Raw genomic sequence first — 143339 nt, 5'->3', positions numbered from 1 at the left:
GAGAAGCTAAATAAGAAGACGAACCTGATGAAGATTATTTAGCTATCCGCCAGGAGGTAGGAAATAGACAAGAGTCCCAGGTAACCTCGGATGCATGGGGGGGTGGGAGGGTTGTTGGAAGGGGAGAGGGTTAGAGAGAAGGGAGTAGGGGAGGAATGGGGAAAGCTCGGTGGACAAGGGATGGGGGGGAGGGAGGAAGGATGAATATGGGATCAGGGAAGAATATATTTCAACTAAGGGAGTCATTTTAGGGTTTACAGGAGACTTGATTATATATGGGATCCCAGGTCCAAGGAGAGATCCCCAGATTGTTCTCTGGACAGAGGAGAGGGTGCCTGAACTGGCCTTGGCCCATAACCATACTGATGAATATTTTGCTTATCACCATAGATCCTTCATCTGGCGATGGATGGAGATAGAGACAGAGACCCACATTGGAGCACCGGACTGAGCCCCCAGATCCAAATGAGGAGCAGAAGGAGGAAGAAAATGAAAAAGTAAATCAGGACTGCGAGGGATGCGATCACCCACTGATACAAGGGGTCACCCACTGATACAAGGGGACTGATCTAATGAGCGTTCACCAAGGCCAGTTGGACTGGGACTGAATGAGGACGTGATCCAACCAGATTCTCTGAATGTGGCCGGATTCTCTGAATGTGGCTGACCCGGCGTCTTTCTGAAAAGCCATTGACAATGACACTGGGACTTGTTTCCTCTGCATATACTGGATTTTGGGGATCCAGTCTGTTTGGATACTCACCTTCCTGGACCTGGAGGGAGGGGGGAGGAACTTGAACTTCCCACAGGGCAGGAAACCCTGACTGCCCTTAGGGATGAAGAGGGAGGAGGAGAGGGAGTGGGGGGAGTGGGAGGGTGTTGGGAGGAGGGGCGGAAATGGAAACTTTTATAATTTAATAAAATTACTTTCTCAAAAAAAATAAATAAAATATTCTCCAAAATTTGTATATGCCTTTTATGCAAATTAAATAAATTGACATCATGAGGTATCATGCACCCCTATAAGAGAGGCTACAGTAAAAAAAATGGCAACACCATATGGCGCTGAGGATGCAAAGAAACTGGATTGCTCTTGTGCTCCTGGCCTGAACATTAAAGGAAATAAAACAGTTCAGTAAGTTCTTTTAAAACTGAACACAGGGAGGACAGATGGTTCAGCAGGCAAACGCACTTTGCAACTGAGCGTGATTGGTTCAGTCCCATCATCACATGGGAGAAGTAGAAAACCTTAGGTTGTCCTCTGTCCACCATACAAGACATGGAATACGTACAGTCCCCCCCACACACTAAATCAATGTAATTTAAAGTTTTAATAATAAAATATGAAAATGGAACATTTGATAACTAGATGAGGTAACAAACACCTGAGGTCTGTAGATCTGTACTTAAGAAGCTGAGGCAAGATGCTTGTTAACTCAAGGCCAGATTGGGAAACCACAGTTTTCTAATGATATATATATATCATTGTGGTTTGAATATTAAATAGAAAGTTATTTTAAAATGTCAATTTCTAACTGCAGGTGAAGTCTGAAATGGGAAAAGCTTAGACCTGAAGTTTGAAGCAAGAGCAAGCATTTTTTTCCAAGAAATAGGAACGTCACAATTTGGTCAGGTTACAACTGAGAAAGGCAACAGAGACAAGGCAGCTATTCTCAAGAAAGCAAATGCCTGTGGTTGCCATAGAAGGTTAAAAAGACCCCTTTTCAATTGTCCACAACTTTATTTACAGCACTTTGTTTTACTTCCATGTCACTTATATGTTGGAAGTGTAAAAATAAGATCTGATGGTGCATTTTCAAAGGAACCCCCAGTCAGCTTTGGTCCATTTACTAAAGAACAAAATACACTGGCCGCCTGCTAATGCCTGCTAGTTTAGTTATTCGACCCACACCCAAGCTCAGCTACCACCCCTCCTACCCAAACCAGAAGTTTAGAGTCAAAAACTGCTAAGAGTGAAGCTTGCCTGCAAGGTCATTGGCAGATAAGCCTTCAAATAAACAGGATGTAAAACAGGATGTAAAAAGGGACGGTTGTGAGCGACAGGGGAAGGAGATCTAGATGTCACGTAAGATTTCTCTTCTGACTCCTCAGAGGAGGAAGGGAGGAAGAGCCAAGGGTTTGGGGTTTAAAACTGTTCTGTGCTAGATTGCTATCCTTCTGGGCTGATGCCCGAGTGTGCAAAATTGTAAAATAAACTATCTCTAATGGTATTAAATAAAGTGAGGGTCTTCACTTCTCACAGAAAGGAATTTTTTAATTAAAGTATTATAAATATTAATGTATAATTCTGTTTTCCTTAAATATTAGCATTTCCCACCCAAACTTACTTTTGAAACTTTTTTTTTTTTGATTTGGAGCTTGTCTCAGAACTAGCTCTTGTAGACCAGGCTGGCCTTGAACTCACAAAGATCCTCCTGCCTCTGCCTCCTGAGTGCCCCCGAGTGCTGGGATTAAAGGAGTGCGCTACCACTGCTTGGCTTGAAACTTATTAATAAACAACTATTACTCATGGATGCTTGAAATTTAGTTAAGTTTTCATATACGAGTCAAGCATAGTAAAGTTCAGTGAGCCAAATCTGTCTATGTATTTCCTTTCCAGTCTCAGCCCCTAATGCACATCTCCCAGCCTTGTGAGAGTTCGATCACACACGTAGAGAATTTGATTTCGCTGCCCTGAGGGAAAGCCTCGGCACCGTAACTGCGCATTACGTGGGCTGCTGCAAACGAGGAGTCTCTTCACCTCAGCAAGACGATGGGTAAAGCAGCTACTGGGTTCTGCTCGATGCCACACAAGTGAATCTGATGATATTCGGTTTACTTTTTCAACTTGTCTTCCAGTAAAAAAGAAAATAATCAGTAAAAGAAGGAAAATCGATGACAATTTTGTCTGGCTGGCAGAGCCCAGCATGCTGGAATAAATAACACCCTAAAAATAAAAAGAAAATAGAAAAATCTTTGCTATTTATTTATTTTTTTAAACAATTATTCTTTTTTTTCTTTTTTTAAAATTTTATTTATTTATTATGTATACAATGTTCTGTTTGTCTGTATGCTTGCTGGCCAGAAGAGGGCACCAGATCTCATTACAGATGACTGAGCCACCAAGTGGTTGCTAGAAATTGAACTCAGGACCTCTGGAAAAGCAGTCAGTGCTCTTAACCTCTGAGCCATCTCTCCAGCTCAAATCTTTGCTATTTATAATAACATCTCTTTTTTTCCCCTTCTTGCCTTTTTTTCTTACTAAAATATTTTTAATATTAATTTTTAATTTACTATAAAAATTGTAGAGATGGGGAATTGCTCAGTGGTTAAGAGCACGTGTTGATTACTATCCACATAGCAACTCACAGCATGTGTTCCTCCAGTCCCAGGGGATCCAGTGCCTTCTTCTGGACTCAATGGACTCCAAGCAGGTACATAGTACACAGACATACATGCAAGCAAAATAGCCATACACATTTTTAAAAAAAGTAAATAAACCTAAAATTTTTAATTTTGCAAATAAAAAAATGACACACTATGCAACTCAGTGTTAAGTCTCTACATGAAAAAATTTAGAATATTTTGACTGATGACTTTATTTCAAACTACAGCTATTTGAAAGAGGTCTTAGAATCGTTTTTTTCTTAAGAATCATCTGTGTCTATCTCCATCCGTCGCCGGATGAAGATTCTACGGTGATATTTGAGATAATCATCAGTGTGTTAGTGGGACAAGGCCAGTTCAGGCTCCCTCTCCTCTGCTGCCCAAGGACCTAGCTGGGGACATCCCCGTGGACACCTGGGATCTCCTCTAGAGCCAAGTCTCTTGCCAACCCTAAAATGGCTCCCTCAATGTAGATATCTTCTTTCCTGCTCCTATATCAGCCCTTCCTCCATCTCCACCCTCCCACTCCCCCAAGCTCTCCCCAGTCTTTTTCTTCTCCCTTCACTCTCTCCCCTCTCCCTTTCCCCCAATCCAACCCCACCCCCACCCTCCCAACTTTTGCCCGGCGATCTTGTTTGCTTTCAATTTCCAGGAGGATCTATATATGTTTTTCTTTGGGTTCACTTTGTTATTTGGCTTTTCTAGGCTTGTGACCTATAGACTTAATGACCTTTGTTTATGGCTAGAGTCCACTAATGAGTACACACCATACTCATCTTTTTGGGTCTGGGTTATCTCACTCAGGCTAATATAGACAGAGACGTTCATCAGAACAAGGGACTGAGCTCCCAAGGTACAGATGAAGAGCAGGAGGGAGAAGATGAGCAAGGAAGTCAGGACTACTAGGGGTTGGTCCACCCACTGAGGCAGTGTGCCTGTTCTAATGGGAGCTCATGTGATCAAATCAGACTCTCTGAATGTGGCTGACAATGGTGGCTGAGAAGCCACTGATAAAGGCACTGGGACGTGTTTCTACTGCACGTACTGGCTTTTTGGAACCCTAGTCTATTTGAATGCAAAGTCTCTTAGGCATGGATGTAGGACTTCACACACGGCAGGGTTCCCTGACCTCTCTTAAGGAGGAAGGGGGAGATTGGGGAGGCAGGAGGGGAATGGGAAGAGGGGAGAAAGTGTAAATTTTTGAATGGAAAAATTTTAAAAAGTGAAAAGAATCATCTGTGTTCCTTTACGAATCAGTGACTAACTCCGACACTTTACAGACATGCATGCTGCCTCCCAGCAAGCCATATGTACCCATCGAGCAAAACATCCGCCCTGAAATTCCCCAGTGTGCCCAGCTTCAAGTCTGGGAGACAAGCTGTGTTTTCTAACTTGTGCTGTTTTGTATGTTAATAGTTTATTTTTCCCCTAGGGATCTGTTATTTATTTTATGCACATTTTGCTCTTTTTAATCTGGTGACAGCAATATGAAATATCACAGGCCTTTTATTCAGTATTTCTCTAACAAGTCAACCAGGTATCAACAGGGTTTTTACATTCATTTGTAAATTTCAGTGAGGGGCGGTTGAGCTGAAAGATGAAAAATAAAAAGACAAATACATTTGTGTGATGTTTAATTCACACCACTTGTCCAATACTGTGCTGTTGGCATGTCCCAATAAATAGGCTTCAAAAAGAAATTACTGCGATGTAAAAATAGTTTCCTTGAATTCACATGCTTTTTACTATTCCCAGGTTTCAAAATAGCTTTTAAAATTATTTTCTCAGACTCCTAGAGCCATGTACCCCATATTGTGATAAGATATGTTTCTCTGCCCTGCTCCCTAGAGTGGAATTGAAAAAAGAAAAACTGAGACAGCTCGGCACCATACTAACATGAAAGAGGCCCTAGTTAAGATTGATTTTTGTTGTCAGAGAGAAAGGAACATGAGAAAATAAAAAGTTAAAAAAAGGACTGAGCAATTCAGCCTTAAAATAAAGGCCATACATAAACTAACTAGTCAACCGTATTCATCTAATTAACAAAATACCTCTGTGCCTATCATTATAAGCACTGTTCTAGGCACCAGAGACTGCACCAGTAACTGATGCTTGCAGGCAGCTGCTATGTGGAGATGATCATCTCCAAGAACACCTTTGACTTCTCTGGAACCTTTTGTGACTTATGTAACATACAAAACAGAAAACTAATACAGTGAAGGGGAAAATCCTAACTAAAACATATACTCCACTTCAAAGCTTTTTTCCTCTAGGAAAATATTGTAGTTTCAATGTTCTAGCTGTAGTCGGACTGGGGATGCAGTTGGGTAGCAGAGTCCCTGCTAAGTGTCTTAGCTTCTTTTCCTCTTGCTCTGATAAAAGCAACTTCAGAGAGACACAGCTTCTGGCTCACAGTTCATTCTATTGCCATCACAGCAGTAGAGTCAAGTTGGCAGCAGGACTTTGAAGCAGTTGCTAACATCTCATTTTCAGTTGAAAAGCAGACAGCAACAAATACATATTTCACTCAGCTCCCTTTACGTCTACAGCACAGAATCCCAGAGAATGACACCACCCACAGTAGGTAGGTCTTCCCAATTCGATAAATGCAACCAGATAATATCCCATGGATGTGCACAGAGGCCCATCTCAAGTCTAGAGTCTTCCAATATGACACCAGCCAAGCATGCAAGGCCCTAGACTTGCTCCCCAGTGCCCCCCCCCCACAATACACAACTACAGTAATTCCAGATGACAGTCTACCAAAGCACAGGATAAAAATGCTCAGCCCCGAGACTTCATGAGCAAGAGTGTAGATTCTGCAACAAAGACAAAAATATTTAAACTGATCCTAAGCCCCAAATCAAGTCCTCAATGTACCTACATCGTAAGACAAAGATGAGGCTGGGGAAATGGCTGAATGCTCAATACACAAGCATGAGAACTTGAGTTCAAATCCTCAGTACACACTTAAAAAGCTTAGTGCTTGCCTGCACAGCTGTGGTGAGTCAGAGACAGGACCACCAGGGACTACAGGCCACCAGCCTAATTCTAGGTTCAGCAAAGGACCTTGTCACAGGATTAAGCAGAAAGCAAACAGATTAGGATGCAGAGCATCCTACTATGGCCTCCGAGTGCACACACACATATTCAAAGACCACACATACATACATAAAGGTAAACTAGAGAGAATATGATGGCTGGAGACTGTGATGCAGAAATGTCATGTGACTAAATAATTAAAAACATAAAGTCAAGGTAGTAAAAACATAAAATCAAGGTAGTTTTTCATTTAAACCTTACTGCAGTTATTCTTTAGACATATTTGTATGACTGTTTCACCTTCATGTATGTCTTGTAAACCAAGAGGGTGTCAGGTACCCTAAAACCAGTCATGGATGGTTGTGAGATTATGTATCTGTTGAAACCAAAAACAAGTCCCCCACAGTAACAAGTGCTCTTAACCCTTGAGCCACCTCTTCAAATCCCTTGTAGATTTTAAATAGCAAAGGAAGAAAATTCAATCAGAAAAAATAAAACTATATGTTACCCAAAGTTTGCTGATATCTCAAGGTATGAATATTGACCTTTAAAAGGAAAACCTTTCAAGGAATTTTAGTAACTGGCCAGAGGGATCTAGCGAGAGCTACATCACTTGCATTTTTGTGTGGGGGGGGAAACCAAACTGCTTCCACCTCTAAATTCCAGGCACTAAAAATAAGGCGTTTAGGCTGGGTTGAGGTGGTTCACAAGGCAAAGGTAGGTGGATCTCTAAATTGAGATGAGCCCAAGTGTTGTAGGACACACCTGTTTAAAACCAGCATGGTGACACATGCCTTTTAATCCTAGCATTCAGAAGGCTATTTCAAGAGCTTTGGTTGAGATCAACATCCTCTACACTTTCAAACCAGGTACAGCATGACCTTCTCAAGAAATGTAAAAAAAAAATCAAGTATTTGTAATTTGCAGCAGACAGTGCAATTAAAACACTAAGAATCACAACTGAAACCGACACTAATGGAAATTAAAATACCCTGGTACTTTTAGAATGCTTTCCTTATGCTACAGCTGGAACCCTGCACCTTCAAATGTTCACCTGTGCGGCCTTTTCCTACAAGAATTACTGTTTGCCCTAGCCTATCCTCACATCTGATTCCAGCCTTATGCTGTCCTCTGCAGGTCATAACTTCAACCTAGTACTTGTATAGCACAAGTGGCAAATGAACACCTCAAATACATTTTCCCCCAAATTGGGAAAGAGGGGAGTAAAATGGTTCAGGTTAAGGGACCTTCTGCCAAGTCTGACTTGAGACTGCCATACAAGCCATCTTCAGCCAACTCTGTTAGCACACTTGCAGTGTCTAGGCCAGGATTGTTGCATGACGTCCAAGTTTGTTGACTCCTCATGCTACTACAAAAATAATTTATTAAAGTGGAAGCAGAAAAATCAAAACAGTCACTTTCACCAAAAAAAAGGTTTTCCAACCTCTCTGAGCAGCACTAGTGTACCTGTGTAGGGTGGCAGGACAGCATGAATTTCAAAAAAGCCAGGGACTCAAATACTAAGCAAGCGTCTCCCCAGTCTAATGTCAGCACCAGTCTCAGGAGCACCACTTTTTGACCTTCATGAAGCCAGGTCCCTACTGTACCCCGGCTTCTCAGGGTGTGCTAAGCCTGTACTCCCCCACTGATAAACTCGAATGCCCTGGACACTTTGTCCGTCGGAAATATGGCAGACCCAATTTTAGGTTTCTATTTTGTTGCCCCACATCCCAATCCTAGTTATTTAATCAAAATAAGATCAAAGAGTTAGTTTACTTTTTAAAGAATGCTTTAAGATTTGCTAACAACCATCTGCACAAAGAGGGACCCCATTTTATAACAGTAAACAAAAACGAGAAAATGAGCCAAATTTTTTATTTATTCATTTCTTGCACTTGAAGTACTCTTCGATGACATCCTTGGCCTGAGATTCTTTGCCATAGTCCTTAAAAAAATTAGATAAAAATTATTTATGGAATATTAAGTTCTTTTTACTACAACTATTTCAGTCTTAAGTGCTTCCAAGCATTATAATACTGTAGCCATTTTCAGGGACCTTAAGGACTTCAGCTGTCCTTAAGGCTCGTAACATGGCATCACTATTGCCCGCCGTGTCTAAGTATCTGCAAAAGCACATTGAGATAAGCAGATCAATTGGCTGGCTCAAATTATGGCTTATCTTCAAGTACAGAATTTGTAATTCTGCTAAGTTTTTCTCCCAATAATGGCCTATTAACATTTCTAAAGTTGAAAGCCAGACTTACCTTAACCACTACACAGCTGCAACCAACTACTTTCCGTGGCTTTCCCTCTCGATCAATTTTGCAGAGGCCTACCCATTCCCCGAGTTTCTTGTTGTCGTCAACCTACACAGAAAAACCTGTTATCAGCAGGGGTTAGGGCTACGGAAAATTAAAACTTAAATCCCAAAGGTGGCTGTGTCAGAAGTGACATGGTAATTTCCTCATAGCTGTTCGGTAGAGGGAGCCAGTTGTCATCATGTACAGCTCACCACAGTGCAATCAACCTGCGACTATCACTATGGCAGCTTTCTGAAAGGACTTACCTTAATTAGGTTGATTTGGTGCTCAGCACAAAGTGCCTCCACCAACTTGACATACATCGGCTCATCACAGTTGGATGCAAGCACACAGAGATGGGCTTGGCGCCTAAAATGCAAAATTCAAAGGTGAAATCACACTTCACGCCTAAGTTCCCAGGTCAAAGCATCTTCACCGGCTATACTAGCAAGGCCTAAAAAGCAGCACGCCCTAACGCATACCTAACTGCTTATAGCAACTACTGAATTTCACCTTTGGCCAAGTTACCTGTACAGCCTATTGGCCCATTTCCTTCAGACACCAATCTCTCTTAGGGGAAGTATTTATGGCGGAAGGAAACCATAACCACTTTCATGCTTTGCTACACACCGAAAGATTCTAATTAAAAAGCTGATGAAAGACAGTACTGTACAGCAGGGGCTACACAAGATTCGCAAGCAATTATCTGAGTCGTCCACCTGAATCCACGCTCTTAACATCGACGAATCAAACAGCTAAAACTCCCCGACTTTTCCTCAGACCGAGATAAACATGCATGCTTAAGATTAATAACCACTACGGAAATAGACCCGCGTGTTCAAGCATCCTTGATTAATTTCTAGATGCTGCAACAACGCTAGTCTATTTAACACGTTCATTTGAAAATCAGCTAATGAAGCTCTCCGTTCTGTCCTTCAGCAACTGATTAACCCAATCAACTACAGGTTTGTCAGGCTGTTTTGTCTCACCCATGAAGGGGGTGAAGGGGTATCCGACAATACAAGTCATCATCCAAACACTGTAGTGTTTCACCAACTGCGGCTCACCCCCCGGTCCACACAGCAACCCACACATCGTAAGTGGGCTAAAAAAGATCTGAGCTGGTACCTTTTCCTAGGTTTCCTGTCGAACGGATGCCACTCAGAACTTTTGTGCTAACAGCATGAACTTCACACGCTTTCTTCCCTTGGCTGCAATCTTTGTTCCGGCTGCAACAACCCACAGTATTGAGACTGAGACACGTACTTGTCTAAGGCTTTGGCAGCTTCGCGGATACCACGTGCGAGGCCATCGTGGATGAGGGCGGTCTTCAGCACCTCTTGAAGAGCAGTGTTGACGTCCATTACACCTCCAGCAGCAATGCTAAAAAGCAAAAGACGACGTTAGAATCCTCAGCATGGTGCACGGAGATTAACCAGAGACTTCAACAGACCCGCGCAGCCCGCAGGAGGCCCACGCCCAGCTCACCCTTCCTCGGCCATGGCGGTGGATTACGGGTGAGGCCGAATCTTGAACACACTGAAAGACAAAACCAGCACGAAATAGGTTTCGTTAGACCCCGGGCACTTCTCACGCATTCGAAACGAAAACGCACAACGCAGACACTCTTCACCCTTCACGTTTAACTTAAACTCACCCCGCGGCTCCGCCTCCGCGCAACTAGGCGGCGGCAGGGGAAAAGGCCGCTGGTGGCCGCATGACGGTATTTAAGCGCGGCTGGAGGCCTTTGCGCATGTGTATCTCCTCCCACTCGAGAGGTGGCTCCTGCGGTGCCGGGCCTTAGTGTTTCTACTTCCGGCTTTAGGCGCGACCGCAGTAAGGACCCGGCAGCGCCCGCGCAACAGGCATCACAGCAGACAGCCTTCGCTCAGGGGGCGTGGCCGGCGAAGGCCCCGCGAGCTCCTTCTACGGAATGCTAGACGGGCCAAAAGAGATATGCCGGTTCCTTCACTGTGTTGCGATATTCGTTTCGCTGTTTTAGCTTGTAGTTTCCTGTTGGCAGCACCTCACCCGAGGAGCCCTTTGTGTCCCCTTGTTTCTAAGCCGCTCCAAGCGTCTCTGAGTGTGACATCCTATGGGTTGCTTCACAAATCCCACTTCTCTTGCAACGTGTTTGATTAAGGATCCCCTTACAGCCGAGTCGGCCGGTTCTGAGTGCAGCAGATTCGAATCGAACATTTAGATGTTGACCCTAGAGTGTTCCGAGTCGCAGTTTCACGAAAACTAGGATCCCTGAGGTACAAGTTAAACTCTTTGTGTTTGTCACAGCAGAAGCCCGTATTGTAGAAGGGGAAATCCCGGCATTTGAAAACTCCCACCTTCCACCTAGGACTTGGCTGTCAGGAACGGAATTCCGGAACCGTAAATCCGGTTCTCGCCCTCGTCGACAAATAACACTTTAATTTTGAAGGAATCGCCAATTCTACTACTTCCCAAAGCAGACTGCTTCTATCCCTGACGATATCCCCTAAGCCAGTCTGAGCTTCCAGTGGCCAGCCCCGTGGTTACAGTGATCACAGTCAGGCTTCCTTCTTAACCTTTCTAATAAACGTTTAAGTTTCACCTTTAAAACCTTACGCTTGCTTCCTTGCCTCTGTAATTTAAAAAAAAAAAGTATTTCAAAGCAGGTGATTAGTTTCTTGGCGCATATTTTCTGTCAGTATTTATTGTCCTTTTTCTTTAAAATGACAGTCCGCCCGCCGATACTTAAAAATGCCTGCATTTTTAAAGGTAAAGTAGCCAAAACTTAAAATCTGCCATCGTGTCTGGGGTGGAGATGGTGTGGAAACGTGGAGGACTTTGGGTTTATGGCAGCGTTTATTTGAAAAGGGCTTGAATTGAAGAGTTGCGGGCAGGTAAGTGCAGGGAGAGAGGGCCAAGGGGAAGGCTCGCGTGCCTTTTGACTCTTTGGGAAGTGATTTTGAAACATTACAAAGTCGTTACAAAGAAAAAGACGTGGAAAGGAATCTTTAAGTCGTTTCCTTAATGATGAGGTTATTAAAAGTTAATGTGTCAAACCAGGCGTATGGTGCAAGGCTTTTATCTCAGCCCTTCAGGGCAGAGGCAGGTGAGTACCTGTGAGTTCCTGGCCAGCCAGGATTCAATAATGAGAAAAGAGAATGTGTTAAGCATATTAGCTGTCTTTTTCTCAGACAAAGGTTCACAAAAGAAACTGACTTGGTAAAGATGGAGAATGTGAATGGAGAAAATGGTCAATGAGGGGTGGGTTTATACTAAGAAGAAAAGAGTGAAGAGCTTTTAGCCTAGTGCCTAAATTTTAGTGCTGTTCCCAGCACAGTGCAAACAGGTCAGGCTTGATTTCCCCCCAAACCTTTGATGTCCACCCCAATAAATGCCTTTCACTCAGCAGTAACCCTTTAACAATGGGAACTCCCCCTTTAAATCCTAGTTATATGGTCTTTCTAACACCCCAAAGGAAGTAATTAGTGGGAACCCTTGTGATGAATTTTTTTTTGTTGTTTTAAATATAGGTTAAATATAGGATATCCTACTTCACACTCTTTAAAGTTAGAGTCTCTCTTTTAGATCTCGGCAGAAACTTTTTGTAGAGGCTAGTGGCTCTTGCCCAGCACACTAGCACGTACAGTACATAAATACATACTAACAAAGACGAGAAAGAGTGCAAAAAAAAAAAAAAAAACCCACGGAGCTGTAGCCCTTTATGTGCAGAGAGCTGCACGTGAAATCCCAGCAATTACCTGCCATCCCCAAGATGGTGACCAGGAACAAATTATGGGGGCATATTCAGGGGTATGTTTCACATAGCCAGCCAAATCAACTTCAAAGCACAAAACAAAACCAGTTACCACTGATATTGAGAAGACAGACACTGTAAATGAAGAGGAGGATGCGTAAATAGAGCTTTTTCCTTTTCCTTTTTTTTTTCTTTTGCTTTTGTTTAGTTTTGTTTTTCCGAGACAGAGTTTCTCTGTGTAACAGGCCTGCTTGTCCTGAACTTGATTTGTAGACCAGCAGACTGGGTTTAAACTCACAGAGATCCGCCTCTGTTTCTCCTCCTGTGTGCTGGGATGCTGGGATTAAAGGTGTGTGCACCACACTTTCTTAGCATATTACAGGAGCCTGCACATCAACAGTGCCATGAGAATAGACTCATTACTATTGATGAAGGAAGGTGATTGCAATACAGTGATAATACATCCAGTTTTACCAAAGTATGAATAAACTTTTTTTTCCTTTTCCTTTTTTTGACTTTTCGAGACAGAGTTTCTCTGTGTAGCTTTGGAGCCTGTCCTGGAACTCAGAGAGATCCGCCAGCTTCTGCCTCTTGAGTGCTGGAATTAAAGGTGTGCACCACCACTGCCTGGCTAAAATAAACATTTTATTTAAAAAAAAAAAAATCCCAGCGTTTGGGGAAGCAGCAGAGGCAGATGGATTTCTGTCAGTTCCAGGACTGCCTGGTTTACAAATCGAGTTTCAGGACATCCAGGACTGTTACACAGAGAAACCCTGTATCAAAAAGCCAAGATTGATTAATTAATATTAATTAAAAATAATCTTTAAAAGTAATTGAGGCTGGAGCTATAATATAACATAGTAGCAGAGTGTGTACCTCGTCTGGATCCGGCCCTAGCACCACACTCACACAGTTTCATGCCGTAATAGGAACAAGAATGAATAATGAGAGGAAATTCTGTCTCACATTTCATAAATACCACCTTTATCCCTTGTCAGAGAGAACTGTGCTGTTTAGTTTTGAATGTTGCGGTACCACAACTTACAATCACATGAGAAGAAAGCCTCCGTGGAGAAATCGCCACCGTTAGGTTGACATCTGGGAGACTGTCTTGATTGTTAAAAGATGTGGGCGGCCCCAGCCCACGGTGCATACATAGCACAGTTCCCTGGCCAGGGTTCCTGAACTGCACAGGACTGGAGAAAGTTAGGCGAGGCGAGTGCCTTGCATGGTGCCATTTCTTCCAGCTCTCTCCTGTGAACCATACTATTGTGCCTCACTTCCTGCCTCAGCTCCCTTCAGCGATGCTCCGGACCCTGGAACTGTAAGCCAGATAAGGCCCCAACCCCCCTACTGAGTCGCTTTTGGTCGAGGCACGTATCACAGCAACAGGAATGAAACACGAATGAGGCCCTACGTGATGGTGTCAGTATGAGCTCGCTTTCTTTAGTAAGTGAGGTGAGAGCAGCGTGGCACAAGCCGAAAACTGGTACAGCAAGGGTTGCGGCAGGAGACTCATGGGTGTTAGCCACACAATTTTTTTAAATTGATTTTTATTGAGCTCTACATTTTTCTCTGCTCCCCTCTGTGCCTCTCCCCTCCCCTTCAACCCTCTCTCAAGGTCCCCATGCTCCCAATTTACTCAGGAGATCTTGTCTTTTTCTACTTCCCATGTAGTTTAGATCTATGTATGTCTCTGTTAGGGTCCTCATTGTTGTCTAGGTTCTCTGAGTCACACAAAATCTGAGTCCCATCTGTGCTACCTAATGAGACCCTGTCTCAAAAACAAAAAATAATGATACAATGATTTTGTTTGTTGTTTGTTTTGTTTTTTTTAATGAAACCAAGACAGAGAAAGTTTCTCTGTTGTCTGGGTTAGGGGCAAACAAGACAGGAAGCAGGCCTTTCACAACAGTGAACTTCAGGGCGATTGCTCTGAATGCCTTAGCCAGTTGAATGTGAGGGTGGATTTAAGGAGCGCTCTTCCAATCACAGTTTGACAACGATACAACTGTTCCTGCTCACTGCGCTGAAGATTTACATAGATGGAAAAATATTACAATTAGACAGGAAAAGAGCACCAGAGATCTTGATTTCAGAATCATCTAAATATAGATGTGGTTTGCTAGGACAGGCATAACAGGAAAAAAAAAAAAACCAAACCCATATACTTAATGTTTGAAACACACAAATGCATTACCTCATACCCTAGCTCTCTGCTAAAGCGGTGAGAGTCAGCTGTATGTCCCCTTCCTAACTCCTGGACATCGTTCCTCTGCTACCTTGGCTATCTTAGCATAGACCCAATCCTCCTCACGTGACCTTCTTCCTCTGTGGGTATGTCTATCTTTGTGTCCAAAAGTTTTCTCTTTGCAAGAACATCGGTTTGAGTAGAGGTCCACCTTGCTCCAGGTGAGCTCATCTTAACTAATTATAAAAGCCCTATTCCAAATAAAAGTTTAGCTGAGATGTAGAGGGTTGGGACTTCCCATGTGAGTTTGAGGGAACACAGTTCAGCGTTTACCCGTTCAAAGAAGGAAGGGCTATAAAATAGATTAAGCAGAAGGAAGGATCTTTGGTTTGAACTGACGAAAACAAACGTTAGATAGCCAACAGGACTTGGAAGATGGTCCTATAAGTAAAGGTGTTTGCTGTGCAAGTGTGAGGAACTGAGTTCGAATCCTCAGGACTCTTGTAAAAGCCAGACACATAGCACAGATGTATGTAATCCCAACCTCTTCTGGGGAGGTAGGGAATGAGTAATAGAACTGGAAACCCCCAGAAGCTCAAAGACCGCCTAGCCTGGCATATGCAGAGGAAGAACAGAAAAATGACCCTGTCTCAAGCAAGATGGAAGACGAGGACCAACAACTGAGGTTGTCTCGTTACTTGCACATCCACACCATAGTGCGTGCATGAATGAATGTGCACACACATCGATAATATTTTTTGAAGTAAAATAGAAGTTAAAAAAAAAAAGAAGCAAGGCACAGTGGTGTACACCTTTAATCCCAATACTTGAGAAGCAGCGAAAAGTGGATCTCTGAGTGTCAGGACCGTCAGCACCACATAGATTCTCTCTAAAAATCACCAACCAAGAAAAAAAATGTAAAGATTATAAAAACTTTAGCCAGGTAGTGGTGGTGCATGCCTTTAATCCCAGCACTCAGGAGGCAGAGGCAGGTGGATTTCTGTGAGTTCAAAGACAGTTTGGTCTAAAAACCTAATTCCAGGACAGCTAGGACTGTTGCACAGAGAAATCCTGTCTCAAAAACCAAAACAAAAAATTATAAAAACTTTAAAAAGAAAATAGAGCTAGGTAAAGAAGCAGGGCTAAGGTACCCAAGCTGTGTTATATCTTGGGCCTGACTCAGATAAGTTAAATTTCCTGTTCATTTTGTAGCTAGCCTCTGGCGGGTTATTCATATTCCAGCAAAAATACAACTAATGCTCTAATATTGTAAGAGTTAAATGAGAAGGTGGCTTCAAGAGCTTAATTGCCTTGTACAGAATTTTCTATGAAAATGCGTGGAAAGGAAGTAGTTCAGAAGATAGAATGCTTGCATTGATAGCATGCATGAGGTCTTGCTTTCTATTGTGTAGCACCAGATAAAACTGGGAGTGATGACCCACTCTAGCAACCTCAGTGTTCAGAATGGAGAGGCAGGGACTTCAGAAGTTTAAGGCCATCCTCAGCTACAGAGCAGTTTGAGGCCAGCTTGAGCTATATGAGACCATATGTCAAAGACAACAAAAGGATTTTAGGTGTCTAAACTGTTTGACAGTTTTACTTATTATTGAAGCAATGGAAAGTAGGCAGTGCCACCGCCACTTTTAATCTGGGACTTGGCTTAATCCCGAGCCAGGTGTGTTGATATACACCTGCACCTCAGGACCTGGGAAGTAGAGGCAAGAGGACCAGCGATGCAAGGCCAGCATAGCAAGTTTGAAACCAGCCCAGGCTACATAAGACCCTGGTCCTTAGTTATCTCAACAGAGTGAAGTAAGGCATTGAATGACACAGCCTTAGGGATTCTTTTGGTCTGGTCAGTTTTAACTTAGTAAGTGCTGCACACCTATGCTGTTAGGTGTCAGTGTTCTGATTTCTCTTAGCTGTTGCTGGTGCTAGCCTTGGTCTTGTATGCCCAGACTGCAGATCTTTGTGTTTGTAAATGTCTAACTTCATCCTTTCAATGCTAGGCAAAGAAGTCCTGGTCATTGTAGTAAATGTGAAACATTCTGGGTGTGGTGGCATTCGTAGTTAATTCCACTACTGAGGAGGCAGAGGCAGGAAGATCTCTATGAATTCTAGGCCAGCCTGGTCTGCATAGTGAGTTCTGGAACAGCCAGAACTATAGAGAGAGACCCTATATCAAAAAAAAGAAAGAATGAAGGAACTGTAAAAATACTATATTGATTATAACTCTTTTCACACATGAGGTTATTCTATGACGAACAGGAGAAAAAAATAAGTAAAAAATGGGTAAATAGACATGTAGATAAATAACATAATAGAAAGCTACTGGGTGACCCAGAAAAGGTTTGCTGACCAGTCAGGTCTGAGGGACAGTAGCATAGGATCATCTTGGGAATCTTGGGAAGTCATCAAAAGTTTCAAAAGAATTATCTAGATGGGAACTTATCACCCTATCCCTCATAGATGTTTAGATTATTAAAACTTAGTAAATTGTTCTTAATAGAATGTTCTGTGGACCTACCTGCCCTGCAGATGACAAATATAACCCTGAAGATTGTTCAAACAAAACAAGACAATTGCCTGATTATACTGAGGAGCCTGACCAGAAGCTGATAGAATTTGGGGAAACAATGAGGATGCAAGCAAAATAAATAAATGGATGAATGAGTAAATAAAGCAAAGTTAGGAGGTGGTGCACACCTTTAGTCCCAGCCCTTGGGAGGCAGAGGCAGGTAGATCTCTGTGAGTTCAAGGCCAGCCTGGTCTACAGAGTGAGTTCCAGGATTGACTCCATAGCTACTGAGAAACCCTGTCTAAAAAAACCTAAATAAATAAATAAATAAATAAATAAATAAATAAATAAAAATTAGAATGAGAATGCAAACTGGGAGAGAAGATTGGTTCTTGCCACTTTAATCTTTTTGCAGAAAGGTGTAAGTTTAATGTATTGTATATGTAGTTGAATGTCCAGGAGCCAAAAGAATGAGATAACAGTATTTAACGAATATTATATGAAAGCATACCAACTTTGATGAGAACCTAAGTTTACAGATTAAAGAAGTATAAATTCCTTCAAAATGATAAGAGCACACACCCTGTTCTTATGGCACATAAAAACACACACCTTATGCTTATGCCCTCTAGGCACATAAGTAAATTATTATAACCCAAAAATAAAAAGAACATTTTAAGAGCAGCTAAACCAAGGTGGGATGGGTGCATTACATACAAGCAATCAATAATACAAATACAAAATTCCATTAATTTCTTTAAAGAAATGAAAAGGGCCAAATGGCAATAGATTCACATTTTGCAAGGGCCAAGAGCCAATTTTCTATGTAAATTTCTATACTCAATAAAGTTCATACAAAGATAAAAGTCACACAGAAAGAAATAAAACCAAAAAGAATTCACTGCCAGATGACTCGCACTTGAAATGCTACTGGAAAACCTGATGTTGAAGAGAAATGATATGGGATGGAAAACTCGGATGTTCCAGAGCAACAAGCACCGGAAATGGTAAACACGAGAGTACATGTAAAAAACTTCTTTTTCCTCTTAGTTAAGAAATGGGGTGGGGGGATTTGAGAACTGGCTTACTAATGAAAAGTACTGACTACTCTTCCAGAGGCCCTGGGTTCAATTCCCAGCATCCACATGGCGGCTCACAACGGTTTGTAACTCCAATTCCATGGGATTCAACACCCTCACACAGACAGACATGCAGGCAGAACACCAATGCACAGAAGAAAAGGTGGTCTTTTAAGACAGATACTATAATACTGCATGATGAACTCTCTGTCTAGGTAGGTATAATACATAGGCCAACTGAAGCCCGAAGGTTAGAGGAAGAGGAGGTGGGTCGTGGGTAAATGACTCATAAATGTTGAAAGCTTCATGATGAAGGCAATGTGTAAAATCACAGGGTTGTTCAGGAAGTGATGCAATGTTACCACTAAGTAGACCACAAAAGTTAAAACTGGGCTTTGTGATGCCAAGGCAATGCCTGCCTCTACCAAAAAAAGCTAATGGGCTAGGAAGAGCTCTTAGTAAAGTGCCCGTCACACAAGAACGAGGACCTGAGTTCAATTGCACATGGAAGAAGCCAGCTGTGACGGAACACACTTGTAATCCCAGTGCTGGAAGGCAGAGACAACACACAAGAAAGATTAAAACGGTGTACTTAAGTTCTATCACATCAGTACTAGCTTTAAATATCACATTAAAATTCAAGATAATCAGGATGAATTTTTCTAAGTCAGTACTATTCTGTCTTTAGGATGATTCATTTTCTTTAAAATGTTTTATTGTATCTACTTATTGTGTGTGTTTATATATGTGGGCACGGGCTCTTTGGTGTTTGAGTAGAGGTCAGAGGATAGTGTGAGGGAGTCAGTTTTCTCCTCCTACTGTGTGGTTCCTGGGGGTTAGGTTCCAGTCAATCAGGAGTACCTTTGTCCATGGTGCCATCTCGCCAGCCCCGGTACACATTAAACGTAAAGAGGTACCCTAAAAGCGACAGGCTAGAGAAGGCTGGCCATATAATCAACAATTTCAAGAAACTGCCGTGACAGCTATTATTAGATAAATGTAACTCAGGAATATTACTGATGATATGGTGCGCAGGCAAAAGTAACTGTGTGGGAAAGTGGGAAGAATCACGTGCGTGTGTGTGTGTGTGTGTGTGTGTACACCAGAACTTGAACATCTGGTAGAATTAAATAGTATAATACACAAATATACAGAGGAGAATGCATCCTGACCAAACATGCAACATCATATTAACATTAGAAAATTGACCACTGTCATTTACCATGTTAATAAAATAAAAGCACTTTCAAAAAATGTAGAAATACCACCTAATAAAATTTAATACCAATTCTCTTAAAATTTTCAACACACTTGGTCTCAGTGAGCCAGAATCCGTGTGTCAACATGCTCCCTTCTAGACTCAGTGTGTTGAAAACTTTAAGAGAATTGGTATTAAATTTTATTAGGTGGTATTTCTGCATTTTTTGTGTTGTTTTTATTAAAATGCTTGTAGCAGTCGGTTATAGCCACCATGGAAAACCAACACAAGAAGATGGAGATGACCGTGACTCATGATGACTCAGCTTTAAGATGGTATGAAGGACAGAAAAGACGGCTTCAGAGGGAAAAGCACTTGCAAGCCAAGGCTGATGACATGCATCATAGAGGGAGGGACCCGCATAGTGGAAGGAGAATCACCGGTTCCTGAAAGTCGTCCTCTGACCCCCATGTGCACACCCCGGTATATGCATGCATGGCGTCACAATAACTGTTTTCTCTTTCAAAGATGGCATGAGAGTAGTATTCACTCAATAGAAATGGAACTTAAGAGTTTGGATCTTTGCTGGGCTAGCAATTTGCTCTGTTGGGGATCTAGGCCACAGCACAGAGCTGCAGTTCCGGGTAACAACCACAGGGGAAACAGTGGCCACTACAGTGTGCAGTGTTGGTGGGCTGTGCTGTTTAGCATGCTTCTCGATGGTGTTCTGGGCCTACGCTGGATTGTTCTAGATTCTGGATTTCTTATTCGAGAAAGAATCAAAAGCCCATGCATATTGCAAAGCAGTGAGGACATTTAATTTAAAGCAAAGTGATAGGAGGAGAGAAGCAGCAGGTGAGTGAAGACACCCGAGGGCCGCGATTATTAACTGGGGCTTCTTTTTATGGAATTAAAGAAGAGGATTTTGGCTAGTACATATCACAGTGAAGGTGGAGTCTCTATTTTGGTTGATAGATTTAACCATAAAATAAATTTTTTTGCTTCATATATCCCTCCCCATAATGCCTCTAATTTTATGAATTTATTTTTATTTTGTATGCATAAGTGTTTGCCAGTAGATATGTCTGTGTACCATGTGCTTGCAGTGCCTGCAGGGACTAGAAGAGGGGGTCAGAGCCCCTGGAACGGGACTTACAGCTGACCATGAGCCACCGGGTAGGTGCTGGGACTGGAACCCTGGTCCTCTACAACAGCCGGTGCTCTTAACGGCCATCTCTCCAGCCCGGTGCGTGTATTTCAGTCAGGTACACCCAATCGTGCAAAGTGATAGTAGGCAATTTCCCCCTAAAGGTTCTCTTGAGAATACGTTCGCCTTATGCATCTATACCAAACTAGTTCACATATATGTGATCAGTCGCCTACATAAGGTGAATACAATAGTATAAACGCTGTCTAAATTTGATGGATGGGAAGACAAGAAGAAACCTACTCCATTGCTGAGAGGGGAGTATTTGTACAGCTTAATGCACAGGGAGGTCCCAGGTTCCCAAATTAATGCCAGGTACATTATTCAAAGAGAGGTGTCTGCAAAGCCTAAGCCAACTCAGATTGCTAAGCTATGGATGCCTTTATTAAGTTCTTAAATAAAACAGCAGGAACTTGGAATCACCTGGTCCAGATTCCAAGAAACAGTAATAGTAGATAGGAAACAGGAATCCAACTTTGACAATTTTTATTACATGTATTTATTCACTTGAGGGGGATGCAAGTGCCACAGGACTCATGTGAGGTCAGAGGACAGTGTGGGGTATTTGGTCCTCTCCTGCCATGTGGGTCCCAGGGATGGAACTTGGTACATAGTGATAGACAGCAAGTACCCTTACTGTCTTGGCCATCTTGCAGGCCCATGGACATAATTTTTAAATACACACACACACACACACACACACACACACACACACACACAGAGTATACAAGAATGGCTGCTGATGTAAAAGAAAAATAGAAATGGAGAGAGAGGAAACTGAGTGTCAACAGAAATGAGACAATTAGATAAAAGTTTGCCAAGATAAAGTTAAAGTTCTAAGACAAAGTCCAAAAGAGTGCGAGAGAGAGAGAGAGAGAGAGAGAGAGAGAGAGAGAGAGAGAGAGAGAAGCCATGTGGTGGTGGCTCACACATTTAATCCCAGCACCTGGGCTGCTGCAAGAGGCAGGTGGATCGCTATGAGTTCAAGGTCAGCCTGGTCTAAGATTTAGTTCCAGGACAGCTGGTGCTGTCTCAAAAAAAAAAAAAAAAAAAAAATCAACAGGGGGAAGGAGGGAGAGAAAAGAAAAATAAAGGCAGGACCAGTTTGAGCGACACAACATCTGCAATTAATACCAGTCCAGAAACTGAGTTTTAAAAAAGAAAGAAGAGAGATTGTAAAATACTTAATTGAAAGAAAAATCTGGGGGCAGAGGTTAGGTCGGAATGAAAGCTCAGTTAACCGGCATTGGTGGGACTGGTGAGATGCCTCAGCGGTTAAGAGCATTTATCGTCCTTCGCGAGGACCCAAGTTCAATTCCTAGCACCCATGTGAGGTGACTCATGACCATTTTAACTCCATCTCCGAGGGGCTGCAATAGCCTCCTTTGGAACATACACACAGAACCACACAATAACCCTCCCTCCAGGAACCATGCGAGGCTCGCTTTGCCTAAGTACAGTCCTGTCCCAACGACTCTAGTGTTAGAACTCGTAGAACTGTAGTAAAATATGAATCATGCCTATCATATCTGCTAGTAGGTCGGCACGCTGTACAAGAGGTACATTCATATTAACATCACATCGCCTGCAGGAGTGTGATTCTTCCCCTTGGCCGATTTCCACACTTAAGCTTTTCCCCAATAAAAAATAAGAAAAAAGACAAAGTGAAAGCTAGATTTGTGCTGGGACACTTCGAGTGGAGAAGGGGTCCATGTCGTTGCATCTCTTATCACTAAGGCGCACAACCAGGCTTTCAGCTCCCACAAGCCTCATGATCCCAGTTGTGGAGATAAAACAAAACTAAACAAAGAACAATAAATAAATAAATAAATAAATAAATAAATAAATAAATAAATAAATAAAAACCAGACCTTGTCATTGGAAGACACAGAAAGTGAGCAAACATTTTGTAACGCAGACGCCTGCATCCACAGAACGTCCCCACAGCCAGGCTTCCCTGGCGCTCCTTATCTTTCCTGCATACATTTTTTTTCTGCAGGTGTAACACAAAGTTTCCTTCACTTCCGTTTCTGTGGTGTCTGTCCTTCAGCGATCTCACACACACCCTTTAGGCAGGAGCCTAGTTTTCTTTCAAGAATACAAGATCCGTCTTTCTCTACTTTATTCGGAACCCAGAGGTTGAGCCTGCGACCCGCATGGGCGGGGACTCCAGCTCCGCCCCCACCCGCCCTCGCGCTCCTTAATGCCCAGCTCCAGGGATCTGGAAGGGTTCCTGCAGCCGGCGCGGATCTCCGCCACTGGACCGGGAATGCGGAGTCCAGGACGGGTAGAGCGACCGCTGCCTGCGCATCCAGTCCGCGGCGGTTGAAGCCGGTGTCGCCGGCGAACCGAAGCAGCGGCTCATGGACACAGCGGGGTCCCCTGCTCCTGCGGGGACAGGAGGTGACCGTGATCAGCGCAGTCGCGCGCTGCCACTGGCTTCAGGCCTTTCTCTTTAAACTAGGATCCAGTATGCTTAGCTTTGCTTTTATTCCTCCCCTATTCTGAGACCTTCAACCAGGGTAGTGCCTGACCTGTCTACGCAGTCCACGCCAGCGTTTCTTTTCTCCGGTTTGGGAACTGCATATGCATATATGCTCTGCTTTTTAAGTAGGGTGTTTCAGAATGCCTTCAAATTACCACCGTATATCAGGCCTAAACTGTTTTCTTTGGTCTCGGGGTGTTCCCTTGCCTTCTCCTTACGTTTAACGTTCTCTCGTTTCCCTTCTTCAACTCGGGCATTTATAAAGAATTCTTGAGACTTTCTTATCTTGCACAGGAGTTTTCCTCCGGGCCTACAGTGGCTACCTCTGGAAAAGCAGCAGATCAAATGCATTTTCTTCTTTTTTGTTTCCCCCTCAGAATCATTCAATTTTAAAACGGCTAAGGAATCTGCTTGGACATTTGAAACTGAGTGATTGATTGGTTCTTTGACAGTTTAAATATGGGAACAAATGCTTAACGAGTTGATGCAAAAAAACTAGTAATTAGTGTTGCAAATGACTTGGTAATGACCTTCTTTACATACTCGTGAGTCATGCCTTTCCAGAATGTTAAAGTTCACCAATGATATGACTGGTAGAGAGCTTACATTCCCGTTTTTAAACGTTTAAATCCTGATTGAGTCTATGTAGCAAGTCTCAATACCTTGAGAAACTGAGACATCTTTAGAGCCTGATGCTGCTGTTGACAAAGCACGCTGTACTCATCATTGGAGGGGATTTCTGTCTCACTGGAAGTCAAGGTAGACCAGATGGCTTATTTTCTGCACTGAAATTCTAACAGAAGAGCCTATGCATGAAAACAATGTTTGAAATTTGTAGTGATGTTCCAGGGTTGTTTTGTTGGGTCATAGCGGCTATATTTAGAATAGCCTTTTAGCTCAGCAAGTGTTTTCAGAGTCTAGTAACGCCACAGTAAAATGTCACTTGTGTGTTTTATTCAGAATCCCAAGTACACCCCTATAATAGCTGTCTGCTTGCCTTCAAGGGGACGGCTTTGGAGGAAGTACAAGAGAGACATCCGGGAGACTTTCAAGAGAACAGATTTACGTACTGGTGTCAGCAGCTTCCATGAACTTGGGTTGCATGATGGCCTATTCCATCCTTGGACCATTTTTTCCCAAGGAGGTAAGACATTTTTGTATCCATATAAACTAATTTCTAGAAAGCTCTTTAGTTATCTAATTTTAAGGGTATGAATGTAAGAGGATGGGGAGGGGGCGTGGCTCAGCAGTTCAGAGTGTGTCCTGCTCTTCTAGAGGACCTGAGCTCACCCAGCAGCCGCATCAAGAAGCTCATAATTATCCAACCATCCTTAGCTCTAGGTCCAGAGGAATCTGGTGCCTTTGGCCTCCGTGGACACCTCACATGTAAATATCTCCATCTAGACACTTATGCACACACACATAATTAAAATTTTTCAAAATAAATAAAATATAAAAATGTGCCTACAGTATAGATACTATGTGTGTGTTGCATAATGATGTGCATGCTGTATGTATGTGTGTGTTGGGGATGGATATTAGCCCACTTATGCACAGAGGTCAGAGATCAATGTCAGGCATCTTCATTAAGACATGGTCTCTTACTGAACTTGGAGCTCACCAGTTCAGCTTGACAGGCTAGCAAGCAAGCCTCTGCCTCCACCCCGCAGGACTCCTTTTAGAGATGTGTGCCTCCATTCCCCTCTCCCCTTCCGGGCTGCTATTACAGATGTGTGCCAACAAGCTCAGCGTTTTATGTGGGTCCTGGGCATTTATGTGGGTTCAGGTCTTCTGGGTTACACAATCAGCACATTACCTAGCGTCATCTCCCTCGCTCTCTTCCCCTGCCAAAAAAATATTTCTTAATGTTTAATATCAGAAAAAAAGAACATCCTCTTGCTGGGTAATTCCCAAAATAGACTTGACTTTCTACATATTATTTATTTTACCATGAAGTTTGATTAATCTTTACTGGGCTTCTAGAGATGAAAAAAAGATTCACCAAATGATCAGATACCAATGTTGCCAAAAGACTATACCTTTGTATGCTGGTTTGGGGAATATATATATTCCTAAACATAAATAGAATTGGATTGTTTGTAGCCAAGTGTGGTGGCTCACACCTTTAATTTGAGGACTCAGAAGGCACAGGCAAGCGGTGGATTCTAGGAATTTGGAGGCCAGTCTGGTCTATAAGTGAGTTCCAAACAGCCATGGTCATACTGTCAGAATCTGTCTCTGAGGGCGGCGTAGGCCAGGAGATTCATTCTGAATTTATTATGCACTGCAGCAGTAATATTTACACAAAGGAAGGGACCTGGTTAACGTTGCCAGGCTCCCTCTAATCTTTGCCCTTTGCGCGATTTTAGGAACTGTAGCTGGTGGCACGGAGATCCACCAGGAGTATGCAGTCCATGCATGTAATACGGATTGAAGGGAACTAGTTTGGACGAGTTCAGACAATATGTCCACATGTTTATTTTGTGCATCTCGCCAACATTTCGGTCCGCAGGACACTGATAACTTCTCAGTTCTCAAACTGCCTTAACAGCATGCCATCCTTCACTCGGTGTGCTAACAGAGAGGCTTTTCTGCTAAAGGAACAACGTGGCTCCATACCCATACAACACTCACGGTTTCCACCACATGTTGCCACCCATTTGGTGCCCGCAGCCATCCCACGAGGAGAGAGAATAGCGAGGCTCCCACTGTGTTACTTTAAAATAGCGGTCTCAGACGTGAAGGGCTTTCCCAGTTAGTCCAGTTTCACTACAGGGCTAAGTTCCTACTCTGGGTTCATGGAGTTGTAGATATACCCAGGCAAAGAAAAGCCAACAAGTGTCCCTGTCTTCTTTGTTCCTTACGAACCAAAAATAGGAGAAAAGGACGGGAGGAAAGAAGGAGGAGAATCGAGTCAGATTTGGGGTATCCTTTAAGGTAAAGGTGGTCAGGAGTGATGGTGCTGAAGGAGGGAGGGATGATTGCTTCACTCTCCTTGGGCAGAATCGAGCCAAGGAGAAAGGCGTGGTACTGAGACTTTTTGAGGTGAGATGAGGTGTGGTGTGAGAAAGAGAAGCTTCTACGGTAAATAGCAGAGAGGAGTGCGCCATTGCAGATGTGGTCGGGGAAGAGCAGAGTGGATGGCATATTTATTTTGTTTTGTTTTGTTTTTCTTTCTTTTTTGGTTTTTCAAGACAGGGTTTCTCAACCCTGACTGTCCTGGAACTCACTTTGTGACCAGGCTGGCCTTGAACTCACAAAGATCCGCCTTCCTCTGCCTCCCTGGACTGTATGCTCAGGAGTTGCTCGATGGGAGAGCATCAGAGATTTGGGTTCTGTGAGAAAAATAATGGATGGGAACCCCTAAGGCAGCAGTTTTCAACCTCCCTAAGGCTATGACCCCTAAGGTAGTGGTTCTCAACCTTCCTAAGGCTATGACCCCTAAGGTAGTGGTTCTCAACCTCCCTAAGACTATGACCATTTAATACAGTTCCTCATGTTGTGGAGAACTCCCCAACCATAAAATTATTTCCATTGCCACCTCATAACTGTAGTCATGAATTGTAATGCAAATATCTGATGTGCAGGATATCTGATATGCCTCCCATGCCAACGAGGTCCTTGAGAACCACCTCTCTAAGGTCCTAGACTGTGTCTTAGTTAGGGTTTCTATTGCTAAGATGAAAGAGCATGACCAGGAAGCAAGCTGGGAAGGAAAGGGTTTATTTGATTTACACTTCCACATCTGTTCATCACTGAAGGAAGTCATGTCACGAGCTCAAATAGTGCAGAAACCCTGAGGCAGGAGCTGATATTGAGGCCATGGAGGGGTGCTGCTTACTACCTTGCCTCTAATGGCTTGCTTGGTCTGGTTTCTTATAGAACCTGCTTAAGGGTGGCCCCATCAATCACTAATTAAGAAAATGCCCTACAGGCCTGTCTATAGCCTGATTTTTTTTTTTTTTGAGACAGGGTTTCAGTCCTGGCTCCTGGAACTAGCTCTTTAGACCAGGCTGGCCTCAGATTCACAGAGATCCACCTGCCTCTGCCTCCCGAGTGCTGGGATTAAAGGCGTGCATCACCACCACAAGGTTTATAGCTTGATTTTATTGAGGCATTTTTTGAGTGCTCTGTCATCATGTACATCTACAGGCCAGCAGAGGGCACCAGATCCCATTATAGATGGCTGTGAGCCACTGTGTAGTTGCTGGGAACTGAACCCAGGACCTCTGGAAGAGCAGCCAGGGCTCTTAACCACTGAGCCATCTCCCTAGCCTCTGAGGCATTTTTTTCACTCATGGCTCCTTCCTTTCCACTCTGGCTTGTGTCAATTTGGCATAAAACTAGCCAGCACAGAAGGGGAAAACCAACAGAAAGTCAGTTTCCCCGTGGCCTCAAAAAGCATAGTGACGTCTCTCTTTTCTCCAACAAGCAGTTCTTCTGTAGTAGCCACAGCAGTGCCCTCTAATTCAGGACAGCCGTGACTGTCACTGGAGATATTGCAGTGCCAGGACTGCCCCCTGCCTTCAAATGCCAGCGGCAGATGCCATGTCTAACTTGGATCTTGTGACTGACTGACTATAAGTTAGAGTGCATACATCCTTCTTGGATTCGATTGATTTATTTAATTGGCCACAGAATCCAGGGAAACATTAAGGGTGTGGATTTATTACACATGAGGTAATGCACTGGGTGACAAGTTGTGCATTAGGAGCATCCCCATTTCCAGCTGTGTAGAAACTCTGAGCCCTGTGCCTTCAGGGCCTTGTAGACATGACAGTTTATGGACTGGGTGTAGAACGTCAGTCACGCATGACAGTCAGGTTCTTTTTTGTTCTCTTTATAATATTCCTCCCCTCAGGGTATGAGACAGAACCCTCTGGAATGAGAAGGTCTTATAACCTGTTAGTCAAGCTAGATGAGAGGTACAAGCCAGGACTATACCGGTAAGATGGCTCCGTGGGTAAAGGCACTGAGTCCCTTCCCTTAGACCCGTGTGGTAGATGAAGAGAACTGATTCTGCATGTTGTCTTCTGACTTCTACATGTGTGCCATGGCATACGCATGTCCACACACACACACACACACACACACACGCGCGCGCACACACACACACACACACAGTCAGTGTAATATCATTTTTAAAAAACAAAGCCTGTGTATTATAACATTACAATAAGATGGATACATATAATTCATTTTGTGTCCCAGTTCCTGGCCCATAACTCTCACACTGCTTACATGGGAAGGGATGGAGAAATTGTATTTCTTAAATTCCTGGCTGCAGGGGCTGAGGAGATGACTCAGCCAGTAAGAACACATGTTCTGCAAGCATGAGAACCCGAGTTTAATTCTCCAGTGCCCAGGCATAGCCCCAGGCGTAGCCGTACATGCCCTGTAACCCAACACTAACAGGCAAAGACAAGGAATTTGTTTTTTTTTTTAAAGATTTATTTATTTATTGTGCATACTGTGTTTGGTCTACATTTTGTCTGCACACCAGAAGAGGGCATTGGATCTCATCATAGATGGCTGTGAGCTACCATGTGGGTGCTGGGACTTGCAATCAGGACATCTGAAAGAGCAGTCAGTGCTCTTAACCTCTGAGCCATCTCTTTAGCCCAAGACAGGGAGATGTTAATGACTCACTAGTGAGCCTCATTTAGCCGAATGCCAAGCTAGTTCAGCAAGAGACCCTGTCTGAAGGCCATGAGGAGAGCAGGAGCAGAAGACACCAGTGTCCTGCTCTGGCCTCGTATGTAGGCTCCTATCTGAAAGCACCTGTGTAGTCTCATGCTTGTGTATTCACACACACACACACACACACACACACACACACACACACACACACACAGACTGTGGTTAGAGGAAAAAAGGAAAAGAAATGCAACCGTGGCTACTGTAGAGAACACACTTTTAAAATATGAATTATGTACTGGGAGGTGGTGGTGCGCGCCTTTAATCCCAGCACTCGGGAGGCAGAACCAGGAGGATCTCTTGATTTTGAGAACAGCCTGGTCTACAGAGCGAGTTCCAGGACAGGCTCCAAAGCTACAGAGACACCTTGTCTCAAAAAATCAATATATATGTGTATATTTTAAAGATTTATTTATTTTATTTTTTGCATGTTTGTATGTGTACCTCATACATGCAGTCCTTCAGAGGCAAAAGAGGGTAGATTCTGTAACGCAAATTCTGTTTGGTCTTAATAAACAAAACCTGGAGTCAGATATTAGGAGGTGAAAGCTGAAGGATTGGAGAAGCAGTGCAGCCAGCCACTGGAGATAGCTTTACTTCTCCTAAATCCTTATCTGAAAATGTGATCCTGTTCTCAGACTGCACCTTTTGCCACCAAACCTCAGACTGCACTGAGTTCCTATTTCCTCCTGCCTTATATTCCTCTCTCTGCCTGGCCATATCACTTCTGTCTCTACCTCCCTAGTGCTGGGTTTAAAGGTGTGGGATCCCAAGTGCTGGGATCACCTTTGTGTGAGCTCTGTTTCTTTCAGACACCTTCAATCTAGTGTAGCCCAGGGTGGCCTTGAACAAACAGCAGTTCCTCTGGCTCTGTCTCCCAAGTCCTGGGATTAAAGGTGCGCCGCCACTCTCTGCCTTCTAGTGGCTTAGCTCTGCACTCTGATCTTCAGGCAAGCTTTATTGGCTAAAACACAAACCAAATATCTACAAGGTTCCCTGGAACTAAAGTCATGGATGGTTGTGAGCCATGCAAGAGCACCAGCCGCTCTTAACTGCTCATCTGTCTGCCCAGACCCAAGGATGCATTCTGGAGGGTTTTCAGGTGTGTACACCTGTGTAGAGTTGACGCTGTGACAAGAGGACGAATTAAAACCACTCGCCTGCCCATAAATACTCATGGCTAACATACAGCCGGACACAGAAAAGTTGTGTAGAAGTGACTGCTGACTCAGAGGACAGCCTCGTGAGGGTCAGGCTTCACACTCTCAGACCAAGTTGAATAGTTCATCCTTAAAAATTGTTCCTTTTTTTTTTTTGATACAGGGTTTCACCGTGTAGCTCTAGATGGCCTAGTATTTGCTATGAGACCTGGCTGGCCTCAAACTCACAGAGATCCCTCTGCCTCAGCCTCCTGAGTTGTGGAATTAAAGGTGTGTATCACACGCTCAGCTAAAAGCATATTTTAACCCTTCAATGGATACAGCAATAGCCCAATGTGGCGATCTGAGGCAAGAGAGGGAAAATTAAGGGCACATTTGCATGGCTCTTGTAAAGACAGGTAGAGTACGCCTCTCTTGAGAAGCACACGACCACATCTGGGTGTGCACTAACCATTCATGAGTGCCTCTCTCCACCCCTCAGCTCCACCCTCTCTTTCTCTCGCCAGTGTCTATTCTTAAATCTATTTAGAATATAATAGACTCCATCTGTACCTCATACTAAGCTCCCACTTTGCTTCATATTGACTTGTCTATTTTTTAAAAAATAATTATTTATGTATTATTTAGACAGTGTTCAGTCTGCATGCCAAAAAAGGGAACCAGAGCAAATTACAGGTGGTTGTGAGCCACCATATGGTTCCTGGGAACTGAACTCAGAACCTCTGTAAGAGCAGCCGGTGCTCTTAGCCTCTGAACCGTCTCTCCAGCCCTTTGACTTGTCTTGAAATTCTTTCTCTACAGTGAAGTAAAGAATACGGGCTTCAGGCTGGGGACACAGCTCAGTTGGTAGTGTGCTTGTCTGGTGCGTACAAAGACCTGTCTTTGGACCCAAGCATCGTATGAACATCACATAAAGGTGATGGTTCAGGCCTATAATCTCAGTGCTTAGGAGACTGAGTTCTGCGGGAGAATCAGGAGGAATTCAAAGTCAGCCTCAGCTACGTAGCAAGTCTTAGGCTAGCCTGGGCTACACTGAACCCTGTCTCAAAAAGCCATAAAAAGATAATAAAGTAAATAGAAGCTCAGCTTCAGCTGAGTAGAGCTGTCTGAAAAGAACTTCCCAGGCTCCTATAGGGGGCAGCAGAGAGCTCTGTCAATGGCCGCTGCCACACTAGGGTTCATTGGGCAGCTACCTCACTGGGGCTCACAGGGCAGTCATACTTGCACAGTTAGGGGCTGAAGAGATGGCTCAGGGGTTAAGAACAACTTGCTGCTCTTGCAAGGGACATGAGATCAGTTCCCAGCACCAACATAGTGTCTCACAACTGCTTGCAACTCCACTCCCAGGGGACCTGTGCCTCCATAGCCTCCTGCACACATGTGGGACACATACCCACACTCAGACACACACATAAAAGTAGATTCAGAATAAGGGCTACGTCATCTGTAGCAAAGTTCAGAGGTCCCTGGTGGAACAGGCTATCTACGTTAATAATTCCTGCATATGGAGAGTAAGATACCTTGGGGTGTCAGGAGAGTGTGGGCGGTGGGGAGCCTCCTTTGTCTGCATTGCTCACAGAAAGGCAAACTCCTCCCAGGTTAAGCATGGCAGAAGTCATGGAGCAGACTGCTTGGGCCCTCACATGATGTGCATGACTCCATTTGCCATTCATGGCATTTCCTCTTCTTAAAGATTTTTGGTTTTGTTTATTTTCTTCGAGAACTGACAACTGGCATGTGATTCTTATTGCTTCTGTTTTTGGTGGAGTGCAATTCTGTAACTAAAAATGACATTAAAAAGGAAGTCAGTCACGTCAACTGCTTCCTGAGTCCCGTGACTGAAGGAAGAGTCCAGGTTTCTCATCTGCAGTAGTGTGTGTGTGTGTGTGTGTGTGTGTTAACATTCTGTAATACTGACTTTTATCCAGATAAAGAGAATTCTTTATAGGCATCCTAAGTGAATTATTTCACATCAGTGTCTAGATTTTACCATCCCCTTTCCTGATTTTCCTTACCCTACTTATTTTAAAATAAACCTTTTAAGTAACAGAAATAGGAAGGTTTGAGCAGAGAGATAGAGTAGGGGCAGGAGCAACCAAAATTAAGTATATGTGAAACCTGCTACTTGGTAAGTTAATATCTACAAAAAGAATGCCCGTCCTATGGACATTGTAGTGCCTCCCCAAATCATGGGAATTACTATATGTACATGAAAGTCACAAGGTGCTGTTCTGACCCAGTTCTATTGTCTTCCCGCCAGTGCTCTTTTGCTTTTTCAATTTTATTCCCATCTCTGCTTCTTCTAAGGCAGAAAAGAAGGGGGCCAGCAATACCATGATTGGAGCGATCTTCGGATGTTATGCTTTATTTGAGTTGCTGGCATCTTTAGTGTTCGGAAAATACGTGAGTATTGGCGTTCATATACATATTTCAACTTTCAAAAATCAAGTGGTATGTTACTGTAATTTACCAATCTAGAATGTCTATGTATATAGAAATGGTAGTGTTACATTTTTATGAATTATCATAAAAATATGTTTATAGAAAAATACAGTTCTATCATGGTGGTTGATTAGTTAGTCCCTTCCATGTTTATATACAGTTTGTATTACCATTTTTTAATTAGTTAATTAATTTAATGCATTAACTTACACATGCTTTCCTGCAATTTTCTATGTTCTGATGTAGTGGATTTTATGTATATGTGTATGTTTATGTAAATGTAAACTTGCTGAAGCAATCCACTTATCGCTCTTCTTTGACTTTTATTATAGCTTGTACAGATCGGAGCCAAATTTATGTTTATAGCAGGGATGTTTATCTCAGGAGGAGTTACAATTCTCTTTGGGTAAGTAATTTTCTAATCTGTTAGGAAACATGGGCGGATTTCAGAGTTAACGGCTTTGAAGTTTTTCTTAAACTTTTATTGTTCTTTGTGTCTGATGGGGGTGCTGACTTGTGGGGGACAGAGGAGAGCACTGCGGCGTCATTCCTTCCGCTCCACCTTTACATGGATTCCAGGTATTGAACTCAGGTTGCCAAGTGTGTGGTGTGAGTACCTTACCCACTGAACCAGTTACTCACCCATTAATGGCTCTTTTTCGTTTGCTTTGTTTTGAGAGACGGGGCTTCTCTGTGTAGCCTTGACTGTTTTTAGACCAGACTGGACTAGAACTCACAGAGATCCACCTGCCTCTGCCTCCTGAGTGCAGGGATTAATGGCGTACTCCACCACCACTGCCCAGCAGTCAATGACTCTTTAAACCCATCAATACCAATCACTACTCTTCTCAGATGAGTGACCTGTGAGTGGTGGAGGGAGGTGGGTAGCAAACAGAACTGTTCTTGACCTTAAGAAGAGAGCTCTCCAAGGTCACCTGCTAAGCTGCCTGCTGAACCAGATGTGGTGCTGCACACCTGGAATCCTAGCATTTGGGAGGCAATGGAGGAGAATCTCAAGTTGGAGGCCAGCTTAGACTATGCAGGAATACCATGTCTTTTTTTTTTTTAAGATTATTTATTTGTTACATATACAGTATTCTGCCTGAATGTGTACCTGCACCCCAGAAGAGGGCACCAGATTTCGTTATGTGATGGTTGTGAGCCACCATGTGGTTGCTGGGAATTGAACTCAGGACCTCTGGAAGAAGAGTCAGTGCTCTTAACCGCTGAGCCATCTCTCCAGCCCCAGAAATAACCTGTCTTAAAACCGCAAAAGAAAGAACAGAACAGTGGCTCCCGAACTCTTCCACCAGGACTCCTGTGGGTGCTCATGATGGGAACTCAGTAGTCTTCTGAGTCACAGAGACTCTATTTCTTACAGGATCAGCCCAGGGACAACTGGCTACAGGTGCTGAAACAGCATCTTCAGAAATCTTTTTTAGCTTCCTGCTTTTCTCCTCTTCTGGTGCAATGTTCCTAGACGAGCTCCCTAGACCCCTCCTTTTCTTTTGTTGTTTTTTTGAGATGGGGTATCACTGTGTAGCCATGAGGAGCCTAGAACTTGTTATGTAGACCCAGATGGCCTTGAACTCATAGAAATCTATCTGCCTAGGCCTGTGAATGCTGAGATTAAAGGTGTGGCCTTGCTCTTTCATATTCTCCAATTAGAAGTGTACTAACTGTTTGCGTAACATTTACATTGTACCAGGTTTCAAAAGTATCCAGGAAGTAACTTAAGGGCTATAAACACGGTCTCTGAGCAGAGTACTTCCCTACTACCATGGGTGAAGCCTTGAGTTTAACACAGCACCATAATACATCAGCAAATATTTAAAAGTAGAAATGCACTTCGTGAGATGAGCATTGGTTATCGCAAGCAATATATATATATGTTAGGGACTTGAGTATCTTCTGATTGTGATACTTAAGGTGGATCCTGCCATCGTAGTCTTCTGCAGGTCCAGGGGACTTCTGATTTCCAAAGAGGTCTACTTAGTATTATCATATCAGAAATCTCAACAGAAGGGAGACAGCTAAGTTGTCGTTATGTCTCGAATTACAGCAAACATTAAAAACAGCAATTCCCTGTAGAAAGTGTAACCAACCAACTCTTTGGAAGATTTCCAAAGAGACTTTGTCTAATAACTTTGGCTAGTATGGCTGTCTTCAAGAAGCAGAGTGCATTAAAAAACGAGAACCAGTTTGACACTTGGCAATTGTGTTCTTTTTCAGTGTCTTGGACCAACTTCCAGAAGGACCCATATTTATTGTCATGTGTTTTCTGGTGAGAATAGTCGACGCCATAGGCTTTGGTGCAGTGATAACAGCGTCGTCCTCTATCCTGGCAAAGGCTTTCCCAAATAATGTGGCTACTGTCTTGGTATGTAATTTGAATTTTTTTCTTACTTTCCTTTTCATGTGGCCAAAACATTTGTTTGATCTGTTTCTACGTGCTTTCCCCCACTCTCTTGTGTATTTTCCTCCTTTTATCCTGACTTCTATTTCCTGAAGTAAAGTGTGAAAATTAAAAGCAGAGCATTTCCGGGTGTGGTGACATATACCTGTAACAGCTTAGGAGGTGAAGGCTGGAGGATCAAAAGTTTGAAGCCAGCGTGGGTGACACAGTGAGTCATTTTCTGGAAAACAAGAACAAATAAATGGCGACCGTCTGAAATGTTTACCTAATTTTTTGTTTGTTTGTTTGTTTGTTTTTTCGTTTTTTGAGACAGGGTTTCCCTGTAGCTTTGGAGCCTGTCGTGAAATAAGCTCTTGTAGTCCAGGCTGGCCTCAAACTCACAGAGATCCGCCTGCCTCTGCCTCCCGAGTGCTGGGATTTAAGGAGTGTGCCACCACATTCGGCCTAATTATTCTTTATCAATAAAATCTTGGAAGTCAGATATCGGGGTAATAACCTGAATGATCAGAGAAGCGGTTGAGGAGGGACAGGTGACCTCTTTCTTTCGTTCCTCCATCCAAAAGGGCCGAGACCCTCTCTAATTCCCGCCCTACTACTTCCTATCTATCTGTCCTCAGTCCTCCAACACCTCTATGGTTAATTTTGGTCACCTAGTAGCTAGCTCCACCCTCTGATTCAAAACAAACTTTATTGTTAAAATGCAATCAAAATGTCATACAACAACCATCTATGACACCTCTACCGTGGGAGGAGAGGGTTTAAGAAGCTGGTGAAGCCTGGAATGCTGGCTCATGGCTTTAATCCCCAGACTCGGCAGGCCGAGGCCAGGTGTATCTCTGCGGCTGAGGTCAGATTGGTCCACACAGCAAATGCCAGACCAGCCAGGGCTACACAGCAAGATCCTGTATCCAAAGAGAGAAGTAAAAAGGCAGTGATCTCGAGTCTCTTAGGTGCTCTTCCTGGTCTCTGCATAGGCACCTTGATGAGGAAACACTGGTCCCAACCAGTTTTTAAAATCACCCTTAAAATAATTTTTAAAGATTTGTTTTCTTTCTTAAGTGTTTGAGCGTTTTGCCTGCATGTATGTATACGTACCACAGGTGTTCCAGGGCTACAGAAATCAGAAGAGGGAATCAAGCCCCCAGGAACTGGAGTTATGATGGCTGTAAGCCACCCTGTGGGTGCTGGAAACAGAGCTCAGGTCCTCTCCAGGGGCTCTTATGTACTGAGCCATCTCTCTAACACCATCCCCACCCTCAATTTTTTTTTAAAGAATCACTTTTCGTTCTTCTGAATAGCATTTTGCTGCCTCCCTGTGATCCCGTGAGTAGGTCCTGGCTGAACTGCCCATAGCTTTTCTCTCTTCTGGAAGTTTTCCCTCACGACAGGGGCTTGTCTCATGGGCCTCTTTCCTCTACTGTCCCCACATGTGCAAGAAGTCCCAGCGGTCATCTTGAAAATGGTCAGAGCACTTCCGCCTCATCTGAGGCGTGCCGTCTAATTTTGACTTCACTGGCTTCTGCATGTGTCAGCCTGGTTGTGGGTCAGATTTTTCCACATAAAACTCATTGACCTTTCAAAGAGCTGATGTTCTGGAGAACACCCTGGACAGTGCTGTCCAGGAAATCCCTACAGCGGTCATCCACTGACGTTTGAGATCGGCAGGGGAAAGTAGACTTGCCCTCCTGATCTTCCACATAAAGTTGCAGCCAAAGCCAATGCATTCCACATGTCAGGAATCTCAAGGGCTCTGTGTACTCCGTGGATTTTAAAACTGAGATTGTTAGCCATGGGTGTATTTAAAGGTTTAAGGTGGTACAATGTCCTTAACAGTAATATCTTTTCCATAGGACTGTCTTATTTACCTTTAGTTAATCTTATGCAGCGTAAAAATAAAAAGTTATAAAATGGACTATATAATATAGCAAATGTTTGACATACCTTTGCTGTTCTGACTTCATATATACATCTGCTGTCCAGGCACCCAAGGGGCTCAGTATCTCAGGCTTGTTCCCAAGATTGCGTATCTGTGCGTACACGCATGTATATATGTACATGCAGTGTCAGCATGATCCCCCCCACTTCTTTTCTCTACACATGACATGGCATACTCCTCACACCGCTTAACAACTTGCTGATTATACCGACAAGTTCACAGGCAAGGTCTTCGGTGTCAATTTATAAAAACCATTCTTATTCTTTCTTTCCTGGCTGTGTACAATTCCATTGTACTGATGTAAATCTTCTTTATTTAAATTGTTAGTGAGGATTTAAATCACTTGCATCTTTTTGTTTGTTTGTTTAGAACACAGTCTCGCACAACTCAAGCTGACTAGAACACTCAAAAATTGACCTTGAACTTCTGGTCTTGTTGCCAATAATCTCTTTCTCCTGGGTGCTAGGATTGCACGTGGTGCCTGTCACCACACCTAGCTTGACATTGCAAACAGTGTCACCACAACATTGTATTAACAAACGTGTGTGTGTGTGTGTGTGTGTGTAGGTGTGTGTGTTAAAAACCTTTTTTCAAGAAGTGCTCTCATAATTCCTTTTTTTTGTTAAATTTTTTGAAAATTTCATACATAATTTCCATCCTGCTCTCCTCTTTAATTACTGTGTGTGTGTGTGTGTGTGTGTGTGTGTGTGCATGTGTGTACAGGTGTATGTATCTGTGTGTATATGTGTGTGTGTCTTTGTAAATACAACCTCAACCAACTGAGCCCATTTACTGTTGCTGGGTTGGATAACCTACCTATCAGGGGGCTCTCCCCTGGGGGAAACTGATTCTTGCTTTCTCAGGAGCCATTGATTGCCTATAGCTCTTCATCTGGGGATAAAATAAAGCTTTGTTACCTATCCCCATCCATGTGACTTGTCAGACTGAGTACTCATTGCTTACCTTGTTTAGGCGACAGTAGTGTTGAGATTTTATGGATGCAGCTTTCCTGTCGTGTGAAGAGGACATTGTCTGGCTGCAGCCGCCCTGAGCCTCTGGCTCCAGCTGTCCTAGGCCTCTGGCTTCTGCAGTCTTTCTGCCACTTATTCCTTGGTGTTCCCTGAGACTCGGTGGTAGGTGCTGTGATGCAGGTGTGTCAGCTGGCCTTGAGCATCCTGCGGTCAGTTGGCTTTGCATTCTGACCACTTGTAGGTCACTGTAGTGGTCTCTATTAGCTCCAAAAAGAAGCTTCTTTGGTAAAGGGTGAAAACTACACTTATCCGGGAATGTAAGGATAAATATTTTGAATGTGGTTACAAAGTCTACTTGTTTGGGAAAATGGCAGTTAGTAGGGTTTCCTCTAGAGCCCATGAATTTGTCAGCCACAGGTAGGCTAGGTTTACCGTACCAGGCACTTTGAGACAGGATCTTACTATGTCACCCTGGCTGGTCTGGAACTCACAGAGATCCATCTGCCTCTCTCTGTTTTCCAAGTGCTGAAATTGAAGATATATGCTATCATGCCTGACAGTCATAATTCTTCAACTATAACACAATTAAATTTTCTTTTGTTTTTTCACTTTTAGGGGAGCCTTGAGGTTTTTTCTGGACTGGGGTTGATAGTAGGTCCCCCTTTAGGTGGCTTTTTGTATCAATCCTTTGGCTACGAGATGCCTTTTATTCTTCTGGGGTGCCTAGTTCTGCTCATGATACCACTCAACCTGTGTATTTTGCCTAGTTACGGTAAGTTCAAACTTTAATACTCATTTTAGAATTTTAGCTTTACTTTCGCACCTTTGTAAACAATACATTTACCATATATTTTGTGTAACACTTCTTTGTAGGACCCTCAAGAACTGGTTCTGTTTCCTAAAATATGGGTAATTAGTTTATGATATTTTTAATGCAGCTCAGTTAGTGGAATACTTTTTTTTCTTTGTTATGTTTTTTTTTTGTTTGTTTGTTTTTGTTTTTCGAGACAGGGTTTCTCTGTGGCTTTGGAGCCTGTCCTGAAACTAGCTCTTGTAGACCAAGCTGGCCTTGAACTCACAGAGATCCTCCTCTCTCCCTCTCAAGTGCTGGGATTAAAGGCGTGCACCACCACCGCCCAGCTCTTTCTTCTTTCTTTATTCCTTTATTTTTAGTCCGGTCTCTCTTCATAGCCCTGGGTAGGCAGACTTTCCTTTGCGCCTCCAGCGCACAAATAACGATGCGCAGACTCATTATTAATTATGAAACCTCGACCGATAGCTTAGGCTTGTTTCTCACTAACTCTTATAACTTAAATTAACCCATTTCTATTAATTTACGTTTTGCCTCATGGCTTTATTACCATCATCTTGGTATTGCCCATCTTGTTTTCTCTGTTTCTCCACCCTTCTTTTTCCCAGTGTCCTCTGGGCCTGTAAACCCTGCCTAGCTACTGGCTGTTCAGCTTTTTATTAAACCAACCATAGTGACACACCTTCACGCAGGAATACTCCACAACAGACCTGGGTATCCTGAAATTCACTAGCTAGAACAGGCTGCCTCTACCACTCCTAACTCCAGGCCAACTTTGTGTACACAGGGAATTCCAGGCCATCTGGGGCATAGCGTGGGACAGTGTGTCATTCTGTCATAAAACATTCATCATAGGAGGGCATGGCCAATTCTTCCTTTCCAGTGGGGCTTCACCTGTTCGTGTAGCAGTGACAAGGACACAGGTCTCTGGCAGCAGTGAGGGGAGACAATCTGGCTTCAAAGCTTTTATCCCCATATAAATCAACCTTCCAGCGTATTGTCATGAAGGTGCCACATGCTGGTAAGAGTTAATCAGTGCAAGGAACACAGAACACCTTGCTCCATTAGGTAATACTTGTGGCTCATTTTTAGTTCTCTTTGTCTGGATAAAATTTACCAACCAGAGTTATGTTCACTGTAAACATTGTTTTTAATAGGGTTGATCAATAGCATACACTTACGGGGTTAGTATTTAACAGAGCTGGAGAATTAGCGGAGAGCTGGGAAACGAGGCACAACAGAGGCAATATCACAGTGAGCCACAAGGGGGAGCTCATCATCTCAGCACTTGTAAGGAGCCGTTTGTTTCCCTTGATTTAGCATCGGGTCTGTGTCCTGGTTTGATGGATATTGGACTAAGAATTAAGAAGTTCTGGAGATGGAGATGGAGATGGCTCAGTGGTTAAGAGTACTGGCCACTTCTGCAGAGGACCTGAGTTCAATCCCCAGCACTCACACGGTGACTCCAGTTTCAGGGGATCCAGTGCTCTCTTCTGACCTCCTTGGGCACCAGTCACACATGTGCTGTGCATATGTACATGCAGGAAACACACACATATAAGATAAATAAGTTTAATTTAAAAAAATAGAAACATCAGATTAGATTCTGCACAGAAGAAAAAAAATTGTTAGCTCTTTATTGCAGTAGGAAATGGGAAAAGACAGCTAAGACAGACTATTTAAAAATAATAATAAAAAATAATTCCTAAGTCGATAACATTAGGGCTATAATTCAAATCTGAATATTCCTGTTTAAGAATACTCTTTAAGTTACTGGTAAGTTTGATGCAGACAACATCTAGGAAAGTAGCCAAGTGTTTTTTACATACTGGCAGAATTAAGTACTGTATATACTCTCTCTGCCCATTCCTCCCACACCCATGGGCAGCGTTTGGTGTTGGGTGTCTGGATCCCTTGCTGCTCATTCTTCCGATCAGCTCTCCAGTTTCTGCCAGCTGTTATACTTGGGCAGTCGTGCATGCCAGTTCTCTCATTAAAACCCTAAGTCTGAGAACCTGAAGAGGTCTGTTTTACATCACGGTGACAGACAGACAGACCTATGTGGCCGTGGGTAGTTCCACCTTCTTTGTGGGTCTCATGCCACAAGACTGACACCTGTACCTGGAACGGGTGAGAACACCAAGGCCCCCTTATACCATGTTTTCATATATGCACATATACGTATGGAAAGTTTAATTTAAAACTAGGCACAATTAAGAGATTAACAATAGGGGACTGCAGTGATGGCTCAGTGGTTAAGAGCACTGGCTGTTCTTGCAGAGGACCATGGTTCAAGTCCTGTAGTAAGGAGGCCACTTGTTCATCCTGGTCGCCCAGAACTGAAATAGCTTAGAACCGAAATAATCACACAGATAGTGTATTATTTAAGTCACTGCTTGGCCCATTAGCTCTAGCTTCTTATCGGCTAACTCTTACACCTTAATTTAACCCATCTTTATTAATCTGTGCATCACCATGAGGTTGTGGCCTTCCAGCAAAGTTTTAGCACGTCTATCTCCGGTAACTCCATGACTTCTCTCTGACTCCACCCTTCCTCCTCCCAGCATTCAGCTTAGTTTTTCCTGCCTAGCTAGGTTCTACCCTCCTATAGGTCCAAAGCAGTTTCTTTATTCATAAATGGTAATACAGAGGAAAATCCCACATCAAAGTCCCAATACCCACAAGGTAGGTCACAAGCACCTGTAACTCCAGTCCCAAGATAGAGCATCTTCTTCTATTTTCCATACCAGCAACAATACATTACAGCCACATGACACAGATATACACACAGGCAAAGCACCACATACACATAAAATAAATAGATAATATGTAAAAAGAGATCAGCAATAATAATAAAGGTATAAAACAAATAGAACTACTATAATTAAAGTTATTTAAAACTTAGAAATTCTTTGTTTCTGGAATTTTCTACTTGTTATGTATTAACTATTTAATTATTATCATTATTTTGGTTTTTTGAGACAGAGTTTGTCTACGTAGCCTGATCATCCTAGAATAGGTTGGCCTTGAACTCAGTGATTCACCTGCCTCTGCTGGTGTTAAAGGTGTGTGCTGTTTATTATGTTATATAGCACTGTTGACAGTATGGAAATACAGCCTCAGAAAGCAAAATCATTGCACTTGGAAATTGCTAAAGGAGTCGATTATAAATGTTCTCACGACAAAAAAATTACGAGCGTTTGTGGGGTAAAGCGTAATGCATTTGATAAATACTTGGAATTACTCGTTCTGTTACACACCCATTCACACATGTGTACAAACATCACTGTCATTCACTGCTGAGTAACATAATTTTTACTTGTAAATTAAATTTTTTTTGAGATAGGGTCTTGCTATGGAGCCCCCCATAACTCATTTTGTAGGCCAGGCTGGCCCTCCTGTCTCTGCCTGCAGCATGATGGGATTGCGGGCAGACTCAAAATCTAATCTTTATATCCAGAAAACAAGCACCGTCTCCTGAAAACCTTTTGAGCAATTGCTGGGTTGAAGGAGAGCTGTCACGTGGTGTGGATTCGGAACCTCTTCCCTCCCTCTGCCCACTCAGCCTATGCCGTCTCTGTCCTCTTTCCTATGTGGTTTTCTCAGACCTCCCCTTTGCAGGACAAGTTATCCAGGGGCATCACAATGCAGCTCTTCTTAATGGACTACCACACTTTCCTGTCTGTCACCTGTCAGGGCAGGTGTTCGTAAATCAGGGAGTTCTGTCTCTCCAAGGAGAATAATCCTACCAGGATCTGGAGGAACCTTGGGGATCCCAAGTACCCTTGGAATAGTCTGTAGATTTTCCTATGTTCTCCCCAGCAGGTTTCACTTAAACCAGGGAAGCACTCCTTTTCACGAGTGTTTTTGTACATTCTTTTATTTTAAATGTAACTATTTTGTAAGTTTACTTGTTTTATGCGTTTGAGTGTTTTGCCTGTGTGTTTCTCTGCACCCCATGTGCATTGTTGAGGGGATGGCACTAAGGTCCTGAACCCACAGTTCTCCAGAGAAACCGGGAATGTAAATCATACAGGATTGCCTTTCCAATGGGAAAGGTGAAAAACCTGTTCTTCTGTCCTGAATGCCGAGGAGAGAATTGGACATGATTAACAGTCTGGTGATCTGTGTTATCTGTTGGGGCAGGCCTTATCCAGTTCTGACAACCAGGCCAGAGGTGGCTGACACTCTACATGACCCTTATAAACAGAGGCTCCCCCAGGCTCCTACAACCAGGACCGAAGGCAGCTAATAGCCCAAATCAGTTCTATGCTATTTGTATGGGCAAGATCAGATCGGATCCTGAGGCTTTTAAACTAGTTCAGGCAGTGAACCTCTAGAGCCTGTCTTCCTGGAAGAAAGGACATGTACCCTGAGCTGCGTTTCGAGGTAACTGCACTTCCTGTGCGCCAGGAATTGTATTCATCCCATCAGGAAACGTTTATTTTCTTTCTTTTTCCCAAATTATCCTGGACTTAAATACATTGGGAATAAACCACCTGTTATTAGACTCCCCGAGTCTGATCCAGGTTGATGAAGTCAATCTGCACTGGGTTTTTGTTCTCATCCTTCATGTGGTTACCTGTAGGACACAGGTCAGCACCTGTGTGTCTACTGCCAGTGTCGACAGAGGTCAGAAAGAGGGCATCATATCCCCCAAAACCGGAGGTAGAGATGGATGTGAGCTGCCGTGTGGCTGCTGGGAACTGAGCCTGTGTCTTCTGCAAGAGCTGCCAGTTTTTTTTGGTTTTTCAAGACAAGGTTTCTCTGTAGCTTTTGGAGCCTGTCCTGGAACTAGCTCTTGTAGACCAGGCTGGCTTCAAACTCACAGAGATCCTCCTGCCTCTGCCTCCTGAGTACTGGGATTAAAGGCGTGCGCCACCACCGCCCAGCGTTCTTAACCACTGAGCGGTAGACTGTTAACAGGTCTTCCTGTTGTGCATGCACAAGAAATGTGATAGACTAAAAGTAAAATCTTCTATAGTTAAAAATTATTTTAATTTTAATTATTATTTGTTGTTTTTGCTGTTTTAACTTTTTTCGTTATTCAAGACAGGTTGTGTGTGTGTGTGTGTGTGTGTGTGTGTGTGTGTGTATCCCTGGCTATCCTGGAACTCTCTGTAGACCAAGCTTGCCTCGAATTCAGAGATCTGACTGCCTCTACCTTGATCGTGCTGGGATTAAAGGCATGCACCACCACCGCCTTGTTATATTACTATCATTTTAAATTATGTGTCTGGGTGTTAGTATGAGTGGCTAAGTGCGGATGCCCACAGAGGCCAGAGGCATTGGCTCTCTAGGAGCTGGAGCTACAGGTAGTTGTGAGCTACTATATGTGGGTACTGGAAACTGAACTCTGCTTCTCTTGCAGAGACGTGCTCTCAATGGTTGAGCCATCTCTCCAGCTCATCTTTTGTCATTTTTCAAGTCAAATTCAATACAATTCAAAACCCACACCTGGTTGACTCCCCGCTGGCAATATCTCATCGTGCCACAAGGTGGCAGTTGTTCCCTCTCTGAATTGAAACAGGTATGCACGGCAGTTTGGGGATTGAATTTAGGTCTCTGCTTTTGAGAAACAGGTTGATAGTCCTGACTTAATCTCTGTGTTCTGAAAACCTCCTGAGACTATTACTGAGAACAGCAGAAGTCCGTACACTCTTCGAATTTTTGGACTTTGCGTACGCATGGTCGTTGTGAACGATGATGAAAACTGTGGGCACAATGGAAGTCAGGGAGGGCTGATCCGGACCTTCGTGAAGTTCTAGTTAGCGTTCTCTGTTGCTTCTGTCCCGGATCGTAGTAACCAATCTAACCACGCTCCCGAAACGCGGGCGACAGGACTCTCTCCGCGCCAAGTGTCTGAGCTGTACTTTTTGTGGACTCCGTAGTGATTTCTCGAACTCCTTAGAGTGTTTTAAGGGTCACACAGTCGCCACATCATTTTTCAGAGCGATCTTTTCTTAAATAATCTGCCTTGGGGAGCGGGGCGAGGGCGGAGAGATGGCTGCATGATTTAGAGCGCTTGTTGGTCTTCCCAGGATCGGAGATCAGTGTTGAAAATTTCCTAGAGAGAATAAAGCAGTCACTAGGACTGGAGGCTTGCAGGTAGCCACGCCTGCTCTTCAGGAGGGCATGAACATGGGGCTATTAGGAGGATGAGAGAACTGGTCTTAAATGACAAAAGTAGTCACATAACACTCAGTAATACCTCCTCTCAGTCTCCCAATGTAGTGTTTATTTTGCCCTCAGAAAATTAACTGGATTTTGTCTTACAAAATAAAGTTGAGTCCCTCTTTCCGTCTGTCTTTGTTTTGGGGGCATCCCTAACAGTCCCGGAACTACCTCTGTAGACCAGGCTGGTCTCAAACTCACAGAGATCCACCTGCTTCTGCCTACCAAGCGCTAGAATTAAAGACTTGCACCACCACCGCCCCATGAGTCGTGTCCCCCGCCCCTTAAGGGCACACACATCCTCGGTGAAGCTCCAAGGATGCTTTTTCTGCAGCTGCGAACTGCACGCTGTCCCATCCAGGTGGCCTTCCTTCCAGATTGCACCTTCAAATCCTCCCCATACTCCCTGATTCCAGCTGATTCTCTTTGCATTTGAAAACTTAAGGATTACTGTTTTAATTTGGGAATTTGCTAGCTAGCTGTAGGTAGCCCAGGCTGGCCTCACACTCAAAGTGTGGCTGAGGGTGACCTTGACTTCCTGATCCTCCCTCCGCCTTCTACCTCCCAAGTGCTGAGAGACAGGTGAACTGCCGCCCTGCCAGGAGAAGTCAGTCTTTTACATAAAATCTGCTGTGGCTTCCAAAGAGCTGAGAAGCTAATGTCGACGATAATATTTAATTTCAGGCAATTCAGAGGTGCAGTTACTTTTACTTCCAGATAGTCTTATCGGCTTTGCCTCTCAAAGTAAGTTAAAAGGTGAAGCTAAGAGACGTTGATTACCATGATGTATTTCTGTTTCTGTTTTTAACCCCAAGAGTCGGATCAAGGGGAACACTCCTTCTGGAAGCTTGTCACCTTACCCAAGGTCGGTCTCATAGCCTGTGTCATCATTGCCCTCAGCTCCTGCTTTGGTTTCCTCGATCCGATCCTCTCTCTCTTCGTCTTGGAGAAGGTGAGAAGCCGGCTGGAGCTCTGCTTTGTACAGTGGTCCTGACTATGTGCTCTTGGGCTCTTTCTTTAGGGAAAGTCTTTCAGCTATGAGAAGGGGGTATGAGCTGTGTGCTCAGGGCCTGTGTCTCCCCTCAGTGATGTTCCTTTGAGGTAGGGATGTGACTCTGCGGTCTGGGGTCTGATCCACTAGGAAGAAAGGAAGAATCTTCCTCTAGGGTCCAGTACATTGTCTCTTCCTATCGAAGACCTTGTTCACACCACTCCAGCTCTGCGAGGGCATCGCTTCTGTTTGCTTAGCTACTACACACTTTTTTCTTCTTGTATGAATTGTAATGAGGCATTAAGAGTGCTTGTTAGGTCTTTCGATGTGATATATCCTTCCCTCCAAATGCCCGCTGGGTCCACGTACTTTTTAGCTATTTGTTATAATTGGGTGTCCATGTTCTATACTACAGAATAGGAGAAAGGAACCAGGAGTCTCCATTGCTGAAACATAAATGTTGAATTCATACTAGTGAATTTGCTTTTTACTGTGACCCATCCCCTCCTGACCCCCTCCCTCCGAGAAACCAAACCTAGACTAGGCTAGAATTCAAGAACATCATTTAAGAAGCTTTGTATATGAATCTTCGTATACATAAAACTTGTGAAATACTATATGTGAAAATGCAAATAGTAGAAATCAAATCGTATGTTTAATATCAAATGCTATAAAACCAAACTTCTAGGACGTCTGATAAGTGGTCGAATTTTTTTTCCTTTTAGAAAAAAATATTTACCCATTCCTGGTACAAAGTGAGAAAAAGTTAAGAGGAACGCGATAAAAGCTGATCTTTTTGTTTTTTTTTTTTCCAAGATATGTGTTCTCTGTGTAACCCTGGCTATCCTAGAACTCCCTTTGTAGACCAGGCTGGCCTCGAACTCACAGAGATCCACCTGCTTCAGCCTCCTGAGTGCTGGGATTAAAGGCATGCGCCACACTGCCTGGCGAGAGCTAATCTTGATTGTTAACTTGATAGGATGGAAAAGCACCTAGGAAATTAGTAAAGCGTGTCTCCGGGTATTTCCAGACAGCACTGCCCAAGCAGCGAATGCCCCTACTGTGGGCAGTTCCATCCCAGAGGCTGGAGCTGGGAAGAAAAAAGGGATGAGCAGAAAAAGCCAGTTAACACAGGCATCCTCTCTCTGCTTCCTGGTTGCTTTTGTGTAAGCTCCCTGCTCTCCCACACCCTCCCCACTGCAATGCTCTGAAACTGTGAGGCAAATAAATAATCCCTTCCTTTACATTGCTCTCTCAGGTGTCCTATAGACAGCTATGGACAGCAAAACAGTACAGATACTGGGTGTTACTGATGGACTTCTGTTAATAGAGCTGGGGAAGAGGAGTGGGGAAGAGGGTGTATCTTTTTAAAGAGAGACTTAACACACTGCCTTAATGCAGTGTTTCTTTTCCAGTTCAATCTGCCAGCTGGATATGTGGGACTGGTCTTCCTGGGTCTAGCTCTATCCTACACCATTTCGTCGCCACTGTTTGGCCTCCTCAGTGACAGGATGCCTGTAAGTATACTGACCTATATTTGAGTTGCTTTTACACGTTTAGATCTGTAGTCACTTCTCCCAGAATTCTAAAGGTCCTTTGCTTAAAGTTGACACCTTCAATTGGCCTGATAGAAAGACTCCGGTGTCTCCCAGCCTCAGTCATTCCTCTGAGCATACTCAAGTATAGAATTCCATGTGAAGAAAAGTCTGGTGATAAAACTGCTGGAAACTATTGGACCATGGGATGATGATGGTGATGTTGATGATGATGATGATGATGATGACGACGACAATGATGATTGTTTAAGACAGAGCCTCATATACAGCCCAGGCTAGTTTGGAACTCATTTCCCTTGCTTCAGTCTTCCCAGAGCCAGGATTACTGTCTGTTCTTGATATGACAAACCTGGCTTGAATTATACCTCCTAGAAGCTTCCTTAATGACCCAGACAAAACAAAATAAAACAAAAACCCTGATCCTAATAACAAGGACAGAGTCTTAGGCTCCTAAAAGTTTTTGGACTTGATCAGATTGTAGTACTGATAGAGGGAAATTGGCTTAGAAAGTGGGTGCAGAAGAATGACCCTTGCGAGCGAGGATCAGCCGTTCCACACCCGTCTTGAAGCGAATCCCTTCTGCTCCCTTTCAGTTTGGCCTAACCCATTTAGTCTGCATGAATGATATCAGAACTAGCACCGTTACCAGACCTCCCATGTCCATGGCGCTTCTGCAACTTTAGTGCTGAGAATTTGCATTTTTCTTTTATTAGTTTTGCATACATAAGATCTACATATTATGGGGAATTAGCTACATAAGTAACAGATAGTTAATGCTTTTTCTTTTTGAAAAATTTACCTTCATGACTGTTAAGAAATGATCTTATTTTTTATTATTTAAAACAATTTTTATTGTTTTTATTGAGCTATATATTTTTCTCTGCTCCCCTCCCTTCCTCTCCTCTCCCCTTCTACCCTCTCTCATGGTCCCCATGCTCCCAATTTACTCGGGAGATCTTGTAAGACATAATCTTAAGAGTTCAAGGCCAGCCTGGTCTACTCAATGAGTTCCAGGACAGCCAGGACACAGAGAAACACTGTCCCAAAACAAGCAAACAAACAAACAAAAAAACAAAAAGCCATACAAACAAGCAAAAACAAAAGGCATAATCTTAAGCCAGATATGGTGTCAAATGTGAGTTACCCTAGTTCCTAGAAGGCCGGAGAACTAAGTGATCATTGCCAGCCAGGACTATATGACAAGACCTTGCTTCTTGCTTTAAAAAAAAAAAGACATAGCCTGAATCAAACAGTTTAGAAGGAATAATATTATTAGATACCATCTTAGGCTGTTCAGACTTCCATAACAAAATACCAAAGACGTGGAGCTCAAATAATCGAGGGATACTTACTTTCCACACTTCTGCAAGATCCAGGCTCCTGTTTGGTTAAGGGCCACTTCTGATTCACAGCAACCCTGTTTGGAGGACTGGGAAATACTCCCAGAGGCTTCTTTTGTAAGGGTGTGAACTCCAGTCATGAGGGTTCTTCCTTCACTGCCAGATCACCTCTCCAAAGCTGACTTTCACATACCATCAGATCAGGCAGTAGACTAGCGTGTGAATGTTGGGGGTCAGGGGTGAGGATATATGCTCATTCACTCCATAGTAGGTACTTTGAAATAATGTCCTTTGCCTAGGTATTGGGACACATTAACAAGTTCCTCGAGGTGACTGCTTTTTAATTTCTTGCATGTTTGGACCAGATTGTGATGTGCAAAGGTTTTGTAATGTTTCCCCTTCCTGGGAAACATCTCCACTCAGCCCATCATCTGGCAAAACATCCTCCTTGCCTTAAGTTTATTGTTTGCCTATTTTATCTTAAATGTAAAGTTTCATTTGCTTCAAGGTATTTGGATTTTTGGATGTCACTGCTCTAATATTTTTTTTTAAATATTGTTTGATTGCAGAGAGTCCTTTGTATTAAACCTTGAACTCTTTCTCTTTATTAGAATCTAAGGAAATGGTTTCTGGTTTTTGGAAACTTAATCACAGCTGTGTGCTACATGCTCTTAGGACCTGTCCCCATTTTGCACATTAAAAGGTAACTTTTCTTGTTCCATGTTTTCGGGAAAATACGACTAGTAATTATTAATTTTTAAAGTGGCTTAGTACTGCAAGCACTGTTATTTAAACAATGACTTTGAGTTAGGATGGTGTTGAACGGTCTGACTGATAGCGCTTTATTTACAGTAGCTCAGCAAATCTTAACTCATGGAATCTCTATCTGTAATGGGCTTGTTTGTTTTGTTCTATTAGCTGAGGCTAGCTTTGAACTCATGTTTGTCCTGACTCTGCCTCTCCTGTTCTAGGACTATAGGCTGTACCATATTGCTGGGGCTTCTGTGTTTAAACTGCACAGTTGTTTGGAATCATTTTTACAACGGCATTCATTGCTAACAACCTTTGCTTGATACTTAAAGAGACTACAGTTTTGTGTTTGTGGTTCTTCCTTCTCACTCATCGAGAAGGGAGCCAGGTCTTTTACTGTTTCTGTGCCAGCCTCAGCATGTAGTAGTTGCTCATGAAAGCCTATTTGCTATAATTTATTTATTGAAACAAAGCGAGCGTCTTGGACATTTGCACATGCTTCTGAGATAAAGCATGGCATGATGAGAAGAGAGTGATTGCGGAGTCTTTTGGGTCTGGGTTAGAATTTTGGCTCTGTCACTGGTAGTGACACTGGTAGTGGAACTTGGACAAATCACTTAACTTTCAAGAGCCCAAGCTTTCCTGTCTATAAAAAGGAACCAGAACCAGCAAAATGGTCAGCATACTAAGACACTTGCTGTCGAGCCTGGAAACCTGAGTGAAAACTCCAGGCTTTAGCTCCAGGAGCTACATGGCTGAAGGAGAGAACTGATTTATGTGTGCTGTCCACTCATCTACACACACACGCGCGCGCGCACACACACACACACACACACACACACACACACACACACACTGTGGCATACCTCCCCTTCAAAATAAAGCAATGTAATTTTTGAAGGGAACTAAAGTGAATGCATGCATGACAAGAATTACATACGTTGCATGTCTGTCAGGCCCTTAGATGGAATCAAACACAGAGCCACTGTCAGTTTCTAGTCTCTTCCTTTGTTCTCTCCCCTCTTTGCCATTGTTTACTGGAATTGCAAAATGAAAAGATTAGCTGAACAACAGCATTGGTGTTGGAAGGACTTTGTTATGGCGGGAGGGTCGGCTGGTTACAGATGTGTAATATGTATGACTAAACACATGTATGGGAATCGTGGGACCAAAAGTGACTTCAAATGATGCAGGAGTTGCTTTTGCTGCAGAGGTGGCAGGTGCTAACATGAGCTCCCACTGAACAGAACGGGACAAGATGGAAACATGAGCCAATCGAGTCTACTATCTGTGAAGCTAACTTCTCTGCGATCCTGCTCTCCTTGGTTTTAAGTTTGTGTCTCTTAAAATACTAACGTTTTCATTCCCTCCACAATGCCTCTGCAGTCAGCTCTGGCTTCTGGTGCTGGTGTTGGTTGTAAATGGCTTCTCTGCTGGAATGAGTATCATCCCGACTTTCCCAGAGATGCTCAGTTGTGCATAGTAAGTTTCCGGGCTGTTTGACAAGCTCCCTCGTGATGGGTATGGTGGCTGCAGTGGGGTGGGGTAGGTAGCAATCAGTCTCACCTCACTTGTTCAGTCCTATAGAATGTTAGATATTTGCCCAACAGTAAATCTTCGTGATTTCATAGCATATAAACGTTGTGACATCAATCATATAAGTAATAATGACATCATACTGATGCTTGGCTTCTTGTATATCTCAGGTAAGGGTTGTGTGTGTTTGTGTGTGTGTGTGTGTGTGTGTGTGTGTGTCTGTGAGTGTGTGTGTGTGTGTGAATGGTTTTAAAAGTCTAAAACCAAATGGAGAAGTTTCTTTCCTTTGGCAGGGAGGAGACTCAGACAAGAGCACAGAGTGACCGTTCATCTGTCACTTGGCCATTGTTCCTTTGCATATGGGCATGTTCATCAACTGCTCCAGGTCGCATGTTAGTTTTTATTTGAGAACTGGAAGGCTCTTAGTTTCTCCAGATTATGTGTGGTTTATCTTCATGTTTCTATGGCTATGCTGCGGCTTCTCAATAATGCATAGAGGACAAGGAGCAGCCTTTTCTTTGAGCAGCCTTTGTGCTCTTCATCCTATTTTAAGAATTTCCTAGTTCATTATGTATTTCATTAGAATTTAATGCAAGTGAATTATTATTGTTGCTATTATACAGATGTAGTAAAATTAGGTTATTTTGTAAAAATGCCTTCAAATTTGATTTACGTATTTTGTTTGTTTTTTCATTTTTGAGATTATGATATAATTGCATTTTGCCCTTCTCTTTGCTCTCTCAAAACCCTCCCATGTACCCCTCTACACTCTCCAAATTCATGACCTCTTTTTCATTGTTTTTGCATACATATATGCATTTGTATAAATATATATATTCCTAAATATAATGAGCTCAGTTAGTGTTCTATTACTTGCATGTATGTTTTCAGGGCTGACCATTTGGCACTGGACAAACAGTTGGTATGCTCTTCCATAGGGAGGCCACTACTCCTGTGCCCAGCTTTCTTCAGTTGCCTATAATCTTTGTGTAGGGTTGATGTTTAATTTGTGCTGGTGACTGAGCCCAAAGCCTTGGGCGTGCTAGGCTCACACTCTATCGATGAGCTTCTTCGCTAGTTCCCATGTTAGTGTTTGTGTTAGGAATGGAGTGCTTTTGTTTTTACTTTCTTCAGATTATATGTGCTTTATCTTCACGTGTCTGTCAAACAATTTTTCCTTCTCATGATGATATGTCCTCGTCTCTCTGCAGTGAGAACGGGTTTGAAGAGGGAATAAGTACTCTGGGACTCGTATCTGGTCTTGTCAGCGCCATGTGGTCAGTTGGGTAAGTGAATTCATTTGCATCCAAGACATGGAAAGTGCTCTCTCCTCATCACAGATGGAAAACTGGAACACCGAGAAGGTGTGTGAGGTTATCTAAGGTAAACACTCATTTAGGGCAGAGCAAGAATTCCAGTTTACAACCCGTGGCTCCAAAATCAAAACCTAGTGTGTCAGCAGACTTCATACCAAACTAAGATACCTTTATGAACCTTGCTTTGAGCAATAATTTAAAAAAAATTCCTTTAACAGAAGCAGATCTCACACTTTTAAAATCAATTCCTTCATTTCTTTATTGATTCTGTTGCTTGCCTGTTTGCTTATGTATTTACTTTCTGCTAGTTCAGGAGCACGCTGTACAGTAGCAATAGCACACATACAGAGTCAATAGCTATGCACTCCACTGACTCAGATACTAGGAACAGAGAGAATAGTGGGCCAGTGAGACGGCTGAGCAGGTAAGCACCTGCCACACAAACCCTGAGACCTGGGTTCAATCCAGGGGACCCACGTAATGATGGAAAGGAAAGGAAAGGGAACCCATCTCGTAGGGTTGTCCCCTGACTTTCTGCCTGTGCTGTTGCATGTACCTCTACCCACAAAGTAAAAACAGTCTTTTAAACGTGTTTTTATTGTTATGTAGCTCACCGACTTCCCAGCAGCAATTCCGCTTTAACATAGTCTAATAACCATTGTTCTTTCTTTCTCTTCTTCTCTCGCCCATCTCAGCACTGGATCTGGGGATCAAGGCTGACCTTACACACTGGGGGCAAGTGCTCTACTACTGAGCCACACCCAGGCCTAGAACTCTTACTTATGCCCAGAATCCCCCTCTCTGTTTAGCCTTTATTGTTTTAGTTTAAGGGTGCCATACTTCTTTATAAAGTCGTTCTTGCACGGTGAGATATTCATCCATTCTTCTTTCCACCGTTAGTGCTTTCATGGGACCAATGCTGGGCGGATTTCTGTATGAGAAGATTGGTTTCGAGTGGGCAGCAGCTATACAAGGTCTTTGGGCTCTGATAAGTGTGAGTAGCCATGGCTTTGTGTGAGTTTTCTTCCATTTCCTCTCACTTTGGAGATGCTTGTCTTGGAGGATTTACTCTAACAGTGCATTTCATTGTTTTAAAGGGACTTGCGATGGGCTTATTTTATCTCTGGGAGCACTCAAAGACAAGAAGAAGGTATGGTCAACTTCCGGATTTTTTTTCCTCTTAGAAGAAGCTAGCTCATGAGAGCAGAAAAGAAATTTTATCTTCCAGTCCTTCTTGCTGCTAGATTTCTGGGGATCCTAAGATCCCTTGCTTGACAGGTAGGGCCAAGGAGGTGCTTGGGTGGAGATGTAGGTACTCAGTGTTTAGTCTTTTTTCTGGGGGATGGGGTTTGAGAAAGTTTCTTTGAGTAGCCCTGGCTGTCCTAGAACTTGCTCTGTGGACCAGTCTGGGCGAACTCAGAGATCCATCTGCCCCACCCTCTGAGTGCTGGGATTAAATGCCTGGGCCTGGCTTTGTATAGTTTTCTTAAGACGATCAGTACAATTTTTTTTGTTTTTGTTTTGTTTTATTTTATTTTATTTGTTTGTTTGTTTCTTCTCATTATAGTTCTAAAGCTCAGAATCTCACTGGCACAGAGGAGGAACGAGCTGTTCTCTTGCCCAATGAAACCTAGCCTTGCCAACTCTGGATACAGCATGGGAGACGGGTGCCTTGAGCCATGACAGCGGCTGCTGGAGGAGTTTTCTTTGTACTGTGCAGAGCTCCGTGATTCCTCCACTCACACCCTGGAAGTGTCAGGCTGCTTTTACATGAAGCTGCTCCGGCTGCACTTTGTGTAGCTCGAAACATCTACGAGAAAGGGAAAACCAACAAGCTTGGTGTTTCTAAATGACCCACCTTGCCCCGAAGGTGCTGTTATTATTGGCTCTCTTTGGCTTTCTTATTCCTGCGTTTTTCATTCTAAATTCGTCAATTTGACACATGCACCTCTTAAAATTATTACGCGGAGAAATGAAGCTACTTAATATGCATTGAACATATACAAAAGAATGTCTGATTTTTATGAAGTCACTTTTGAAAGATGTGCTTTCTCTGCACTGAGATTTTTATACCTATTTCAAAGGAAAAATTCCTGCCTGCCATGTGAAAACTCTAAAGTGTTCCTTGACTTTCGGGTTTTCTAAAAATGTATCTGTGGAAGGTGCAAAAAAGAAAAAAAAATGATACATCTAGTTTCCATTTTGTGGCATTTTCAGTTATGATCTGTATTTATAAACATTACTTGGCGTAACATTATTCCTTTCCAGTCTCAGTAGCTCCTTGTTCTAGTCCCACGACTTATGTTTGTTTGTTGTGTTAATACTTCTCATACTCTTGGAAGGTGTGTCCCATCACGAGGCAGGGCAGTGCCCCCACCCAAGGATGATTGCCTCCTGCAGGCTGGAGGAATACTCCCCTGACCTTAATCCTAGCTGCTACTTGAAGTGAGAATATCAATGTTGTACCTCCTGATTAATTTTCTTATTGTAGCAGTTACATTTCTTTTCTAAGAGAATAAATGGTTTTTGTCTATCCATTGTATTCATTCAAAACTCTCCGTTTAAACAACGTCTCAAGTATCCCAGGTTGATACTTGTATCAGTAGGAGTCACTGTGTAGCTGGGGATAACTTTGACCTCCTAATCTGCATGCCTCTAATATCCCGAGTGCTGGGATTAATATGCATCCATCACCATACAGGGTACTGAATATTGAACCCAGGGCGCTGAACGTGCTGAATTGTATTCTCGACGTACTTTTTGATTCCTTTTTCTCAGGATCAACCCTGCATAGACAGGTACCAGGGACATAATCTATGCCTTTAAGCAACATACACCAAGCAGATAGGGGAAACAGTACTTGATTACCAGGATTAATATCTTGTAGTAATGCTCAATAAAAAGCAAATCATGGTATAGCAGAACAACTGCCTGGTATTGGTTATGCATGGCAACTAACTTGCCCTCTTCACGGAAGTGATTGCCACCTCTGAGCGGAGATCTGAAGTGAGGATGAGACACTCACGGCAACAGTCCACTGGCAGCATCAGAGATGAGGACATGGTCCACTGGCTGGAGTCTGGTATGCAGGGGGTTGGGCTGGATGAGATAGCCAGCTTGACAATGAGGGCCCCTAGGATGGTTGCCCCATAGTCAAGTTCTCTGAGATTGTGGGTACAGTGGGTAAGGATGCCAGCAAACAAGGATGGAGATGAAAGGAAAACTCTGAAAGGAAGTAATGATTTGGGCCACGGAGGTTGCTTTGGCGATCAAGAGAAAAGAAAATATTGAGAAGTGGAGATGGCAGGATTGCTGCTGTGGGGGAGGGGGCAGATTCAAAGATGACTCTCAGGGTTGGTGTTTTACTGTAATGGATGACTGCATCTCTTAGTGAGATGGGGAAGGAATGGAGCTAAGCATCTTAAGGGGTCCAGCTAAAACCACAATGAGCAGTTGCTGGTGGTGGTGCATACCTTTAATCCCAGCACCCGGGAGGCAGAGGCATGTTTATCTATTGAGTTCGAGGGTAGCCTGGTCTATAGAGCGAGTTCCAAAACAGCCAGGGCTACATGGAGAAACTGTCTCAAAATCAAAACCAAACCAAAACAAAACAAATCAAGGAGCATGTCCCAACATAACCAATCAAGGTTTCCTAAATACAATCAGCTAAGAAGAGGGAGGTACCTTCATTTGCATACAAAGGAAATAATTCAAAGACTACTCCCATAAAAATCATCTTCACTGAGAGTGCTACCATTTGTCCCAATTTATGAAATAAAGCATAGCTCAAAAGCAATATATTTTAAGAGAAAATAAAATGCCTAACCAAGAACACCGAAGTCTCAGCTTTTGGGTTGCCTAAGATGATGAGCTTGCTAGAAATCATTGACAACTTCAAAAAAATATTGATTTTTACTTAATGTTTCTCTCTCTCTCTCTCTCTCTCTCTCTCTCTTTCTCTCTCTCTGTGTGTGTGTATTAAATGCCTATATATATAAATATATCCTGCTGAGTCCATTTAATCTCATTTGTATGTCTATGACTTTGAGGCTGACCATTGGTACTGGGTAACCAAGGAGAGCTCTCATCCCTGGAGGACACTGTTTCTCCTGCTCGCCGCATTCCTTAGTTGCCCTGCCTGTAGTTCCCTTTGTCACTTCTCCTTCCTCCTTCGCTTCTGTCCCCACAAGTCCTCCATTCCAGCTTCCGTGTCCTTTTGTGGGACTGTGTCCTGTATATTTTATTCGTTGCTTGCATGATGGGGTTGGGGTTATTGTCAAAGACAAATCAACAGAGGATACAGCAGTGAAGAATAAGACTCCTCCTCCCCCAGCAACCATTAGCTTCTCCTCCCCTTCAATCACAGTTTCCTAGCAATATCCAACAAACACCAGATTCGTACAAATTGTGGCAAAATGGAATCCCAAGCCAGCTAACCCTGTTACATATTTTGATGAAAAAATACGAGTAGGCCTTTTATTTTAAGAGAAATAAAGCCACGAAAACAATGTCTTTTCTTCTTCCTAAACTTTCGGACCTAGGCTCTGCTCTTCTCTGTTGTTTTCTGTTCTGCCACCATTATCACTTGTTGGCTTCTGCCTCCCTGTCTACTTGTCTGATAAAGATCTCAGCCACTGACTGGTGGGTGAGCAAGGTCGCCCTCTGGTGGACCAGGGCACACATTATAAAGCCGTCCAGGCATTGGTCACCTTTCTCTTTGTATGTTCAGAGGGAAGGAGTCAATCTGGCCTACTGTTTAACGACAGTCTGTCACTGGAGGGGAAGCATAGCAGAGTGTCTTAGTCAGGGATTTTGCTGCTATGATGAAACACCATGACCAAAAACAGCTTGCGGAGGGAAAAGTTTATTCTGCTTACCATTCTGTATCACAGTTCATCATCAATGGCAATAAGGGTAGGAACTCCAACAATACAGGAACCTGGAGTCAGGAGCTGGTGTAGAGGCCTTGGAGGAGCGCTGCTTACTGGCATGCTCTTTGTGGCTTGCTCACCCTACTTTCTTGTAGAATGTGGGACCACCAGCCCAGCCGTCACCCACAATGGGCTAGACTCCCTCTCCCCATCAACCACTGATTAAGAAAAGCCCTACAGGTTTTCCTACAGCCTGATCTTACAGATGCATTCTCTCAATTAAGTTCCCTCTTCAGATGACTCTTGCTCATGTCAAATTAACAAAAATACTAGCCAGGACACAGAGTTCTTCCAGGTAGGGTTATGCAGCCAGAACTCCCAACATCTCTATGGATAAAGAAGCAGCGGGTAGAGCTAGCTATCATCCCCTCATTCATTCCCTTCTTTTCTATTCAGCCCAGTTCCCTAGGCTGTGGGAGGGTGCTGCCCACATTCAGGTGGGTCATCTGGCCTTGGACATCCTGTCTGGAAAGAGTTTTACAGGCACACCCCAAATGTCTGTCTCAGTGACACCCTGGGGCTTTTTAATGCAATCCACATGAAAAGGACACAGCCGTCATGCAAAGTCATCTCCTGTAATGAGTGTGGCTTTGCTGCTCCATCTTCCTAGAAGACAAACACCACTCGAGGCTGTAGTGGGAATCTCTCTGGAATAGGCATTCCAACACCAATGAGTGTGTAAGAGAGCACCCCAACTCTAATGAGTGTTCAAGGGAGCACTCCAGCTACAATGAGTACACAAGAGAGAGATGTCACTGATGGACCAAAGCTGGGACAGCTCCTGAAAGGCCTTCATCTCGGATCCACTCTGCACCCTCTTTATCTCTGGGCAGTGCTTGGCCTGTTCCATTTAAAAAGTTCTGCTTGTTTTCTAAGCTGGGCCTGCAGATTGGGGGTGGTACCACGTGTGTGAGTGCCAAGTTAATTCTCTGTGGAGGCTGGGAAAGTTCCTACTGAGCCTGAAAAGTGCACACCATAACCAGCAAGTGTTGGGAGCCTCTGTTAGGTGGAATGTCGGTAAAGTCCATTGCTAGATGTTTAAATGGGTAGGACCCCTGTTTTTGTGTCGGGATGAGGACCTGGGTCCCTGCTTGAGGCGACTGTACAGCGTCACAAGGCAGATGGAACCCCGACTATACAGTGTCACAAGGCAGATGGAACCCTGACTTGTACAACGTCACAGGGCAGATGGGACCCCGACTGTACAGCGACACAGGGCAGATGGAACCCAGCGACTGTCCAGCATCACAGGGCAGATGGGACCCCGACTGTACAGCGTCACAGGGCAGATGGAACCCCGACTGTACAGCGTCAGAGGGCAGATGGAACCCCGACTGTACAGTGTCACAGGGCAGATGGGACCCTGACAGTACAGCGTCACAGGGCAGATGGGACCCTGACTGTACAGTGTCACAGGGCAGATGGGACCCTGACAGTACAGCGTCACAGGGCAGATGGAACCCCGACTGTACAGCGTCACAAGGCACGTAAGAATTAAGTTTGGGCTGTAGACAAAGTTTAGAATCTTTGTGTTAATATCAGAAAGCTACACATTTACAGTTAAGAAAGGACTATAAACAAACTCAACAGTCATATCCACTTTGGCCTTAAGCATGACTTGTTATTTGAAGTCTACCTGTAGAAAGCAACATTAGCTCTGTGTACACAATCATCATAGGTGAATGAAGTCAGTTTTCTCCGAACTCTCAGCACAGTGGCTGAGAGACTCCAGCCTCAGAGCTGAACGACTGCTTTCTCTCCATGAGGCCCTCGAGTCGCCTAAATTAGGGGAAAAGTAGACGCAAAAATATGCTTTTTATAGAACACATGGTCTCGGTCTCTAAAGTCAGAATATCACGGGTAAATTTTTATATTCTCCCCACCTCTTTCTCCTTTCTCTCTACAAATATTCTACAATGCTTCTTTTCTTCTAATAATAAAAAATGACAAATTACTCAATAGAACAAAACAAAGTTAAAGATTTTAAATGTAATAATTGAAACATTTGACATTCGTTGGGATATAATTTATTTTTTCAATGAGTATAGTTATTATTATTACTATTATTATTATTTTGGATTTTCAACATAGGGTCTCATTTTGCCAAAGCTAGCCTCAGACTCATTATATGAGCAAAAATGACTTTGAACTCATGACCCCCCCCCCCCCAAGCACTGAGATTACAAGTGTGTACAACCCTTCTCAGCTATTTCCTATTTTAAAAAAGATAGAGTTGTATTATATTTAATTTTTCTCCACTTTTTCTTTTGGTTTTGTGAGATAGGATCTCACTTTGTACCTTAGGCTGGCCCAGAACTCACTAGGAGGCTCATTTTATTCTTAAACTCAAAGTAATCCTTTTGCCTCAGGCTCTGGAGTGCTTGGAACATGGAAGTCTTACACCACCAGCCCTAGCTTTGAGCTGTTTTTCCTGAATAATTTTTAGTAAAAAGCAAAAGATTTATATGATCTGAAGAGAAACCAGAGTATCCCTGAATGATTTTTAAAGATTTATTTATTCTAATTTCATGTGCATTGGTGTTTTGTCTGCATGTATGTCTGTGTGAAGGTGTTAGAGCCCCAAGAACTGAAGTTACAGACTGTGTGAGCTGTTATTTGGGCGCTGGAAATTGAACCTGAGTCCTTTGGAAGAGCACATAGTACTCTTAGCCACTGAACCATCACTCCAGCCCCTCCTTAATAATTTTAAAATTTTAATTAAAATATAATTACATAAAATTTCCCTTTTCCTTTCCTTCCTCTAGCTTTTCTCTTGTCCCCATCCCATTAATTCTTTCCAAATTAATGGCTTTTTCCCTTTGGTTTGGGGAAGTCTAATTCCCCCTTCTCAGCAGTCATTGACTGTAGTTCGTGGTCTCAGAGTGGGCCCCCCTGGGACGCCCCCCAGCCATCTTAGCGTTGGCAATGCCATTATTTATTATTTAAGTGTTTTTGTGTATCTGTATATGTGTATGTGCATCAGGTTTTCTGAAGTGGAGTTATTGGAAGCTGCAAACTCTCTGACGTGGGTGCTAGGATCCTAACTCAGGTCCTCTGCAAGAGCAGCAAGCTTTTAACCACCTGTCCTCACCTCAGACCCAGCTTTGAGCATTCTAGTTTGACATTAAATCTTATCAAGAGTACAGGATGTTTAATTGTAGGAATCCTTTTTAAAAATTGTATTCATGCTGGGTGATGGTGGTGCACACCTTTAATCCCAGCACTTGGGAGGCAGAGGCAGGTGGATCTCTGTGAGCTCAAGGCCAGCCTGGTCTACAAGAGCTAGTACCAAAACAGGCACCAAAAACTACAAAGAAACCCTGTCTCGAAAAACCAAAAAAAAAAAAATTGTTTATAAAGTTGGACAGTGGCCACCAACCATACCTGACACCAGTGTTCTCTCCTATAGAGACAGATCCTGAATGTGGCTTCGCTTCCAGAAGTCATCGAGCCTTGGTCATGATCACTTCTGGAGAGAGCAGCTTGTGAAAAGCAGTCAAATCAAAATTGGTTTCCCATGCACAATCTGATTAACACTCAAATCTAGTACCAGCTCCTGTGCCCCTCTCATCACCATGATTAGCATAAATATAAGGACACCTGCTGAGCTGCTTGCTTAAGCGCCATCTCCAGAATATCTATATTCTTGTGCACGAGTAGCAAGGCTTCATCTGGCGAAACAGGTATTTCTGTTTTATTTGGCAACAGGACATCCTGTTCATCCACGGCAGCTATGAAAGCATCCAGAGCACCGAGGTGCATGGTGGTTATGGGAAAAATCACCTCAGGGACTAGAAAAGAAGTGATCATGACTGCGGGAGAATTGTCTGTATTCTGTCAATCATATTTTAATAAAATGCTGATTGGTCAAGCAGGCAATATAGGCGGGAAAGCCAGACAGGAAGTAGGGGTGGAGCAAAGAGACTGGGAGTATTCTGGGACACAGGAAGCCCTCAGCCACTCCTGCATAGACCACCGAAGAGGCAGCATGTAACTTGCCCAGCTGAGAAAGGTACGGAGCCATTATGGCTAACATAGATGAGAATAATGGGTTAATATAAGTTATAAGAGTTAACAAGAAGCCTGACCTAATGAGCCAATCAGTTTATAACCTTATGGAGTCCTGTGTGTGATTTCTCTTTGGGATTTGCCAGCTGTAGGGTACCGGGCAGGAACAGAAACCCCAACAAGCCGGCCCTCATGTTACACATGACCAAGGCTAGGTGACTTCTGGAAGTGAAGTAACGTCCAGGATCTGTTTGCAAAAGTGTTGTATGCTCTTCTTTTCCACAACCAAAAAGATAAAAACAAAACACCAAAATGTAATCAAATAAAAGCATTTTTTTTAATTTTTATTTTTCCATTCAATTATTTGCACTTCCTTCCCTCCTCCCAATTCCCTCCCGTTCCCCACACGCTCTCCTCCCACTCCTGCCCTGCTTGAGAGAGGGCCAGGAATCCTGCCCTGTGGGAAGTCCAAGGTCCTCCTGTTGAGTCCAACTACATATTGGTCAACTTCTTTTGAAGATGAGGCCTGTCCTGGAGGGATTGATGTGCCTGGTGTCACTCTGCTGTTGTATCTTTTTGGTTGTGGTTTTATTTTGATTTCTCAGTTTCCTGTAGCCTCTCTTCTCTCTCAAATGTTCTCATTCACAGTTGAATTGAATGCTGCCAATTTAATCAAAACAAAAAGTCAAAATTGTCAGGCTTCTTACCTCTCTCGGCTTTCACATTTATGAATGTCTTTATTAATAATATTATTGTATATTTTACTATTTAAAACAATTTTAAACTTAAATATATTTTGATCATATTCTCTTCCTTTCTCAAGTCCTTCAAGATCCTCTCCTCCTCTCTACCCACTCAAATTTAAGGTTTTTCTCAAGAAACAAACAAAAACCCAATACAAAATGAAGTATAATAACATACAATAACAAAGCTATCCCATTGAAGCTGGACGAGACAAACCAACAAAAGGAAAGAGCCCAAGAGAAGGCACAAGCAACAGAGACCAACTCATTGTATACTCAGGAGTCGCATTGAAAAAAATATGAAACTGGAAGCCATAATGTACGTGCGGAGGACCTGGTACAGACCCATGCAGGCCCTGTGCTTGCTGCTTCAGTCTCTGAGCTCATATGAGCTTTGCTCGTGCTGATTTAGAGGGCCTTGCTTTCTTGGTGTCCTCCATCCCCTCTGACTCTTCTCTGCCTCCTCTTCCGTAGGGTTCCCTGTAACTCTGAGGGGAGGGATTTAATAGAGACATCCCATTTAATGTTGAGTGTTCCAAAGTCTCTTACTCTCCCCATAATGTCTGGCTGTGGGTCACTATGTTTGTTCCCATCTTCCCCAGAAGAAAGCTTCTCTGATGATGGCTGAATCAGGTACTAATCTATGAGTATGGTAAAATGTTGTCATCAGGAGTCATTTTATCTCTGCATTTTTTTCTCTTTTTAGACTAGTATTATTTGGTTTTACCCTAGACCCCTAGGTTATCTGGTCTCAGGTTCTTGGTAATCCAACCAGAATTGGGTATGGGGGTTCATCTCATGGAATGGGCATTAAGTCAAATCAGTTATTAGCTCATTAGTCCCATAAGCCTTGTGTCACTATTGCCCTGGTATATCTTGCCAGCAGGATACCATTGTAGATCAAAGGGTTTATGGCTGATTTGATATTTACATTTCTCTTTTGAGAGTGTACTAAGTACCAAAGATGCTAGAACACTGGGATAAAAGCTCTTTGTAGGAACCACTTCAACATCTCTGTTGAGTTGTATGGTATACCTTGCTGTCAGTTTGTGAAAAGCAACGTACAGTTGTGGTAGCAGCTTGTGTTGCTTAGGGGTTCCTGTGAGGCTCCTTTGGCTGATAACTCAATGAGGTGGAACCCAATCCCAGTATTGGAAGCTTCATTTGGCGGCAATAGATGTTCAGTTGGAACTCTGTCTCTCCCATTATTTGACAGTTTCATTTAGATTTCTTTCTGTGGTTGTTTGAATGAAAATGACCACCCCCATTGGCTCATAGGGATTTGCACTATTGGAAGTTGTGGCATTATTGGAATAGGTGGCCTTGTTGGAGGAAGTATTTCACTGAGGGGTAGGCTTTGAGGTTTCAAAAGCTCAAGCGAGACCCAGTGTCACTCTCTCTTCTTGCTGCCTGCCAATCCAGATGTAAAACTCTCAGCTCCTTCTCCAGCACCATGTCTGTCTGTGTACCACCATACTTCCTGCCATGATGATGATGGGCTAAACCTCCAAACTGTAAGCCAGTCCCTGGTGTGGGAAGTTTTCCTGTATATCTGTTGCTTTTATTGGATAATGAATAAAGACACTATCCTTGGCCTGTGATAGGGCAGAGTAGAACTAGGTGGGGAAAACTCAACTGAATGCTGGGAGAAAGAAAGCCAAGTAGGGAGAGGTCATGTAGCCACCAGAGGGGAAAAATGAAAGCTGCCAGCTGGAACCTTTCTGGTAGGCCACAAGCCTCGTGGTAAAATATAAAATAATGGAAATGGGTTCATACTAGATGTAAGAGCTAGCTAGCAATACATGTAAGTGATTGGTCAAGCAGCGATTTAAATAATATTGTTTCTGAATGATTATTTCAGGTCTGGGCAGCCAGGAACGAACAAGCAGCCTTCGTACTACAAGTCCCAATTAAATGCTTTTCTTTATAAGAGTTGTCATGGTCATGGCATCTCTTCACAGCAAATAAAACCTTAGCTAAGACAGAAGTTGGTACCAGAGACCGAGATCTGTGAAACTGTCAGATTCCCTGGAACTGGAGATACAGATAGTTGTGTGCTGCCATGTGAATGCTGGAAGTTGAACACACGTCCCATGGAAGAACAGCCAGTGCTCTTATCCACTGGTCCATCTCTTCAGCCCCGATTTGCCTGCAAATTTTATGATGCCTTTTTTCTCAATGACCGAGTAATACTCCAGTGTGTGACTTGCCATATTTCCTTATCCATTCTTTTGTTGGGGAGACATCTAGATTGTTTCCAGTGTCTAGCTATTATAAATAAAACAGTAATGAACATGGTTGAGCCAGTGTCTCTGCGGTAGGATGAAACATCCTTTTGTTATATGCCCAAGAGTGGTATAGTTGGTTCTTGAGGTAGATTGATTCCCATCTTTCTGACGAAATGCTACACTGATTTCCATAGTGGTTGTACAAGTTTGCACTCTCACCAGTAATGGATGAATGTTCAATTTATTCTATATTATCACCAGCATGAACAGCACTTACTTTCTTGATCTTAGCTATTCTGAAATGTGTAAGATAAAATCTCAAAGTAGTTTTGATTTGCATTTCCCTGATGCCTAAGCATGTTTAACATTTCTTTAAGTATTTCTCAGCCATTTGAGTTTTCTCCATTGAGAATTCTCTGTTTAGATCTGTACCCCATTTTTAAAAATTGGGTTATTTGTTTTCTTGCTCTCCAGTTTCTTGAGTTGTTTATATATTTTGGACACTAGTCCTCTACTGGATGTGGAGTTAAGGAAACCTTTTTCCACTCTGTAGGCTGCTTCTTTGTCTGAATCACAGTGGCCTTTGCCTTACAGGAGCTTTCAGTTTCATGAGATCCCATTTATTAATTGTTTATCTTAGTTCCTGTGCTATCCGTGTTCTCTTCAGGAAGTCTTTTCTTGTGCACATGAGCTCAAGACTATTCCACACTTTATCTTCTATCAGGTTCAGTCTATCTGGCTTTTGTTGAGGTCTTGATGCCTTTGGAATTAATTTTGTGCAGGGTGACAAATATGGATCCATTTAGATTATTCTACTTGCAGTCATTCAATTTGATGAATACCATTTGTTGAAGATATTATCTTTTTCCCCAGTGCATATTTCTGTTTTTTTAATAAATAAAATCAGATCATAGGAATGTCGATTTATGTCTGAGTTTTCTATTTGATTCCATTGGTCAATATGTTTGTTTTTGTGCCAATACCATACTGTTTTTGTTACTATAGTTTTGTAGTAAAACTTGAAATTGCTGGCGATGACCCCTCCAACACTTCTTTTATTATTTAGGATTGACTGTAGCTATTCTGCTCTTTGTGTGTATGTGTGTGTTTTCGTATGAAGCTGAAAATTGTCTTTCAAGGCTTGTAAAGAATATTGTTGAAATTTTGATGGGGAATGCATTGAATTGTAGATGCTTTTGGTAGGATGGTCATTTTTACTGTATTAATTGTTGCTGATTCATGAGCATGAGAGATCATTCCGTCTTCTGATATCTCCTTCAATTTCTTTCTTCAGTGACTTGAAGTTTTCATCACATAAATCTTTAAATTGCTTGGTGAGAGTTATCCCTAGTTATTTTATATTATATGAGGTCATTGTGGAAAATATTATTTTTCTGATTTCCTTCTCAGACCATTTGTCATTTATATATAGGAGAGGCACTGATTATTTGTGAGTTAGCTTTATATCCAGATACTTTGTTGGATGTGTTTGTCAACTGTAGGGGTTTCTTGGTGGCATTTTTGGGGTCACTTATGTATACTATCATATCATCTGCAAATAAAGATACTTTGACTTCTTCCTTTACAATATACATCCCTTTGATCTCCTTCAGTTGTCTTATTGCTTTATCTAAGAAGCCAAGCACTATATTGAATAGATATGGAGAGAGTGGACAACATTTTCTTGTTCCTGATTTTAATGGAATTGCGAGTCTCTCTCCATTTAAGTTGATTTTGTCTATGGGCTTGCTGTTAACTGTCTTTATTTTGTTGAGGTATGATCCTTGTATACCAAATTGCTCCATGACTTTTATCATGAAGGGGTGTTGGATTTTTGTCAAAGGCCTTTTCTGCATCTAACGAGATGACTGTGTAATTTTTGACTTTCAGTTTGTTTATATGGTGGAGTTTTGTATGTTGAACCATCTTTACATTTTTGGAACAAATCATTCTTGTTGATGATAGATGAATTTTTTGATGGGTTCTTGAATTCAGTTTACAATCTGAGTTTGGCATTATGTTGGAAATTTTTGAATCTATATTCATGAGGAAAATTGCTCTGTAATTCTCTTTCTTTGTTGGGTCTTTATGTAGTTTGGGTATCAGGATAACTGTAATCTTATAAAATGAATTGGTTAACACTCCTTCTGTTTTGCAAAATAATTGGAGGAATATTGACATTAGCAATTCTTGAAACTCTGATAGAATTCTGCACTAAAAGCATCTTTTTTTTGGTTATGAGACTTTTAATGATTGCTCCCACTTCTTTTAGGCTTTCCAATTTGGTGGAGTACAGGTTTTTGAAGTATGTCTTTCTGATTCTCTGGATTTCTTCAATGTCTGTTGCTGTGGTTTTCATTTCTGATTTTGTTAATTTGTATAGTCTCTCTCTGCTGTTAAGTTAATTTGGATAAGGGTTTGTTTACGTTATTGATTCTTAATGAATCAACTCTTTGCTTCAATGATTATTTTTATTGTTTTGTTTCTATTTTATTCATTTCAGCCTTGAGTTTGGTTGTTTCTTGTTGTCTACACCTTTTGGATATGATTTCTTTTTTCTGTTCTAGAGTTTTTAGGAATGCTGTTAAATTACTAGTAGGAAATCTTTCCAGCTTATTTTTTTTTTAAATCTGGCACTTTTTACTATGCTTTTATTGTCCCATAAGTTTGGGTGTGCTATGTGTTCATTTTCATTCAATTTTAGAAGGTGTTTAATTTGTTTCTTAATTTCTGTCTTGACCAATTTTTCATTCAGTAGATAGCTGTTCAATTTCTATAAGTTTGTAAGCGTTCTGTTTTTCCTGTTGTTGCTGATATCCAACTTTAATCCATGGTGTTTGGATATGATGCAGGGTGTTATTTCTATTTTCTTTTATCTCTTGAGACGTGCTTTATGTTTGACTTTGTGGTCAATTTTGGAGAAAATTCCATGAGGTGATGAGAAGAGGGTATATTCTTTTGTGTTTGGGTGAAATGTTCTTTAAACATCTATAAATATCCTTTAGAGAGCCATCATGTAGGTTCTGGGAATTGAACCTGAGTTCTCTGGAAGAGCAGCCAGTGCTCTTAACCATTTCCGTCTCTTCAGCCCCCCAAAGGCAAAGGCTTAATCTTTGGAAAGAGGTGCGCACAGATCCTGTCTAGTAGGAGCTCCCGAGGAAGTCAAGGCAGAAGGGAAGCTTGGCTGCCAGTTCCAGATGATCATGGTTAAACCTCGAGTCAGGAATCTAGTGATAAAAGTTCAGAGGAAGTACAGAGTAGCAATAGTTCAGAGGAAGCCAGGTTGGCAGAAAAATGGGTGAACTGAAAATCTCTGAGGTCACTTCCCGGAGATAAGTGAAAAACTGTCACGCAGGCAAGCTCAGAAGAACGCAGGGCCTAACCATGAGGGTGCTGCGTCCACTCAGCCCTGTGTCAACAGAGCACATAGTTGGGCGTGCTGAGTATTGCTGATGCCATGCACTCAGAAGCCTCTGAGGCCTTTTCTTGGAGTTGGGTTGAGTATTAACCTCATGAAATCACTCGACCCAAGGGAGAAGGACCAAAGTGCACTGGAGTTTTCCAGATCAGATCAAAGTTTTAGAGCCAAAAGCCATTTCAGTATCTCTCAGAATCTAATCAATGTAGTGTTTGAAGAAGTTGGGTGGAGACAGCTGAGGAGGGACCGAGAAGGATAGAAATGAGTCCACAATTCCGCCACCGATTGTTTAACGTCCTATCTCAGGCCTCAGACAGTAGGGAGCAGTTAGAGAATGGTTCACAAGAGGAAACGCTTAAGTCTTAACTTAAGTCTTTACAGGTCTAGACTCTGGCCCCAATGGGTCACTGCACATCAGGTGGTCCCTCATCCCTGACTTCTTGTTCTTAACTGGGAGTGAGGAAAGAAAGAAAAGATTGTGTTTGTCCTTTGAATTAGATACTTTCACATAGTTGGCACTGGGGTCTTGCCTTACCCTCGCCAGCTGGTTTTCAGAAAAAGGAAATGAGAGAGGAAGTGCTAGAAGAGAGAGACAGAGAGATAGAAAGAGACAGACAGGGAGACAGAGAGAGAGACACACACAAAGACAGAGACACAGAGACACAGAGAGACAGATGCAGAGAGACAGAGGCAGAGAGACGGAGTGGCAAAGGTATGCCCAGAAATTGCTCCCCGACACAGTTCAAATCTTTGGAGAGGTAGGGGTCGCTAGGCAGCTTAATTTCCCTCCTACCTCTTGGTGCCTCCTCCCCCAGTTTGACCAAAGTCCACCCGGCAGGGTGTCTGGGAGACACAAGTGTCTGTCTCCTGCAGTGCTCTCTTGGAAAGTTTTCCTGATGGGGGCCGGGAAACCGGTGGCGCTGTGCCAGGACGGGAGGAGTGAGTGGGGAAGCGCTTCGGGTGAGGAGTCGCAACTCTGGCGAGAAATTGTGAGAAAATTGTGATCCGGAGACACCTTTTACAAACAAAAACAAATGACTTGGTGGGAATCGGCTGGGCTCCCACACAGCTGGTGGAGGGGGTTGCATCGGGGGACTGCACCTTGGCTGCAGGGGAGGGAGGCGTGCAGTGTACTGGCAGTGTAGACTGGCTCCCAGACAGATATGCAAGTTAGAGACATAGAGAAACAGAGAGAGAACTCAGCAGCTATAGAGGGGTCTTTGTAGCGGCATCCCGGGGAGAACATCCAGTCTGTGTAAGCTCTTAGTGCAGTTTTACGAGTCGATTCTAAGTGAAATCATTTCCAGTGACGATTATCTAGGTTTCAGCAAACTAAAAAGAGAGATAAACAGGCACCAACCAACTAAGCCTGGTGGTGGTGGTGGCACATGCCTTTAATCACAGCACTCTGGAGGCAGAAGCAGGTTGATCTCTTTGAGTTCGAGGCCAGTCTGTTCAACGAGAGCTAGTTTCAGGACAGCTAGGCCTGTTACACAGAGATACCCTGTCTCCAAAAACAAACAAACAACAAATCAAAACAAAAAAACCACCAACTACTTTTGAAAAAAGACTCAGGGACTGGAGAGATGGCTCAGAGGTTAAGAACACTGATTGTTCTTCCAGAGGTCCTGAGTTCAATTCCTGACAACCATATGTAAAGAAATCTGGTGCCCTCTTCTGGCCTACAGGCACACATGCAGACAGAACACTGTAAATAAAATAAATTTAAAAAATCTTTAAAAAAAAAAAAGAAAAAGGAAAAAAGACTCAGTTATCTAGAGAACAGAGAATTGTCATCTTACCAGGGTTATCCCCTGGAAAATTTTCTTGAGTCCAAAATGTGAATCAGATCCCTTGGTTTATGAATACATACTTAAAACAAAAGGGTTTGGACTTTATGTGAAAGATGTCTAGGGAGACAAGGCAGCCTGAGGCTTCTCTTAGGCCTGATGATGTAGACCATGTAAGCTTAGGGCTTCCTTCCTCTGAGAAGAGCCAAACAGTAACTAATTCTTTATAGGTGGACTTGCCTAGTCACTTATTTATTTTAGTTATTTCTCCAGTGGTCTAAAGAGGCAGATCATAATATTTTAGATTACAAATATTTACTTCAGTCCTCCCTCATAATGACTTCCTAAGAACCTTCCAGTGAATGATGAGCACTCCCTTTGCAAACACTTGCCAGTCACCTTTGAGAATTATGGTGACTGAAATTCAAGAACATTCATTGTGTATTGTGTGTCTTTTCCCTTACTCGCTAATTTTATAATCAGAGATTAGAGGGTCATGAAATGTGATCACGGATGTTTAAAAATCCTGCTCAACACATTGTTGACAAATCTCATCCATCTAGTAACTAGTTATGTAGCTTTAGAAATGTCTCTTGGCCTCTGAATTTCAGGCTTACATGGATAAGGCCTTCCTTGCAGATTTGTCTTGGATCAAGTATGATAATGAACAGAAAGGCATGTTTTAAACAGGGAGACAGGACCAAGGCCCTCCCCACTACATCTAGACTGAGCAAGGCATCCCTCCAAAGAGAATGGACTCAAAAAAGCCAGTCCAAACAGTAGGGATAAACCCTGGTCCCACCGTCAGTGGCCCCGCAGATCATTCCAGTCATACAACTGTCACCCACATTCAGAGGGCCTAGTTTGGTCCTATGCTGTTTCCCCTGCTTTGAATTCAGAGTCAGTGAGTTCCCTTAGCTCAGGTAAGCTGTTTCAGTGGGTTTCTCCATCCATCATGATCTTAAGCCATTTGCCTTTATTATTGCTTCTCCCCCTCTTTGAGTGGACTTTGGGAGCTCACCCAGTGCTTCACTGTGGATCTCTGCATCTGCTTCCATCAGTTATTGGGTGAAACTTCTATGCTGACAGTTAGGGTAGTCGTTGATCTGATTACAGGGTAACCGGTTCAGGCACCCTCTTCACTATTGCTTAGGGACTTAGCTGGGGTCATTCTTGAGGATTCCTGGGAATTTCTCTAGCATCAGGTTTCTCCCTAGTCTCATAATGACTCCCTCTCTTTCATTGTTTTCCCACTCCGGCCCTCCCCCAATTTGACCATCCTCATCCCCCATCCCCTCCACTTTACTGTCCCCACCCTCAGTTTACCCAGAAGATCTCATCTATTTCCCCTTCTCAGGGTGATCCATGTGTCTCTCTTAGGGTCCTCCTTGTTTCCTAGCTTCTCTGGTGCTATGGATTATGATCTGATTAAGTTTGTTTTATATCTAGTATCCACTTATGAGTGAGTACATACCTTGTTTGTCTTTCTGGGTCTGGTTTAGCTTGCTCAGGATGATTTTTTTTTCTAGTTCCATCAATTTGCTTGCAAAGTTCATGATGTCATAGTTTTTTACTGCTGAGGAATAATGCATTGTGTAAAGTACCACATTTTCTTCATTAGCTCTTTAGTTAACGGACATCTAGGTTGTTTCCAGGTCCAAGAAAGAATTTTAAGAAACATTTACATAAAACAAAGAAAAATGCTCTATTTTCAACCAAATATCACACCATGAGAAAATTACGTGTGTTGGGGGGGTATTTGTGCAAGTATGCTCCAGGTTCCCAGCTTTTCTGAGCTGCTATCCATGCTGGCGTGGACTTTGGTGGTGCAGAGTCATTTCTGCTCCTTGTAAGTAATCCTTCGCCTAGATTCCTGTAAGTATTCCCCACTAAAACTAGCGGTTCACCACACTGGACCTCGATGGTATCCCTGCTTTGGTCTGTCTTGGGCTCCCTATCTGGGGCAAGTAGATGTGCATGTTGTATCTGCCCAGGAGAACTTTGTCACACAGCAGCAATGCTTTTAATATGTAATATGTTTGGAATTAAGTAGCAAAAAACAGTTTGAAAGTCTCATAATCTTATTTATTTACTTATTTAAGATTTTTTTCATTTTATTTTTTGCGTGTTTTGCCTGCATATATGTCTATGCTGGGTGCCTACAGAGATCAGACGTGGGAATCGGAGTTACAGACAGCTGTACACCACCATGTGGGTGCCAAGAATCAAACCCAGGTCCTCTGCAAGAGTAACCAGTGCGACTGACCATGGAGCCATCTCTCCAGCCCATCATTTATTTTTAATAGAGATTCGGGTACTGGCATAAGAACAGACAGCAGGACCAATGGAACCAAATAGAAGACCCGGACATCAATCCACACATCTTCAAACACCTGATAATTGATAAAGAAGCAAAAAATATCAAATGGAAAAAAGAAAGCATATTTAACAAGTGGTGCTGGCATAACTGGATATCAACCTGTAGAAAAATGAAAATAGACCCATATCTATCACCATGCACAAAACTCAAGTCCAAATGGATCAATGACCTCAATATAAAGCCAGCCACACTGAACCTTATAGAAGAGAAAGTGGGAAGTACACTTGAACGCATTGGCACAGGGAACCACTTCCTAAATAGAACCCCAGCAGTACAGAAACTAAGAGAAACAATTAATTAATGGGACCTCCTGAAACGAAAAAGCTCCTGTAAAGCAAAAGACACTGTCAACAAGACAAAACAACAGCCTACAGAATGGGAAAATATCTTCACTAACCTCACATTAGACAGAGGTCTGATCTCCAAAATACACAAAGAACTCAAGAAATTGGACACCAAAAGATCACATAATCCAATAAAAAATAGAGTACAGATCTAAATAGAGAACTCTCAACAGAGGAATCTAAAATGGCTGAACGTCACTTAAGGAAATGTTCAACATCCTTAGCCATCAGAGAAATGCAAATCAAAACAACTCTGAGATTCCATCTTATACCTGTAAGAATGGCCAAGATAAAAAACACTGATGACAACTTATGCTGGAGAGGTTGTGGGGAAAAGGGAACACTTCTGCATTGCTGGTGGGAATGCAAGCTGGTACAACCCCTTTGGATGTCAATGTGGTGATTTCTCGGAAAATTAGGAAACAACCTTTCTCAAGACTCAATAATACCAGTCTTAGGTATATATCAAAAGGATGCTCAATCGTGCCACAAAGACATGTGCTCAACTATGTTCATAGCAGCTTTGTTTGTCTTAGCCAGAACCTGGAAACAACCTAAACGCCCCTCAATCGAAGAATAGATAAAAAAAAGTGGTACATTTTCACAATGGAGTACTACACAGCAGAAAAAAAGTAACAGCAGCTTAAATTTTGCAGGCAAATGGATGGAACTAGAAAACATTATTTTGAGTGAGGTAACCCAGACACAGAAAGACAATTATCACATGTACTCACTCATAGGTGGTTTTTAAACATAAAACAATGAAAGCCAGCCTACAAACCACAATCCCAGAGAACTTAGACAACAATACTGATACTAAGAGAGACTTACATAGATCTAATCTACATGGGAAGTAGAAAGTATAAAAAGACAAGATCTCCTGAGTAAATTGGGAGCATGGGGACACTGGGGGAGAGTTGAAGGGGGAGGGGAGCAGAGAAAAATGTAGAGCTCAATGAATATCAATAAAAAAATAGAGATTCGTTATATAATTCTTTAAACTTTACTATGTTTTGAGTTTTCATAATAAAATATCAGCAAATAGATAAAAATTGTCAGGAAAATACTAGGCTTTGCTTAGGAAGTGCATTTCCTTTCTGGGGGAATTCCAAATGCCTAACAGACCATGTTTATTGCAGTAGAAGGTGGGCTTCAGGCCCACAGACCACTTGGGATAGAGGGAATCTTCTGCCAGGACTCTTGGATTCCATTTCTTTTCCTTGTTTTAGTTTTGAGGCAGGTTCTTGCCCCAAAGCCCAGACTGGCCTTGAACTCAAGATTTTCCTGCCTACGCCTCTCAAATGTTCCTTTTACAGGTGCAAGCCATGCCACCTGGCTAGATCAGGCTCTTTAGATTATGTGAGCTTTTCGTTCACCCAGTTGTTCTTCAGTGAGTTTTAGCTAGTTTCTCTGCCTATACTGAAATTTGTCACTATGCCTGGAGTGGACCCCACCTTGCCACCTGTGACTCACGGGAGGAGGAGTAGATTAAGATGCTTCAGAGCTTATGAGACACCTGATCCTAAGAGGTTGATCATATTTGTTCTGGGTCTGAAGTTTACATGATAAAGAACAGTGGGAGGGCTTGATATGATATAAAAAGATCTGGAAATCACTGGAGCATCATGTTGCATCTGACACTGCCAGGTAAGGAGTGAGTTTGGGGAGAGGGGATACTAAAATCTTTGCCCGAGAAGAGAATGCCTAGATTGTGGCAGGGAGACTTGAACATTGGCACCTGGACCTCAGCTAGTTTGGGGCACAGGGGCTTCGAGTTCCAGCTAAAGGGATGAGGATACCATGGGTGCTCAGGGCATGTAAACGGGAAGATCTGACTGCTAGAGGAGGGATTATGACAACTGGATGCCTTGGATCTAATGTCTTGAGCTTGTCCCCAGTTATGCGACCTCCCAGCCTATCCCAGCTGCACCAGAACTGCTTGGACACTGATGTCGGCAGTCTTTTCTGTCACTCCCTTTGTCCTCCTGGGTGACACAGAGGCACCTCTAAATGCTCTTTCTTCTGACTCAACAGTATGATAACGGTAGGGAGTTAACCTCTGTGCCTCACACGCCTTATCAGCCAGGCTAATCTCACACAGGCAAGTTTGGCTCAGATTCTTAGTTTAGTGAGCTTCATCATCTCCATGCCTTAGAAATGGCCTCTGTCTCGTCTTCTGAGTACTTTCCTGCTGTGTGCCAGGATGGGATGAGGTTCAACTCAGATAATCCAACAGAAAGTCAGGATTGATCTTTTTGATTGAGAAAAGAACGTTAGTTACAACCAGACCAGAGAAATTAGGGACTCAGGAGACAGCATCGGGAAGGAGCAAGACTATCAGTGGACAGTCTCCTCTGAGCTCAAGGCTGCATTGATTAGATCTACATTGAAAAACTGAAAAGCCTAAGTCTACATGCAAAGCCGGGGAATTGATAAGCTTTCTTCTTTCCCCTTCTTCACATTCCAGCCTCAGAATGTTGGCCATTGCTCTCCTAGCCTTTCTCTGTGTGTCAGCCTCTGCCAATGAAGGTAAGCGAGATGCCTGGTCATGGGATCCCGGGAAGAGCGACTCTTGCAAAACTGTTAGTCAAAGCTTTTTTACAGTGGCTTGGAGTGGTGGGGAAGAATAAAGATGTTAGGGAACAGCTGGGTTCCTGGGCTGTTTCTACCCCCAACGCCTCTTCCCCTCTAGTTCAGGTCAAGTCCTCCTCTTATAATGGGGAATATGGAGGCGTTACAGGAAGACGATTCTCTCATTCTGGCAACCAGATGGAAGGTCCCATTACCGCCATCCGTATTCGAGCTGACACACACTATATCATAGGGTAAGAGTCTTCAGGTTCCTGTGGTCTAGGGTCTATGGAGGGTCATACTATACTGAGTTCTTATTTACCTTGAATCATGCTTCTTTAAATCAACAAGTCACAGGTAATACATGAGCGGGTAAAATGTTGGAAGTCCTCGGTTCTGGATCTGTGGGTTTGTTTTTTAACTTCACTTCCTCCAGTGTGCCTGAAGTTGGAAAATCATGTAATCCTGAGCTCTCAGGGACCTCAAACTGAACACATTGATTTTTCTCTCTTGTCCATCTTTGCTTGTTGCTCTCCTGAGCTAGTTCTTTCTGTCCCTGTTGTTGGCTAAAGTTCTCAGCATGACCTTCTAGGGTTCATCCATCATTCATATCCAGGGTGTGGGTGTTGCGGGGGACTTGTCTTCTCTGTTACCTCTTTAAAAGTCTCATCATATAGACCAGGAGGTCCTGAATTTTGATCACCTCCAGTCTCCAGGTACGCTACGGCAGGACATGGAGTGACAATGTAGGCGGCACACATGGAGACTTGGAAGAGATCTTTCTGTACCCTGGGGAATCAGTGATTCAGGTGTCCGGCAAATACAAACACTATCTGAGGAAGCTGGTCTTCATCACAAGCAAGGGCCGCCGCCTGTCTTTCGGAGGAAAAGAAGGCATAAGTTTCAATGCTGTTCCCTTGCATCCTAACACCGTACTTCGCTACATCAGTGGCAGAGCTACCAACTACATCACTGCCATTGGCCTGCACTGGGGTAACTACCCTAGTAACCAGAACAACTGCTAAACCTTCAGCTTCTTGTTTGCCAGGGACATTGTGTAAGAACTCCCTTACCACCAACTCCTATGCAAACAACTTAATAAATGAGCGTGGCTAAATTCAGCATCTTGTTTGTATCCTAATTCCAGTAGGAACACAAGGCTCTTATTTCTGGCTCTCTTTGCATGTTAATCTTGGGAAAACGAGAGGACGAGAATAGTACTAGAACCCTGGCTTGCTTTTGTAGATATAATTGGAGATAAAATAATGGCTACGTGTATGTTCAAGGATGGTTTCTGAGAATGCTCATTCAAAGGAGTTCAGAAGGGAGGGAAAAGTAGTCATGCAATCCTTCCCCAAACACAGACGTTCCACACTCTAGCTGCCCTCCCCACCTGTCCGTCCATTGAGCAGATGCCAGAAGAATGTCACCTCATTATTTTGACCTTAAGCCATTTGGTGTGCATGGTGGGCCTGGACCATTATCCTTTGTTCTTTTCCAGAATCTACCTAACTCCTGATACTTAGGTCAATTTTGTACCTGTGGATGCTGTTCTCTTTTGTTAGCTCACTTCCTCCCAACTTTACTCCATCACGTGTCCAAAGCAGTCTCTCCCCCCCTCTGTCTCTGTCTCTGTCTCTCTGTCTCTGTCTCTCTGTCTCTGTCTCTGTCTCTCTCTCTCTGTCTCTCTCTCTCTCTCTGTGTGTGTGTCTGTGTGTGTCTGTGTATGTACTGGGTTGGGGAGCGGGGAGTAGAGTGTTGATGGTTTAGTTCTGAGCACGGAACAGTCACTTCTTCTCAGCACCCTGACTGGCTCTGAGTTTCCGCATGAATACCTGCCCACTGGAGGCAAACACATGATTCTCTAACTAAGGTTGAGAGCAGCAGCACCCTATAGGTATAAACACGAATATTTAGATTGTATTTTAATGACAGGTCTATTTAACAAAAAGAACAGTAGGGGGCTCCTCTCTAGAACCTATGACTTCCTCAGCCATGTTTTTTTTTTTTTTTTTGCTTAGGTTTCACAGTGCCAGGAATGAATTTTCTCTGTAGAGTGGACCTCAAATCCAAACAGAAAGTGAATGACTACTTCCAAGACATTCATGCCACTATTGAACCAGTAGCACTTTTGCCTGACGGGTCAGTGCTGTATAGCATGCAGGGTCCACTACTGCTCTAGGAAACCACAGATGTTTCTCTCCCATAGCACATTTCGGCACTCGCTAGCCGGGAGGAAATTTTCATGTCAGTTCCTACTCGATTTCTCTGTGTCCTCCAACTCACGAGTGTGCTGTCCTCAGCAACAAGGTCTTACTCTCTGATTCTGGTTGGAAACCAAGAGGAATGGCAGCCATCTGTGTTGTTTGGGGGGGCATCGAGGGCCTCCCTGGCTAACAATTCATAAGGAAATATTCCACACTTGGCACTGGAAATTTTAGATACTATACTATGGCTTGTGGGAGAAGCATTATGTATCCATGGAGGATAACTCCTTTCTAACACCTTAAACTAATATTTTTTAAAAATATATCTTCATATTATTTTGTCCTACCTGGAGGAATATGGTATTATATGGGGATGTTTTGATAATAACTGAAAAATATTTACCCAAGTTATATAAGCAAAAGCAAATGGAAATCAGATTCCTGCCACTTTCCTAAACGAGTACAATTTCCAAATTCTAAATCCTTATCCTTATACCCACAGATAGGTGTAAGGTATAAGCTCCCACTCCGCATCACAGAGTTTCTCCTTGTAACAGATGGAGAACACTACAGATATCCACAAATGGTCATAAAGCAGAGAACCTTGAGCGATGGTCCCTACTGATGCATTTACATCACAACTCCTAGTCAGGAGCCCCTGGGAATGTCACAGAAAAGGGGACAGAAAGATTACAAGAACCAGAGGACCAAGATGTCTGCTGTGAGAGGGTGTCTTTCATATAAACCATGGAAGTTGTACCCATAAAAGTCTCAATACTGTGGTCAACTCAATTAGACCCGCAAAATGCTAGCACCAGTTGACATGCCAGCGTGAATGAGACAACCCTCCCAAAGCCTAGATGAAGAGCTATCGGTAACTCATGGCTTCTTAGAGGAGAATCGATGTTCCCTATGGATGAGGTCCCTAATTTGTTATTCAAAGCCAAGCAGTTAGGCTTAAACACACATATACATGAGCAACACTAAATGGTCTCATAGATCATACGTGTGTGTGTGTGTGTGTATCAATTACACACAATACAGTGTAATGTTTAAACACTTCTATATTTCTTCTGGACATTTATCCAAGGGTTACTAGCCTATCTTTTGACTCCAGGGAGAACTCCCACCCTTGGATTAGAGATTATGTCAGAGCACAACATCACAGTTTAGTTGATCACCTTTATTAGCGACTGCAGATTGGAAATTTGACTAGTTTCATTACCAACTCTAGAACGGAACACCACTCCACAAATAGAATGGTTGTTCGGAGAATCAGAAAGATAGGAGCTGGTCTGTGAGTGTAGAAAGATCCTCTCTAATGGAAGCACTCAGAAGGTAGAGACAATGATCTCTGTGACCTCAATCAGGATATACCACAGCATGTGAACATTGTTCTCAGCTGGATGTGATGGTTCATGCCTATAGTGCTAACACTTGGGAGGCTAAGGCAGAAGAATTACCATGCATTTAAAGCCAGTTTGGTCTATAGTGTAAGATGCTGTGTTAACACTTCCCCCTCAATTCATTTCTTTTTTTTTCCCAAGTGAATAGATTTATTTATTTATTTATTTTCTTTTTTTAAAGTAATTTTATTAAATTATAAAAGTTTTCATTTACGCCCCTCTTCCCAACACCCTCCCACTCCCCCCTCCCTCTCCTCCTCCCTCTTTGTCCCTAAGGTCAGTCAGGGTTTCAAGCCCTGTGGGAAGTTCAAGATCGTCCCCCCTCCCTCCAGGTCCAGGAAGGTGAGTATCCAAACAGACTGGATCCCAAAAATCCAGTATATGCAGAGGAAACTAGTCCCAGTGACATTGTCAATGGCTTCTCAGAAAGACTCCGGGCCAGCCACATTCAGAAAATCCGGTGGCATTCAGAGAATCTGGTTGGATCACATGCTCGTTCAGACGCAGTCCAACTGCCCTTGGTAAACTCTCATTAGATCCGACCCCTTGTATCAGTGGGTGATAGCATCCCTCGCAGTCCTTCATCATTTTCTTCGTCCTTCTGCTCCTCATTTGGCCAGTTGAAGGATCTATGGTGATAAGCAAAATATTCACCAGTATGGTTATGGGCCAAGGCCGGTTCAGGCACCCTCTCCTCTGTCCAGAGAACAATCTGGGGATCTCTCCTTGGACCTGGGATCCCATATATAATCAAGTTTCCTATAAACCCTAAAATGACTCCCTTAGTTGAAATATATTCTTCCCTGATCCCATATTCATCCTTCCTCCCTTCACCCCATCCCGGTCAACCAAGCTTTTTCCATTCCTCCCCTACTCCCTTCTCTCTAACCCTCTCCCCTTCCAACAACCCTCCCACCCCCCCCCCCCCCCCATGCACTCAAGGTTACCTGGGACTCTTGAATATTTCCTACCTCCTGGCGGATAGCTAAATAATCTTCATCAGGTTTGTCTTCTTATTTAGTTTCTCTAGGATCACGAATAATAGGCTCAAAGACCTTTAAATTATGGTTAGAATCCACTTATGAGTGAATACATACCGTGTTCCTCTTTTTGGGTCTGGCTTACCTCACTCAGTAAAGCGTTTTCTATTTCCATCCATTTGCATGCAAAATTCAAGATGTCATTATTTTTTACCGCTGAGTAAAACTCTAATGTGTATATGTTCCACACCTTTTTTAACCATTCTTCTATTGAGGGGCACCTAGGCTGTTTCCAGGTTCTGGCTATTACAAATAGTGCTGCTATGAACATAGTTGAACAAATGCTTTTGTAGTATGCTAGGGAATCTCTAGGGTATATTCCCAAGAGTGGAATTGCTGGGTCCTGAGGGAGATTGACTCCCAGTTTCCTGAGAAACCGCCACACTGATTTCCACAGTGGCTGCACAAGTTTGCATTCCCACCAACAATGGATGAGTGTTCCCCTCACCCCACATCCTCTCCAGCATAGGCTATCATTGGTGTTTTTGACTTTAGCTATTCTGACAGGTGTAAGATGGTATCTCAAAGTGGTTTTAATTTGCATTTCCCTGATCGCTAAGGAGGTTGAGCATGACCTTAAGTGTCTTCTGGCCATTCGAAGTTCATCTGTTGTGAATTCTCTGTTCAGATCAGTACCCCATTTTTTAATTGGGTTAATTAGAGTTTTAGTGTCTAGTTTCTTGAGTTCTTTGTATATTTTGGAGATCAGACCTTTGTCTGATGAGGGGTTGGTGAAGATCTTCTCCCAGTCAGAAGGCAGCCTTTTTGTCTTACTGACAGTGTCCTTTGCTTTACAGAAGCTTCTCAGTTTCAGTAGATCCCATTTATTCATTGTTTCTCTTATTGTCTGTGCAGCTGGGGTCCTGCTTAGGAAGAGGCCTCCCGTGCCTATATCTTGTAGACTACTTCCCACTTTCTCTTCTATCAGGTTCAAAGTGGACGGATTAATGTTGATGTCTTTAATCCATTTGGACCTGAGTTTTGTGCATGGTGATAGGTATGGATCTACTTTCATCCTTCTACAGGTTGACATCCAGTTATGCCAGCACCATTTGTTAAAGATGCTTTCCTTCTTCCATTGTATACCTTTAGCTCCCTTGTCAAAAATTAGGTGTTCATAGGTTTGTGGGTTAATATCCGGGTCTTCTATTCGATTCCAAAGGTCGATTTCTCTGTTCTTATGCCAATACCAAGCTGTTTTCAATACTGTAGCTCTGTAATAGAGTTTGAAGTCAGGGATGGTAATGCCTCCTGAAGTTCCTTTATTGTATAAGATTGTTTTGGCTATCCTGGGTTTTTTGTTTTGCCATATAAACTTGATTATTGTTTTCTCAAGGTCTGTGAAGAAGTTTGATGGGATTTTGATGGGGATTGCATTGAATCTATAGATTGCTTTTGGTAGAATTACCATTTTTACTATGTTGATCCTCCCAATCCAAGAACAAGGGAGATCTTTCCATTTTCTGGTATCCTCCTCAATTTCTTTCTTCAAAGACTTAAAGTTCTTGTCAAATAGGTCTTTCACTTCCTTGGTTAGAGTAACCCCAAGATATATTATGCTATTTGTGGCTATCGTGAAAGGTGATGTTTCTCTGATTTCCCTCTCAGCTTCTTTATCCTTTGTGTATAGGAGGGCCACTGATTTTTTGGAGTTGATCTTGTATCCTGCCACATTACTAAAGGTGTTTATCAGCTGTAGGAGTTCTTTGGTAGAGTTTTTGGGGTCACTTATGTACACTATCATATCGTCAGCAAATAACGAAAGTTTAACTTCATCCTTTCCAATTCGAATCCCCTTGATCTCCTTCTGTTGTCTTATTGCTATTGCTAGAATTTCAAGCACTATATTGAAGAGGTATGGAGAGAGTGGACAGCCTTGTCGTGTTCCTGATTTTAGTGGAAAGGCTTTGAGTTTCTCTCCATTCAATTTGATGTTAGCTGTCGGCTTGCTGTATATTGCTTTTATTATATTTAGGTATGATCCTTGTATCCCCAGTCTCTCCAACACCTTTATCATAAATGGGTGTTGAATTTTGTCAAATGCTTTTTCAGCATCCAATGAAATGATCATATGGTTTTTTTCTTTCAGTTTATTTATATGATGGATTACATTGATAGATTTGCGTATGTTGAACCAGCCCTGCATCTCTGGGATGAAGCCTACTTGATCATAATGAATAATTTTTCTAATGTGTTCCTGGATTCGGTTTGCCAGGATTTTATTGAGAATTTTCGCATCGATGTTCATGAGTGAGATTGGCCTGTAATTCTCTTTCTTGGTTGTGTCTTTATGTGGTTTTGGTATTAAGGTAACTGTAGCTTCATAAAAGGAGTTTGGCAGTGACTCTTCTGTTTTATATTATGGAATACATTAAGGAGTATAGGAATTAGCTCTTCCTGGAAGTTCTGGTAGAATTCTGCATTGAAACCATCTGGTCCTGGGCTTTTTTTGGCAGGGAGATTTCTGATAACAGCTTCTAATTCTTCGCGACTAACAGGTCTATTTAGATTGTTCACCTGTTCTTGGTTCAACTTTGGTATATGGTACTTATCTAAAAAAATGTCCATTTCTTTTAAATTTTCCAACTTGTGGCATATAAACTTTCGTAGTAAGATCTAATGATTCTCTGAATTTCCTCTGTGTCTGTGGCTATATCCCCTTTTCATTTCTGATCCTATTAATTTGCAAGTTCTCTCTCTGCCGTTTGATTAGTTTGGATAGGGGTTTGTCAATCTTGTTGATTTTCTCCAAGAACCAGCTTTTTGATTCATTGATTCTTTGGATTGTTTTCTCTGTTTCTATTTTGTTGATTTCGGCCCTCAGTTTGATTATTTCCAGTCTTCTACTCCTCCTGGGTGAATCAGCTTCTTTTTTTTCTAGAGCTTTCAAGTGTGCTGTTAGGTCTCCAATGTGTGCTTTCTCCGTTTTCTTTAGTTGGGCACCTATTGCTATGAACTTTCCTCTTAGCACTGCTTTCATAGTGTCCCATAGGTTTGAGTATGTTGTGTCTTTGTTTTCATTAAATTCAAGGAAGACTTTAATTTCTTTCTTAATTTCGTCCCTGACCCAGGGGTGATTTAGTAGTTGACTGTTCAACTTCCATGAGTTTGTTGACTTCCTGGGGGTAGCATTGTTGTTGAATTCTAATTTTAATCCATGGTGGTCTGACAAGACACAGGTGGTTACTAATATTTTTTTTGTATCTGTGGGAGTTTGCTTTGTTACCGAGTATGTGGTCAATCTTCGAGAAGGTTCCATGAACTGCAGAGAAGAGGGTATATTCTTTCCTATTTGGGTGGAGTGTTCTATAGATGTCTGTTAAGTCCATTTGATTCAATACCTCCAATAAATCTCTTAATTCTCTGTTTGGTTTCTGTCTGATTGACCTGTCCATTGGTGAGAGAGGAGTGTTGAAGTCTCCTACTATTAGCGTGTGTGGTTTGATGACTGCCTTGAGTTCTAGAAGAGTTTCTTTTACATATGTGGGTGCCTTTACATTAGGGGCATAGATATTCAGGATTGAGACTTCTTCCTGATGAGTTGTTCCTGTTATGAGTATGAAATGTCCATCTCCATCTCTTCTGATTGATTTTAGTTTGAAGTCGATTTTGTTAGATATTAGAATGGCCACACCCGCTTGTTTCTTAGGTCCATTTGCTTGGAAAACCTTTTCCCAACCCTTTACTCTGAGTAGGTGTCTGTCTTTGTGGTTGAGGTGTGTTTCTTGTAAACAGCAGAATGTTGGATCCTGTTTTCATAACCAGTCTCTAAGTCTGTGCCTCTTTATAGGTGAATTGAGTCCATTGATATTAAGTGATATTAATGACCATTGGTTGTTGACTCCAGTCATTTTTTGGGGGGTAATAGAGTGTATGTGTTTTCCTTCTTTGAATTGTGCTAGTGAAGGGTCGCTAGATGTCTGAATTATTGTAGTCAGTGTTGGCAATATTGGATTCCTTGGGATGTAATTTTCCTTCTAGTATTCTCTGTAAGGCTGGATTAGTAGTTACGTATTGTTTAAATTTGTTTTTATCCTGAAATATTTTGTTTTCTCCGTTGATAGTGAACGAAAGCTTAGCTGGGTAAAGTAGTCTGGGCTTGCATCCATGGTCCCTTAATTTCTGCAGTACCTCTATCCAGGACCTTCTGGCTTTCATGGTTTCTATAGAGAAGTCTGGTGTAAGTCTGATAGGTTTACCTTTATAGGTTACTTGACCTTTTTCCTTTGCAGCTCTTAATATCCTTTCTTTAATCTGACTGCTTTGTGTTTTGATTATTATATGGCCAGGGGATGTTTTTTTCTGATCCAATCTATTCGGTGTTCTGTATGCTTCTTGCACCTTCATAGGAATATCCCTCTTTAGGATGGGAAAGTTTTCTTCTATAATTTTGTTGAATATATCTTCTGGACCTTTGATCTGCAATTCTTCTCCTTCTTCTACTCCTATTATTCTTAGATTTGGTTTTTTTATTATGTCCCATATTTCCTGAATGTTTTGTGATGAGAATTTGTTGGATTTGCTGTTTTCTTTGGTCAGGGCGTTTATTTTCTCTATGGTGTCTTCATAATCTGAGATTCGTTCTTCTATCTCTTGTATTCTATTGGTTAAGCTTGATTCTGTAGTCTCCGTTCGTTTACCTAGGTTTTCCATATCCAGCCGGCCCTCGGATTTTGTTTTCCTCACTGCCTTCATTTCAGTTTTCAATTCTTGAACTGATTCCATTACCTGTTTGATTGCTTTTTCTTGGTTTCCCAGGGTATCATTTACGAATTTACTCATTTCTTCAACCTTTTTGTTATATTTGTCTTCCATTTCTTTTCTCATTTCTTCCATTTTTTGTTATATTTGTCTTCTATTTCTTTAAGTGAGTTATTCATACCCTGTTTAAGAGACTCTATTGCTTTCATAATGACACTGTTTTCCACTTCTTCCGGAATAGGGCGTTCAAGTCCTTCTGTCATAAGATCGCTGGGATCTGGTGTTTTCATGTTGTTTTTCAGATTGTTGGAGGAATTTTTGCCTTGGCGCCTGCCCATCTCTTCCTTCAGATGCCCTCCAATGGCTCTTCCCTCCACTGGGTCTTCTTCTACTGGATTAGTGTCCCTTGCTAACCCGGAATCACTTTGCCTGCAGTCTTAGCTCGCTGCAGGCAGGCTATTAGAACAAAGGGACTTCCTTTCCTTTGCACTCACCACCTGTCCCGAACCCCGGTGCCCACCCCGGCTGAGATGGAGGAATTTAAGCCCCGAAAAAGGGAGAGAGGACGGGAGGGGTTCCAGGCAGAAAGCTGGGATGGCGTAGCAGGAGAGAGGGATTAGCTGGGGGAAGCTGCCCCTTTGGAGCAGCCAGGGAGATAAGGATGGCGGGAATACCGTGTGTACCTAAACGGAGTTGTATGGCGGTCAACACACTCACCCCTCCACAGGATCAGAGCCCCCCTCAATTCATTTCTAATCTAATAGCCTCACTTTTTCTAACCCTGTACCATCAGGTGGCTGTGTCATCAGATGGAGTCAGAATCTTTACACGGTTCCCTCAGCATAATGATTGATCAGTGTGTTAGATGTGTAACAAGACATATTCCACAAATGCTTTGGGGATTAGACATTGGAGTGGGTAGAATAAACTGGAAATAATCACCACAGTGGCTTTGGATCATGAGCCGGGAGTTCAGGGATGGGACTTGCAACCAGAACTGGAGAGGTAGGAGAATCCTTCCTAGTTCAAAGCAATACTGAGAATGCTAAAATACAGCAAGAAGAATGGTTTTACTTACATACAGGAAAGATAAAGCAGGACCATGTGGAAGAAGCCTCTGTTTACGTCTGCCCGATAAACACGTGGAAAGGATCTTAAATGATGAAAGCTGTGCTGAAGGGGATTTAAATGGTTTACAGAACTGCATGAGGTTAGGGGAGGAGAAAAGCAATCAGAGATGCTGATGGAGACACCATGGAAGAATAAGGGACTTGCACTGATGCATTAGTGTCAAGGCCGTTATGGGGTCAAGCAACACTTTCTCACTGGAATTGAGGGCTACTCCGCAGGTGGGAATTCCTGTCTGGTACAGAAATCTGGAGAAGGAATAGGCTCTAGTGAGAGAACTACAGCTGTTGCTAAAGGGAAACGATGTGCTGATCAAATCGCCTCTCAATAGCTGTTGATCTGCATAGATTGGTGCTGCTGTCAGCTTTGGTCTTTAGAGTGGGCAGCAGTAACGTGGAGCCTTGTGGTTGTTCAGAGTTCTGAGAATCAGTGGCTGTTGAATTTTAGCCGTAAGTGGGGCATCTATATTACTGCATCTCAAAAGCAGGGCATCGGTATGACCCCATCCACAGATCAGAGAAGGTGAAGAGGATGTAAAAGTGGGAACATGTCGGGGACTGTTGTGGAACAGTCTCCAGTTGTCACATGACTGCTATGCTCATCTATTAGTTTGTTTGTGAGACAATGTATCTCTGTGTAGCTCTGGCCGTTTTGGAACTCACTATGTAGACCACACTGGCATTGAACTCACAGAGATCCTCCTGACTCTGCATTCTGAATACTGGGATTAAAGGAGCATCCCTATGCCCTTCTTGAACTCTTAAAGTCACAGCAGATATGATTACCTGGGCCCATTGAGACTGTCATGGGAGAAACTGGGACTCACAAGAGTTCCCTCTTCCCCAGGCAGTTAAGGGTTACTGGGGGCGAGTGGAGGGAGAAAGCGACATTTTTTTCTTCCCCAGTGGTGTGGATAAGATGCCCATGCTCCTGAAAAACAATGACATTCACTGGGTCACATAACAAAAGGGGCGGTAAGTAGGCTCAGTGAGTAAAAGCGCCTGTGCCAAGCCTGACAACCTGAATTTGATCCCAGGGGGGCCACACAGTAGAAGGGCGGAACAGATGCCACAAAGTTGTCCTCTGACCTTCAGGTAAGAACTGTGACATATACATATACACGCACAACAAATATCAAGAAAGTATTAAAGCAAAGGACAAGAGAAGAAATAATGAGGTGAAAGTAACGAGATGAGAAAATGAAGGGGATTAGTGGAGTGAGAAGGAGACAAGAGGGGGTAACGGGGAGGGTGATCAAATGACCTAAATACATGTGTGCATGTGTTAGCATGTCACAGTAGTGGGTAACGGGGAGGGTGATCAAATGACCTAAATACATGTGTGCATGTGTTAGTATGCCACAGTAGTGGGTAACAGGGAGGGTGAATAAATGTTCAAAATGTATGTATGTATGTGTTAGCATGTCACAGTAGTGGCTGATGGGGAGGGTGATCAAGTGATCTAAAAACATGCATACACACATTAATATGTCACAGTGAGGCTTATTATATGTAATTAATATAACCCCATAAAAGCATAAAATGTACAAAGAGGTATTAGCAAAAAGAATCATGAGAATGAAGAAGACATCTCATAGTGAATCTGAGAAAGAAAGGATTGGAGAGTGCCAGGAAAGATTTTATTCTGAGGTTTCTCATCCTCTTTTAAAATTTCTCTTACACATATACAGAGACACTTATCTTATACTCGTATGCTCACACAGATACAGAAACTTGTAAACACACACAGACATGTTTAATAATAATGTTGGGAATCATACCAAATGGTCTCCTGCATACTAAGCAGGCTCTCTACTACTGACCAATGTCTCTAGCTCTTCATTTACTTATTTAAAAGAACATTTGCATTTATTTAAGAACAAAACTTAAAACTTTAAATTTCCCAATATTATAATAATCCAAACTGTCCTTGGGGTTATGCATAAAATGTCATTTCAAGTACTTGAAGTTGCTTTCTTATTAGGAAGCGATCCTTAGATGGTCCTTCTGGTGTGAATTTATGGGTGCAGTTTCAGGGCATAAAGACATGAGGGCCCTGACAGAAGACAAGCCAGGAGGAAAGGTTATCAAGAAGAAAGGGCTTTGAAACATAGAATCAAAAAAAAAAAGGAGAAAAAGACACACATTTTCAGAGCTTGTACATTTTCCTAAACCAAATGAACATGTGAAAGCACCCTTAAAGGAATAACCAGTATTAATATTTCTGTAATCAGATTTAAATCTTAAAAGAAAATCTTTCTACTTTAAATCAACTCATATGCAAATGAAGGAATTCAGTTTAAAACCAGCTCAAAACCACGCAGTGATGACTGAAGTCACAAAACAATCCCTCACCAGTTCAGAATCATGAATAATAAAGGGGTCATTTGTTTAAGGGAAAAAATTACAGATCACTGTCCTAGACAACAGTCCTCTACAGAACAGGAACAGAGTCTAGCAGCCAGAAGCGGGAGCTGGAAGCAAGAGAGCAGGCACAGGCTTTACAACGGCTTTTCAAGTATCAGAGACCACACGCAAGTTGGCTGCTATCTTAGAGGTTATTGGCTGAAGGAGTAGAATGTGCTCCCTCAGCAATGCAGTTAGCAAAGTAGGAATCTGGCCTTTGTGTAGGGTACAGCTCCACATGAGCAGTTGGACTGAAAGCTGCCCTTTGTCTCTAAGGAACCTATAAAGATGTTATGGCTAGAAATAACAACAACAACAAAACTTTACTGGAAGTGGTAGCATATACCTGTAATCCCAGCACTCAGGGAATGGAGGCAGGAGAGTCAGGAGTTCAAGATCATCCTTGGCTATATAGTGAGCCCATGCTAAACTTTGGAAAATGAGACACTGTCTCAACCAACTAAACCCCCTCCCCCCAAAACACCCCCAAAAAGACTATATAAGTTTTGAATTATCTAATAATCTGTAATACAGAAATAAGATTGAAGTTTCTTTGGTTTTTGTTTTTAATTTTAAATGCATGATTTTGTATGTGAGAGAGAGAGAGGAGAGAGGGAGAGAGAGAGAAAAAGAGAGTTCACACATGAGTTGGGAGGGGAAAGTGGTAGGAAGGATAGAGGAAGTAGTGGAAGACAGAGAATAGGGACTGTATTTATAAGTTTGATCAAACCATGTTATAATCTTGTATGAAATTATCAAGTGATTAAAAAAGGAAGAGATAAAGAAATGGCTTAATAGTTAAGAGCACTTGCTCTTTCAGAGGACCTGGGTTCATTTTCCAGTATCCTCTTGGTGGCTCATACCACCTGAAATTCCAGTTCCAGGGAGCCATTCCTGGGCTTCAGGCATGGACACAGTGCACATACACACATAGAGGCAAAATACTCATACAAGTAAAATAAAAATGTCTAGTAAAAAACCCTGAAGCCTTTCTTAGACTGTTTTAGCCCTGTTACAGCCTAGAGTATAAATCCTCAAGTGATAACTGTCTTCTAGAACAACTCAATATTGACCCTAATATTGGAAATATTAGTGTACTAGTAAAATATATTTCATTTAAAAATACACCAAATAACTGGGTGCATCCTTGTGGATTCCTGGGAATTTCACTAGCACCAGGTTTTTCCCTAACTTCACAATGGCTCCCTCTATCAAGATATCTCTTTCATGTCTCTCCCTCTCAGTCCCTTCCCCAAATAGACCATCCTATTCCTCATGTTCTCATCCCCATCCTGTTCTCTTTACTGCCCTTCCCTGCCCCCAGTTTACTCAGGAAATTTCATCTAATTCCCTTTCCCAGGGCAAGCCCTGCACCCCTTTTAGGGCCCTCCTTGTTACCTAGCTTCTCTGGAGCTGTGGCCTGTAGGCTGGTTAGCTTTTCCTTTACATCTAGTATTCACTTATGAGTGACTACATACCATGTTTGTCTTTCTGAGTCTGGGTTACTTCACTCGGGATGACTTTGTTGTTGTTCTATCTATTTGCCTGGAATTTTCATTGTTTCATTTTGTTGTTTTTGCTTTTTTTTAAGCAGTTAATACTCCATTGTGTATATATACCACATTTTCTTTATCCATTATTTAGTTGAGGGGCATCTAGGTTGATTCCAGGTTCTGACTATTATGAATAATGCTGCTATGAACATTATTGTGCAAGTGTCCTTTGGGTATCCTTTGGGTATATGCCCAAAAATGATAATGCTGGATCTTGAGGTAGGCTGTTTTCCAACTTTCTGAGAAACCGCCATACTGATTTTCAAAGTGACTTTACAAGTTTGTACTCCCAACAGCAGTGGAAGGGTGTTCCCCTTACTCCACATCCTCTCCAGTACAAGATGTCCTCAGTACTTTTGATCTTAGTCATTCTGATAGGTGTAAGATGCTAAGACTTCTAGCAATAGCAGAGAGGGTGCCCAAACTAACTGTTCCCTGTAATCAGATTGGTGAATACCCCAACTGCCATCATAGAACCTTCATCCCGTAACTGATGGAACCAGACGCAGAGTTCCACAACCAAGCACCAGGCCAAGCTCCAGGAACCCAGGCGAAGAGAGGTGGGAGGGAATATATGAGCAAGGGAGGTCAAGATCATGAAGGGTAAAACTACAGAGAGAGCTGAACCAAGCTCGTGGGAACTCATGAACTTCACACCAACAGCTTTGAAGCCTCCATGGGACCAAGATAGGCCCTCTGCATGTTGAAGACAGTTGTGCAGCTTGGTCTATGTGAGAGGCCCCTGGCAGTAGAACCAGGATCTATCCCTAGTGTATGAGCTGGCTTCTCGGAGCCCATTCTCTTTGGTGGGATGCCATCAGTCTTAATGCAGGGGAGAGGGGCTTGGTCCTGCCTCAACTTAAAGGGCCAAGCTTTGTTGACTCCCCATGGGAGCCCTTACCTTTTGGGAGGAGTGAATGGAAGATAGGTTGGGGGAGGGAAGGAGGAGGAATGGGAGGAAGAACTGTGACTGGAATGTAAAATAAAATGAAGATAAAGAATACATACATAATTAAATATTTACTTTAAAAATGCACCAAATAAGAATTTGACCAGTGTGTTTTGGGTGCACTCATCTGGTTGATTCAGTCATATGCCTTTTAGAGATGAGTTGGCCTCTGAGTGATGTCAACAGTTGCTGCAAACCCATATCCATGCAGTTATGTACTTGTGGCTGCCAGTCTTGCATGTACTTGTGGCTGCCAGTCTTGTGCAAGTCTTTCTCAATGCTGTGTTGCATAATATATAGTCACAGGGAGACAAATGCAGCTGGCTGTGGGTGGAGCTTTAGTCTGAACATTTTTCCGTTGATAGACTGCAGAAAAATCTTTTGCCTTTCAAAGATCACTATATTTTAACTATGATTCGGTTATATTTTCCTAAATGGGCACTGAGTTTTACCCTCTTTGCCCAAGCTGTGAATGCACCGAACACTTTTATTGCTGCTGTATATGAGCATGCTGTTATATTGCCAAACAAAACAAAAACACCTGTTTCGATGGAAAAGGCTTTGTTCCTGATGAACAAGAACATAGACATTTTGGAGAAAGCAATAAAGCTGACAGCCAAGCAGGTATCACAGTTTTGTTCATGTCTGGGATGGTATACAGATTTGCAACTAGACAAGAATGTGGGTATTTAGAACTATGAGAAACTTTTTCTTTCCATACTTACTTCTAACAGGGCGCACATATCTTTGTGACCGCGGAAGATGGAATCTATGGTTGGATATTCACCAGGGAGACCATTTACCCCTATCTGGAGGATATACCAGACCCTGAAGTGAACTGGGCTCCCTGTAGAGACCCTAAGAGGTAAGATCTTGTCAAAGAGTAATTACTCTTGCAACAAAGAGGTTTTGATGAGGTAGAACAGCAAAGTCACCAAGCTTGGTTGTCGTCTTTCTGATGATCAGTCAGTGGCATGGGACTTTAAGGGTTTATATTGTATTTACTACTCAACGTGTCTCCCATCTGGAGAATGACTTTAGATAAGAAAGCTTGATTTGTAACTCACAGCAGTTGCTTTTAAAACATAGCCTGTGAACACACTGTTTCCAACAAGTGTGTTCTACTGAGTTTCAGCCACGTAAGACTGTTTTCTTTGGATCCTGTGACTGCAACTGCAAGTCAGTCAGTTGATGCAGAAACACCTGCCTGTGTTTCTAAAGCTGTGTTGTTACCACAATTTCATGGTCAATAGGGTTCACGGAAGTTCCATGGGACTTCAGACAGGAGGCTCCCTTTCTGAGTCCCCATCTTACTACCTCCCAGCTGAGTGGTACAGGGTACATCGTATCTTTATTTCCCTTATGGAGTAAAGAAGACTGTCAAATGAAACAGCGTGTGTGACATCTTACCCTGCAGCGCCCTCTTCACTGTCCCCTGTCACAAGGATCTCTTTTCGACAGGACAGATTGTAAACTACTCTGAACTCTTGCCCTTAGAGAGGTTTTTAGCACTTATCAATAACTGTGGTTTAGGCACAGCTTTCTTGAAAGAAATATGTATATATGTGTGTGTGGTCATATAAACTTTTAAAAGAAAGATGAAATAGATTATTTTAGGTGGAATTATGTACCTTTTAGCATTGTTCATAGGTAATTCATTTAAGTGAAGAAATTTGGAAAGGGCTTTCTGTTGCTAATTTTATATCTTCATGCACCTGCTGAGACTCATATCCATTGCCTTCAAGGAGGAGCTTTTTAAAAAAAATAAATTCTTGTCACATGACATCAGCTAAACAGTAAGCCCAATGCTCCCATACTTGAGCTCCACTATTTAAGTCTCAACTTGAGACTTCCACCTTTGGGAAAGTGTTTTCTAAATGTTATATAGCTTGTTTGTGCAGAAAGCATGGAATAGTGACTTAATGTCATCTTGTCAAAAGCTTTTCCTAGGACAGAAAGCAATCCTTACTTGCTGTAATTCTAGAGCTTTATATTAAGCTATGCTTCATGTGACAATTCCATTAGAGCTGACTCTCCTAGAAGAAGAGGCTCAAAAGTCTGATCATTATACTTACTTGAATTCTGTTAGCTTGGGAAGGCAAAAGGTTCATGAAATTTTGACACTGAGTTTTTCCAGCGACAAAGATTCAACTTTGTGAAACAGAAGGGGGAATCAAGCTGGGTCTAGGAGCTCATGCGTATAATCCCAGCACTCAGGAAACTGACGTGGGAGAATCTGCTTCGTGAACTCCGAGGCTGCCTGGGTTACACAGTAAAACTCAACATAAAGCAAACCAAAACAACAACAGTCGCAAAACGGAACAATTGGAGAGATGGATCATCGGATAAAGCACTTGTCGATTAAGTATGAGAACTGGAGTTCAGATTTCCGGGACCTGTGTGAATCCCGGCAGGTACGAGGGCCGCCTGTCCACCTGCAGTCCAGTGCTTGGGAGGCAGTGACAGGAATGATAAATGAAGTGAGAATGATCAGGGAAGACATACAACACCGACTCTGGGCATCCACCTGGGCACCCACATATATGCACACGTACCTGCCCACATGTGTGCACTCATCCACATAGGAAAGCACATGTACATATACACAGGCATGAACACAATCTCTGTCCTACCCACCTCCTCACAATTCTAGAAACCCATGAGGTGTTAGCTCTTCACTGTGCCTTTGAATTCCAAGAGCTGTATCTGGTGTGCTGTGCATATTAAATCTTTCACCATTGACAGGACGTGTCATGATTTGCTTCTTAACTCTGAGAAGAAAGGGAGCGTTAGGGCTGCATAGTTAGTAAAGTTATTAGGTTAAGTGGAATTAAAGAAAATCGTTTGCAGGCTGGAGAGAGGGCTCACTCCATAGAGTACTTGTCTTGAAAGTGTGAAAGCCCAAGTTTGATCCCCAAAACCCATTTAAAAAACTGGGGACAGTAACACACACTTAAAATTTTGGCAGTGGCAAGTTGGGGAGCAGACTCATTCAAATCCCTGGCCAGATTGCTGGCCAGTCAGACTGATTTTCTTACTTCGTCAAGTCCTGGGCCAATGAGAGACACTGTGTGAGAAGGGGCAGGGAGGAGGAAAGTGACTGAGGAATGACACCCAGGGTGGTCTTCTGATCCCCCAATCCTCGTATATGCACCCACACCCACATACATAAACAATTGTACATACGCACCACATGGCCATTTGCATTAAGCCGTGGTACCTTAACAGATTTGTCACTATACTGCATTATACTGAAAATTATAATGACAAAGAAATACCTTTATTCCTGAAAGGTCATCTGTGAATCTGCTTATGACTTTGGCCTTGTTCTCTCTTGTTCAGTACATCTTTATCCACAAAACAGACCCCTCACAAGAGAGACATTCAAATATTTGAAGCCCGCGTCACCTCACCACATTCCCTTTTGACTACTAGAAGAAATATAAGGACAATTTCTTTTGTGTGCACGCGTACATACATGTGTGTAAGTCATCTCTCTGTGTGTGCACATGTGAGTGTAATTTTGGAGGTCCGAGGACAATGTTGGGTGTAGGTGGTGTGTAGTTACTGTCTACTACTATTTGAGATAGGGTCTTTCATGGACCTGGAACCCTACCACATAGGGCAGACTTTCTGGCTCCCAAACTTCCAGGGGTCTCTCTGTCTTTGTCTCCCTCTTTGAGGTCGTATCAGAGGGCTTGGGGGTACATAATTTGTTATTATTTAATATTAAGTTGCTATTTACAATATACCTTTCTGATTTATGAAACCAAGTCCCAATAGAAACTGATTGTTAGAAAAAGGAAATATCCTTATTTGTAAAGCTGAAAAGGATACGTATCACAGAAAAGGCTGGTCTCATTCCAGGGGCAGTTAGTCCATTTCTCAGATAGTATCCACCCCTCTAGGTCTTACTAACAGCTTTTGCTCAGGATAACTGCCCTTTTAGAAGCCACACGGCCTCAACAGCACAACACAAAATTCTTATTTTTATAAGCAAAGTCCACAGAAACCTGCATTTCTGTTACTTGGACACTCAGCACGGCCTCCTCACTCCTCCATGCCAGCCAGGTCACACACCTGTTCGGAACCACTCATTGCTCTATGCAGGACACAATCCCATGAAGGCGGAGAGTGGAGGAGCGAAAGAGCCTCTGGAACACTGGGCTGTGGGGTTCCTGATGTAGCTGCACTCATGCACGCAACAGACTAAATAAGCGCCCTGCCCCTGAGCTGGAGGTAAGTCAGGATTCAGGAGAGGCCATACTAAGGAAGGACACATTCAGGTGCCTAACAAGAACAATGCTTTGTGACAAGCACTGGGGAGAAAGAGCTGGGAAACTTCAGGGATCTCCAGGAACCCATTGATGGCTGCCATCAGTGTAACACTTACCCATTTGGAATTGACAACCGGGGTGAAAAAAAAAGAAGATTACAAATACCTTAGTAATTAGTAAGACTTAGCAACTCAACGTGGAAATTAATTTTAAGTCCGCTTCATTTAATTGATATAAATGGCACAGTAAACACGGTGACATTCATTGTATTAACACAGGCTAGACCCCACACGGGGAGTGCCTTTCATATTTAAAGGACACAATAGAAACAGTTTTAAAATGAGGAGACTCAAGCGTTCATCCTGACTGAGGGCTGGACAGATGATGGCTCAGCAGTCAGGAGCACACACTGTTCTTACAGAGCACCTTCGTTCATTTCCCAGCACCTATCTTGATTAACTCACACCTGCTTGTCTCTCTAGCCCCAGAGGAATCTGAAACCTTCTTCTGGTCCATCGGTACCCACACTCACATGCACGTACTTACACATACTATTAAAATAGTGTGAAAAAGGTGTCCACTTCGCAGTTTCAAAGATATAAATGATCACATCTTGGCTGTCATTTATTTAATTTGTTCACTGATGGTTAAACATAAAATGTTTGGATTAATGTCACAGTGTGGAAACTCTCAGGTAGCTGGTGTAATTGGCGCGATGCTTGTAAATGCTCATGTAACCATATGCACATCAGTACACATGGAAGAAAAAGACTTTTATGGGTATTGACCTTATCTATTGGCAAATTGGTTCTTCACTAACTTCTTCCTTCTCTGCTTGTCTTTGACAGCACAATCTTTTTACCCCAGAGATTCAGTTTGATTTTCCCAAAGATTCAGAGTTGATGACTTTTGACACTCCCTTTGAGAGGTTTGGCATCTTCACTTGCTTTGACATTTTCTCTTACGACTCAGCTGTGGCGGTTGTGAAGGACTTTCAAGTTGATAGCGTTGTCTACCCTACAGCGTGGTACAACACTTTGCCCCTCCCTTAAGCTGTCCCATTCCATTCAGCATGGGCCAGAGCCATGGGAGTCAACCTGCTGGCAGCAAACACCCACAACACCAGAATGCACATGACAGCTAACTGACCAATCATCTGCCAAGCGGCAATGACAGTCTTGGGGAAGAACTCCAACCAAACTTTTCCTTAATGACTAACTCCACTCCATAAAATTAATAATACCACGAGTTTCTGCTCAAGGTTTGATCGAATTTATTTATGTACATGTTTATTTTTCTGAGGACAGGAAATCAATTGCTTTGTTTTTGAGATTGGCTCTTACTAGATAGTCCAGGCAGGCCTAGAATTTATGATTCTTCTGCTTCAGCCTCCTGCGTGCTGGATTACATACAATCGCTGCCGGGCCTGGTTAGCAGCAGGAAAGCTTCCTTCTGCTTACGGAGCTTTATTATGGTAAGAAAAGGAAGCAAATATTATCTTGATGCTTCAAGAGGGAAAACTGAAGTCATGAAGAGGCCAGGACATGTAAAAACAAAAAAGGGGTGGTAGCTGGAGAGGTGGCTCAACCATTAAAGGCTAGGCTCACAACCAAAGTTACTAAAAGAAAAAAAAAAGGTCAATGCTAGACCTAAGGGATATTCCGGATAATACATATTAGTTGTATTGAAATAAATCTTCTGATGACAGAATGAACAAGCTTAATCGGTTTTAGAGTTTACTCGGTAGTATCCTCATTAAGGGTAACACTTGCCTTCCTCTTGACTGGTTTTACACAATGGCAAAGAATAAATTTCAAACTCAAATTGATTAATCATGTCATTGGAGAGTTGAAATTATTCTTCACGTTTCAGGGAATTTTTGATTTTCTTGTTAAATTGTTTTAAAAGAGAAAAGTTTTTTGTTTTGTTTTGTTTTTTTAAAAAAAAAGATTTTAAAAAACAAAACTTTAAATGATCATTTCAGTACCTTAGGGAGAAAGCAGAGTCAACCTGGATTTCCAATAACATCTTTTAAAAAGTCATTGTGGGTTTGAAGAGATGGCTCAGCGGTTAAGAGCACTAGTTGCTCTTCCTGAGGACCTGGGTTCAATTCCCAACAGTCACATGGCAGCTCACCACTGTCTGTAACTCCAGTTCCAGGGAACCTGATACCCACGGCAAAACATCGAAGCACACAAAATAAAATTAAATAAAAAATTTAAGAAGTCACTGTCCTTTCATAACATTATGTTTAAGTTCCCATGGGAATGTCCCCTTTGTCACCAAAAAAATTTTGGAAGCATTTTTTGCGTTTCTTTATGTTGACCCCAGGGAGTGCGATCTATAGCCCGGAAGCCGTCTGTCTGTACCACTATGACATGGAGACAGAGAGCGGCCTGCTGTTGTTACCAGAATTGAAGTCTCGGCCCCGCCAGCCCAGCTCCCCTGCAGAGGCTGACTGGGATGCTTACACAGAAGTATCCGGCCATTCTCATCAGAGCAGGCCGACTTCCCAGGGATGATTTATTTTGATGAATTCAGCTTCACGCAGCTTTTGGGAAGTACTGGAAATTACACAGTTTGCCAGAAGGACCTGTGTTGTCACCTGACATACAAGACGTCAGAGAACCGAATGGATGAGGCCTATGTCCTGGGTGCCTTTGATGGACCGCACACAGTAGAAGGGCAATATTATTTACAGGTTAGAACGCTTGAATATGTTAAGGTGACCTTATTACTGGGTTTCATTCTAAGTCATTGCTTTTTTTTTTTTTTAAAAAAAAAAGAAACAAAACTGTGATTAAGACCATGAATAAAAGTAACTTAAAGGGGAAAGGGCTTATTTGGCTTACTGTTGAAATCACAGTCCATCACTGAGGGAAGTCAGGACAGGAACTCAAGGCAAAAGCTAAAACAGAGACTGTGGAGGAATGTTGCTTACTGGCTTGGTCCCTGTGACTTGCTCAACTTGATTTCTCCTACTACCCAAGACCACCTGCCCAGAGGCGGCACCACCCGTAGTGGGCTCGCCCATCTAAATAACCATTAGTCAAGAAAACATCTGTGCAGATCGCCTACAATACGATGGAGGCATTTCTGCAATGGAGATTCCTCTTTCCAGATGACCCTCCCTGTGTCAAGTTTACAGATACAATAAAATACAAACAATCAGCACAGGTATCATAGATTTTTCTTCAAAATTCAATTAAATTGAGTTATTTCATATAATGTTGCATTTATCAGATTTATTTGCAGCTACAGAACATTTAATTTGTTCCATTGTCACCAGAACCAATTCTTTTTCTTGGTTACAAGGTGAAAAACATAAAGCAGATTGAGGAGTTCTTTTCAGGCAAGTTCAGGTTGAGAAGGCTGCAATGTTTGTGTATCCTCTTGTTACTTTAGAGGAATGTTTGGTCAACTTTCTTCTACTGGAGTCTAAGTTAATTTTGTGACCCAGTGTAGCATGACTAAGTTAAAAAAAATTAACCAATTAAAAAGTAATCCAAATTAGAATTGTTCAGAAAACTGACCTTTAAAATTCAATAAAATTTGCCTTTAATAAAAGTGTAATAATTGTAGGGTGGTGGTGGTACACACTTTTATTTCCAACCCTCAAGAGGCAGAGGCAGCTAAATCTCTGAATTCCAAGTCAGCCTGGTCTACAGAGTGAGTTCTATGACAGCCATGACTACACAGAGAAACTCTGTCTTGAAAGGCAAATACATAAAAAAGCAAGCAAACAAACAAAAGAGTGTAATAAATTTGTCCCACTAAATTTGGCGTAATACTTAACAAGTCATGACAGTTTAAGTGGAAACTGTTCTTTGAAGCTGAATTTTGACTGCTTTTTTTCTTTCCCCCTTTTGCACAGATATGCACATTGCTGAAGTGTCAAACCACCAACTTGAGAACTTGTGAGGAACCCGTGGGGTCAGCTTTTACCAAGTTTGAAGAATTCTCTCTCAGTGGCACCTTTGGGACAAACTACGTTTTTCCTCAAATGGTCCTAAGTGGGAGTCAGCTTGCCCCAGAAAGATATTATGAAGTAGGAGGCCTTCGAGAGGACAAATTTCTTTGAGTCGATAAAGTAGACAAACATAATCAAGATCTTTGAAATAAAGGGCTGGGCAATGGTGGTGTATACCTTTAACCCCAGCACTCAGGAGCCAGAGGCAGGTGGATCTCTGTGAGTTCAAGGTCAAGCTGATCTTCAGAGTGAGTTCTAGGACAGCCAAGGCTACACAGATAAAACCCTGTTTCAAAAAAAAAATAAAAAAGACAAAAAAAGAGAAGAAAGGAAGGAAGGGGGGAGGGAGGGAGAAAGGGAAGGAAAAAGGGAGGGATGGAGAAAGGGAGAGCAGTACGGAATGTACAGCAATATTGGCTGGTATGTCCATAATTAGAACAAAGTTAGAATGCTGGGTCTTCTACCATCAAATCTTGCGTGCTTTATACCAGCCAATATTGCTTTTGGAGAAATGTTTCTAGAAGGAGATGTTGCTGGAAGCTGAGTTTTGCATTGGAGTTAATCTTTTGCTGTCTTTCATCAGGTTACAAGAGATGGACGTTTCAGGAGCCGAGGTGGAGCCCCCTTGCCTGTCCTGGTGATGGCCCTATATGGAAGAGTGTTCGAGAAGGACCCTCCACACTTAGGGCAGGTACCTGGGAAGATACGATGAACCTCTTCATTGAGTACTGTCAGGATTACCCGGGCAAAGAGAGGGAGCATAAATAAAAGAGTGTTTATGTAGTTTTTGACTAGAAGATACAATGGAAGCTGTTGAAAGGGCAAACCAAATGAAGAAATAAAACAAGAAAATAAAAAGCAATTGGTATGATATGGCCTGCATATGGTTTGTTTGCTTCAAAATTTATGCTCAAATTTAATTTCCATCGTGAAGTATTAAGAGAGTGGACGACTTAATTCAGCCACAGTTTTCAGAAGTGAGCTTTAGGGAAATGATGAGGATTGCCTAAATAGCCAGGATGTGTAGTGATAAATGTTTGAATACTGTGGCTTTATAGATGTGTGTGGGGGTGTATGTAGCACACAGAAGCACTGTTTCCTACCATGCGATGTCTTACACCACTTTGGAACTCTGTTAGGAAGAAGAGTATTACCATATGTGTGGCCCTTATCTTGGAACTAGAACCATGAGCCAATGTCAATGTATTTTCTTTATAAAGTACCCAATATACAATATTGTGCTGTTAGCAAATGAAAACCGGCTACCATAAGGCATGCACATCCTTGGGATAGTGTAAATGTGTTAGCTGGAGCTGCATCTGTGTGTGTCCAGATATATGTAACTATGTGATGCAGAAGGTGTCCTTTAGTGAGAGCAGGGCTTCTTTTCAGGAACTGCTCTGCTGTATCCAAACAATGATTTCACCAGATGAAGATTCATTTTTCATGTACTAACTCCATTAGACACAGATGCTCAGTTGACTGGTTAAACATTTCTGAGCATGTGATGGGGGCATTTCTGACAGATTAAAATTGGTGTGTTGACCTTAGTTGAGAAAAGGCCCAGACAGACAGGCGTGGAGAGCAGGAGGGACAGACACTCAAGGGCCAAAGGCTATAAGCTCTATGAAGCAGACTAAGGCTTCTGAGAGCCCCACCTTTGGTGTCTGGGAATAGATATCATCAGCTGAGAATAAACCTGGAGTTTGATGTCTGAGCCGGAGGCTGGCATATGGATTAAATTCTGGAATTGTCTGTCAGTAACTTACTAGAGCCCATTTAATTTTGTCTATGTATTTTCCCACTATTGGACAGTATATATTCTTGCCTAAGTTCTAGCTATTTTTTCTTGTTTCCTTCTGTCTCATATCCTTATATTTAATAGTATCTTGGTTTTATTTTATGGGCTTCTTACAAGAGACTCTCATAGTTAGGCATGGTGGTGGTCTTAGTTAGGATTTCTATGTCTCTGAAGAGACACCATGACCATGCAACTCTTATAATGGAAAACATTGAATTGGGGCTGGCTTGCAGTTCAGAGACTTAGTTCCTTGTCATTATAGTGGGAAGCATGGTGGCATACAGGCATATATGGTGCTAGACACGTGAAAACTAAAAATCAACAAAGAATTCTTAGAGCAAAAGTACACTGTGTACCATGGGGATTTAACAGATAGTTACAGAATATTACAGATTATATATGGACTATTTGCTATAGGCTATTTCATTCAACAGATAAAAATCCATGGAGATTACCCTAAAAAAAAGAAAGAACATATTTAAGGGACAAATAAAATCTCAACAGATATGAAGGAGTTAAAACTATCTCTTGTATCTTGCCAGATCACAGGACAATAAAAATTACTAGGAAAACTACAGAGCTAAAAATTATTAGTAAAACTAAAGAAACTATACCAATACAGAGAGAACAATAGACATTTAAAAGATTTTTAAAAGTTTTAATGTGCTTGAATGCTTTTCCTGCATGTGTATCTGTGTATTCCATCTATGTCTGATGCCTTTGAAGGCCAGAAGAAGGCATCAGACATTTGGAACTAGAATTAAGGATGGTTGTAAGCCACTGTGTGGATGCTGGGAACAGAACCTGAATCCTCTGCAAGAGCAGCCAGTGTTCTTATCTGCTGAGCCATCTTTCTAGCATGAACAATAAACTCTTGAGTAACTAGTGAGTTACTGAACATATCAGGGAGGAAGTTTAAAAGTTCTGAGACTCAAGTAAAATTAAACAAAAGCCCAACTTACCAGATCTGTTGAAGTGCAGTTGAGCAGTACCAAGAACAGGGGTTATATCTATAAATGTTCACATTAAAACAGTCACATCAGGTGTTGGTGGACACACCATAAGTCCCAACACTCCAGTAGCAGAGGCAGGTGATCTCTGTGAGTTTGAGGCCAGCTTGGGCTATAGAGCAAGTTCCTGGACAGCTAAGGACAAAGAAACCCTGTCTCAAAAAACAATAAAACAAAACAAGACTAAACAAAAGTCACAAAATCTCATATAAATATCAATGGACTCCAAGGGCTAGTAATACAAGGACAATCTAAACCTCAAGGCAGAAGAATGGCAAGAAATAATAAAGATAAGTGCAAAAATTAATAGAATAAAGACTTAAGAAACACTATTGTCTTAGAGTTTCTATTGCCGTGAAGCGATAACATGACCATGGCAACTCTTATAAAGGAAAATAGTTAACTGGGGCTGGCTTATAGTTCAGAAGTTTGGTCATTATCGTCATGTTTAGAAGTATGGTGTTGTGCAGGCAGACATGGTGCCGGAGAAGGAGCTAAGAGTTCTGCATCTGGATCTGCAGGTATCAGGAAGAGACTGTCACAGTGAGTGTGGCTTGAGCATCTGAGACCTCAAAGCCCACCCCTGCAATGATGCTCTTCCTCCAACAAAGCCACACTTATTCCATCAAGGCCACACCTCCTCCAATAAGGCCACACCTTCTAATACTGCCACTCCTTACGGGCCAAACATTCAAACACATGGATCTTTGGGGACCATTCCTATCCAAATCATCACAAACACTTAATACTGATCAAAGACTATGTTCTTTGTGAAAACAAAATTAATTAATCCCTGACAAAACTAATCAAAGGAAACAGAATAGCATAATTAATTCAATTAGAGATGAAAAGAGGAGATATTACTACAGAATCCATCGAAATATAGAAAATCATTAGGAAGTACTTAAAAATATGTCGAAGTGATGGAAAATATAGATGAAGTATATAATTTCCTAGAAACATGTGAGAGCATTATTAAAGTAAATAAAGAGATATAAGCAATTTTAAGCAGTTGCAGAATAATCAATGAGTTTAATGCAGTATTAAAAACTGCCCCACAAAGAAAAGCCCAGGTCTAGATGGACTCACTGCCAAAGCTTCTCAAGGCGTAGAAATAGAAAGACTCATCTATGGAGCCTGACCTTGATACTTGACATTCAAATCAAATAAGGACACAATAGGAAAGAAAACTGCAAACCAATTTCCCCAATAAATGCAGATATTAATGTTCTCAATAAAATTCTTAGAAGTTGAATTTAAGAAAACAGCAAGAAACTCATATTATATTGGTTTCATTCAGGTCAACAATGTTTGTTAAATATGTATGAATGGTCACACAAGTGTAATTCAGCACATAAATATACTTAGGAACAGAAATCACACAATCATCTGTCAATCAGTGAGGAAAGGCCCTTGGCAAAGTTCAACATAAATTCATGGTAAAAATCTTAAAGAAAATAGGGATAGAAAGAACATATCTGAACATAATAAAGACTGGATATGAGAAAATCATAGCCAGCATTATAGTAAATGGGACTAAAGCAGAATTTCTTCTAAAATCTAGAATGATATGAGGGCCTCTTCTCTAATTATTATTCACTATAGTACTCAAGTCGTCTCTAGATCAATAATACCAGAGAAAGAAATAAAAGGGATACAAGTAGCTAAGGAAGAAATTAAATTATATCTTTTAGCAGATGGAATGCTCTTCTACATAAGTGAACATAAGGACTCCACCAGAAAACTCATAGATCTGATAAATGCTGACAGAAAAGTAGTAGGGAACAAAATCAATATACAAAAATAAGAGACTTAGGGCTGGAGAGACAGCTCAGTGGACAAAGTGTTTGCTGTGCAATCACAAGCACCCAAGTTCAGATCCCCAGTGTGAATGTAAAAACCATGCATGGCAGTGTATGCCTGTAGCCTTAGTGCTTTGTGGGTGAGGCAGAGGCAGACAGATCGACAGATCCCAGAGGTTCATTGGTCAGCTAGTCCAGCTACACTGGTATATAAATAAACAAGAATATTCTTAATGAGACACGAATAATAGCACAAGAAATTATCCCAGTAATGGACAAACGGGACCATATGAAGTTATAAGACTTCTACATAACAAAAGAAATAATCACTAGGGTGAATAAAACAATTTACAAAAACAGAAAGATCTTTGCATTTGACAGGGAATAAATGTCAAGGGTAAATAAAGAACTACAAAAATTAGACACCAACTCCACCCTCCACCAAATTATCTAATCAATAAATGGGCTAATGAACTGAAGAGACAGTTCTCAAATGAAGAAAACACAGATAGCCAATACACACTTGAAATTGTATTGAACATCAATTGTATTGAAAACCATCAGTTTTAGAATCTTTAAAACTGGTTTGAAGTGTAGGAATGGCGGTACATGCTTTTTATCTCACTGGGGAGGTCAAGGTAGCAGGATTTCTGGGGATTGCTGAATAGTCAGTCTATATAAGTAAAGATCCAACTACATTACCTTTAACATGAATAATAAAAACTCAGAGATAGATATTGGGATCAAGCTGAAAATCAGAAAAGCAAGCCAACTCACTCTTACCTTTATGAAATTTTCAGACTGAAGAGAGTGAGTTTCTATCTCATTCCACCTTATATTCCTCTCTAGGGCTGGGATTATAGGCATGCACCACCACTGACCAGCTTCTATGGCTAACTAGTGTGGCTGAAGAGATTAAAGGTGTTTACTACTACTGCCTGGCTTGTATGGCTGACTAGTGTGACTTTGCACTCTGATCTTCAGACAAGCTTTATTTCTTAGATCATAAACAAAACATTACTATATTTCCCATTTTCGTTTAATATAAAAAAGAAAGATATATAAATATAAGAAAAACTATATATAATAAGTACAATAACTATATTTAATATATACAGGCAATAAGAACATCAACAATGTCTAGTTCATTTGCATGTGACAAATTCAGAGAAAATACTCCATTATCTATCCTATCTTGGTGAGTCCAAAGTCTTGTACCTAATTTATTTTTTTTATTATAACTTGCATTACCATCCAAAACTATCTTTTGATATCTTTCAACCTTATACGCTTTACACTTCTTTAGTAAATTTCCTTTCTGAGTCTTGTAAACAAGAAAAACTATAACTATATAGTATTCAACTACCTCAGAGACCACAGAAGGAAATAATACTAGTTGAAAAAGCAGGAAGTGCAAGCAAGCGACTTCCAAAACTTGTGAGAAATGACCAAAACACCTGAATGACTGGACAGTCACCTGAAGTTCCTCTGCAATGTTGGGGCATCCATCTTCAGCCTAAAGGCTTAGGATAGTCAACAGGCTTTTCGATGAAGCCAGAATTTTGAAGGACTGTCCTTCTTTGTCTTGACAAGATTTGACAGTCACTCTCATTTGTGTCCTGCTTGTCCAATTAAGACAGCATATTGTCAGCAGTTGAGGAAAGGGCATTTTTTTTTCCAGTGGCTTACTTTTGATACAAAGAAAGTAAACTCTTTGTGGAGTTTCTTTGTTGCCCATTATCTTCTCTGAAGTGGATTGGGGCTGAAGCACACATGTCTCATTCTCATAAAAAAGAACCTATATTATTAAAACATCTTAAATGCCATATTCTGTAGATCTTGAAATGTTTGTTGATGACCTGGCTATTTAAAATATATCTCTGTTTGACCTTGGAAACATATCTAATATGACAAGTTTAATTGTAATAGATGACTAATTTCTAACTTGCATTTCCTTATTATCTGGAACAGTTGATAACAACAGCTTTCAAGAATTAGAAATTTGCATTACATTGGTAAATGAGGTATATAGGAACAAGAGTAGGAATATATGTACAGCATGTTCCAACAAAATTAACCTTGAAGTCATATCAATAACAAAATTTGTATATAGTATGCAAAATCCAATCCAATGTAAAACATTTAAAACAAGTAGGTAGATTCAATAATCTACCTTTTTTAAAAATCTTATCATAGCTACATATAGTTTACCTTTTATCTTATATCTGTATCCCTCTTTTTTCTTTTCAAAACAAGAACTCTGAATACAATCTCCTTTGTTCAATTTTCCTCCTGGCTATAACCAATAACAACTTGTAACCAACCCCTCTAAACAATGACAAATATCCATAATCCACTGAATGACCAAAACCCACCCACCACAGCTCTTGGGAATGTGGGTATCACTTTCTTAAATTTACTTTCTGTTGTCTGATGATGTCAGTATCTTTAGGGGTTCAGGAAAAGAAAAATTTGGGTTAGTTGTCAAATCCTGGGAGAGGTAGCTGTATAATTTGAGGTCCAGTCTCTGAATAATGAAAAAGTGCAAGGCTTGTTTCAAGTCCTGGCTAGAGCAGTCTGTGAGGTTGGATCATCTCAGTTGGCCACCTCGAAATTGTTATCAGCAGTTTGTAGTTCAAAGCTAATATCTAGGTGGTGTTTTGCATCTTGGTGGTGTTATCATGGTCCTGAAAGATTGTTTGCATTATATGTCTGTAAAGAACAGCAGAAACAAACATTTGGGAAAATTTATGAAATTTCAACCTGTTGGAAATGTGATATACTAATAAGCCAATTTACTCATTTTCTTGGGATACTTTTTCTGGATGATTTGTCCTTTTTCTTCAGATGCTTATTTGTTCATTGGTCTTCAGATTCCTTACCTGGATGCCTTTCTCCTGAAAAGACAAAAAGAAAACAATTCCGCAACTTTAATTTTGGGGAGATTCTCTTTTGGTAAGTTATAATTGATTAAATGAAAAGCAGCTTTTAGTTTTATAAGTTATCTTATCATAGCTACATCTTTATTTTTTTCTTTTCAGAGTAGATTCAATAGTCTACATTTTTATCTTATATCTGTATCCCTCTTTTTTCTTTTCAAAACAAGAACTCTGAATACAATCTCCTTTGTTCAATTTTCCTCCTGGCTATAATCAATAACAACTTGTAACCACCCCTCTAAACAATGACAAAGATCCATTAAGAAGGTCATTCTGTTTGATGAACTATCATTACTTCTAATTAAGAGTTGTTTCTTCTTCAAATTGAATCTTTATCAATTTTGATGGTATCCATAATTTCTCTTCTCCTGTGGAAAGAAAAGAAAACCCCTTCCCCAGTGTAACACATATACTGATTTCCAGTCTTAGGTCAGTACGTCTTTAAAGTATATTGGCTGATTAAATTCCATAGTTTTTTTTTTCTACTCTCCAGTCTCCCTGCATCCACAGCTTTTCTTCCTTACTCATTAGAATTTAGAAAATTCAAAGTTAGTAAAGTATCATGCAAATGATCTCTGGGAGTCTTTATCATCCCTTTCTGTTTATTTAACATATTCTTTAGAATTCAGTTTGATCTTTCTGTAACTGCCTGTCCTGGAGGATTGTGTGGTATACCTGTAATATGCTTTTTATTATAATAAGCAAAAACTGTTTAATTTCCCTAGAGACATATGCTGGAGCCTCATTTATCTTTATTTGTTCAGGTATACTCATGATGGTCATAACTTCTAGCAAGTGTGTGATTACCAAATCAGCTTTTTCTGAACTCAAAACAGTTGCTCATTTAAAACCTGAATAGGTATCAATGGTGTGATATACATGTTTTAGTTTTCCAAATTCTACAAGATAAAACACATCCATCTGACAGATTTTATTCCTTTGAGTACCATTTGAGTTACTTTCTGCATGTAGTGGTGTTTGGTTGTATAAAAAACAAGTGGAACATTTTCTTATAATTTCCTTGATTTGTTGACACCTGATAGAAAAGTCTCTATTTTAAACCTTTGATATTGGCATGAAGTTTTTTATGAAATTCTGAGACCTTCAGCACATTTACAATCAGTAATCGATCAATTTTTGCATTACTTTGTGCTCAAGAACCTGGCAGGCCCATATGGGATCAGATGTGTGTTATGTATATGGGATGATTCCTATTCCTGACTGCATTTTGTAGCTGAATAAATAATAAAGACAATTCTGCATCATCTGGTATAAATTCAGCAGTTTCAATATGCCAAACAACTCTTTCTGCATATTGCAAATAGGTAACTATGTTGAGAGGTTTTCTAAAATTCCTTAGTATCATAAGAATAATATATAATTCTGAATTTTGGACAGAGTGATGAGAGCTTTGAGCAACTTTACTTAATTTTTTGATTTGTAACCTGATTTTCCTCATTTATTTACCTCAGCATAGAATGTAGGGGCTCAAATTATTGGTCCTTCCCATACAATGCAAGGAAGGATCCAGCTAGTTCCCTTTATAAGTTGAATTCTCTTGCTTTTGGAGTATTTGTTGCTAATCTCTCTCAAAAAATTACTATACGTTCATTGCCAGAGTTCACTTCCTGCCCATAATTTGCCGATTTCATCATTACTAAGAGGTACTATAATTTCTGCTGGGTCTGTTCCTGTAAATTGATGAAGTCTCAATTTTCCTTTTAGAATTAACAGAGAGACATTTTCACATAAGTTTTTAATATTTTACTCAGTTTGTGTGGTAGAAAGGTCCATTCTAAGATAATATCTTCCCTTTGCATTAAAATTCCTGTAGGGGAATGCTTAGAGGGTAATATAACCAAAATGCAGTTAAAATTCTGATCCATACCATCCACATGTGCCTTATGTAATTTCTCTTCAATCAGCTTCAGCTGATAATTTCCAAATACTATTTAAGTCCTTGTCACCATCTAAGATTTTTTTAAATTAATCAGTTCATCAAGTTTTATCCCAATTGTGGGTCAAAGAAGGGAAATGTTTCCTAGCAAACTTTGGAAGTCATGAAGAGTCCACAGTTGATTTCTCCTAATTTTTACCTTTAGGGATCTAACATTCTGTAAACCTGTTTTATAGCTTATATAATTAATAGAATTCCCTCTTTGTATTTTTTTCAGAGCAATTTGTAATCCCCAAAAAGGCAAATTTTCTTTACTTCTTCAAACATCCTAAAGTATCTACATTTGAATTAGATAGTAACATATCATCCATGTAGCAATAAAATATAGATTGAGGAAATTGTTTACTTATCATTTCCAACAACTGCTGTACAAAATGTTGACACAGGGTGGAGCTATTTAACATTCCCTGTGTGAGAACCTTCCAGTGATATCTCTTAGCAGGCTGAGGATTATTATAAGCAGGCACTGTAAAGGCAAAGGTTTCTCTTTTTTTCTTGTAAAGGTATAGTGAAGAAACCATCTTTTAAAGCAATAACTATAAGAGACCATCCTTTAGGCAATAGAGAAGAGAGAAGACAAAGGAATTTCAGACTATAGAAAGTCCATTGGCTGAATCACCTTATTAACATCTCTTAGATTTCTTACCATTCTCCATTTTCCAGATTTCTTATTAACAACAAGTACCCGAGAATTCCAAAGTTGGTTGATTTTTCAATATGTTCAGCATTTAGCTGTACTTGTACCAACTGCTCTAAAGCCTACAGTTTCTCTGTTGTCAAAGGCCACTGCGCAAGCCATGCAGGTTTGATTGGAAACATTGTAAAGGTAGGGTTGTTGGTGCCTTTGGAAGATCAGCAGCTGTTGTGCCCTGATGTTGTACAACCTGAATTGGTGACAGTTTTTTTCTATATAATACCTTCTAATATTTTTTAATGTATGGTCTGTTTCTGAGTTTGGAGGAATGTTAATCTGAGTATTCCATTGCTGTAACAAATCCCATATATTGCTATGTTAGTCACATATGGCTTTAGTATTCCTCTCTGTCCTTCTGGTCATATGCATTCAACTCTCATGCTGTGTTTTACCTGAGATCAAGTTTCAATTTCTAAAAGCTGAACATTTACCTCCTGAAGAGGCTAATTTGTATGCCAAGATTCTGGTGAAATTATTGCAACATCCACACCTGTGTCTATAAGGCCTTGATTGATAGTATCATCTATTTGTATTTTTAACTTTGGCTTTTGTTCATTTATAGAAGTTTGCTGTTATACATATTTTAGGGTTTCTCCTGATTTTTTTTTTTGGTTTTTTGAGACAGGGTTTCTCTGTAGCTTTGGAGCCTATCATGGAGCTAGCTCTTGTAGACCAGGATGGTCTCAAACTCACAGAGATCTGCCTGCCTCTGCCTCCCAAGTGCTGGGATTAAAGGCATGCACCACCACCACCTGGCACATTAGGTACTTTAACTGCTCTGGGAAGAAGTATTATCTATGATGGCAGGAAATGACTGAATCAGATTTGGCATAGGGCCTGCATGAGGCCCCTCAAGAAGTTTCCCAATGGCAAAGGGTTATCTTGAATATTTCTTGTTGATCTACATTCATTAGACTGATGCTTGCCTTTTCCACACCTTCTGTATAGTTCAGAATGGAGGAGCATTCTGTTTGGACTTTGCTTAGAAAAAGTATTGTTTCTAGGAATGCTCTGTTTACAATCCTTTTTAAGGTTACCTTGTTTACTACAATTATAACACTTGACATTCTAATTTTTCCTTAAACCTCTGGAAATCAACTCTTCTATCCAACCATCATCATGGTCATGAGATTCAATATTGAATGTATCTTGGATCCATTCTTCCCAGTGTGCTAACCTTGATTTTAAAGGCCTAAATTATCCTTTTGCATTGAGAATTAACATTTTCAAATGCCAGAGATTTGAATGTTATTATTTGACTAGCATCTAAATTTGATATCATTCTGTTTACTGCTGAATTCAATCTTTGTAAGAAATCTGTGAAGGCTTCCTTTGGGCACTGTATAGCTTTAGTAAATGACTCAATTTTCTTTCCTACTTCTCCAATTCCAAACATTCAAAGCTGCTGTGTGGCATAAATCCACATTTATATGATGAGTGTGGTCATCATATAAAGATTGCCTTTCTAAAAAAAATTGCCCTTCTATAGTAGAATAATTTCCTTCTCTAAGAAGTTGATCTTAGAAGATTTCCATACCTCTAGATTTGCTCCATTGTTCAATAGTCTTAGCATCTTCTCTGAACCAGGTACTCCACTGTAATTGTGGGCCAGGTTCTAAAATAGCTTTAACCAAGTCTATCCAGTCTTTAGGGATAGTTCTATTACAAACTGACCACAAGTTTAACATTTGCTTCATAAAATGTGAATGCTTGCCATATGTGACTATTGCTTCCTTGAATCTCCTTGAATCTAACATTGGCACAGGAGTTCAATCATCTCTTACAGAGCCTCTGTCATCTGGCAATTCCTGTAAGATTGCTGGATATATTAAGGTTGGTTGTTTGAAAATCTTAGGCTGTTCCTCTCTAACCTTATAATGTAATGTTGAAATTGGTTCTCTGTCTGGATATGAATAATTCTATGATCTGTTTTGTTAAGTCTTTCTAAGATCTGTATCTTGACAGATAAACCAAACAACTTTTTATGATATAAATCAAGAACTATCAAAATGACAGCAAGGATTGTTGAAATAATAATTTACAGCACATCAATCCTGGTTAAGTGGATCATCCTTTCATTTAGTTGTTCCATTTGTTTTAAAGATTTATTTATTTATTATGTATAAAGTATTCTCAGTATTCTGTCTGCATGTATGCCTGCAGGCCAGAAGAGGGAACCAGATCTCATTACAGATAGTTGTGAGCCACCAGGTGGTTGCAGGGAATTGAACTCAGGACCTTTGGAAGAACAGGCAGTGCTTTTAACCACTGAGCTATCTCTCCAATCCTAGTTGTTCCATTTTTAAACCATGCATTACATAATCATGCAGGGACCTAACTTTCTCTATCATAATCCTGCTTCCCATTTTTTAATTTGTGAAAAATTCTCTCTTTTAATTAACTCCTCCCTTAAGATTTCCCAATTTTCTCACCAAATCTCTCACCCATGATGATGAAGATGTGAGGTTTATTGCTGGTGTGTAGAAAAGTAAAAGTCTGACTAGATTTCAAGGCAGTTATCTAGTTTGGTAGCAGCCTGAGAACGGGGTTCAGAGAAGGCCCACCAGGAGAAAAGAAAAGAAAACCTAGCCAGGAGGGCAGTGACTCTGTTCATGTTTAGCTCTGGCCTATGCCTGTGACTGCATACATGAATTTTTACCCCAAGCTTTGAGTGCCAGATGTAGCACAAATATTAAAATCCCAGAGACAAATATTGGAATTCAAGCTGAAGAACAAAAAAGCAAAGCAACCAAACCACTAGAGAACTCTTACCTCTATAAAATCTTCACACTGAAAAGAGAGCGAGTTTAGTTCTCACTCTGCCTTATATTCCTCTCTAGTGCTGGTATTAAAGACATGCACCACCACTGCCTAGTTTTTCTGCTGAGATTAAAGATGTGTGCTACCACGGTCTGGCTTGTATGACTGACTAGTGTGGCTAGTTTTGCACTCTGATCTTCAGGCAAGCTTCATTTGTTAGGTTACAAACAAAATAGCACCATAATTACTGTTGGGTATGCCTAAGGACTCATACCACAGAGATCTATCTTTATAACTGCACTGTTCATGACATCCAGACAATGGAACCAGCCTAGATGTCATCAAAAAATAAAGAAAGAAAGAAAATGTTATATAAACACAATGTTTTATGCAGTCATAAAGGAAAATAAAATTATTGCATTATCAAGAAAATAAATGGATCTGGAAATCATATCTTAAACAAGATTAGATAGACTCACAAAGATAAACACCACATTTTCCTTCATATGCATGTCCTGAATTAAAAAGTACCTCTGTGTCCAGTCACAAAACTATAAAGGAGATCATGAAAGGGGAGAGGGATCTCAAGGAAGGTGGAAATTATGAAAATCAATGATTTTTAAAAGGAAGGCAGAAGTGGGGACCAACTGGGAAAAGGAAGTGAATCAGCTTGAAGTAGGTAAGAGGGAAAGGGGAGTGGAAGGATTGAGAACAAAGTACAATGCCACATGCACATGAAGATGCCATTATGAAACCCAATATCAAACTAAATCAAACTAAAGAAGAAAAAGCAGTAGAATCAGTGGGCTGACATTTGGTATGATACCAAGTTCTAGACTTGGAGATAGAGGCAAGAGGATAAAGAGTTCAAGGATGTCCTTGGCTATATAGAGCAAGATTGGGGCTGGCCTGGGCTGCATGAGACTTTGTCTCAAATACAACAACAAAAGAATTTGCAGGGTGAGTTAAGCAAATGGTCCTTCCCACTGTGGTTAGATGCTGCGGTTGGGTGTAAAATGTACTACAACACAACTTACGTGTTCTAACTCAGTTCTCAGAAGCTGGTAATGTTTTAGGTAGTTGTGACACCATTAGGAGACATGACATGGCCAAGTGGGTGACAGGGACAGGGGATTGGGAATGGGTGAGCCTTGAGGGTTATAGCCCCGCCCCACTTCTAGCCTGAACAATTTGCGTTTTCTTGCCTGCTGAAATGTGAACAAGTGACCTCATTGTCCTGCCTCCGGACAGCGGCTGGCTCTTGTCTTCCCAGCTATGATGGATGACTGTGGCCTCTGAACAGTGGGTGCTAATAAACCTGTTCCCAGTTACAGTAGAATCACCGCATCAGTAGATGTCACCCAGCCTTTGGAATGCCCAGAGAGAACAAAAAGGCGGTGTATTGCAAACAGGATTTCCGGCTTCTGTGAGTTGGGACACAAGATCGTCTACTGTCTGGTCCTCGGGCTTTCAGATCTGGACTTAAACTAGCACCATGAACATTCCAGTTCATAGGCCTCCTCACCTTTCCCCTAAAAACCTTTAGCCAACTTTTCCTGGCCCTGGGAGTCCTTATCCAGGCTAGTCATTGATTAACTTGGGGAAGAGCTATGGGCTTTTGCTCAACTGAGAGCATGTAAATTATCTGGGTTGAATGGTGACAGTAGAGGCTCACTGAGTTCAGAGACATCTCACTGCATTTCTAGACCTTCTTGGGTGTTTATTTCCACCCGCTATAACTTACTTCAGAGCCAACAACCAGCACTAGAAAATGCTTGTGGTCTCTCTAGTCCTGTTTTTCTTAGGTTCTTTCTGCAGGAGCTATAGGACTCTCAGCTCTAAAGACGACAGGAAACCAAGGCTTGGGTTCCTTTGTTCATGGGAATCATGGCCGCTTTCCTTTCTTCTGGACTCATGTGAGTTCCTTCTAGACTACTTCTTTGACCCCTAGACAGCTATCTGGAGGCCATCACGGTGACCTCAGCTTTCTCAGTATACTGCACCGTGTTACATACTCAATCATGTAGGCAGAATTCTGCCAGTTTTTTTTTTTTAAAGAGGGCTTCAAACTCTTCTATCCCTTCTCAACTCTTGTGCTTATTGCCTATTTTAGAAACAGTCTCACTATACAGCCCTGGCTAAACAGAGCTCATCACATAGACCAGCCTGGCCTCAAACTCACAGACATCAGCCTGCCTCTGCCTCCCATGTGCTGGGATTAAAGGTATGTATTGTATGCCTTCTCTCATTTCTCAGCTCTTGCTCATCAGCCAAAACAACTGAAATCTCCTGGAAACCACCTTGCTCTTTTACTTTACTGCCCATATTATTGATTTTCTTTTACCTCTACACCCTACCGCCCCAACACACAAACGACAGTCACGCCTTTCTCTTTCTTTACCATGCCTTACAAATGATAAACTTTTCTGGGACTGTGCAGTCTACTTGTTTTTCTCTCTGCTATGGACTCTTCCAGATGCCCTGGAGGCTCTCTCCCTTATCTCTACAATAAAAACTTCCCAGTGAACGACACCTTGGAGGAGACACATCCTCAGTTTATACACAAATGATGAGGAGCCTCACAAGAGTCTGCTCACACAGTTGTACCTCTCTCCGTCCAGATGTCCAGAAGAGCTTTGGAAAACAAAACTCTTCATGTCTTCAGCTAATATTTCTGATACTGCAGAGTATAACTTCCTAGTTAGAGGATTTTGGTTTTTTTTGTTTGTTTTTGTTTTTTTCTTGTGAGAACTAATTCAAGCTGTTGAATAAAAACATACGGCATTACTGTTTTAAACTCGGGTCCTGCTCTGGACTCCAGCAAAACTAGACTAAAAATCTGAGAAAAATCTTCCACACCAACCAAGTCAAACTTATTTTATCCATTGAGAAACCAGGATTATTGAGATGATATCACAAAGACCCAATAGGCCAGCTTCTGTTAGAATGCTTGACAATGCCTAGTCCTCTGCTTTAATTCTTATATCATGTAGTCACTGGAACAATCTGATGCAAGCCAAGCCCTTCCTCCATACTTCTGTGTGCCTCCTGCCCACACCTAATGAGGAAAGTGATTTGGAAATATTAGTTTTCTGTTCTCTTCCGACTGTCGTAAGCCTCTCCCTGTTTAGATAAACAGGATTTTACTGAAGACTCTCACCCATGCTTTTGGATATGTTACTTCCTTCTGACTGCCTTTCTAGCTTAACTCTCATGTTTAAATCTATGTTGAAGCATCTTTCTCAAAGCCAGGCCTGGTGGCTCATGCCTTCAGTCCCAGCAGGGAGATCCCTGAGTTCGAGGCCAGCCTGGTCTGTAGGACCAGGACAGCCCTGACTACACAGAGAAACCCTGTCTTGAAAACATGGAAAAAGCAAAAATCAAACAACCTCACCCATCTTTCCTAGCCCCAGCCCTCAAAAGTGTTTTTACTCAGTCTGTAGGAAGAGAAGTTTCATGGGATGAAGCCTTGGTTAATCCCAGAACTAAAAATAAAATCAACAAAGATCTTTAAAATAAACTGCCATTTTGTCTTTTGACAAGAGCGTATAACTCTTTGTGACAACACTGAGGTACCCAGGGGCGTAGTGCAAGGACAGGGCACTTACACAGCACGAGTGAGTCTCTGAGTGTGGTCCCCAGCACCATTACAAAAGTCAAAAATACATTCTTACACTATAAACAACTTCATGGACCACACTAGGCATAATCAGAGAATTGCTTTGAAGTTATGACTAGCATCTATATATATGCTTATCAGGGACACAGAAGCCTATATCTCATCTCCCATCACAAACATGTACACACCTGTACATGTTGCTCTGCAGGTTCAGAGTGCAGCTGGCGGTGTTAACACCACTCAGTGCTTGTTCTCAGTTTCTTTTCCCTAGTTAATGGTTGTGTTTGCTCACACGGTTAGGAATAGTTTCTGAGACACTTTAGGACCTGCTGACTGGGGTCATACTTCACTGCTCTCTCTGAAAAGACCAGAGGAGTGTGAGCCCCTTTCTTTCTTTCTTTCTTCCTTCCTTTCTTTCTTTCTTTCTTTCTTTCTTTCTTTCTTCCTTCCTTCCTTCCTTCCTTCCTTCCTTCCTTCCTTCCTTCCTTCCTTCTTTCTTTCTTTCTTTCTTTCTTTCTTTCTTTCTTTCTTTCTAATGGAGTTTCACTATGTAATTTATTTTGTTCTCAAACTCCCAGCCCAGTGTGATCTTGTCCCCATTCTCAGGAGCAATGTCCATTTTCTCCTCAAGAAGAGCCTGAGAGCTGGCTCAACCATTAAGAGCTCTGGCTGTTCTTCGCAAGGACCTGGGTTCAAGTCCCAGCTACCCACATGGGAGCTCACAATTGTCTGTAGCTCCAGTTCCAGGATGCCTGATACCCTTACACACACACACACACACACACACACACACACACACACACACGCAGGTCACCAATGTACATTTAAAAAATATGTGCTTCAGTCTGGTGAAATCTGGAAGTTTCTACCAAGGCTTTTCTCTGCATTTATAGTCTTTTTGTCTCTGTGAGCAGGGAGCCTATGTGTAGCTGCTTAGCAGGCAATGGAAGAACTGGTCACGGGGGATGTACCAGACACTGGGGAGCTGAAGACCCCACAGAGGAGTTGAATAGAAGCTGCTGGCATGATTCGAATCCAGGTCCAGCTCATGCATGACACCTAAGAGCTTCAGTCTTGCCTTTGCCGTCTTGCTCTTGTCGGACTGATGCAGTGGGGCCTGCAGGGTTGTGGGAAGCAATTGTTCTCTAGTCCTGTGGTACAGTCTCAACCTTTTACTAAGTCTCCCCTCAAACTGCTTTGCTTTGTAAGAGCCCTTTCATTTCCTTACTGCTGCTCACTGAGACAAGAACCAGGGAGAGGAGGTCAGAGTTAGTGCTTCCTCCTGTCAGAGGTTAGAGAATTAGGATTTAGTGAAACACTTTTCCTTGAAACTTTTTGATTTTGATTTGTAGACAGGGTCTTTCTATGTAGCACTGGCTGTAGTGGAACTCTCTCTGTAGACCTGGCTGGCCTCGAACTCACAGGAATCCACCTGCCTCTGCCTCCTAAGTCCTGGGATTAAAGGTGTGCCCCATCATACAGACCTTGAAGGTTTTGTTAAGGAGGTTAGCAATGGAAGGTTCTGGGCCTTTTGAAGGATGAGCTCATTTTAGCCTCCTCTTCTCAGTCCCTTATGGCAGGAATTCTGCCCTGGTAGATTTTTGATATGTTTGTCACGAAAACTTAGTAGGTGTCCTGGAGACAGAACTCACCATGACAAAAAGGTGAGACCTCCTCATTCCCTGCAGACTTTTCTCGCAATGGGGTCCACAGCACAGTTTTGTCTATTCATCCACCACAGCCTATCTGAAAGCCTGGCTCTGGCATCGGGCTCGCTCTGCTTTTGTCTCCTTTGCCTTTCTCTCCAACTCAGAGGGCTACAGACTGGTCTGTGACCCTAATTCTCAAGGCTCTTAGGGAGTTCCTGACAATCAGGTGTTTTTTTTTTCCCTTTTGGTGAGATCCTTGCTAACCATCATACATTTTAAACAGAGACCTTAGTGGGAGATTCTTTTTAAAATATTTTGAATCAGGTGTGGCGGTGCACACCTTTGATCACAGCCCTTGGGAGGCAGAGGTAAGTAGAGCTCCATGAATTCCAGGCTAGCCAAGTTTTGCTACATAGTGACACCCTGCTCAAAAAAAAAAAAATTCTTTTTTTTTGAACTTTAATGGAATGACTCTTTGTTAACTCATTCTGGCTGAACTTTTACCTCAGAAACTGTGATGTAACAGCTACTTGCATACTTGTGCTGTTTTCTGCCTGCTGCTGACTCTCCGGACCTCTCCTCAGAAGGAGCCATCACAGCTATAGCAGGTGCTAGCCATTTTCCTTCTCTCCTTGCATAGTTTCCTGGCCATGGAAACCCCACAGGTTTCAATACTAGTTGAAGTCTCTAGAGGTCAACACTAGTCTAACTGAGCTGAGTCTTAACTGCGTGACCTAAATTCAAATGATCACGTGGAGATGGCTTAATAATTTCAAAATTGTCAATCTAGTGACTCGTATGCTACTTGGACATGTTAAAATCCTGCAGTGTGGAAGTTCCAAAAGGTCCGTGTTGGAATCCAACTCCTTGGGATGTGACCATGTTCCTCTGGTTAGAAATGGGGTGTAACCTGTAAGAATGGCCAAGATCAAAAACACCCATGACAACTTATGCTGGAGAGGATGTGGAGTAAAGGGAACACTTCTCCATTGCTGGTGGGCATGCAGGCTGGTACAGCTCCTTTGGATGTCAGTGTGGCGATTTCTCAGAAAACTAGGAAACCACCTTCCTCAAGACCCAGCAATACCACTTTTAGGTATATATCCAAAGGATGCTCATTCGTGCCGCAAGAACATGTGCTATGTTCATGGCTACATTGGTTGTCATAGGCAGAGCCTGGAAACAACCCAAATGCCCCTCCACTGAAGAATGGATAAGAAGAATGTGGTATACTTACACAGTGGAGTACTACACAGCAGAAAAAAATAATGACATCATGAAATTTGCAGGCAAATGAATGGACCTACAACACACACACACACACACACACACACACACACACACACACACACAGTGAGGTAACCCAGATCCAGAAAGACAAACATCATATGTACTCACTCATAAGTGGTTTTTAAACATAAAACAAAGAAAATCAGCCTACAAATCACAATCCCAGAGAACCTAGATAACAATGAGGACCCTAAGAGAGACACATACATAGATTTAATCTACATGGGAAGTAGAAAAAGACAAGATCTACTGAGTAAATTGGGAGCACAGGGACCATGGGAGAGGGTTGAAGGGGAAGGGAGAGGCAGGGAAAGGAGCAGAGAAAAATATAGAGCTCAATAAAAGAAAAGAAAAGAAAAAGAAATGGGGTGTAAGATGTAACTAGCTAAGATGAGGTCACACTGGAGTGGAAGTAGGCACTGCATCTACCTGGTGCTCTTATGGAAAGAAGACATTTGGACACACACACAGTTACTACCTGGAGACTCGGGAAGGAGACAGTCATGGTCATGCCAAGGAGAGACAGGAGCAAGTCCCTTCTTGCAGCCTTGAGTAGAGGTCAACCTTGCTACCAGGAAACAATATATCTGTGTCATTCACACTGCTCAGTCTGTGGTATGCTGCCAGGTGACAGTCCTGTGTCCTGTACACTTGATCCCTTACTTGTTCCTCACCTGTTGTCTGAGAGAAAAGGTCTTTTGTTCTCTTAGAATAATGTTGAGGGTGCAATGTTTTCTTTCCTTCTTTGTTTTTGTAGACAGGGTCTCACAACAGAGCTCTGGCTCACTGGCTCACTCTCTAGACCAGGCTGGCCTTGATCTCACAGAGAACTGTTTGCCTTCTGCCTATTGTGTTCTGCTGGGATTAAAGATGTGTGTCACTACAGATGGCTTGACAATATTTTCTTTACCTTTCCTTTAAAAGTAAAAAGCAACAACTTGAAGACCATTTTATTTGAGTTTAAAGGAAACCCCAGGGCAGGCCAACTATAAATCTCAGAATCTGCCCAGGGGAGGAAGAGCCAAAGCCAGACTGAGTTAGGCTTGAAGGTTGGCCAGGAGTTAAACAAGCAGCCTTGGTTCTGGCCAGCATCTGAGAGAAACAGAAAGAAAGAAAGAGAGAGAGAGAGAGAGAGAGAGAGAGAGAGAGAGAGAGAGAGAGAGAAAAGAAAAGAAAGAAGTCACATCTTTCTGAGTCAGAAAGACAGATTCAGCCAACAGAACCCTGAGGTGGTTTTGGAATGACAGCCCTAGGTGACAGGCACTAACCACATTATTTCTTGAAGGGACAGTTATTCTTTCTGTCTCTTTAGCTCGACTTAAAGTGAATCCGACTCCCTGAGGGTTTTTTTTTTTCTCTTCTTTTTGGCTAGGAGATTGACACACCCAGCTCAAATAACTCTTTAGTTCTTGGGCAGCTTGGAATGTTAGGTATCCATCCAGCCAAAGCAACAGCTTTCCCTAATGGGCTTCCTCAGAGCCCTGACCAAAACTGCTGTAATGTCCTGCTCCGAAGAAGGGATATTGCTAAAGTCATTTTGGAGATGGGCTGAAATCGGGAGATGGACATCATCCACATTTACCCCTCAACTCTAGAGACACAGCTCCAAAGCTGTTCGCGGGCCCCAGTCCCTCCCACCCTCCCGTGTGACCTCCAGGCAATGGGTGGGGCTCACTCAAGAGAAGATAAGCAACCACAGTTCCCTTCTGGCATTTTTGACTGGAGAACCAAGGATCTTTCTGCAACTGTTGCTTTCAGGGACAAAGATTTCATGAAGTCAACCTTTTAAATTTATTTTGAAGTTTACTAACGTCTGGGAACCACGCCACCCGTGCTCTTGTTTATACAAATCGCAAGCCACGCTTTGGTTTTCAGCACTCTTTGGACTTCAGCATGAGTGCCTCCCGCTGGCTGGCTTGTGCGGTGCTGTCTGCCTTTTGTGTTTTACAAGCCAGCTCTCTGGACAGTTTTGTTGCTGCTGTTTACGAGCATGCCGTGATCCTGCCTAGTGGCACGCTGTTGCCCGTGTCTCACAGTGAGGCTCTGGCATTAATGAATCGCAATCTGGATCTTCTGGAAGGAGCGATCGTAGCAGCAGCAAAGCAGGTATCCTCTCCTATCTCTCCAGAGGGAGCACCAAGTCCTGAGAGGGATGGGGGTAGGGGAGTGCGTAGGAGTGAGTGGGAGGGGTGGCGGTGGTTCTCAGGGAACTGGGTTACTGTCGGGGTCAGTTATACTTACAATATTAGCAAAGCCAACGTTCTTTGTTTTATTAGAACATGATCACTTCAAAACTATCATATATACCTAACAAACGGAGCGAACAAAGAGGGAAATATTTTGCTCATTATTTAAGTAGGACTTTGGGAAAGTGGCTGTATATTGAATATTTTTGTTTCCATTTTCTGCTAATCATGGAGGCTAAAGTATAATCAGGACAGGGACCAGTTGCTATTCTTCTTCATCTTTTTTTTTTTTTGAAAAAAAATTCTTTACGTGTATGAGTGCTTTGCCTCTGTGTATCTGTGTGTGCTAGGTGTGTGCCTGGTCCCTTCAGAGGGCAGAAGAAGGCATTGGATCTTTTGGAACTAGAGTCCCAGGCAGTTGTGAACAACCTTGAGAATGCTGAGACTTGAACCTGAGTCTGGAGCCACCTCTCTAGCCACACCCCCTTCATTAATATTTTAAACTATAATAGCGTCAGTGTATGTTTGTGCTCTGGTTTGTAGGAATCAGATAAGTTTAAAATCTGACCAGACAAGATCTAGAGTGTTCCAAGGGTGTGGCCACATAGACTTCCCACTTACAGCCCGGAAACAATTAAACCGGTTACAAACTCCTTCCACTAAGTATCATGGTCATCAGTTCATTTTAATTTCACCATCAAAGTATGTGTGTCAATGTTCTTGAGTTGGACAAAGTGTAAAGGTTAAAGCAAACTTAAAAGTGTGGTTAAGCTAGAGGGGTGTAAGATTCTCATAGGTCAGTTATAGACAAGGGATATGGAAAGCAAGGTAACAAAAATAAATACAAACACGCTGGGTGGCTGGTGTCATGGCACATGCTATCAATCCCAGTGATCCAAAAGCAGAGGCTGGTAGATTCCCCGTGAGTCTCAGGCTAACCAGGGCTGCATACACAGTGAGATCCAGTCTCCACTAAAAATTTTCTATATATTAAAATTTAGAAGATTGTTACATGTTGATATTGTATTTCACCCTTTGTCCAAACTGTTTCTTTAAGGACCACGGCAACCTTCAAGGTGAATCCCCAGTTCCAAAGTGCCCAGGTTAGTTGAGAGATTACGCTAGGCAAGGAATAGCCTAGCTGACCTGTGTACAAGGTCCTTCCTCCCACGGAGCAGGAATCACGTTTGTGAGTGCTGTGCAGGAGAATCCTGAGGCAGAAGAAGGGAGTGGGTTAAATCAGTTCAGATTCAGACAGGCATAACTGACCAAAGTTCAAAGAGGGGTTGACTTGGGGGAAGAAACAGGTTTATAATTAATGGGAACAGGGGGCTACAGGGCTGCGAATGGCATAGACAGCAGTTAACATTCATTAAAAAGCTCACCAACAGGAAAATGGCAGAATTTTAAAATAAAGTAAAAGTGTGTGGCAAAGTCGGACATATACTTGAAATCTGAGTGCTTAGGAGGTGGAGGCAGGAGGCTGAGGAGTTTAAATTTATTCTAAACTATACAGTTAGTTTGAGGCCAGGTTGGGCTACGTGAGATCCTGTTAGAACGAAACAAAACAAAACAAAACAAAACAAAACAGCTTGCAAAGAGAAAAAAATAGAATAAGATTAAAAGGTGCCCAAATAGTTATGGCACTCCCCTTTCTCTCTCTCTCTCTCTCTCTCTCTCTCTCTCTCTCTCTCTCTCTCTCTCTCTGAGATGGGATCTCTCTCTATAGTTCTGACTCTAGTAGAGGCTGGCTTCCACTCACTAGGCTCCTCTGTCACCCTCAGCTTGCCGCTTAATTTCCGGCTCTTCCCGTAGCTCGTCTCTGAGTGTTTGCCTGTGGGAGAAGTGTTTTAACTCTCTGTTTCTAACAGGGTGCACACATTATTGTGACTCCAGAGGACGGGATATATGGCATGCATTTCACCAGGGATACTATCTACCCCTACTTGGAGGATATTCCGGACCCTCGAGTGAACTGGATCCCCTGTGATAATGCAGACAGGTGAAGAACCAGTACATGGAGGGGAGCGGGCAGGAGGACATCTAGCGGGGGAGTTGTGGGGAGGGTAGATGTGATCAGACTTTACTGTGTATACGTATGAGAAACTCTCAAATAGAAACAGGAAGAATTCAATCCGGGCTGGGTGTGGTGCACACGTTTAATCCCAGCATCAGGAGGTAGAGGCAGGTAGATCTCTGTGAGTTCGAAGTCAACCTGGTCTACCAAAAAAAAAAAAAAAAAAAAAAAAAAAGAAAACATGAAGAATTCAGTTACTAACCTCTAGTTGTTTTACCTGGGAAGAGGGCTGTTGGAAACATCAAGAAGATTCTGTGCCAAACTGCCACTGCTATCTAACAAATAAGACCCAGAGTTTTCAGAGGTTTTAATCTACGCTCATCTGGCCCCATTTCTTTAGGCCTGTGATGACATCACACATCATGTTGGCAAGGCATGGCAGGGCAGTCTTAATTCACTTCAGGGCAGTCAGAAAGGAAAAAAAAAAAGAGAAAGGGACCAGAATTCTGATACCTATTCAGAATTCAGAAGTGTCTCTCACTTCCATGACACAACCCTTCCCTTAGTTTCAACCTCTTAAAGTGTCGCCATCTTTAAGTAGTACCTTGGACTAAGAACCAGGCCTTCCACACAGACCTACAATTCACCAGTTTGGTTTAAGTTCCATCTCCTGTGAATATATTTATCAAGGTGATGCACACAAACGATGAGGTCACCAGTCAATGCTCCAACACCTGTTTCTGTTTCCTAGCACCACAGGGACTCACACCCAGTGTGAACACTTCTCGAGCCTGGAAGGATGACAGCATATAACTTGCTTCAGGTCTTAGAGGCCGTTGGTAGGAGGATCATGACCCAAGATGTTAGTGTGTCTGTTGTTGTCTTTTCCCCTGGCTTCTCTCCTTGCAATGTTTTTCCCCTTCACTATCAGCCATTGTTTTCATTGTTCTAGGAAAATATTTAGGAAGGAGCAATTTCAGGAAGGAAGGTAGGAAGGAAGGAAGGAAGGAAGGAAGGAAGGAAGGAAGGAAGGAAGGAAGGAAGGAAAGAAGAAGAAAGGAAGAAAAGAGGGAAGAGAGGACGGGATGGATGGAGGAAGGAAGGAAGGAATAGTTTCTTCTGGAATGCAGTCAGAGTGGGTACAGTCTATCATAGGAAAGACCCTATGGCAAGGAGCGTGAGACCATGGCTGGTGGCCACATCTCACCTGCAGCCGGGAAGTAGAGAGAGATGAATGTCCCTGTTCAGCAAGCTTTCTTCTTCCTTGATTGTTGTTGTTGTTGTTCTTGAGGCAGATTCTCACTATATAACCTTGCCTGGTCTAGAGTTTGATATTTAGACTAGGCTGACTTAAACTCAGAATCCCCCTGCCACTACCTCCCAAGTGTTGGGATTCAAGGTGAGGACCACCACAGCCATCTGAGGTGTATTTCTTGGAGGTATCATGTAGCTCGGTCTCCTAGTATTTAATTTAAATTGTTGGTCTATGTCTTTCAGAGAGTTTAGATCATCATGATTCAGAGCTATTATTCAAAGACACGAATTCACTGCTGTCATATTTTTCTCATTAAAATGTTTGGTATGTTCCTCTTTTCCCAGTCCTCCTTTGCTTATATACTGTTCTAGTGTGGTTTATTCTTCCCTGTAAATTCATAGGCACGAGAATCTCTCTTCCATGTGTAAAATTAGTTCCAGGATCTTCTGTAGGGGTATCCTTAATGGCCATGACTTCCTTTCTGTTTGGCTAACATGGCACGTTTTTCTTTCTCTCTCATTTATGAAGGGTGTTGGTTTTCCTAGATATAGTACTTGGGTTGACAGTTAATTTTTTTTCAAAGCCTGAAGTTCATTGCTCCATGCTTTTGATGTTATTTTTTTTTTTATTTTTAGAAATCTACCATTATTCTGATAGATTTTTCTTTTACCTGTGACCTTCTGCTTCTCTATGACTTTCCAAATGTTTTCTTTCTTTCTTTTTTTTTTAGTAATTTTATTAAATTATAAAAGTTTCCATTTCCGCCCCTCCTCCCACCACCCTCCCACTCCCCCCACTCCCTTTCCTTCTCCTTCTCCATCCAAATGTTTTCTTAACTTAGAACGTTAGCTATACTGTTACATAGGGAAGTTCTCTTCTTGTCTTCATTGTTTGTTGTATACATTTGGGTGGCCATCTTTTTCCGTAACTCCAGGAACCTCCCTGCTACCATTTAAAAAAAGTAAAGATTTATTTTATGCGCATGAGTATTGTCTTCATGTATATATGTGTGCCATGTGCATGTCAGGTGCCGGGGAGTGTCAGAAGAAGCCCTGGGTGTCCTAGAATTGGAGGAAGAAATGGTTGTCAGCTACCATGTAGGTGCTAGGAACTTTTACAAGCAACAAGTAGTACTCTTAACCACTGAGCCATCTATCTAGTTCCTCTGTTAGTTATTTATTTAAAAGATTTATTTAGTTATTATGTATACAATATTCCTCCTGCCTGTATGCTTCAATGCCAGAAGAGGGCACCAGATCTCGTTGTAGGTGATTATGAGTCTTCATGTGGTTGCTGAAAATAGAACTCAGGTCCTCTGGAAGAGCAACCAGTGCATTTAATCTCTGAGCTATCTCTCTAGCCATGTTATGATTTTATAAATATACGTTTTATGCCCTTAACTTGTATTTTTTACTTCTTCTGTGCCCATGTGTAGGGCCCGGGCCTTCCCTTCTCCTTGGGATGCAAATCAAAGACTGTTTTGGCTAACCAGCTAAACTTCCTGCTAAATTCTGTGCTCTGCTCTGCTAGCCTGGTAAATTAGCTGTAGGCCTTGTATTACTTTAAAATGGTAATTTCCCAACCTGCCCTGGAGAGCTCATGGCACCAAGGTCCCTCTACCCTGTCTGCCACTGCCCTGCTCCTCTCACCCACCTGCCTGCAGAGGAGTCCTCACACGGTGCCAGTTCCCCCAACCCCCTCTGGCTGGGAGGGATTTCCATTACTGGGGGGAAAGGTATATTAACTCTGGATAAAGCTAAATAAATTGGCATTCACCTGTTGGCGAATGACCCGGACTCTCTATGTGTGTGTGTCTTGTGTTTAATCCCCAGACCCTTACCCAAGCTCGTGGCTTGGTACAGAGAGTGCTATCTGTACCAGGAAGGAGGTGCAGATTCGGGTGTTGCCCACACCCATGCATAAATTTGGCCTTTTAATGGTGTCCTTTAGATATTGCATGTACTGCTGGCATTTTTTTTACTTTTTATTTATTGTTGTCTTGGTGTCTTAATTTGTCCTCCTGTCTTTAAGCCTTGGTATTCCGTCTTCCACTTAATTCAGTCTGCTGCTAGGGCTTTCATACCCTCTTTTAAATCTCGTAGTGTTGTCCTTAGTTCATTTAGCTATTTGTCCTTGCTGTTTTTGATGAGGAGTCTATGTCCTCTTGAATTCTGTTCTCTGATGTCATCTATGAGTCTCTGGCTGACATTCTGGTCAGCACCCCGATACTCATGCCAGTGTGTTCATTGTTTGGTCTTTCTCTTTGAAGTTCATGTTTGTGGGATTGGAGATTTTCAGGAGTCTTGTTCCATGTTTTTTTCACATATCACGTATTTTCTATTTGGCATTTGCACAACTGGAATTAAGCTGTTGGATTAAAGAACAAGCAAACAAACAAAATAAACAAAAACTTCCTCCCTTCTTGTTTCAGCTGAAGTGTTTGCAGAATCCCAGAGGGACTGGTTGTAATAGGGTTGAGGCATTATGCCTTCTCTTTGGGCTGGGTTTGGAGTGTATGGTTTTATTATTATTATTTTATTAATTTGCTATTATTATTGTTGTTGTTGTTGTTTTGATTTTTTGAGACAGGGTTTTTATGTGTATCCCTGGTTGTCCTGGATCTTACTCTGCATACCAGGCTGGCCTCAGACTCAGAGATCTGCCTGTCTCTGCCTCCTGAATACTGGAAATAAGGGCATGCATGTGCCAGCACTGCCCAGATGATATATGGTTTAATACCTAAGCCTTCAGTCTAGATGCTTAGGGCACCAGTCTCATGTCTTAATACCATTCCAAGAGCAAATTATCAACTCCAGAAGCAACCTCAGTTAAGGCAAGACCTGCATTGCAATTGGAATTCTTTCTCTTTATCCGGGCTCAGGGTACCTGCAATCCTTATCATAACCTAAGTGAATTTCAGTTGACAGGATTCTCTTCTGGAGATACCATCTCTCAGTGGGTGGGGAACCAGGTTTTGGAGTTTGGATACATGTACTTCCTACTTTTCTGTTGAACTGACTGATTGTAGAACCTTTCAGGTCTGCTGCTTCCACGCTACAGCATAATTTGTTGAGTCTCAGATGGTGGAGATTAATTTCTCAGTGTTTGCTTTCACAGTTTGTTGGAATATCATTTAAAATTGTGGTTTTTCTGGTTTTTGCTTCTGATCATCTTCATTTCCTTGTATTATCACAGTAGAGGATTGAGGGGGTTTTTCTTCACTACTTTGGTCAGAGTTTTATGGTACAGTCTTCCTTCTTAATACATCTAACATTCTTTAGGTGTGCACCTCTGACTGGCCTGGAATTTGCTGGAACTTGTAGCAGGCTGTCCTCACAAAGATCTGCCTGCCTGTGCCTCTGAGTGCTGACACTTGTACTAGCTTTTGATTTTATCTTATCTCCACCTTTTTTCTGCTTATCGTGATCATTGCCTCTGGCCTTCCCATATTTCTCAACTTTTTGTTTGTTGCTTGGTTTGTTTCTGAGCTTAGGTATCCTGGATCTTTTGGATCTCATTATGTAGACCAGCTGGCTTTGAACTCAGAGAGATCTGACTGCCTCTGCCTCCCCCTTCCCTAAAATGCCACAACACCTGTCTGATTTATTTATTTATCTATTCATTGTTTATCTTTTTGAGACAGGATTTCTCTGTACAGCCCTGGCTGTCCTGGAACTCACTCTGTAGACCAGTCTCGCCTTGAATTCAGAGAGATCCTCCTGCCTCTGCTTCCAAGTGCTGGGATTAGAGGTGCGCGCCACCACCGCTGAGCTTAAATTTCTTTTTTTTTAAAGACAGAATTTCATGAATTCCAAAGTGGCACTGCGTTTATTATGTGACTGTGAATGACCTTGAACTTCTGTCCCCGTCCCCTGCCATTACTGTCCTAGCGCAGGGATCACTGGGATTATAGCTATGTCACCATACCCAGTGTATTCAGTGATGGGGAGAGAATCCTGTACTTCAAGAATGTGAGGCTGCTAAACAAGCATTCTACCAACTGAGATACATCCCTAACCTTCACGTCTCTCTCTCTCTCTCTCTCTCTCTCTCTTTCTCTCTCTCTCTCTCTCTCTCTCCTCAAGGCACAAATTGAAACTTTTAGGTTTGTGGAAAAAAGAGAGTGAAGCTTGCCCCTACTCTTCCATTTTCAGGAACCAGACTTCTACTTTTATCCTTGCCCTCAAATTTGTACTAACTACTCTAACTGCTGATTCTGGGATTAAAGACATGCTATCACCTAGCTCCAATTTCTTATCCTTGCTGCTTCTTTGTATGTCTTTGTTGGTGTTTGACTATTTCAATCTTGAGATTCTTATTTTCCTCAGGGTTTGCTGTATCTCCTCTTCAAAATAGGGAAAGAAAGGATCTCTTATACCCTGGTACTCAAGATCAGGTTTTAAATAATGGAGCATTTGTGCAAGGACTGCTTTTTCTTTGTCTGTATCCGTGTGTTCAGATTTTAGAGTGTTTTTTATTTTTTTTCTTTCCAGCATTCTTCTACGTTTGTTTGTGTGTTTTTTGTTTGCTTGTTTTTGTTTTTCGAGACATAGTTTCTCTGTACAGCCTTGACTGTCAGTCCTGAAACTTGCTCTGTAGACCGGGCTGGCCTCAAACTCACAGAGATCCGCCTGTCTCTGCTTCCTGAGTGCTGGGATTAAAGGCATGCACAACCACTGTCCAGCTTCATTCTTCGAGGTTTTGATTCACACACAGTGCTTCTTCTACTAGGCCTGGTTTCATGAACAGAGCGTGGAAGGTTTTGCTTTATAATATCTGAAATATGCTGCAGATATTTTGAAATGAATATACAATGGCATGTACAATTATAGATTTGATACATATTATGATTCAAAAGTAGGTATGGCTGGACTCTTAACCCCAGAATAATTTTCTACATTCGATTTCTCACTATTAGTGTCCTCTAAGGTCTCTTGTCTTGATACTTTTTGCCTACCTATTAATTGGAATCATTGTATATACCTAACCGTAGATTTTAGTTAAAAGCTAATGCACATTTTTTTAAAAAAATTTCTCTCCCAATGGACATGTACTAGATTTGGCTACACCCCGGTACAGAAGAGACTCAGCTGCCTGGCCAAGAACAACTCAATCTATGTTGTGGCAAACATGGGAGACAAGAAGCCATGCAACACTAGTGACCCTCAGTGTCCTCCTGATGGGCGTTTCCAGTACAACACTGACGTGGTGTTTGATTCCATGGGCAAACTGGTTGCACGATACCACAAGGTGATGCTGATTAATGAATTAACTAACTGAATGACTATGGAATATAAGGGAGGAGAGCAATTGTTATTTACAGCAATAAACGACCTTCAGAGGGAGAGCAGTGACATCACAGAAGGGAGGATTTAGATGTAACCAGTTCCGATAAGGAGACCCAAGGCTTTCCCGGTGCATCCAGCAACCAGGGAGTCTGCCAAGTGGGGTAGGTGAATGCAGTTGAGTTTTTTTCTTTTTTAAATTTTTTGTTTTTACTCATTGGGGGCCACCACCCAGTTCCCAATTAAGTGCATAGAGACTTATTCTTACTGATGAATGCCTTGCCATGTTTCTAGGCAGTTTTTCTAACTTAAATTATCCCATTTCTATTTAGATATATTTTGCCTTTTGGCTTTTCTTTATTCTACATGTCTTTCTTTCCTTCTTATTCCGTGGCTGGCTGTGTGGGTGGGTGGCTCACCCCTGGCATCCTCCTCTCCTTTTCTCGCTCCTAGCTCTCTTCTCTCTGGAACTTAGTTCTTTCTCTTTTTTCCCTATTTATCCTCTCTGCCTTCCAGTTCCATGTATCCCTTTGCCTTCCTAGCTATTGTTTCTTTACTAGGCCAATCAGGTGCCTTAGACAAAGTAACATAGCTTCAGAGTTAAACAAATACACCATGAAAGAATGCAACACATCTTTGCATCACTAAACAAATGTTCCCCAGCATAAACGAATGTAACACATCTTCAACTAATATTTCACAACAGGTGAGAGTCACCTGGAGCCACCTTCATTGAACTACTCTGTCATCTTTTGAGTTTTGACTTTTACATGGGCCAAAGGTGAATTAAAAGGGCCTTATGGGGCGGATTTAGTCCTGAGGAAGGAGCACAGTTCTTTGCCCATGCGGAGGTGTTTTGTCAATAGCTGTCTGTTTTGTCACTTTGTAAGACTGAAGACCATCTCTATGGGGAGTCGCTGGGGAGGGAGTCGCTGGCTCCATCCTACTGGAGTGCCTCTGATTTTCTAAGGTGCTGCTCTTCCATAAAGACAGTGGTCACAGATGTAATGCACACTGTTGAATGAAAACATTTTACATGTAGAGTAACGTCCTGGGAAGGGCCAAAGAATTTTATTCCTCTGCATTGTTTGCTTATTACAGCAAAACCTTTTCATGGGTGAAGAACAATTCAATGCACCCGTGGAGCCTGAGTTTGTGACTTTCAACACCCCATTTGGAAAGTTTGGGATCTTCACATGCTTCGATGTACTCTTCCATGATCCCGCTGTCAGCCTGGTGACCAAGTTCCAGGTGGACACCATACTGTTCCCAACTGCTTGGATGGATGTTCTGCCCCATTTGGCAGCCATTGAATTCCACTCAGCCTGGGCTATGGGCATGGGGGTCAATTTTCTCGCAGCCAATATACATAATCCCTTGAGGAGAATGACAGGTAGGTAATGTGTAGTCTTTGAACTTTAGTTAGAAAGAGCATTTAAAAAAATAGTTTATATATCTTTTATTTTTCGATTCCCATTTTATTTTACATTTTAAACTTTCTTTTTATTTATCTTATGTGTCTTTTACATCATGTATCTTGATCCTATTCATTTCCCCATTCCTTTACAACTGTCCTCGGCCCCTGAACCTCCCCCCCCCAATAAAACAAAATTTAAGGGAAAAAAGAAAAAAAGGGAGAAAATTTTTAAAAATCTCATCCTGGAACCTGCAGTATGACACAGGGAGTCACGCAGTAAGCCCTTTTGTCCATATATCTTTACTTGCAAGTGTTCATTGCAAAGAGTCATTGGTCTGGTTCAAGGCCTTTGGTTTCTACTGCACTATCAATGCTGGGCCCTCATTAGGACTCTTTTTGGACATCCTATTGTTTCTCTGTGTTATGGAGATCCCGCAGCATCGCTCTGTGGGTCAGGTCCCTTCACATACTCGAGCAGATCGTAGATGGGGTGGATGTTGGGGCAGGCCAAGTTATAACCCTGGGTCTAGGCCTGAGCAGCTGCAGGGTTAGTCCACCTGCTAGTTCTCCCCTGTCCTACCCACCAGGGTGAGCTCTCCAGCACTGCCCTGGCTAATTTCCCTCTTGAGCAAGGGGCAGGCCAGTTTTCTTGTTTTCATGCCCTCAGGGTTAACTTTCTCACACCTACACCATCAGGGCCAGCTCTAGTGTGTTGCCCAGGTGAGGGACTGGAACCACTCTCCAGAGTGCTACAGTTGGTGAGGGACAGGGACAGCCCTCCCCCCTCTAATGACCCCCATGCCAGCTCCTCCACCTATCTCAGGTGTTGATGGGCAGGGGGTGGGGGAAGCACATCTCTCCTCTGCCCATGCCACCATATCAGATATCAGATGTCAAGCCCTACTTTTTAAAAGTTAATATACTCTATCTTTTTTATAGAAAATATTTACTAAAGATTTATTTATTTATCTTATATATAGGTATTTCACATGCATGTGTGCAATACCCTTGGAGGGCATCAGATCCCCTGAGACTGGAGTTGCAAACAGTTCTGAGTCACCATATCGGTGCTGGGAATTGAACCCTGGTCCTGGGTAAGGGTAGCCAGTACCCTAACCTCTGAGCCACTTCTCTAGCCCAACTTCTAATTTTGAATATTTAGTTGGGATATGCTGTCCATTTATTCTTTATTAAAAGCGTTTTGTAACTGGGTGTGATGGAGCACAGTGGTAATCTCAGCATTGGGGAGACTAAGGCTGGAAATTTTTGAGTTTATAGCCAGCCTGGGCTACATAGTAAATTTTAGGCCAGTTTGGACAAGATGGAAAGGTGCTGTTTTAAAACAAACAAACACACAAAACCCAATAAATAAAGAATAATAAATATCCAAATAGACCATGCCTTCATTTGGCAGATTTATTCACTATTTTTCAGTTTGAATATTTATTTAATATTATTCAGCATTCATTCTTGAAATGTTTTTATTGTCATGTTCTATGTCTGAATTTCCTCTTGTGTTTGTTCCCGGTCAACATATATTACAGAAATGAGTGAAATATATTTCTTAGATGGGGCAAAATGATGAGTTTCAGATAAAAGTGACAAACACAAAGTCTCCTTATTTTCCTCTTTCCAACCGTATTTCCAGGAAGTGGCATCTACGCACCAGATTCCCCAAGGGCCTTTCACTACGACAGGAAAACCCAGGAGGGCAAACTCCTAGTCGCGCAGCTGGAGTCCCACCCACGCCGCTCTGCCGTGAACTGGACTGCGTATGCCAGCAGTGTAGACGCACCCGCAACGGGAAACCAGGAATTTCAGAGCGTTGCTTTCTTTGATGAGTTTACCTTTGTGGAGCTCAAAGGAATCACAGGGAATTACACTGTGTGCCAGAATGATCTCTGCTGTCAACTAAGCTACCGGATGACTGAGAAGCGAAGGGATGAAATCTATGCCCTTGGGGCCTTTGATGGGTTGCACACCGTGGAAGGGCAGTATCATCTGCAGGTAAGGCCACTGTCAGGAAAGTTCCTGGACCAAATGCACACAGCTGGGTAAAACTGAATGTCCGATTATCAGTGGAAGATTGTTTTTCTTAGGGTACACAAAAAGGAAATATTTTAGTCAGGGTTTCTATTCCTGAGATGAAATATCACTGTCGAAAACAAGTTGAGAAGTGTCGTGGTCTCTGCTCTGTCACTACAATGAGACTCCATGACCAAGGCAAACTCTTAAAAAAGAAAGCATTTAATTGGGTCTTGCGTACAGTTTAGTCCATTATCATCATGGCCAAGAGAGTGTTGCACAAAGTCAGCCATGGTGCTAGGGAAGTAGCTAAGAGCTCTCTACACCCAGATCTGCAGGCAGCAGAAAGAAACACTGGACATGGTTTGGGATTTTGAAACATCAAAGTCCACCCCCAGTGACACACTTCCTTCAAAAAGGTCACACCTCCTAATCCTTTCAAATAGTGTCATTCCCTGGTGACCAAACATTCAAATCCCTGAGCCTATGGGGGTCATGTTTATTCAATTCACCACAAGGAGTAAAGGGTTTATTTTGCTTACACTTCTACAATCACTAAAGAAGTCCAAGTTGGAAGATGAAGAGAGGAGCTGATGCAGAGGCAGTGGAGAGTGACAACATCAATACTAAAGTTATTCAGATTACAGATAAAGGATAATGTAGTACCTAGGATATATGTCCTGCATGGACAAGTGTAGGCAATCTCTGAGTGCTCATCAATGCCGGCCTTGCTTTATATAGGATTTAACACCAAGCATGCACTCAGTGCTCACTATAGATAGAGTTGTCCCCCGAGATTGTTTCCAGAGTAATTTACTGCTGAGATTCAGGCATCTCTCAGTCCTCAGCAGGAAGGATGCAGGCATCTCTCCATCCTCAGCAGGAAGGATGCAGGCATCTCCCAGTCAGTCCTCAGGAGGAAGAATGCAGGCATCTCTCAGTCCTCAGCAGGAAAGATGCAGGCATCTCCCAATCGGTCCTCAGGAGGAAGCATGCAGGCATCTTCCAATACTCAGCAGGAAGGATGCAGACATCTCCCAGTCAGTCCTCTGGAGGAAGGGTGCAGGCATCTCCCAGTTCTCAGCAGGAAGGGTGCAGGCATCTTCCAGTCCTTAACAAAAAAAGGGAGCCTATTACAAAATGCTCAGATAGTCTGCATTTTGATTCCTTGGTCTGGCTGTCAGCTTATCTCACTTGCAGTGCTTTCCTACTAGGACTATTTGTTAACATGTTTTGCTCTATCTAATCTATTCTGTATACTATTACAAAATAAATTACAGTGCTTTTTCTGATTATGTGAACTTCTTGCTGAAAATTTCTCACTAAACTACTAATTGACAAATCAAATGCTTGAATATAGGAAACCCAGGAAGTCTTGTATGTGGTCCCTGTATCCTCTACTTACACATGCTCTGGGATTCTGTATATTGAGATGCTGCTAGCATTTATCCCAAACTTCCAGCATCTATGGACTCTCTACATGCTTATAAAATTTTATTCCTTTATCAATGGTGGCTCCCACCTGCTCACCTTTCATAGCATTTTTTCAGCTGTTATCCTTGCCATAAAAGATGCTTGCCACATCTGCAGGACCTTCGTCACTCCTCAACTAGGTTATTAACTTCATTTATATGTTCCCAGGACATCCTCTGTTTGGCTTCATCAAAGTCATAACAGGTCACATTCATCACGTCCTTGAGACCGACAGCCCTGGAAGGCTGGAACTGTGCTACTGGGTGACATTTTGCTTACTGTGCAAATGCTCCAGCCACGCTGCTCATTTCCACAAACATTTGAATGTTCAGGATTATACTAGATGCATAACAGCATTAGTGATGGAAGGTCAAGTGCGAGCCATCCGCTGGAGGAATACAGTGCCGAGGGGTGCAGAAAGCCATGTGAGCATGCAGTTCCTCAGGGACTGACCTGTGATAGACCATACTCTGTGCATTTGGCTGGAAGAGGATCAAGTGGCTGAATTTGATCTAATCTGGAGATTAGGCATTTCTAGAGCTGCTGCTTGTGAAAAGAATGGGAGTGTGAAGGTATCTGTCACAGCCCTAAATCTCTATGTTAGATCCCTTTGGTGGTACATTACAGGAAGCTCTGAGGACTGAGGTAGTTTATAATTAAGTATATTAGTTGTTCAGCAATAAACCAAATGACTCTGATGAAGAAGAAACATTTTACCCGCTAAAGATGCAAAGGCAGTTTTCTAGAACAGGGAATGTCAATTGTCTGTCTTTCTGTCTTTCTGTCTTTCTTTCTTTCTTCCTTCCTTCCTTCCTTTCTTTCTTTTTTCTTTCCTCTTCCTTCCTCCCTCCCTTCATCCCTCCCTCCCTCACTCCTTCCCTTCCTCCCTTCCTCCCTCTCTCCCTCCCTACCTCTCTTCCTCCCTCCCTCCCTCTCTCTCTCTCTCCTTCCTTCCTTCCTTCCTTCCCTTTTTCTTTCCCTTCCTTCCTTTCCCTTCCTTTTATTATTGCTATAAAAATGGGTTCCTATTATGTGTCCCTGAGTATGTAGTTCAGATTAGTCGTGAACACTTGGTTCTGCCTCCATCTCTAGAGAACTCAGATTACAGGCCTATGTCACCACATCCAGCCTATTTGATGGCTTCAGTTTATTTTTTTAAAGAGTAGAGAGCCTCAAATTATCGAGTGAATGAAAACATCTTCACCCAGCTCTACGGTAAAATTAACAAGTGAACATACTGTGTACAGCATGGCCCTTCGATGCATGACCGCACTGTCGAGCGACCAGATGAAACTAATGACACACTCATCTTGTTACTGACATCTCCCTTTGTGTTCCTCATCCAGATCTGTACTCTGCTGAAGTGTAAGACCACCAGTTTACACACCTGTGGGAGTTCAGTGGACACGGCTTCTACCACGTTTGAGATGTTCTCCCTCAGCGGCACTTTTGGAACCCAGTATGTCTTCCCTGAGGTGTTGCTGAGTGAAGTCAAGCTTGCACCTGGGGAGTTTCAGGTAACCATCTTTGCTTGATGTAGCCAGCTGAGTAAAAGAGGAAGCATTTTGACATCAAAACTTAGTCCCAAATCTTCCAAGGTAACATTGTCTTTGAGGATCATAAAAGACCCTGTGCAGACAGGATTTATTGCCCGAAGATTAGTATAATCTGCATGTCCTTTTTGTCTTTATATGGAGGAGACTGGGCTTTCCAAGGTCTGCTGAATAGGAACACAATTCAATGACAGTTGAGTACTTCAGGACCCATCTCAACAGAGAAGCCCCTTAGAATCACTGGCTGGCCTAGGGGGCTTAATGCCCAGTAAGATTACAGGAAAAAATGAGGGGAGGAAAAAGTGAAGGAGAGAGAATTCTACAGTGGTTGCTGTCTGTAAGAAGGAGAACCTCCAAAGCCCAGAAAGAATGGCTTGCTTCATAACCTAGTATGGCCTCCGAGTCACCTTCTTCCCTACTGGGCAGGTCTCAATGGTACTCCCTTCCTTACACAGTGATTGCAGGGGTGAGGGCTCACTGTGGGAGCTTAGGGGCCGTGGGGAGCCAGTGACAGTAATGAACGCAGTCCAAACCCCACCTTGACCCACTGCTCTTGACTTTTTGCCATGTCTTCATGGGTCTGGAAGGGCCAAATTAGAAGCTCCTACCTCCAATTTGTCATACTAACTAATTCATGGCATGTTTCCCAGACAAGTACACGGTCAGGCATCCGTTACATGCATTAAATAATAAATGAGCCAGTGTCAGTTCTGCACTTAAATTTTCTTACCTGCTTCAACATTTTAAATCTTGCAAGAATGCAGTCCGGCCATCATTTTAATCTGTTTCTTATGAAAAGTACTGTGGGATGTTTGTAGCTTCAATAGACCTTATCTACTTTTCTGTGTTTTAACCAGGTGTCAAGTGATGGGCGTTTGTTTAGCCTGAAGCCAACGTCAGGACCTGTGTTGACAGTCACTTTGTTTGGGAGGTTGTATGGGAAGGACTGGGCATCGAACGCTTCCTCAGACCTCATAACACACTCACTGATGCTGCTAATGCTCATTATGACACCTATTATACATTACTTATGCTGATAGAATTTTTACGTTCTTTATTTTATTTGGAATAATTTAAAATTGGTGGATGAAGGAAAGACCTGTTTGTCCACAGTGGACTTTGGTGTAAATAAATAAAGGCCTTTTTCTTTCTTTCTTTCTTTCTTTCTTTCTTTCTTTCTTTCTTTTTTTCTTTCTTTCTTTTCTTTTCTTTTTTTTGAGAAGCATATGCGCCCCGGAAGCATTTCAGGACAATTAATAGAACTTTGAGCATTGGTCTGCCTTGGAACTGTACTCTTAGACCACACATATTTTATTCATAAGGAATAAAAGTCACAATGAAAAGACATGTCAGAATATCATAATATTTACTAGAGGTTTGAATATTGTTGCCTCATTATGATATACATCCTACTCAATTAAGCTTAAGATTTCCAATGAGTTTGTTCATTTATTCTGCTGAGTATTTATCTAAACAATACATTTCCATTCTCTTATAGGCCAACTCCAAATCCTGTCTTTTTAATTATTAGTTTTTGTTTGTTTATCAAGACAGGGTTTCTCTGTGTAGCCCTGGCTGTCCTGGAACTCGCTCTGTAGACCAGGCTGGCCTCGAACTTACAGAGGTCTATTTGCTTCTGCCTCCCGAGTGCTGGGATTAAAGATGTGTGCCACCACTGCTCTGCTGTTCCTTTAATTCTTAAATTGAAGTCCCAACTCCTGTGACCTCAGAGTGTGACTGTTTGGGGAAATGGTGAATTTAAAAGAGGAACCATGAAGTCATCATCATGAACTTTAATCCAATATGACTGATGTCCTCAGAAGAGATTTAGGACAAAACAGCTTTGTGGGAGGCTGGTGTGAACACAGAAAAAGATAGCCATTTACAACAAGGAAAGAGACCTCAGAAGAAAGTGAACCTGCTAATATGCTGAACATCCAGGCCCCCAGAATCACGAGACAATAAATTTCTCTTTAAGTGTTCCAGTCTTCGACTCTCTGTTACAGCAATTCAAACAACAACAGCAAAACCAACAAAGTTCTCTCCTTGGCCTCATTTTCAAATCTAAAGATTTGGACAAAACGATAGCTAGGCCCTATCACTGAGACTCCAACAGAAACTCCAGAGAAGATGGTTCATGCATTGACACTACAGCCACCAGATCACTGAATAGCCGCTAGAACTAGGAAACCAGACAGTCTCATTTTGGAAACTATGTTTAATATAAAACTAAATGTTCTCTTTCAGTAACAGCAAAATAGTTAGATATTATACCACTTAGAGAAATAAAGGGTGACTTTTAAATAAACAAAAGGAAATCTCTGGAGGATAGTCCATACAGCACTAATATATTCTTCTAAGACAAAATGCTCCCTTCTGAAAAGGAGAGCAGGAACTCACAGTCGTGATTCAGTATGGGGTTGCTCTGTGTGTGTCTGTATGTGTGTATACACACAAGAGAATATGTGTGTGTTCCTATTCTTGTTTTTGAGTATGGGTGTGTGTGTATGTAGAGGTCATAGGACAACCTTGGGATGTCATTCTTCCACCTTGTTTGAGACAGCTCATTCTAGTAATCATTGTTTGTATGCAAGGCTGGCTAACCACTGAGCTTCTAGAGATTCTCCCATCGTCATCCCCCATCTAACCAGAGGAGAACTGGTGGTGTGGGATTCCCCTTTGCATGCTATATTTTATTACCATTGGTTATTGAAAAGGCTGTTTCAGCCAATGGCTTAGTGGAGTAAAGCCAGGCAGGAAATCCAAACAGAGGTAATAGAGAAAGTGGTTGGAGTCAGGGAGATGTCATGTAGCTGCTGAAGAAGACAGATGCTAGATCCTTACCAGTAAGCCACAGCCTCGTGCCAATACATAGATTAATAGAAATGGGTTAATTTAATAAGAGCTAGCTAGAAAGACGCTTAAGCTATCGACCAAACAGTGTTGCAATTATTATAACCTCTGTGTAATTATTTGTGTCCAGGCAGCTGGGTAATGAATGAGTAGTCTCCACCTACAAAATGGTGTTACAGCACACATGATGTAGTTTCTGGCTCTTCTGTGGGTTCAGGAATTCTGATTATAGGTCATGAGGCTTACATAACAGGTGCTTTATCCTCTGAGCTAAAAGATACTGATTTCTTGCTCCATGGCGCTTAATGCCACGCCACAATTGCATCTTTACCTTTTTAAGAGGTAAGTCCATTCCTCAACAACAGTTTTGCAGCTATAGAGTCTGGGAGAATGCAGACTAAGGGCTAAGGAGAAAGTACATGATGAAGATTAACCTATGTGTGTGTCCTGGAAGAAGGATCAAAGTGAGTTGATCATATCTGTTGGTGTGTCACAGCGAATAAAATCTTAACATGAAGAATGGAATTGTCTCAGGTCTGGAAGGTAAGTTTGCAATGATAAGTGAACAATTCATGAACAAAACAGTGAACAGAGTGAGCCTGTGCATGTCTGTGTGTTTGTGTGTGCGTGCGTGCGTGTTCAGGACACATGTGCATGCTTGCGTGCAGATCAGAGATCAGTGTTAAGTGTCCTCCTCAATCCTTCTCCACCTTGTAGCGTGAGACGACATCCTTTAACAAGGAGCTTGCTGAATCTGCTAGCCTGTCTCTGCCTCAGTGGTAAGACTGTAGGCATGCACAGTCATGCCTGGCTTTTCATGTGAGTATAGTGTCTCTGAACTCAGGTCCTCAGACTTAAGCAGCAAGCTGTTCAGTCACAGAGCCATCTCCCCAACCGTAAAAGTGCATCCTTTTGATGTTCTGTTTTGAAATTGCTCTTTCTGGTGAAAGGACCACAGAGATAGCAAACACTCTTATCATCTAGAGCAGCTAGTTAGACATCAATGTGTTTTATAGGCTTTGCCATCATGCCAAGGCAAAGAGGATTCGCCTGTCACTATGACAGTAAATTATCTGATAAATAGTTGATGTTTTGTCAAGTGCATTGAAGACATGCCAATTAGATAAAATTTAAATTGAGTTATGAAACTATTACTATCACCAATTATGGTGTTGATTTTATGAAATTTGTGGTAAACCAGTTGACTCTCCATCTATGGTAAAGTTTTATCTTGTTTTACCTAAACAATTAATTGAGAGCTTATTTGCTGATAGGATATGAGTGAAAATGAGCCAAAGTCCTGTGTGCCTAGTACTAGGAAAATATGTATTGTAAAGGTTAATTATCAAAACACTGTAGTGAGAAAGTAAAATCTGATAGTCTGGGATTATCTTCCCAGGCATACATGTAAGTTAACGAAAGATATGAAAACGGCCTTCAGGGACTGCCACTAACATAGTACAATACTTTTAGTGATTAGGAAAACTTTAAATACTATTTTGAAAATGCTTGAAAACTGAAATTATTATTTTTACCTCATCTGCTGTTAGAATCTCATTAATAAGTCTTTCCTACTCAAATAAGTACAAAAACCCATAGCTGGACAGTGGGAAAAGTGTGAGACACCGTGAAACACTGGGTCCTAAAGGGGATGTAATGTCTTCATCAAATCCCTCCTTTCAGGGCTCAAGGACCTCTGCCATAGAAGAGGAGGCAGAAAGATCGTAAGAGTCAGAGGGGATGGCAGACACCAAAAACACACAAGGCCTTCAAACCATAGGAGGATAAACATACTTGAGCTCACAGAGACTGCGGCAGCCTGCAAAGGGCCTGTGTGGGTCTGGACCAGATGGAGTAATAGAGAGGAAGTAGACACAAGCCCCCATCCCTAACACAGAAGCTATCTCCAATCGACAGTCACTTGCAAAGGAAAATTTAGTTTTCTCCAAGGAAGTCCAAACCACCTTTAAGGGTAGGCCCCATGCCCAGCAACAAACGGTCAACACAATACTAACTCAATGGTATTTTTGGAGGGCTTTTGTCTCACAATGCTTTGTCTGGGTATTTTTTTAATCTTACAGTTTTTTTCTCATATATTATAGTTTCTGATTTTGTGTTTCTGCAGAATTTCTGTTTGTGCTCGTGTGGGAGGATGGAGAGATTCCCCTACTCAGCTACCCATAGATGGGTGTGGGGTCAAGTTCTTGTGAATGGAGTAAGGTTTGTTTACTCTTCGGGTGTTTGGAGGACACGTGAGAGAAAGCTATAGAAAGGGTTAAATCATCTTTTATTTGATATTTTTCTTCCAGTTTCTAGGTGGTGGTTAGGAACCGGAAATCAGGCAAATTCAGAACAGAATTTCTTTACTGACCCATTGTTATAATTTATCAGATTCTTGGATCTTTGCTTTGTAAATAGTTGGTGAAATTCTTTAAAGTCTTGGAAATACATCTGGGACTTTGTGCAATGTTCCGGGCTCAGGAACGGGTTGAGGGTCAATAAAGGTCTTCATGTTCTCTGTGTCTTCTGTTTCCCACAATTCCTCCTCCTCTCTGTCCTGTCCTTGACTGTCCTCTCCCCCTTCCTGCTTCTTCTCTGCATCATTACTGTCAGCAGCTGCATAGATAGTCTGGTCATGGTCAGCTTTCAGGAGTTTGTAAGATACAAGAAAGAGATTCACATGGCACACTGTGGGAAACCCACGCTTCTTGATTGGCACCTAAGTTCCCCCCCCCCCCCCACAACGTTTCTCATCCCACAGAGGAAAAAAAAATGCAAAATAGCCACCTCTGCTCTTACTGACTTCAGTTCATTATGGGCTTTTGGAGTCAAGACACCCAATGTACATGGGCTTCCGAAATCTGTGCAAGACTGCCCTCTGCAGGTCTGCATGAAACGAATACCTTTACTAGGGTCTAGTAGGAGAAGAAATCCACCTGTTGGCTGAATGTGAATGTTCACGACTGCAATCCCAGAGCCCAGGAATTGTTGGCAGGAAGGGAACTTCAGCGTCATCCTTGGCTACATAAGAAACTCAGGGTCAGACTGGGCTGTTGGCGACCCTGTCTCAAAGCAAGCAAAGAGACAAACAATGACAACAAAAATAAAGCAACGGGCAAGGTGCAGTTTCTTTTTCGCTGTTTTGAGACAGTGTCTTACTATGCAGACCAAGCGAGTTTTGAACTCATTATACATCCTCCTGCCTCAGCCTCTCAAGTGCTGAAGTAACAGGTATACACCACCACATTCAGCCTTGAGGTGTCATTTCTTTCAGAAAGATAACACACTGCCTAAAATAAAAAATGCAAACAGATTGCCTTGTTAAGACACCTCCTCCTCCTCTTCTTCTTGCTTTTTTGAGATAAGATTTCTCTGTGTAAAAGCGCTGGCTGTTCTGCAACTTGCTTTGTAGAATAGGCTGGCCTTGAACTCACAGAAATCCCTCTGCCTCTGCTTCCTGAGTGCTTGGATTAAAGGTTCGCACCACCACCACCCAGCAGTTTTTCTTTTTAAAGTTATTTATTTTTATGTCTTGTCTGCAAGTATGTATGTTTACTGCCTGCATGCCTGGTGTCTGCAAAGGCCAGAAGTCCCTGGAATTGGAGTTAAAGGTGATTGTGGGCTCCCATGTGGATGCTGGGAACCAAATGCTGGTCTTCTGAAGGAGTTCTTAATTGCTGGACCATTTCTCTGACATGCTATTCTATTTATATGAATGAAGAAGTGACAGATAACCCTCTAAAGCTCTACCCTGTGATGTTCATGGAAAGTCTCTGATTCAGTAGCATCATGATGGCTTTAGTCATCCAATCTACTCCCTGAAAGGAGTTTTAGGAGATTTACAAGATCTGCCAGCTTTTAATAGTACATCTCTGAGACTCTGAATTTAATACACACACACGCACACACGTGCACACACACACAGAGGCACATATACAAACACACATGCACAAATTCACACAAAGGCACATATACAGACATATTATTTTCACTTTTGTTTCAGTCTCAATACTGTTATTAATATTTCATAACTGTTACTAAGACTTTAACAAATTCCAGGAGTTGTGTTACACCCTGCACCTAGAAAGATTCTACACATGCTAAGTTGTTTAGATATAAATGCTTTAGATATGCAATTAGATGTAATTGCCCATAATGAAATAGTTTTGTTCTAGTTGAGGAAACCACATAAAATATCTAAAAAGCGAATGGATTCAAGGGCTGTTAGATTCCAACCGATGGATGGCTCCACATATTTTTCAAGGTCAGGCCCAAATGCAAAGGCATGGCTGTCAGGTTCTATGCCTAAGTATTCTGGTAATCAAACTGGTTATTAGTGTTGAACTATATTATAGCTCAATCTTAAAAAAAATCAACAGCTTATTACAGCTGATCAAGAAGCAGAGAGACTGCAACATTGCCTTATGTAGGAGATCTGCATTTTTTTTTTTTTTTAGCCTATAATCCAAGTCAAAAGCCCATTTCTTTCTGTTCGATCCATTGTCGGGGACTGAGCTGTTCTCACTGCACTCACCAAGGATGACTGCTCCCTGGATGGCTCTAGTCATTTCTACAAGTTGAAGAATTAAAATGACAACACAGAGAGGTGAGATTCGAAGTTAGGCTTGCCTTTGATCCCTGAACTTCTATTTTATATTTTATTTTTATCAGTTCTTAAGTTGCTTTGAATTCCAGTCTTATAAAATGCTTCCAGAACCCCAGGATTGTTAAAAAGATCAAATGTGACTATACAATAGATAAGTTCTGGCAAACACCAGGCAAACCCATAAACAATTTTACTGCTAGGTTAGCTGACCAATATTTCTGAAAAGTAATAGCTTCACGATATAAAGTTACTTGAAAACCTAATAAAACATATCTACCACTTACTAAGCTAATTTAAAAATCAAAGTAAAGAGATTCTGTCTTTTCTGGGATATTTGTTTATAGAAGGCCATAACGGTCTTCTTGAAAGTAGGTTTAGAAATAACCACATGTGTATAGCCTGTTTGGGGAAGTGCTCAGTTGTAGACAGCGCAGGCTCCACCCTGCAATATATCCTTTAACCAAAGCCTTTCTCCCACCAGTCCCAAACTATACTCTCTGGACCATTTCTTCACCTACTATACACCTTATGGCTTCCTCTGTCCTTCAGTGGCAAATACCTCTGAGCATAGCCTTCTTCACTTACCTGTTGAAAATGAAGAGCCTTTGACAACCATTCTCCTTGTGGGAAATAAGAGTTCTTAAACAGAGAGCAGTGTCCTTCTCTAATCCATAGAGAAAGACAGGTGGGGAGATCCTGCTTAAACCTCACCAGTGGCACTGGGCAAAGCTGGGAGGCGAGCAATAGAGAGGAGAGTCCTTGACTTGGGGAATTCTGCAGAATCCTGAGATGTATCAGCTCAGTTTCCAAGGAATAATTAACTACGCCCATGACAAGCTTACAAAGAGGTTTGGATACAG

General features: G+C 42.1%; 5 protein-coding genes, 1 long non-coding RNA gene and 3 other non-coding genes across 12 annotated transcripts in view; 4 read left to right on the top strand and 5 right to left on the bottom strand.

Moving 5' to 3' along the window:
• Positions 1-8290: 8290 nt before the first annotated feature.
• On the bottom strand, positions 8291-10461 carry Rps12 (ribosomal protein S12). Its single transcript, XM_048425301.3, has 6 exons — positions 10387-10461; positions 10218-10268; positions 9996-10112; positions 8996-9098; positions 8694-8795; positions 8291-8374 (listed from the first exon to the last, which is right to left on the bottom strand). The coding sequence occupies exons 2-6, from the start codon at positions 10229-10231 to the stop codon at positions 8312-8314; spliced, it is 399 nt and encodes a 132-aa protein (XP_048281258.1). The 5' UTR covers positions 10232-10268; positions 10387-10461; the 3' UTR covers positions 8291-8311.
• Positions 8464-8594, bottom strand: LOC125394667 (small nucleolar RNA SNORA33). Its single transcript, XR_007230294.1, has one exon. It is a non-coding gene; the product is annotated as a small nucleolar RNA SNORA33 (small nucleolar RNA).
• On the bottom strand, positions 8865-8937 carry LOC125394673 (small nucleolar RNA SNORD100). Its single transcript, XR_007230299.1, has one exon. It is a non-coding gene; the product is annotated as a small nucleolar RNA SNORD100 (small nucleolar RNA).
• LOC125394664 (small nucleolar RNA SNORD101) lies at positions 9695-9767 on the bottom strand. The gene has a single exon (XR_007230291.2). It is a non-coding gene; the product is annotated as a small nucleolar RNA SNORD101 (small nucleolar RNA).
• A 12409-nt stretch (positions 10462-22870) lies between the features above and the next one.
• Slc18b1 (solute carrier family 18 member B1) lies at positions 22871-54772 on the top strand. 3 transcript variants are annotated; one of them, XM_048425232.3, is made up of 14 exons: positions 22871-23061; positions 24148-24287; positions 32308-32403; positions 32775-32848; positions 34675-34822; positions 38381-38537; positions 45566-45702; positions 47157-47258; positions 49249-49340; positions 50774-50869; positions 52135-52209; positions 53140-53233; positions 53337-53389; positions 53807-54772. In XM_048425232.3, exons 1-14 carry the CDS (start codon positions 23022-23024, stop codon positions 53871-53873), a joined length of 1371 nt encoding a protein of 456 aa, XP_048281189.2. In that variant the 5' UTR covers positions 22871-23021; the 3' UTR covers positions 53874-54772. The 3 variants fall into 3 exon arrangements, with proteins under 3 accessions (XP_048281189.2, XP_048281190.2, XP_048281192.2); XM_048425233.3 differs by lacking the exon at positions 22871-23061 and adding an exon at positions 23110-23128; XM_048425235.3 differs by lacking the exon at positions 22871-23061 and having other exon boundaries at positions 24155-24287; positions 32312-32403.
• Positions 54773-68455: 13683 nt separating this feature from the next.
• On the top strand, positions 68456-75773 carry LOC125394532 (zymogen granule membrane protein 16-like). Of its 2 annotated transcripts, none has more exons than XM_048425435.3 (4): positions 68456-68527; positions 74549-74610; positions 74774-74906; positions 75362-75773. In XM_048425435.3, exons 2-4 carry the CDS (start codon positions 74556-74558, stop codon positions 75675-75677), a joined length of 504 nt encoding a protein of 167 aa, XP_048281392.3. In that variant the 5' UTR covers positions 68456-68527; positions 74549-74555; the 3' UTR covers positions 75678-75773. The 2 variants fall into 2 exon arrangements, with proteins under 2 accessions (XP_048281392.3, XP_048281390.3); XM_048425433.3 differs by having other exon boundaries at positions 68456-68556.
• Positions 75774-90452: 14679 nt separating this feature from the next.
• LOC125394595 (vascular non-inflammatory molecule 3-like) lies at positions 90453-99100 on the top strand. Its single transcript, XM_087899436.1, is given in 8 exon segments — positions 90453-90665; positions 90776-90906; positions 94229-94280; positions 95167-95455; positions 96647-96787; positions 96790-97019; positions 98193-98366; positions 98872-99100. Coding segments are annotated over 8 exon segments (1359 nt in total). The 3' UTR covers positions 99001-99100.
• A 20386-nt stretch (positions 99101-119486) lies between these two features.
• On the top strand, positions 119487-137005 carry LOC125394441 (pantetheinase). The gene is made up of 7 exons (XM_048425297.3): positions 119487-119915; positions 121867-121997; positions 128325-128517; positions 129654-129945; positions 131618-131976; positions 134814-134984; positions 135878-137005. The coding sequence occupies exons 1-7, from the start codon at positions 119703-119705 to the stop codon at positions 136055-136057; spliced, it is 1539 nt and encodes a 512-aa protein (XP_048281254.1). The 5' UTR covers positions 119487-119702; the 3' UTR covers positions 136058-137005.
• Positions 137006-140143: 3138 nt separating this feature from the next.
• The window catches only part of LOC148123554 (uncharacterized), a 3406-nt gene continuing 210 nt past the window's right edge, over positions 140144-143339 (bottom strand). Inside the window, exons 1-2 of the long non-coding RNA XR_015739141.1 lie at positions 143065-143339; positions 140144-140935 (exon numbers count right to left, since the gene is read on the bottom strand). The exon at positions 143065-143339 is cut by the window's right edge and continues 210 nt beyond it. This is a non-coding gene — a long non-coding RNA (uncharacterized LOC148123554). The remainder of the gene's footprint in view (positions 140936-143064) is intronic.

This window comes from Myodes glareolus, chromosome 1 (genome assembly GCF_982192425.1).
Source record: "Myodes glareolus chromosome 1, mMyoGla1.1, whole genome shotgun sequence".
NCBI classification, from domain to species: domain Eukaryota; kingdom Metazoa; phylum Chordata; class Mammalia; order Rodentia; family Cricetidae; genus Myodes; species Myodes glareolus.
This window is presented reverse-complemented; position numbering and strand designations above follow the sequence as displayed.

Coding starts and splice junctions, on each gene's coding strand:
- LOC125394532 (XM_048425435.3), top strand. CDS start 74,556: ATGTTGGCCATTGCTCTCCTAGCCTTTCTCTGTGTGTCAGCCTCTGCC. Junction 74,611..74,773: donor GTCAGCCTCTGCCAATGAAG/GTAAGCGAGATG, acceptor CTTCCCCTCTAG/TTCAGGTCAAGTCCTCCTCT. Junction 74,907..75,361: donor GACACACACTATATCATAGG/GTAAGAGTCTTC, acceptor GATCACCTCCAG/TCTCCAGGTACGCTACGGCA.
- Rps12 (XM_048425301.3), bottom strand. Junction 9,099..9,995: donor GCTGCCAAAGCCTTAGACAA/GTACGTGTCTCA, acceptor TTTGCATTTTAG/GCGCCAAGCCCATCTCTGTG. Junction 8,375..8,693: donor GCAGCTGTGTAGTGGTTAAG/GTAAGTCTGGCT, acceptor AATTTTTTTAAG/GACTATGGCAAAGAATCTCA.
- Slc18b1 (XM_048425232.3), top strand. CDS start 23,022: ATGGACACAGCGGGGTCCCCTGCTCCTGCGGGGACAGGAG. Junction 32,404..32,774: donor CTTTAGTGTTCGGAAAATAC/GTGAGTATTGGC, acceptor CTTTTATTATAG/CTTGTACAGATCGGAGCCAA. Junction 50,870..52,134: donor GAGATGCTCAGTTGTGCATA/GTAAGTTTCCGG, acceptor GTCTCTCTGCAG/TGAGAACGGGTTTGAAGAGG.
- LOC125394441 (XM_048425297.3), top strand. CDS start 119,703: ATGAGTGCCTCCCGCTGGCTGGCTTGTGCGGTGCTGTCTGCCTTTTGT. Junction 131,977..134,813: donor AAGGGCAGTATCATCTGCAG/GTAAGGCCACTG, acceptor TTCCTCATCCAG/ATCTGTACTCTGCTGAAGTG. Junction 134,985..135,877: donor TTGCACCTGGGGAGTTTCAG/GTAACCATCTTT, acceptor TGTTTTAACCAG/GTGTCAAGTGATGGGCGTTT.